General features: G+C 46.3%; 2 protein-coding genes across 2 annotated transcripts; one reads left to right on the forward strand and one right to left on the reverse strand.

Annotated features, from left to right (window-relative positions):
• Window positions 1–5,723: 5,723 nt before the first annotated feature.
• LOC143766805 (uncharacterized) lies at window positions 5,724–69,669 on the reverse strand. Its single transcript, XM_077254768.1, has 7 exons — window positions 69,593–69,669; window positions 66,598–66,747; window positions 66,289–66,468; window positions 66,083–66,206; window positions 65,906–66,003; window positions 65,617–65,707; window positions 5,724–7,301 (listed from the first exon to the last, which is right to left on the reverse strand). Exons 2-7 carry the CDS (start codon window positions 66,673–66,675, stop codon window positions 5,860–5,862), a joined length of 2,013 nt encoding a protein of 670 aa, XP_077110883.1. The 5' UTR covers window positions 66,676–66,747; window positions 69,593–69,669; the 3' UTR covers window positions 5,724–5,859.
• Window positions 69,670–69,790: 121 nt separating this feature from the next.
• On the forward strand, window positions 69,791–93,058 carry LOC143766841 (uncharacterized). Its single transcript, XM_077254826.1, has 8 exons — window positions 69,791–69,927; window positions 79,621–79,799; window positions 85,858–86,007; window positions 86,137–86,316; window positions 86,399–86,522; window positions 86,606–86,703; window positions 86,902–86,992; window positions 91,377–93,058. Exons 3-8 carry the CDS (start codon window positions 85,930–85,932, stop codon window positions 92,519–92,521), a joined length of 1,716 nt encoding a protein of 571 aa, XP_077110941.1. The 5' UTR covers window positions 69,791–69,927; window positions 79,621–79,799; window positions 85,858–85,929; the 3' UTR covers window positions 92,522–93,058.
• Window positions 93,059–144,179: the final 51,121 nt, after the last annotated feature.

Raw genomic sequence — 144,179 nt, forward strand, 5'->3', positions numbered from 1 at the left:
GTATTTTGATGTAACCCCTTCTCATGTACAGCACCATGGAATTAATGGTGCTATATAAATAATAAATAATAAGTGCCCCCGTCCCGTGTGTGATAAGTAAATGCCCCCCCCGTCTTGTGTGTGATAAGTAAATGCCCCCCCGTCTTGTGTGTGATAAGTGCCCCCCATCCTGTGTGTGATAAGTGCCCCCGTCCTGTGTGTGATACGTGCCCCCCGTCCTGTGTGTGATAAGTGCCCCCTTTTCCTCTCTGAGATAAGTGCCCACCCCATCCAGTGTGATAAGTGCCCCCCGTCCTGTGTGTGATAAGTAAGTGCCCCCGTCCTGTGTGTGATAAGTGCCCCCTGTCCTGTGTGTGATAAGTGCCCCCCCCCGTCCTGTGTGTGATAAGTAAGTGCCCCCCGTCCTGTGTGTGATAAGTGCCCCCCCGTCCTGTCCTATGTGTGATAAGTAAGTGCCCCCCGTCCTGTGTGTGATAAGTGCTGCTGTAAAGCTGGCAGCGCTGTTCAAGCACCATGTATTTCCTTCAGGAAATGCCCATCTAGTTGTTCTCGTTTCTACCAGACTGGGGAGTCCACCACTCCTTATGGGTCATTTGCACTAAAGCTGTTCCATCCAGCATGTCCACATGGATATTCCCACTCTGAACCCTGCTTATACAGGTATTATACAGATAAGGTTTTTAAATACATCAGATAGGGATTATATACATTAGTTGGGACTGCTCTATATGGGTATACCTTGACGATTGGAGCAGCTTAGTATACATTTTTTGCAAAAAAAATACCCTGTTTTTTTTTCATCTTGTGATAAGCACTTGCTTATTACTGTGATTTTTTTTTTTATAACAGAGTATTTTTGGCCTCACTGTGCTCTTTTGTGTCTTTGCAGGCATACATTGCATTTTTGGTCCGCTACCCTTGCTGTATACAGAATTTTGTTTTTACATTTTTTACAAAATACAGGCCACATATTGAAAGTCTGTTATCTCAGTCAGACACCTGGTCTATCTGTGGTCTTCAAATATTGGCTTTTCAGGCATACATTCCAGTTTTTGGTCTGCTAGACTGCTACCCTTGATGTATACAGTATTTTCTGGTTTTTAAAATTGTAAAAAATACAGCCCACATATTGAAACAGTCTTATCTCAGTCACAAGTCTGGTCTATCTGTGGTCTTCAAATCTTGGCTTTTCAGGCACACACTCCAGTTTTTGGTCTGCTACTCTTGGTGTATACAGTATTTTGTGGTTTTAAAAAAAATACAGGCCACATATTGAAACAGTCTGTTACCTCCGTCCGGTGCCCGTTCTATGTGTGGTCTAAAAATTGTTGTTTTTCATGCATACGTTCCAATTTTTGGTCTGTCTAATACCCTAGGTCTATACACTATTTTGGTAAAAAACAAAAAAAACAACATATATTAGTGTGGTACAGTAGTTCCGTGACACGCCTCATCTATCTGTGGGCTACAAAGTGTGCTTTTGAGGCTTCCATTCTCCTTTTTTTGCAGTGTGTTACCCTAGCTATAAAAACTATTTAGCAGTAAAAAATATAAAGGCCACATATTGAAGAATCCGGTATCTCAAACGCCAGATGAATCTGTGGCCTACAAATTGTGGAATTTCAGAGCTACATTCCACTGTTTGCTGCCTTTGACCTGATTTCTATACACTATTTTGGGGCCAAAATAAAAACACAGGCCACATATTTTACAGTGTGGTATCTCCGTGACACGCCTCATGTATCTTTGGTCTTCAAAGTGTGTCTTTCAGGCTTCCATTCACCTTTTTTTGCTGTGTGTTACCCTAGCTCTAAACAGTAAACACTATTTTGGGCTGAATGTAAAAAAAAAAAAAAAATTACCCCCCCATGGGGAAATGTTTGTCAGAGCGCACATATAATCCCTTAAAACTTTACTTTTAATAATATAAGATATAAAACCCAGACCCAATGTAAAGGAAAAAATTGTCACAAAAATACAAAATCTATTAAGGTCCTAGATACAACTGCTGCTTACACCTGCCTGACTGTGGAGGTTGGCACCCTAAGAATCGATTTTTTGGCGCCCCCACTCACCGTAGACTGCCCCTATCTCCCCTGCAATATCCCTCTGAACGCAGGTGGGAAAACAATATAGGGAAAGAGCAGTGGTGAAAAAAACCAATCACTATACAATGTAAGTCATAATTGGGACCTTAATAGATACCTCCATAAAATAGATGAAGTTTTAGCATAACGCAAAGCAATTAATTTACAACCCCCCCCTAGGAGGGTATTGTCCTCCAGTGGTGACTACTATGGTGATACTTCAAGTCAAAAAAATCAATGATCTGACAGTGGGAAAAACTCCATTCAATAAATAATCATAATGACTTAACGTGCTTATATCTCCCCCATATGGCACATATCCAATCATATGGTACCCTTAGTCAATTAAAGCATGTTAGAGCAACCACTAGAAAAACATCACTAGGTAAGCAATAAGAGTAAACTTAGCGTCTGCCGGTCTCTCCTCAACGCGTTTCCCCACTCTCACGGTTCATCAGGAGGAAGCGATATTCATGATGCCGGATGCTGCATGGATGTAAGGCATAAGCCGGCCGTGACATTATGAGCTTAAATAGCCCATAACAAAATGCGCGCCCCTAAACAAAACTACGGGGTCCCAAATAGGTCACAAAGATATGTTACGTCCCCGTACCAAAAATCATACATCACCGCTGCCATAATTTTCTTTTATTGCTACCAAATATAGCGGTATGCCCAGAGTAAGATTATTTTATACCTCACATAAAACGAACACCCTCGAGATCCATTGCGCTCACCTCGCATACAGTGACCTGCGCGCATGTCCGGAAACTGCGGTGAGACGCAGCAACAACCTCCCCGCAACCCACTGCGTATCAGGAGGCGCCTGCGCATTATACACACCGGGATGTCCATAATCAGAGCCCTGCCCAATGCGCATGACCGGAAATTACAATGAAGCGCAATAGCGTCCTACCATCTGTCAATCTGCGTGTCAGGGGGCGCCTGCGCACTCCATATAGCATATTATCACTGAGTCCAGACTTCGCCCACCCTGTAATTTATGGCACAGTTAGCGGCAAGCCAATCTAGGTATCTCAATAGCGCATGCGTACCACAGAGGGATGTATCATTCTCAATTATACCCCAGAAAAAAACATAACATAAAGGTATGATGATCAATAAGGGCTGATTAAACACTTTATTGTATTAGAGAAATAGGTACAATACACAAAGAAATAATAATAACTAGGCATAAACGGAGTCATAATACCGAAATCATAATTTAGGGACCTACACATCTTAAAGAATAAGAACTTAGCAGATATTAAATAAAGCCTGCAATGAGGAGCATGTTCAAACATGTATAGGCATGGAGTCATTACGACATAGTTAATTGATATCATATATCCTTACAGGACATTAGGAACAAACAGGTGTCCTGTCCCCAGAGACATCTATAGGAAAAGATACAAATACATAATTACAAGAAACATGTATACGAGAGGTTCTCGTTCAGGCCCCTTGGGGACAGAGATTGCATTCTAAAAATCCACTCCGTTTCATGTCTCTGTATGATCTTATCAAGATCCCCCCCTCTAATTTTCGGCCGTACCAACTCAATCATGCTAAAAGTGATTTCTTTAAGGTTTTTTCCATGACAGCTATTCATGTGACGAGCCATGGGCGTATCTCATCCGTGTCTAAGGTCACCCAAATGTTCACCAAACCAATGTTTGTCAGCCAATACACTTAGGCTACTTTCACACTAGCGTCGGGCTCGGCCCGTCGCGGTGCGTCGGGCCGAGGTTCCCGACGCTAGCGTTGTCTCCGCCGCACAACGGGGCAGCGGATGCATTTTTTCAGCGCATCCGCTGCCCCATTGTGAGGTGCGGGGAAGTGCGGGGAGGTGGGGGCGGAGTTCCGGCCGCGCATTTGCGGTCGGAAAAAGCGGACCGTCGGGAGCAAAAAACGTTACATGTAACGTTTTTTGCTCCTGACGGTCCGCCACAACACTGCGCAACCGTCGTACGATGGTTGCGACGTGTGTCAATGCGTCGCAAATGCGTCGCTAATGTTAGTCAATGCAGAAAAAACGCATCCTGCAAACACTTTTGCAGGATGCGTTTTTTTGGCGAAACGACTCATTTGCGACATATTGCAGTTAACGCTAGTGTGAAAGTAGCCTTAGGGTATGTGCATACGTTGCAGAAAGATGTGCGGATTTCTCCGCAATGATTTTGGTAAATCCGCAGGAAATCCACACTGCGCATTTACTGCGGAATTGTGGCGGTTTTTTGTGCGGATTCCTATTATGGAGCAGGTGTAAACCGCTGTGGAATCCGCACAAAGAATTGACATGCTGTGGAATAAACAACGCAGCGTTTCCACGTGTTTTTTTCAACAGCATGTGCACTGCAGATTTTGTTTTCTATAGGTTTACATGGTAATGTAAACTCATGGAAAACTGCTGCGAATCCACAGCGGCCAATCCGCTGCAGATCCGCAGCAAAATCCGCAACGTGTGAACAGCCTCAGTGTATGGGCCTTCCTCCACATCTCATCATCCACTGCCACTAGATCACCAAGGTTAACATGTTCCGTGCTGCTACAGCCAGTCAATTATTTGGCAAGGGTGTCTATGATCCCCATAAAAAATTTTGTTTAAAAATGTACCCCCATGGTGAAATGTTTGTCAGCCCATACACTTAGTGAATGGGCATTACGAGTCTAGGAGACCCTCTCCTTTGTAATTGGACTTTTTTTTTATGAGGCCCTCCTCCATGTTTCTTCCAAAGGGGGATTGGGGTGCGTGCAAATTTGGGTCAAGGCGGCTCTTGCAATCAATGCATAAGAAAACAGTATGGCAGGACCAACTGAATAATGTGAAGTGGGCTTTCCTGTGGCCATCCAGTACCTGGGTGCAAAGACTTATTGGGGTGCATATGATTTGAAAGCAGGGCAGGCCTTGCTTTCAATTCAACATTTTTTAAGGAAGCCCTCCTGTACCTCTCGGGAAAGGGGTATTGGGGTGCGTTGTAATTCTTGGCAGCCCAGCCACTCACTTTATAGGCAATAACAGCATAGGAGACTCACTGTTTAATAATGGCCCTTTAAGAATATTAATGCCGCCTGATGCCCCTCTAAAAATAGGCGTTGTGACTTTAAGAGTCTCTCCTTCATAAATGAAACAAGATGTCTCCTTATGTGTCACACACCACATGGCCAGCTAGGGTTGTTAAATCTTACAATGACATTTCCCAGTGAATGCATTTGTATTGGTTGAAAGCAATGTTACAGTTGAAAAACGCATCAAAAACTCTGCTTGTGATCATAGCCCAAGTGATGGAGGAACATTTTGGTCTGGGGTTAATTATTTTGCCTTATATTCAAGTAATTACCCTGGAAATGATGTACCTTAACATATTTCCCAGCAAAATCCATTTTGGTTTCGTTTTCGTATGCTTTTTGTGCACCTGTAAAAATGGCGTGAAACTCTGACAACATTGCTTACAGCTGTGACCTAGGAGTCAGAAATGCTTCCAGGGGCAATCCACATGATGTTCCTGGGTCATTTGAGCAGAGTTTTCATTTTCAGACGTTTTTAGACCTTAAAAGGACCCCGGGTAAAAATATTCGGGTTTCCCATAGACTTACATTGGGCTTGTTGCTCTGGTCGAGTACCCGAGTATTCCAATTTGCTCGACCCGAGTAATGAGCACCCGCGCATTTTAGTGCTTGCGCATCACTAGTTAAAACTATTCCAACATTTCCCTATGTGATGTCTCTGACTTTTATTAACAGTTGATTTCCAAGTAAAATATTTCCCACATTAAGAAAATGAAAAAGGCTTCTCCTCTGTGTGACTGCTCTGATGTCTAACAAGATGCGCTTTCCAGTTAAAACATTTCCCACATTCTGAACAAGAAAAAGGCTTCTCCCCCGTGTGAGTTATTTTGTGTGTAACAAGATTACTTTTACAGTTAAAACATTTCCCACATTCTGAACAGGAAAAAGGCTTCTCCCCTGTGTGAGTTCTCTGGTGAGTAACAAGCAGTGATTTATGTCCAAAACATTTTCCACATTCTGAACAAGAAAAAGGCTTCTCCCCCGTGTGAGTTATTTTGTGTGTAACAAGATTACTTTTACAGTTAAAACATTTTCCACATTCTGAACAGGAAAAAGGCTTCTCCCCTGTGTGAGTTCTCTGGTGAGTAACCAGCAGTGATTTACGTGCAAAACATTTTCCACATTCTGAACAGGAAAAAGGCTTCTCCCCTGTGTGAGTTCTCTGGTGAGTAACAAGATGTGATATCCGGATAAAACATTTCCCACATTCTGAACAGGAAAAAGGCTTCTGCCCCATGTGAGTTCTTTGATGTCTAACAAAATGTGATTTACATGCAAAACATTTCCCACATTCTGAACAGGAAAAAGGTTTCTCCCCTGTGTGGGTTCTTTGATGGCTAACAAGATGTGATTTCCGGATAAAACATTTCCCACATTCTGAACAGGAAAAAGGCTTCTCCCCTGTGTGGGTTGTTTGATGGCTATCACGAGTTATTTTCCATTTAAAAGATTTCCCACATTCTGAACATGAATATGGCTTCTCCCCTGTGTGATTTATCTGGTGAGTAACAAGCAGTGATTTACGTGCAAAACATTTCCCACATTCTGAACATGAAAAAGGCTTCTCCCCTGTGTGAGTTCTCTGGTGAGTAACAAGCAGTGATTTACATGCAAAATATTTCCCACATTCTGAACATGAAAAAAGCTTCTCCCTTGTGTGGGCTCTTTGATGGCTATCACGAGTTGTTTTACATGCAAAATATTTCCCACATTCTGAACATGAATATGGCTTCTCCCCTGTGTGAGTTCTCTGGTGAGTAACAAGCAGTGATTTACGTGCAAAACATTTCCCACATTCTGAACATGAAAAAGGCTTCTCCCCCGTGTGAGTTCTATGGTGATAAACTAAATCTGATTTCCGGATAAAACATTTGCCACATTCTGAACATGAAAATGACTTCTTTGCTTTAGGAGCAGTTAGTTTTTTAATGCCTCTTTTGTGACTTTGACTTTCCTTAGTAGTCAGTAATGAATCAGAAGATGGGACCTGTTTCATAGGATCAAATGACAGATCTTTGCTGTGAATGGATGATGGTATATCTGGAGTAAAAGCAATCACTTCAGTTGTATCTTGTAGGATTTCAAGATCATCAGATTTAAAAATTGAAGATGTCAGCTGTCCCTCTGATCTCCTGGTACAGTCATCTGCTAAGATAAAAAACAATTATTTTTATCCTTGAATATAATTATCCTTGAGTTTTATATTTTTTAACATTTCTACTTAAACGGTCCATAAAATGGCAAGCTATGCAAAAATACTTTATTTACCAAGACAATGACAGTTCACAGTCTAATAGAAAACATTGTTGGATGAACCAGTAGTATGTAGTGATCAATAGTTTGTTCATTCTGCCTCCCAAATTTCGAATAAAAAGAAACCAATCAATGTTATGTAGGTGAAAATAATACCAATTCTCATCTCACAAAAAACAAGTCCCCACTCAGGTCCATCATCTGTCAATGGAAATAATAATACAAAACCTTGTTGGATGAACCAGTTGTTCGGTCCCCACATGAGGCGAATGGAGGTGTGGTTGATTAATAAGCGTTGTGAGAGAGAATCGTATCTTCAGTGTTTTCCTCGCTATAGGGAAGACAGGACTGATGCTTCTCAGCGTCCGAAGAGATGATGCACACCAGGGATTGTGCAATCCAGACCTGTTTATTTGGAAATCTGGACATATAGCCGATAACTGGTAATACAGTACTTTCTCCAGAAATGCAGGTGTATACAAGGTACAGTAAGATGTAGCACCAAGTATGACTGCAAGTGTGAGCAGCAAGAGAGGTCGAAGGACTGATGCCTTCCTAAGCCCGGTTAAAGTGTGTCCTCTCACAACAGTATGAAACTGAAAATGAATTGGCTGCCAGAGGAAGAGAAGACTTGACCCATGAACCGGAAGACATGCCCACAAGAATAAATAACAAGCTGCCATACCAAAAAAGGCCATTGGGTGGCAGCAGAGTAAAATATAACATACATAGAACAGCACACCAGTAGTGTGTAGTGATCAACCGTTTGTTCATTCTGCCTCCCAAATATCGTATAAAAAGAAACCAATCAATGTTATGTAGGCGAAAATAATACCAATTCTCTTCTCACAAAAAACAAGTCCCCACTCGGGTCCATCATCTGTCAATGGAAAAACAGAGGTTCCCACACTATTAGTGGCTCAAAGGCTGTTGAAAAGTAACAGTTTCTATAAACCAATCCAGCAAAATCCGCTCTCACTTCTGAGTCTTGCAGTGTGCCCAAACAACATTTAGGATCCCTGTAATTAGCAATATTATAGTGAGAAGAATCCACTTAATTTGCGGTGTGTGTCTCCTGGAGCACAATCTGGGCACTATGTGCTGGGTAATAAAATGGTAAATGTGTAATTTTCACTCTCCAAAATCCACAGCGTGTTAATTTCTGGAAAGTGGCTGTGGAATCAAAATATTCATTTCTCGTACACACATTGTCTAAATTGTTGGTACCCCTCATTTAACCCCTTGGCGACATGCGCCTTACTAGTACTGCGCTGCCGGCACTGCTGAGCGCCGCGGTGATCGGGTGCGGGTGTCAGCTGTATATGACAGCTGACACCCCGCAGCAATGCCCATGATCGGCGCTATCGCCGATCGCGGGCATTTAACCCCTCTGATGCCGCTGTCAATAGTGACAGCGGCATAGAGGGGGATCGTGCAGGGACGGGGGCTCCCTGCGCTCTCCCACCGGAGCAGCGCGATGAGATCACGCTGCACCGGTGACCTGGAAGGAGTCCCCGGATCCAAGATGGCCGCGGGACTCCTTCCGGGTCATGAGATGACCCTGCTTGCCGGCGTCTGCTGAGAATTCCTCATAGCAGGCGCCGGCAAGCCTCTGCAATGTGCCTCTAAGCTCGGTGATCTGACAGAGTGCTGTGCACACTGTCAGATCACCGATCTGTGATGTCCCCCCCTGGGACAAAGTAAAAAAAAAAATTTCCACATGTGTAAAAAAAAATTAAAAAAAAATTCCTAAATAAAGAAAAAAATATATATATATTCCCATAAATACATTTCTTTATCTAAATAAAAAAAAAATATCACACAATAAAAGTACACATATTTGGTATCGCCGCGTCCGTAACAACCCCACCTATAAAACTATATCACTAGTTAACCCCTTCAGTGAACACCGTAAAAAAAAAAAAAAAAACGAGGCAAAAACCAACGCTTTATTCTCATACCGTTACACAAAAAGTGGAATAACACGCGATCAAAACGACGGATATAAATAACCATGGTACCGCTGAAAACGTCATCTTGTCCCGCAAAAAAAAAGCCACCATACAGCATCATCAGCAGAAAAATAAAAAAGTTATAGCTCTCAGAATAAAGCGATGCAAAAACAATTATTTTTTTATATAAAATAGTTTTTATTGTGTAAAAGCGCCAAAACATAAAAAAATTACATAAATGAGGTATCGCTGTAATCGTACTGACCCGAAGAATAAAACTGCTTTATCCTTTTTACCAAACGCGGAACGGTATAAACGCCCCCCCTAAAAGAATTTCAGGAATTGCTGGTTTTTGTTCATTCCGCCTCCCAAAAATCGGAATAAAAAGCGATCAAAAAATGTCATGTGCCCGAAAATGGTACCAATAAAAACGTCAACTCGTCCCGCAAAAAACAAGATCTCACATGACTCTGTGGACCAAAATATGGAAAAATTGTAGCTCTCAAAATGTGGTGATGCAAAAACTATTTTTTGCAATAAATAGAGTCTTAGTGTGTGATGGCTGCCAACCATAAAAATCCGCTAAAAAACGCTATAAAAGTAAATCAAATCCCCCTTCATCACCCCCTTAGTTAGGGAAAAATAATAAAATGTAAAAAAATATATTTCCATTTTCTCGTTAGGCTACTTTCACACTAGGGTCGGTACGGGGCCGTCGCGCTGCGTCGGCCCGACGTACTGACGCATGCTGTGCAAGCGCCGCACAACGGGGGCAGCGGATGCTGTTTTTCCACGCATCCGCTGCCCCATTGTGAGGTGCGGGGAGGGGGGGGCGGAGTTCCAGCCACGCATGCGCGGTCGGAAATGGTGGACCGTCGGCACAAAAAAAGTTACATGTAACGTTTTTTGCTGCCGGCGGTCCGCCACAACACGACGCAACCGTCGCACGACGGTTGCGACGTGTGTGAATACGTCGCTAATGTTAGTCTATGGGGAAAAAACGCATCCTGCAGATGACTTTGCAGGATGCGTTTTTTCGCCAAAACGACGCATTGCGACGTATGCAAAAAAACGCTAGTGTGAAAGTAGCGCTAGGGTTAGGGCTAGGGTTGGGGCTAGGGTTAGGGCTGGGGTTAGGGTTGGGGTTAGGATTTCAGTTAGAATTGGGGAGTTTTCACTGTTTAGGCACATCAGGGGCTCTCCAAACGCGACATGGCGTCCGATCTCAATTCCAGCCAATTCTGCTTTGAAAAACTAAAACAGTGCTCCTTCCCTTCCGAGTTCTCCTGTGCGCCCAAACAGTGGTTCCCCCCAACATATGGCGTATCAGCGTTCTCAGGACAAATTGGACAACAACTTTTATTGTCCAATTTCTCCTGTTACAGTTGGGAAAATAAAAACGTGGGGGCTAAAATATCATTTTCGTGGAAAAAAAATTTTTTTTTTAAATATTTTTTATTTTCACGGCTCTGCGTGATAAACTGTAGTGAAACACTTGTTGGTTCAAAGTTCTCACAACACATCTAGATAAGTTCCTTGGGGGGTCTAGTTTCCAATATGGGGTCACTTGTGGGGGGTTTCTACTGTTTAGGTACATCAGGGGCTCTGCAAATGCAACATGACACCTGCAGACCAATCCATCTAAGTCTGCAATTCAAACGGCGCTCCTTCCCTTCCGAGCTCTGCCGTGCGCCCAAACAGTGGTTCCCCCCCATATATGGGGTATCAGCGTACTCAGGACAAATTGGACAAACAACTTTTGTTGTCCAATTTCTCCTGTTACCCTTGGGAAAATAAAAACGTGGGGGCTAAAATATCATTTTCGTGGAAAAAAAATATTTTTTATTTTCGCAGCTCTGCGTGATAAACTGTAGTGAAACACTAGTTGGTTCAAAGTTCTCACAACGCATCTAGATAAGTTCCTCGGGGGGTCTAGTTTCCAATATGGGGTCACTTGTGGGGGGTTTCTACTGTTTAGGTACATCAGGGGCTCTGCAAATGCAACATGACACCTGCAGACCAATCCATCTAAGTCTGCATTTCAAACGGCGCTCCTTCCCTTCCGAGCTCTGCCGTGCGCCCAAACAGTGGTTCCCCCCAATGTATGGGGTATCAGCGTACTCAGGACAAATTGGACAATAACTTTTGTGGTCCAATTTCTCCTGTTACCCTTGGGAAAAAAAAATTGCGAGCTAAAACATCATTTTGTGGAAAGAAAAAATGATTTTTTTAATTTTCACAGCGCTACATTCTAAACTTTAGTGAAACAATTGGGGGTTAAAAGTGCTCACCACACATCTAGATAAGTTCCTTAGGGGGTCTTCTTTCCAAACTGGTGTCACTTGTGGGGGTTTCCACTGTTTAGGCACGTCAGGGGCTCTCCAAACACGACATGGGTTCCGATCTCAATTCCAGCCAATTTTGCATTGAAAAGTCAAATGGCGCTCCTTCCCTTCCGAGCTCTGCCATGCGCCCAAACAGTGGTTTATCCCCATATATGAAGTATCAGCGTACTCAGGACAAATTGCACAACAACTTTTGGGGTCTAATTTATCCTGTTACCCTTGGGAAAATAAAAAATTTGGGGCAAAAAGATCATTTTTTGTGAAAATTAATATGATTTTTTTTTTACGGCTCTACATTATAAACTTCTGTGAAGCACTTGGAAATTCAAAGTGCTCACCACACATCTAGATTAGTTCCTTAGAGGGTCTACTTTCCAAAATGGTGTCACTTGTGGGGGGTTTCCACTGTTTAGGCACATCAGGGGCTCTCCAATTGTGACATGGGTTCCGATCTCAATTCCAGCAAATCTTGCATTGAAAAGTCAAATGGCGCTCCTTCCCTTCCGAGCTCTGCCATGTGCCCAATCAATGGTTTACCCCAACATGTGGGGTATCGGCGTACTCAGGACAAATTGTACAACGACTTTTTTGGTCCAATTTCTCCTGTTACCCTTGGTAAAATAAAACAAATTGGATCTGAAGTAAAAATTTTGTGAAAAAAAAGTTAAATGTTCAATTTTTTTTAAACATTCCAAAAATTCCTGTGAAGCACCTGAAGGGTTAATAAACTTTTTGAATGTGGTTTTGAGTACCTTGAGGGGTGCAGTTTTTAGAATGGTGTCAATTTTGGGCATTTTCTGTCATATAGACCCCTCAAAGTCACTTCAAGTGTGAGGTGGTCCGTAAAAAAAATGGTTTTGCAAATTTTGTTGCAAAAATGAGAAATCGCTGGTCAACTTTTAACCCTTATAACTCCCTAACAAAAAAAATTATGTTTCCAAAATTGTGCTGATGTAAAGCAGACATGTGGAAAATGTTGTTTATGAACTATATTATGAGATATAACTCTCTAATTTAAGGGCATAAAAACTAAAAGTTTGAAAATTGCTACATTTTCATAATTTTCGACAATTTTTTGTTTTTTTCACAAATAAATGCAAGTCATATCGAAGAAGTTTTACCACTATCATGAAGTACAATATGTCACGAGAAAACATTGTCAGAATCACCAGGATCCGTTGAAGCGTTTTAGAGTTATGACCTCAAAGTGACAGTAGTCAGAATTCTAAAAATTGGCCGTGTCACTTAGGTGAAAACAGGCTTTGTGGTGAAGGGGTTAATGACAGAAAAACCCACAATGATGATAGAAATAACTTGAATCTGACAAAAGTAATAATAAATAAGAAATCTATGAAAATGAACAAATGAAAGTCAGACATTGCTTTTCAACCATACTTACACAGAATTAAAAACAACAACAACAAAAAAACTTATGAAATATGCCTGGACAGGAATTATGATACCCTTAACTTAACTGATTTCTGACCGCCAATAGTAGATAAACGTCAGCGCTAGCAGGGCTTTGTGCAGCCCTCATCAGGACCCCATGTACCTTATAACGAGGGGATTCTGGCACACAACACTTACTGTGACCCCCGCGACCTCATCGAGACCTGATTGGTTCAGGTCCTGATGATGTCAGCGTCACACCAGCCAATGAGACAAATCACTAGGAAAGTTTGTTGTAGCCACAAACTTTCTCCGGCAATCTGTCTCAAAAAAACGCTGTTTCTCCTCAGATCTCCTGTCAGTGAGACATTAGAGTAGAAACAGTGTTACAAGTGCTGCTGGCAACAGCTGAGTCAGTCAGCAATTTTGCTATATAGTAAAAAAAAGATAAGGCAGTTTAGGGTTAGTGCCATAGTTAGGGGTAGTGTTGGGGCTAAAGTTAGGGTTACTGTTAGGTTAAGGTTACTGTGAGGCTAAAGTTAGAGTTAGGGTTTATTCTAAAGTTAGGGTTAGGCTAAAGAATTAGGCTTTTCTCAGTTGTTTCCGCATTAATTTGGTCACGTCCGTCACATCAGACTTTTCCGAAAATAAAAACAATGAATAAAATGGCCTGTCAGTATTGTAGTGCAGAGGAGGCTTATGCACTTTTATGTTCTGACAGTGAAGAAAGTGCAGTGCCAGATGGCGATGTGGATTTCGAGGGCTTTATTAGCAGCGACAGTGATAGCTCAGAAATGAGCAGTGATTCTGGTCCATCCTCACATACAAGGACCAGTACAACAAGAAGGACAAATAGCGCTTCTGGAGAAATGTCTCCAACTCAGGGAACAATGCCCAGTGCTAGCGCTGTACCTCGTGAATTGGCGCACACCAATGTCCAAGGGGCTTTGCCTCTTGGTGTAGCATTTCCTAGATGGGAAGCTTCAGATTTGACTACTCCAGTCATCCCTAATTTTTATGCCATTCCTGGTATAAATGTGGAGGTGGAAAATTTTGGACCAGTTACTTTTTTTCATTTGCTTCTGACCGATAGCTTGCTAGAGCATATTGTCCTACAAACAAATTTATATGTGTCCCAATTCATCAGCCAGGATCTATGATCCTATCATGCTAGATCAAATTTATGGACATCAACTAATGTCCTAGAAATGAAAACATTTTTAGGACTTACATTCGCTATGGGGCTTGTTAATAAAACGAGCATTCGGTCCTATTGGTCCAACTGCCCTGTTCAAGCCACCCCAATGTTTTCTGACGTTCTTCCGAAGACCCATTCTGAAATGCTGAGATTTTGGCGTTTTAGCGACAATAGTCAATGCCTGCCCAGAAATGCCTCAGAACATGACAGACTATTCAAAATCAGACCCATCATCGAAGACTTGACAGAAAAGTTCTTAAAGCTTTACACCCCAACAGAAAACATTTCCATTGATGAGTCCCTTTTAAAATTCAAAGGAAGACTGCACCTCAAGCAATTTATTCCTTCTCAGAGGGCAAGTTTCGGAATAAAGCTCTATAAAATGTGCGAGACTTCAACCGGATACACATCAGCTTTTTGCATTTATGAGGGGAAAGATAGCCAAATAAACCCACCAGGATGCCCTACTTATCTGGGGACATCTGGAAAAAATTCTGGGCAGCTGATAACTCCATTATTACATAAAGGCTACAATCAGTATGTTGACAACTACTACACCAGCATATCCCTATTTTAAAAGTCTGCTTGAACATAATATGGGGGCTTATGGGACCATTCGCAAAAACAGTCAGGGGTTTCCACAATCATTGGTCAATGAAAAGTTCCGAAAGGGCCAGTCAGGGGCTTTACGCAATGGAGAGATGCTTGCCCCCAAGCACAAGGATAAAAAATATATTTTTATCCTGAGCTCGATCCACACAGATACCACAAGGGCCACTGCAGACCAACAGGGATCCACTACTCCAAAACCAGTGTCTGTCATTGACTACAACAAATATATGGGGGGTGCGAACCTTGCAGACCAGGTTCTACAGCCATACCAGGTATCAAGAAAATCATATATCTAGTATAAGAAGTTAGTCATTTATTTGTTTCAGGTGGCCACATATAATTCTTTTGTGTTATACAAAAAAGCCGGAAATGCAGATACTTTCCTTGATTATCAGGAAAAAGTCATTGAAATTCTTAAGTAAATAAAAAAATATTTTTTCAGGTCACCTGTCCACTCTGTGCATGGCTGCCATCCAAGGAAAATCCAACAAGTAGTAAAAAATCCAGCACCAAGAGGTTGGAGTCCAATAAGCTTTATTGCAAAAATCTTCATTAAAAGCATGGACAACCGATAATAGAAAAATGGCATAAATAGCAGGGGTCCCAGACACCGGTTTACGCGTTTCAGGGCCACATATGCCCCTTAGTCATAACCTAGTGTTATACCAGTGAGTCAGGGTTTATACAGTATATCCGCCTCCAAGACTTCTCCCGAATATCCCTCATCCTCTGGAATTCTGTGCCCCAACACGTCCGACTATCAACCACATTCGGATCCTTCAGACGGAACCTGAGAACCCACCTCTTCAGGAAAACCTACAGCCTGCACTGACCCAGCTGCCTCCTCACCACTACCGGAGATACCGCCTCACCCACACCGGAGCTGCTGCAACCCTCAACCTATTGTCTCCATCCCCACCATCCTGTAGAATGTAAGCCCGCAAGGGCAGGGTCCTTGCCCCTCTGTATCAGTCTGTAATTGTTAGTTTGCTTACTGTAAGTGATATCTGTAATTTGTATGTAACCCATTCTCATGTACAGCACCATGGATTCAATGGTACTATATAAATAAATAAATATAAAACGCCCCATCACATGGTTCAGTTATTTCACACCCACAACATTAACACTCTTTTACCAGTACGAAAATACAAACTTAAACCCAACAATATATTAATATAATATACGAGTATAATCTTTATTTTTATATAGCGTTAACATATTCCGCAGCGCTTTACAGTTTGCACACATTATCATCGCTGTACCCGATGGGGCTCACAATCTAAATTTCCTATCATGTCTTTGGCATATGGGAGGAAACCGGAGTACCCGGAGGAAACCCACGCAAAAACGGAGAGAACATACAAACTCTTTGCAGATGTTGTCCAGGGTGGGATTAGAACCCAGGACTCCAGCGCTGCAAGGCTGCAGTGCTAACCACTGCACCACCGTACTGCGGTTAACAATATTAACACAATATTCTATCTGTGCTCTTAATTACACCGGTGGGGTGGGCGGTCTCCATCATCAGGATCCAATGGGTTTCTTGGCTAAGAAGTTTTTGTCACCAAGCTCCGCCCCTTCTGGGCTTACTGACCCTTTTCCATTCCGAAAAACTGGAAACCGCTCAAATCGCCACCGTGCACCTGATAAAATGTTTGGATACATTAGGTGAATCTCTGGTCACTAATCCCTGAAGGGCTCACTGAGGCTGCCGGAGTTCTCGTTGTGCAGCCGATATAGGAGAGATCACAGATACTGCAGGTAACCATGTATGTGACACAAGTACTACTGCAAGTCATAAAGTCACCAATAACCATTGTTTCAGGCCTCACTTAACACACTGCTTGGAATTTCCTGCATATTTACATGCTCCACATTTGCCTCCGCAGCTGATGAAACCTTTAGTAGACAGCCAGGATGCTCTACTAGGACCATCCATTACCAGACTAGGGGTTAGCAGATTAGGATGGGTGGGAGGTCTACTTGTGGAGAATAAACCCCCTCCTGAAGAATACTCTCCAGAGCAGGATCGTTTCTGAGCATTGGCACTGAGATTTGTGAGATTCCCAAATTTATGAGTTATCTGAACAATAATAACTGTAACTTTTTTACCCACACCAATAATAAAACTAGCATCAGTTTCTTGAACTTATTGATCTATGTGGATGACAGGAATAAGGTAAAAACTACTTCTTTCCGCAAGGAAACTATGGGCAACATCATTCTGAGAGCTGATTCCTGTCACCCCAGACATATGATGTGAGGGTTAATATCCCTAGGGGAGAATTATATAGATCTAAAGAATCCGCAGTGACCATGAATTCTATATTCAAGAGAGAGGAGAAATCTGTGCATGCTGGAGGGAAATAGGGATTTTTGTGCACTCACCGTAAAATCTTTTTCTCCGAGCCACTCATTGGAGGACACAGGACCGTGGGTGTATGCTGCTGCCACTAGGAAGCTGACACTAAGTAAATACAAAAAGGGTTAGCTCCTCCTCTGCTGTATACACCGCCCACTGGCTCCAGATAATACCAGTTCGTAGCAAAGCAGTAGGAGATTAACAAGATTTAACCGTAGTAACAACATCTTGAAGACTAAAAATAATCATAGGCAACAAGCCAAAAACAAGGGTGGGTGCTGTGTCCCCCAATGAGTGGCTCAGAGAAAAGGATTTTATGGTGAGTACACAAAAATCCCTATTTCTCCATCACCACATTGGGGGACACATGACCGTGGGACGTCCAAAAGCAGTCCCTGGGTGGGGAATAACAACCCAACAGTGTAAACCAATGGCACCTGCTGTCTACAGGTGCGCAACCGCTGACTGCAGGACATGCCTACTCAGGCTTGCATCTGAGGATGCCTGAGTATGGACATTGTAATGCTTTGAAAAGGTGTGCAGGCTACACCAGGTCGAAGCTTTGCAAACCTGCTCTGCAGATGCTTGATTCCGAATGGCCCAGGAAGCACCCACCGACCGAGTGGAGTGTGCCCTGAGGCCCGCAGGGATAGGCTTGCCTCTGACGAGGTAAGCCTCTTGAATGGTCGACCGAATCCATCTGGCGATTGTCGACTTAGAAGCTGCCAGTCCCTTCCGGTGTCCCGCAGGGAGCACGAACAGAGCATCCATCTGATGAAAAGATGCCGTCCTGGACACGTACTTCCTGAGAGCTCTGACAAGATCCAAGGAGTGAAGAGCCTTCTCCACACAGTGCGTTGGAGTAGGGCAAAGAGACGGAAGTACGATATCTTCATTGAGGTGGAAGGAAGACACCACCTTCGGGAGGAAAGTAGGGGACAGTCTGAGAACCACCTTGTCTCGGTGGAACGTAAGGAACGGCGTCCGACAGGAAAGAGCAACCAACTCCGAGACTCGTCTGATCGAGGTAATGGCGGCGAGGAAGGTCACCTTCCATGAAAGAAGAGATAGAGGGATGTCCTGCAACGGCTCGAAGGGAGATTCCAGCAAGACATAGGACCAGATTAAGGTCCCAAGCCTCTAGAGGAGCTCTGTAGGGAGGCACCACGTGAGAGACTCCCTGAAAACTGAAAAAACGTTCTGACCTGAGGCTTGGAAGCGATTTTTCATTGAAAAAAGACTGACAAGGCTGAGACCTGCCCTTTAAGGGAACTCGGCGAAAGCCTCAAGTGCAGACCGGATTGGAGGAAATCCAGGATGGTAGGGATGCTGAAAACCATCAGAGGGCGACCTCTGCTTCTGCACTAATCGAAGAAGATCCACCAGATACGATGGTAGATGCGCGATGACACCGGCTTTTGGGCATTGATCAAGGTGGAAACTACCTCACGGGAAAAACCCGCTTGAGTCATAACCCAGGATTCAACAGCCATGCGGTCAAACATAGGGCCCCTGAGTTCTGGTGGTAAATTGGGCCCTGAGAAAGTAGATCTGGTAGGCGCCAAGGAACGTCTGCGAGGAGCTGGACCAGCTCTGCATACCATGCCCTGCGAGGCCAAAGCAGGGACAGGGGGGGGAAACAGGTAAGGGAGGCAAAACTGACTCCAAGGAAGGACTAGTGTGTCCGCCCCGATTGCTCTGGGGTCCCGGGACCGGGCTACAAACTGAGGTACCTTGGCATTGAACCAGGAAGCCATCAAGTCTTGTCCGGAGTACCACAACGAAGGCAAATCTGTTGGAATATGTCTTAATGGAGAGACCACTCTCCTGAGGCAAGACCTTACCGGCTGAGGAAATCCGCGGCCCAATTCTCCACTCCTGGAATGTGAACGGCCGATATGACCGAGTGGTTGTTTTCGGCCCAGCGAAGGATGTGCTCTACCTCGCGCATTGCAGCTCTTCTGCGGGTTCCCCCTTGATGGTTTATATAAGCCACAGCCGTAGCATTGTCCGACTGGATACGGATGGGGCGGCCTGCTAGGAGATCATGGAACCGCTTTAGAGATAGCTGAATCGCACGTATCTCCAGGATATTGATGGGAAGATGAGACTCGTGATGAGTCCAGGTTCCCTGCGCAATGTGATGGTGAAAGACCGCACCCCAGCCTAGGAGGCTGGCATCGGTAGTGACTACCAGCCAATGGACTGGGAGGAAAGACACCTTGGAGGAGAGAGGATCGGAGCATCCACCATTGAAGAGACTGCTTGACCCGAGGAGAGAGAGGACACAGTCGGTCAAGGGAAAAGGGACTCCCGTCCCATGCGTCCAGCAGAGCATGCTGTAGGGGACGGAGGTGTAGTTGCGCAAATGGAATTGCCTCCATTGCGGCCACCATATTCCCTAGAATCCTCATGCCGAAACGGATGGAACAAGGGGACGGCTGAAGAAGTTTCCAGACCCCCTGTTGAAGAGCCAGGACCTTGCCCGAGGAAGAAGCACCAACCCTAGGGAGGTGTCCAGGGTCATGCCCAGGAAGGAGATCCGTTGAGCCGGAACAAGAAATGACTTTTTTAGATTGATCAACCAGCCCAACCGAGAAAAGTATCCAAGGAAATGCGGACGCACTCCACGCAGGCTCGGAAAGATGGGCCTTTGACCAGTAAGTCGTCTAGGTAGGGAAGCACGACTAGACCCCGAGAATGAAGAATGGCCATGACAAGCGCCATGACCTTTGTGAAAACTCTGGGGGCAGTGGCGAGGCCGAAAGGCAAGGCCATGAACTGAAAATGTTCTTCGCCGACGGCGAATCGAAGGAACCTTTGATGAGGTGGGAAGATTGGGATGTGGAGGTACGCATCCCGGATGTCGATGGATGCTAAGAATTCACCTTGTTCCATCGAGGCAATGACGGAACGGAGAGATTCCATCCTGAAATGACGTACTTTGACAAATCTGTTCAAGAGCTTTAGGTCCAGGATGGGCCTTACTGTTCCATCCTTTTTGGGGACCATAAACAGATTTGAATAAAAACCGCGGAACCTTTCGTCCTCTTGGACAGGGACAATCACTCCGTCTTGTTGGAGCGACTGAATGGCCTTGGAAAAAGCCCGAGCGCACATTCCCGCTTCGGGAGGGCAGAAAGTGAAAAACCGTGTTGGAGGGGGGTAGGAAAAATCGATTTTGTAACCGGAGGACCCCAGATCCCTGACGCACTCGTCGTGAACGACTGCGAGCCAGACATGACGAAACAAGAGAAGGCGTCCGCATACTTTGCTGGTGTCATCCGGAAGAGATTGCGAGTCATTTAGAGGAAGATGGTAGGGGTCTGGATCCCCTGGACCTAGACTGTGGAACGGCCCCTCCAGGAATGGTTGGTCCTGAATGGAGCCGGAGGGCTTTTGTCTCTGCCGGCGCGGCACCCCGAGCCAGGGGAATTGGCTGAGGAATGTCATGCGCAAGATCCTCGAAAGGGCCGAAAACGAACCTACGGCTGTCGTCGGAACGGTTGTCTGAACCTCTGCTGGGGAAGGGAAGTACTTTTTCCCCCACGTAGTGTCTGAAATCAGTTTGTCCAGCTTTTCACCAAATAGACGGCCACCGAGATATGGCAGAGACGTGAGGGACTTTTTAGAGACGGAGTCCGCTCGGCAATTCCTCAGGCATAGCGCTCTCCTAATCGCCACAGCGTATGAAGCTATAAGTGCAGAGCAGTTCGCTGCATCCAGGGAAGCGTTTACTAAGTAATCGCCCGCCAGGGAAATTTGATTTGCTAGCTCTGCTAAGTCAGAAGGAAGATCACTGCTTTGTAAGGCCTTGTGCAGGGAGTGTACCCAAGAAGTCACGGCTTTGGCTACCCAGGTAGCAGCGAAAGAGGGAAAGAATGCCGAGCCTGAAGCCTCGAAAGCTGAGCGGGCGAGACTGTCAACTAGGCGATCTGTGGGATCTTTGATCGAAGATCCGTCCGGCACGGATAGGACAGTTCTTAGAGGACAAACGTGAGACAGGAGGATCTGTTATGAACTGGTGGTTTAGGAGCAACATGGGACGTGCTCTGGAGGAGGTGGTACCTGTACTGACCGCAGTTCCTGAGCTCAACACAACACTAGAAGTAGCCGTGGGATGTTCCTGTCACTCCCTAGACACCTCGTCACAGCCGGAGGACTAACTACCCCTAAAGATAGAAATAGGAAAGCTATCTTGCCTTAGAGAAAATCCCCAAAGGACAGGCAGCCCCCCACAAATATTGACTGTGAGTGGAGAGGGAAATGACATACGCAGAATGAAACCAGGATGTAGCAAAGGAGGCCAGTCTAGCTAGATAAATAGAACAGGACAGAATACTGTGCGGTCAGTATTAAAAACTAGAAAAATCCACCACAGAGTTTACAAAAATCACCACACCCGACTTAAGGTGTGGAGAGTAAATCTGCTTCCCAGAGCTTCCAGCTTAACTGAATAAATCCATACTGGCAAGCTGGACAAGAAAAAACATAGAAAGTGCAGAACGATTAAGTCCACAACAAGTGGACAGCAAAAGAACAAAGCAAGGACTTATCTTTGCTGAACTGGTCAGAATATCAGGGAAATCCAAGCAGAGATGTGAATCCAAGCAGGAACCATTGGCAACTGGCACAGGCTGAAGGATAGAACCAGGTTAAATAGCCGAGCCAGAAAGACAATCAGTGGAAGCAGCTGCTGACTGCTAAATCCAAGGAGCAGCCGTACCACTTAAAACCACCGGAGGGAGCCCAAGAGCGGAATTCACAACAAGGATCCACATGAGGGGATTCTGTCCATTGTTTGCAGAGATCAGGAGAAAAGGGGTATTTGGACTCCAGAGATTTCTGGCCCTGAAAGCGTTTGTCTGGACGCTATGTCCCTGGACTATGTCCTGGAACTCTGGGTGATTGGCGAACACCCTGTGAGTACATTTGGTCCTTTTGAAAGACACCGAATTATCCGTACTGGAGGTTGCCGGTTCCTCATCAACCTGAAGGGACTGGTTGACAGACTCGATGAGCCTACCTATAGTGCTCTGATAACCTGGCGACTCCAGATCTAGAGGCCCATCAGACTCAGGATCAGAGTCCTGGTCGGAAGAGGTGCCTGGGGAGCGAGAGCGGGAAGCAGAGCTAACGGACGCCGGGGCACCGGAGGGCCTGGGGGACGCGCTACGGACGCGCTTCCTAGATGACCGCTTGTGCTTAGAAAGAGAGCAGCCCCTGCAGGCTGAAGATTCCGCAGCCGTAGGGTAAACCTCCTGAATAGGTGAATTAGTGGTCCTGCTCCTGGTTGGATCCTGGAGGGACTCGATAGCTTTGGTCAAAGAAGCCATATATTGCGAAAGTGACAAAGCCCACCCAGGGGACTGGTCACTGCGGGCTCGTTTGCGGCGGGGGACTCCTGAACGCATTTAGGGTCACAAGCATTACAGAGCGGAGCAGTAAGCCCGCTTGGTAGCGCAGCCTGACAGGAGGTGCAAGAAGTGAAGAACACTATGTGTTTCTGCAGACTTTTTGGGCTTATGCAGAGACATGTCAGATAACCTCCGTGCAGGGCTGTGGGGCACCTGTGCAGCTAGTGAGCGGAGCACTGTGTGCAAAAGTAGGAGGGCCTGTTTCAGTGTACAGCACACATACCCAAGTCCTGTGTCCGGATGCCGCACTGAGACCGGAGAGGGACGTACTCCTTGATTTGATGGCGTTCTGAGGCTCCTGAGAGACACCGGGAGCTCTATCTTCCGTCCAAGATGGCTGCCGAGAGTTGAGAAGCGCTGAAGCAGTGGCTGGGGCCTCGGGCGGAACGCGGCCTAGCTGATGCCGAAGCCGGGGATTAAATTAGCGGTGCCCTGCTGCGAAATGCGTCCGAGCCCGCGGTGACCCTATCAGACTCACCGCTTGTGGTCCTCTTCAGGTGAGGTACAAGGGAAGGTGCAGTCAACCTCAATCCACCGCCCTTTTGATGAGGGGCTGAAGAGGGACTGAAGAGCTCCATGCAGCACCGCTGATCCACAGTGGTGGTGCAGAGGGAGGACGGCCGGACTGTGCTCAGGGAAAGTGCCTCTGTGTATCCTAAGGGTTCGCTCCCCTAGGATTTCACAGGGCTAGTTCACAGCCGAAAATCCCACGTCGCAGGAAAGGATACGGGGAGTAAACTCGCCGTGCTCGCCTGTTGGTGTTTCGGGGAAGATCGGCCCCCTTAAAAGGGTCCGTCGCCCCTTCGTCCTTTTGCGCAAAGATAAAAATAAAAATTAAAAAATAAAATGTCTGGAAAAAAAAAAAAATCAGACGCAGTGTGCCTCCTAAGGACACTAAGGAAGAACTGGTATTATCTGGAGTCAGTGTGCAGTGCATACTGCAGAGGAGGAGCTAACCCTTTTTGTATTTACTTAGTGGCAGCCTCCTAGTGGCAGCAGCATACACCCCCGGTCCTGTGTCCCCCAATGTGGCGATGCAGAAAGAGGTAATCAGAATTGGGCTTTGGAAAAAGCAAAAAAAAAAAACGGTGGAAAAAAATACCCAGAACTGACCTGGTAAAATTCCATAAAAAAAGAACAAAAAAACAGGAGGATCAAAAACCCACATTTGTCACCACCTATAGCAGAGAATACACCCAAAGATGATTCTCAATAAATACTCGCCTACGCTCAAAGTGATCCTGCTCTGGAGAGTATTCTTCAGGAGGGGGTTTATTCCCCACAAGGAGAGCTCCCACCCTTCCTAATTTGCTGACCCCTAGTCTGTTAATGGATGGTCCTGGTAGAACGACCTGGTTGTCTACTAAAGGTTTCTTCAGCTGCGGGGACAAATGTGGAGCATGTAAATAAGCAGGAAATACCAAGCAATTTATTAAGTGAGGCCTGAAACAATGGTTATTGGTGACTAGTGTTGAGCATTCCGATACCGCAAGTATCGGGTATCGGCCGATACTTGCGGTATCGGAATTCCGATACCGGGATTCCGATACTTGGCGCGTATCGGATACCGGAATCGGAAGTTCCATGATTCAAAATTCAGAAATTCAGCCAATGAGAAAGATTCCAAGTGTGGGCACATCCTGTTTAGCATGGAGGGCATGAAACTACTGGCAAGGCTGTGATTGGCTGCTTAAATGATGTCATGATGCAGTTTAAAAGTCGCTGGCGCCATTTTGCGATCACTCTGCTGTGAATTCAGTTAGTGACAGGACGCTGTTTGCTGACTGAGGGACAGTTTAGAGATAGCGATTTGCTTCTTTGTGCTTTCCAAAGGCTAATTTAGCAACCGCTGTGTTCACCTACTATTCACCTTCCTTTTGCCTTGTAGCGCTGTTTTCACAGCGATCTGCAAGGTCTCTCTGTGTGTGTGTGTGTGAGTGCAGCCCACTCTCTAGTCTGAGTGCAGCCACATAGGCCATCCATAGCTGGTTGTATTCAGTTCAGGGAGGGTGGTTCATTGCCTCATACTGTCCTTTTTTTTTTTTTTTTTGAAGTAGTGCAGGCTGCTGCACATTTTTTCCAAAAATTCCTATTAGTGTCTTTCCACCCGTCTCCAGCTAATTTGTGGAAAAACACTACATAGGATAAAGTAGAGGAGGGTTTTTGGGCCTTGCAGCGCCGTTTACGGCTGTCTGCACGGTCTCCGTGTGACTGCAGCTCGCCCTGTAGTCTGTGAGCAGCCGTAGCTTGGTTGTCTCCAGCTCAGGGTTGTTCACTGCGTCATACCGCCAAATCAATTTTCATTTTGTTTTCAAGTAGTGTAGTCTGCTGCTAATTAATTTAAAAAAATCCTATTAGTGTCTTTCCACCTGTCTCCAGCTAATTTGTGGAAAAACACTACATAGGATAAAGTAGAGGAGGGTTTTTGGGCCTTGCAGCGCCGTTTACGTCTGTCTGCACGGTCTCCGTGTGACTGCAGCTCTATCCGTTGTCAGTTCAGCCCCAAAAAAATAAATAAATAATAAAGTTCACCAAACACACCAGTTACACCACTTTACATTTGTGTAGGCCACATTAGCTCATATTCAAGTCTAGTCCACACTTTAGAAAATTAGTGTGTCTTACACCTGTTAGGAGGAGTTGCTCAGGAATAAGCACACAAAGCCGTTAGTACTTTTCTGCTTATCTTTATCAGTCAACCAAGATGAAGAAGGCAGTGAGTAAGGCACGTGGGCGTGGGCGTGGGCGCGGAGCAGGGAGGGGACGTGGGGATTCTGTGCCTGCTGCGGGCACCGGTGAGTCATCAGCACCCACTTTCACAAGGGAACAGTCGTTCATGCGCAGCTTTGTCGCCGAGCGCCGTACACCGCTGCTGCGTCAAGACCAAATTGAAGCCGTTGTGGGATGGATGGCAGCTAATGCATCAACTTCCATTAGTGCCACATCCTCTCAGACACAGAGCACTGGAGAGCAGCCATCTGTCTCTTCACCACCTGCAAAATTGCCCAGGCAGACAGAGATCCCAGGACAGGAGCAGTCTCTACTTCTGTTCTCTGAATCATCTCTTGGCTTGGAAACAGGGGGCCAGCCAAGCAGCATTGGAGAAATGGAAGAAGAGGCAGGGTGCAGTGATGCCCAACCGCTTTTTCTGTCTTCCTCTGAAGAGGCGGGTGGGCCAGTGGCTCCGGTCACCACCTCGCAGGCCGCATCAGCTGATGATGACACTCAGGTGCCACTTACTGGTGCGTGCTCTGCTGCTGAGACTACCCAGGAGGAGCAGTTGGGGGCAGAGGGTAGTGTAGATGATGAGGTCATTGACCCATCTTGGCGTCAGGGACAGGAAGGTGGTGGGAGCAGCTCTGAGGAAGAGATTCCCCGTACGGCCCAAAGAGGGAGAGGGAGGGGGAAGACTGCGGATCCTGCAGCCTCCGCTTTGGCACCCGTAAGGAGCATGTCTCTTCCAAAAGTCAAAAGGGGGGCTCCCAAGACTTGCAGTGCCTGGTCCTTTTTTGACACAGTTGCAGATGACATTTGCTATGTCAGATGCAAGGTGTGTCATCAAAAAATCAAAAGAGGTCAAAAAGTCGCCAACCTCAATACCTCCAACATGTGGAAACATGTGCGCAACAGGCACCCGGCGGAGTTAGACAAACACACTGAAGAGCTAGGCCAACCAACAGCGGCAGCTACCACCTCTTCAGCTCGTGTTGCCTCTTCCTCTAGCTCACACGCAGCTGGTTCGGCTTCCTCCCAGGATCGCCGTGGAAGAACCTCTGGCCCTGTTGTCCAGAGACCCGCTGTCATTCCACCCGCAGCACCACTTTCCCAGTCAACCACACACTCCCAGCCCAGTCTACAGCCATCGGTAGTACAGGCATGGGAGAAAAGGCGGCCTTTCTCGTCAAACCACCCACGAGCACAGGCTCTGACTGCAGGCATTGCCAAACTTCTGTCACTGGAAATGCTGTCATTCAGGCTGGTGGAGACTGACAGCTTCCGTGACTTGATGTCATTGGCAGTCCCACAGTACAGTGTGCCCAGCCGCTTTTACTTCAGCAGGCAAGCCATCCCTGCCCTGCACAAGCATGTTGAGGGACACATAAAACACGCGCTACTGAACGCCGTCAGTAGCAAGGTCCACCTCACCACCGATGCGTGGACCAGTCAACATGGACAGGGGCGATACCTTTCCCTCACTGCCCATTGGGTTAATGTAGTTGAGCCGGGTACAGACCGTGCGAGTGGCGCAGGACGTGTCCTGCCCACTCCAAGGATTGCAGGAATCCATTCTGTACGCATTGACTCCTCCTCTTACACCAGTTCCTCAGAATCATCGCTGCAGGAGCCGTCACAGTCCACCTCCACATGGACCCGTGATGAACGTGTACCTGTTACGACCGACATGAGCACAGCCGTGGCCAAACGTCAACAGGCCGTCTTGAAATTAATTTTTTTGGGGAATCGTAGCCACACAGCGCAGGAGCTCTGGAATGCCATCAAGCAGGAGAGCGATGTGTGGTTTGAGCCAGCGAATCTCCAGCCAGGCATGGTAGTGTGTGATAATGGCCGAAATCTGGTGGCAGCCCTGGGCCTCGGCAACCTCACTCACATCCCATGTCTGGCACATGTGCTCAATTTGGTCGTGCAGAGTTTTTTGAGGAACTATCCGGATCTTGATGCACTGCTGCACAAGGTCCGCCTAGAGTGTGCTCACTTGCGGCGTTCCAGCACGGCAAAAGCGCGCATTGCGGCTCTGCAGCGCCGACACCGCCTGCCGGAACATCGCATCATATGTGACCTACCTACCAGGTGGAATTCCACGTTACATATGTTGGAGCGGTTGTGTGAGCAGCAGCAAGCTGTAATGGAGTACCAGCTGTATCAGGCGCAAAAAAGTCGCAGTCAGCGCCGTACAGACTTCACAACCACAGAGTGGGCCACTATGAAGGATGTCTGCCAGGTTTTGCGTCCCTTTGATTATTCCACGCGGATGGCGAGTGCAGATGATGCACTAGTCAGCATGACTGTCCCCCTTATCTGCCTGCTTGAAAAATCACTGCAAGCGCTAAGGGATGATGTTGTGGAAGAGGTGGAGGATGAGGATTCACCACTTCCATCATCTTCTGGACAGTCAGCGCCACGTGGTTCCTCACAAACGCGTAGGCAGGGGACAGTTTGTGAGGAGGATGAGGAGGAGTCAATGGAGGAGGAAGACATCCGTCCAGAGGAGGGAGTTCCCGAATTGTCCAGTACTCAGTGTGTACAGCGAGGGTGGGGTGATGACGAGCGGGCAGAGATCACGCCTCCAGCTGGGGACAGCGTTTCTTGGGCAGTTGGCAGTCTGCAGCACATGGTGGATTACATGCTGCAGTGCCTGAGAAACGACCGCCGCATCGACCACATTCTCAACATGTCTGATTATTGGGTGTTCACCCTCCTCGATCCTCGCTACCGGGACAACGTAGAAAGCCTCATCACACCGTTGAACCGGGAGCGAAAAATGCGGGAGTACCAAGACACACTGGTCAGTTCCATCATCTTCTCCATTCCAACTGAGAGAAGTGCTGCTACTGCATTCCAAAGCAGCTCAGTGCGTCCAGGCAGTGGTGGAGGCTCTGCACAAAGAGGGAGCAGAAGCAGTGCCTCTGCCCAAGGCAAGACCAGTATGGCCCAACTGTGGCACAGTTTTGTGTGCCCCCCACAAAAGTCTACACCATCACAGACGGCTCCAGTCAGCAGGAGGCAACGGTTCCGTCAGATGGTGACAGACTACATGTCTTGCCCTCTTGCTGTACTCCCAGACGGCTCTTCCCCTTTCAAGTTTTGGGTCTCAAAGCTGGATACATGGCCAGAGCTAAGCCAGTATGCATTGGAGGTGCTGTCTTGCCCTGCGGCCAGTGTATTATCGGAACGTGTCTTTAGTGCTGCAGGTGGTGTACTAACTGACCGTCGCATGCGACTATCCTCCGATAACGTTGACCGGCTTACTTTCCTGAAAATGAACAAGGCCTGGATCTCGCAGGAATTTGCCACTCCTCCTCCTGATTAAATAATTAGGTCACTGTATACGTTATCCAGGTCTCCTGTTGTGTTCATCTTTCTACCACCTGAACTTAAATTCCTGGGCTCCAACACCGCCAGTTGAGGCTCAGACGTGCCGTCTGCACAGTCAAAACATACGACCCAGTGTTATTGGGTTTCAGTAATGTCAGCTGATCCCCAGCTGTGTAGCCGGCAATGTGTCATGCGACCGCCACGCTGACACAACAACTGAAATGTAAGGGAATCTGTCCCCCCCCCCCCCCAAGGCGTTTGTTACTGAAAGAGCCACCTTGTGCAGCAGTAATGCTGCACAAGGAAAAAGGTAGCTATTTTGGTTTTGCTCCTTGCACACGCAAAACTTAACACTTATAAAATGTGTCCACTGATACCGTAAAACCGTCCCGGAGGTGGGACTTTCCTTCGTAATATGACGCAGCACAGCCGTCATTCCTACCCCCCCGGCGCCGCGCCCCGGCTCCTCAGCGTTGTTTGATTCCGTCCCGGAGCCTGCGCTGTTATGTTATCCCGTGGCCAGGCACACTTAGCGCTGCCCGTCTTCTGGCATCATTTGGTGTCAGGCTGGCTGCGCCTGTGCGGCCACGCTGGCCGAGAGCCCGCCTCGCAGTGTCTTCTGATTTAATCCCACTGGGGGCCTGGGATCTATGGACATGCGCAGTGCATATCTGAACCTCCAACTCTCACTCATCTCCCTATGGCTTCTTCAGACTGTTCGGTGTCAGCTGGTCCCTAATAGCATGCCACGGCCGTGACACCGCACAGTCTGGAAAAGAAGCCGTAGGGAGGGGAGTGAGAGGCGAGGATATGCACTGCGCATGGCCATGGATCCCAGGCCCCCAGTGGGATTACATCAGAAGACACTGCGAGGCGGGCTCTCGGACAGGGCGGCCGCACAGGCGCAGCCAGCCTGACACCAAATGATGTCAGAAGATGGGCAGCGCTAAGTGTGCCTGGCCACGGGATAACATAACAGCGCAGGCTCCGGGACGGAATCAAACAACGCTGAGGAGCCGGGGCACGGCGGCGTGGGGGTAGTAATGATGGCTGTGCTGCGTCATATTACGAAGGAAAGTCCCACCTCCGGGACGGTTTCACGGCTTCAGGGGACACATTTTATAAGTGTTTAGTTCTGTGTTTGCAAGGAGCATGATGAAAAGAGCCACCTTTTCCTTTTGCATCTTTTGTGCTGCACAAGCTGGCTCTTTCAGCTACAAACGCCTTGGGGGGGGGGTTAAAGGTTCCCTTTCGACTTTCTCAGGCTTCGGCCTACATTGTGTTCCTCTGCTTTTCCACCTGCCCCTGGGCTCCAACACCGCTAGTTGCCGTCCAGAAGTGCTGTACGCACAGTCAACAGTCCCTCCTCTGTTATTGGGGTTCAGTAACGTCAGCTGTTCCCCTGCTGTGTGTGTGGCAATCCCTCCTACCTCCTCCAACCTCCTCCTCCTCCACCTGTCCCTGGGCTCCAACACCGCCAGTTGCCGTCCAGAAGTGCTGTACGCACAGTCAACAGTCCCTCCTCTGTTATTGGGGTTCAGTAACGTCAGCTGTTCCCCTGCTGTGTGTGTGGCAATCCCTCCTACCTCCTCCAACCTCCTCCTCCTCCACCTGTCCCTGGGCTCCAACACCGCCAGTTGCCGTCCAGAAGTGCTGTACGCACAGTCAACAGTCCCTCCTCTGTTATTGGGGTTCAGTAACGTCAGCTGTTCCCCTGCTGTGTGTGTGGCAATCCCTCCTACCTCCTCCAACCTCCTCCTCCTCCACCTGTCCCTGGGCTCCAACACCGCCAGTTGCCGTCCAGAAGTGCTGTACGCACAGTCAACAGTCCCTCCTCTGTTATTGGGGTTCAGTAACGTCAGCTGTTCCCCTGCTGTGTGTGTGGCAATCCCTCCTACCTCCTCCAACCTCCTCCAACCTCCTCCTCCTCCACCTGTCCCTGGGCTCCAACACCGCCAGTTGCCGTCCAGAAGTGCTGTACGCACAGTCAACAGTCCCTCCTCTGTTATTGGGGTTCAGTAACGTCAGCTGTTCCCCTGCTGTGTGTGTGGCAATCCCTCCTACCTCCTCCAACCTCCTCCAACCTCCTCCTCCTCCACCTGTCCCTGGGCTCCAACACCGCCAGTTGCCGTCCAGAAGTGCTGTACGCACAGTCAACAGTCCCTCCTCTGTTATTGGGGTTCAGTAACGTCAGCTGTTCCCCTGCTGTGTGTGTGGCAATCCCTCCTACCTCCTCCAACCTCCTCCTCCTCCACCTGTCCCTGGGCTCCAACACCGCCAGTTGCCGTCCAGAAGTGCTGTACGCACAGTCAACAGTCCCTCCTCTGTTATTGGGGTTCAGTAACGTCAGCTGTTCCCCTGCTGTGTGTGTGGCAATCCCTCCTACCTCCTCCAACCTCCTCCTCCTCCACCTGTCCCTGGGCTCCAACACCGCCAGTTGCCGTCCAGAAGTGCTGTACGCACAGTCAACAGTCCCTCCTCTGTTATTGGGGTTCAGTAACGTCAGCTGTTCCCCTGCTGTGTGTGTGGCAATCCCTCCTACCTCCTCCAACCTCCTCCAACCTCCTCCTCCTCCACCTGTCCCTGGGCTCCAACACCGCCAGTTGCCGTCCAGAAGTGCTGTACGCACAGTCAACAGTCCCTCCTCTGTTATTGGGGTTCAGTAACGTCAGCTGTTCCCCTGCTGTGTGTGTGGCAATCCCTCCTACCTCCTCCTCCTCCACCTGTCCCTGGGCTCCAACACCGCCAGTTGCCGTCCAGAAGTGCTGTACGCACAGTCAACAGTCCCTCCTCTGTTATTGGGGTTCAGTAACGTCAGCTGTTCCCCTGCTGTGTGTGTGGCAATCCCTCCTACCTCCTCCAACCTCCTCCTCCTCCACCTGTCCCTGGGCTCCAACACCGCCAGTTGCCGTCCAGAAGTGCTGTACGCACAGTCAACAGTCCCTCCTCTGTTATTGGGGTTCAGTAACGTCAGCTGTTCCCCTGCTGTGTGTGTGGCAATCCCTCCTACCTCCTCCAACCTCCTCCAACCTCCTCCTCCTCCACCTGTCCCTGGGCTCCAACACCGCCAGTTGCCGTCCAGAAGTGCTGTACGCACAGTCAACAGTCCCTCCTCTGTTATTGGGGTTCAGTAACGTCAGCTGTTCCCCTGCTGTGTGTGTGGCAATCCCTCCTACCTCCTCCAACCTCCTCCAACCACCTCCTCCTCCTCCACCTGTCCCTGGGCTCCAACACCGCCAGTTGCCGTCCAGAAGTGCTGTACGCACAGTCAACAGTCCCTCCTCTGTTATTGGGGTTCAGTAACGTCAGCTGTTCCCCTGCTGTGTGTGTGGCAATCCCTCCTACCTCCTCCAACCTCCTCCAACCACCTCCTCCTCCTCCACCTGTCCCTGGGCTCCAACACCGCCAGTTGCCGTCCAGAAGTGCTGTACGCACAGTCAACAGTCCCTCCTCTGTTATTGGGGTTCAGTAACGTCAGCTGTTCCCCTGCTGTGTGTGTGGCAATCCCTCCTACCTCCTCCAACCTCCTCCTCCTCCACCTGTCCCTGGGCTCCAACACCGCTAGTTGCCGTCCAGAAGTGCTGTACGCACAGAGCCAAACACCTCGCCAATGTGTTAGTGGGGTTCAGCACCGCCAGCTGTTCCCCTGCTGTGTATACGGCAACGTGTACTGCGACCGCCACGCAGACACAACAAGTTAAATGTAAGGGAACCTGACCCCCCCCCCCCCCCCCAGGCGTTTGTTACTGAAGGAGCCACCTTGTGCAGCAGTAATGATGCAAAGGGGAAAAGTGCCTCTTTTCGTGATGCTCCTTGCACATGCTGAACCTAACACTTATGAAATGTGTCCCCACACAGCGTTAAACCGTCCGGTAGGTGGAACTTTCCTTTGTCGTGTGACGCAGCACAGCCATCATTTTTACCCCCTTGGCGCCGTGCGCCCCCTCCTCAGCGTTGTTTGAATCTGTCCCGGAGCCTGCGCTGTTAGGTTAGCCCTTGGCCATGCACACATGTTGCGCTGCCCGTCTTCTGACCTCATTTGGTGTCAGGCTGGCTGCGCCTGTGCGGGTGCGCTGGCCGAGATCCCGCCTCGCAGTGTCGTCTAATGTAATCCCACCGCGGGCCTGTGATCCGTGCCCGTGCGCAGTGCATATCCTCTCCTCTCACTCCCCTCCCTACGGCTTCTTCAGACTGTGCGATGTCAGCTGGTCCCTAATAGCATGCCACGGCCGTGACACCGCACAGTCTGAAAAAGCCGTAGGGAGGGGAGTGAGAGGAGAGGATATGCACTGCGCACGGGCACGGATCACAGGCCCGCGGTGGGATTACATTAGACGACACTGCGAGGCGGGATCTCGGCCAGCGCACCCGCACAGGCGCAGCCAGCCTGACACCAAATGAGGTCAGAAGACGGGCAGCGCAACATGTGTGCATGGCCAAGGGCTAACCTAACAGCGCAGGCTCCGGGACAGATTCAAACAACGCTGAGGAGGCGGCGCACGGCGCCAAGGGGGTAAAAATGATGGCTGTGCTGCGTCACACGACAAAGGAAAGTTCCACCTACCGGACGGTTTAACGCTGTGAGGAGACACATTTCATAAATGTTTGGTTCCGCATGTACAAGGACCATAATTAAAAGAGCTAAGTTTACCTTTTCCAGCATTAGTGCTGTACACAATGGCTCTTTCAGCTACAAACGCCTGGGGGGGGGGGGGGGTTAAAGGTTTCCTTTCAACTTGCTCGAGTGCAGGCTTCGGCCTACACTCCGCTCCCCCTGCTCCTCCTGCTGACCCTGGGCTCTAACACCGCCAGTTTTTGCCCAGATGTGCTAGCTGCACAGAGAAAAACACCAGCCAATGTGTCAGTGGGGTTCAGCACCGCCAGCTGTTCCCCTGCTGTGTAGCCGGCAACGTGTCCTGCGACCGCCACGCAGACACAAGAACTGAAATTGAAGGGAACCTGTCCCCCCTCCCCCAGGTGTTTCTATGTTTTACAGCTACCTTGAACAGCAGTAATGCTGCATGTGTTCAAGGTGGCTCAGAAACTTATTCTCCTTGCCCATGTTGAAGTGAACACGTCTAAAATGTGTCCTCTGTGACCATTAAAACGTCCCTCAGGTGTGATTTGACTTTGTATTGACACACGCAACAAGCTCCTTGGTAACGCTGCCCGTCTTCTGGCATCATTGTTTGGCTGGCTGCGCCTCTGCGGCCGCCCTGACCCACACAACGCCCCTCGTTGTCTTATTTAATGGGACTGCGAGGGTGTGATTGATGGGCAGGATCAGTGCATCAGTTCGCCTGTCCCTCCTCTCCTTCCGCCTTCTTCGGACTGTGCGGCTTCATGGCCGTGGCATGCGATAAGGGATCAGATGACGCCGCACAGTCTGAAGCGGGTGTAAGGACCCGAGTGTGAGAGGCCAACATATGTGCTGCGCCAGGCCCTGAATCCCAGCCCCGCAGTGTTTTAACAATGTTAAGACACTGCGGGGCTGGGATTCATGGGCATCGCGAACCGCACCGGCCGACATTACATGATGCCAGAAGATGGGCAGCGCTAACGGCGCTAGGCCAGGGGATAACACGACAGCGCAGACTCCTGTACAGCAAATAACAACGCTCGGGAGGCTGCACCCAGCACCAAGGTGGGATTCTTGACACCTGTGCTGCGTCTCATTACAAAGGGAACTCTCGCCTCCATTACACAGTTTGACTGTATAAAGGGCTGAATGTTATACGTGTTCCATTCAGCGTGTGCAAGGAGAAAAATTACAAGAGCAACCTTTGACTTGCGCAGCACTGCTGCTGCATAAGCTGTGGCTCTTCTACTTTGTAACCCCTGAGGGGGGGTTAAAGGTGACTTTTGAAATCGGTTCAATTAGGCTTCGGCCTACACTCTGCTCCACCTGCAGAGCCCGGGCTCCAACAACGCTAGTTGCTGTCCGGAAGTGCTGGCTGCACAGAGCCAAACACCTCGCCAATGTGTCAGTGGGGTCCAGCACCGCCAGCTGTTCCCCTGCTGTGTAGCCGGCAACGTGTCCTGCAAAAGCCACGCAGACACAACAGACCCAAAGCTGCCGCCAGTGCAGGCTTCGGCCTACACTCCCCTCCCCCTGCTCCTCCTCCTCCTGCTCCTCCTCCTGCTGTCCCTGGGCTCTAACACACCGCCAGTTGGGGCCCAGATGTGCTAGCTGCACAGAGAAAAACACCAGCCAATGTGTCAGTGGGGTCCAGCACCGCCAGCTGTTCCCCTGCTGTGCAGCCGGCAACGTGTCCTGCAAAAGCCACGCAGACACAAGAACTGAAATTGAAGGGAACCTGTCCCCCCTCCCCCAGGCGTTTTTACGTTATCCAGCCACCTTGTACAGCGGTAATGCTGCATGTGTGCAAGGTGGCTCAGAAACGTATTCTCCTCGCACATGTGGAACTGAAAACACGTCTGCAATGTGTCCTCTGTGTGACCATTTAACCGTCCCGGTGGTGTGACTTTCCTTTGTAATGACACGCTGCAACCCCCTTGGTAGCGCTGCCCGTCTTCTGGCATCATTGTTTGGCTGCCTGCGCCTCTGCGGCCGCCCTGACCCACACAACGCCCCTCGGTGTCTTATTTATTGGGACTGCGAGGGTGTGATTGATGGGCAGGATCAGTGCATCAGTTCGCCTGTCCCTCCTCTCCTTCCGCCTTCTTCGGACTGTGCGGCTTCATGGCCGTGGCATGCGATAAGGGATCAGATGACGCCGCACAGTCTGAAGCGGGTGTAAGGACCCGAGTGTGAGAGGCCAACATATGTGCTGCGCCAGGCCCTGAATCCCAGCCCCGCAGTGTTTTAACAATGTTAAGACACTGCGGGGCTGGGATTCATGGGCATCGCGAACCGCACCGGCCGACATTACATGATGCCAGAAGATGGGCAGCGCTAACGGCGCTAGGCCAGGGGATAACACGACAGCGCAGACTCCTGTACAGCAAATAACAACGCTCGGGAGGCTGCACCCAGCACCAAGGTGGGATTCTTGACACCTGTGCTGCGTCTCATTACAAAGGGAACTCTCGCCTCCATTACACAGTTTGACTGTATAAAGGGCTGAATGTTATACGTGTTCCATTCAGCGTGTGCAAGGAGAAAAATTACAAGAGCAACCTTTGACTTGCGCAGCACTGCTGCTGCATAAGCTGTGGCTCTTCTACTTTGTAACCCCTGAGGGGGGGTTAAAGGTGACTTTTGAAATCGGTTCAATTAGGCTTCGGCCTACACGCTGCTCCACCTGCAGAGCCCGGGCTCCAACAACGCTAGTTGCTGTCCGGAAGTGCTGGCTGCACAGAGCCAAACACCTCGCCAATGTGTCAGTGGGGTCCAGCACCGCCAGCTGTTCCCCTGCTGTGTAGCCGGCAACGTGTCCTGCAAAAGCCACGCAGACACAACAGACCCAAAGCTGCCGCCAGTGCAGGCTTCGGCCTACACTCCCCTCCCCCTGCTCCTCCTCCTCCTGCTCCTCCTCCTGCTGTCCCTGGGCTCTAACACACCGCCAGTTGGGGCCCAGATGTGCTAGCTGCACAGAGAAAAACACCAGCCAATGTGTCAGTGGGGTCCAGCACCGCCAGCTGTTCCCCTGCTGTGCAGCCGGCAACGTGTCCTGCAAAAGCCACGCAGACACAAGAACTGAAATTGAAGGGAACCTGTCCCCCCTCCCCCAGGCGTTTTTACGTTATCCAGCCACCTTGTACAGCGGTAATGCTGCATGTGTGCAAGGTGGCTCAGAAACGTATTCTCCTCGCACATGTGGAACTGAAAACACGTCTGAAAGGTGTCCTCTGTGTGACCATTTAACCGTCCCGGTGGTGTGACTTTCCTTTGTAATGACACGCTGCAACCCCCTTGGTAGCGCTGCCCGTCTTCTGGCATCATTGTTTGGCTGCCTGCGCCTCTGCGGCCGCCCTGACCCACACAACGCCCCTCGGTGTCTTATTTATTGGGACTGCGAGGGTGTGATTGATGGGCAGGATCAGTGCATCAGTTCGCCTGTCCCTCCTCTCCTTCCGCCTTCTTCGGACTGTGCGGCTTCATGGCCGTGGCATGCGATAAGGGATCAGATGACGCCGCACAGTCTGAAGCGGGTGTAAGGACCCGAGTGTGAGAGGCCAACATATGTGCTGCGCCAGGCCCTGAATCCCAGCCCCGCAGTGTTTTAACAATGTTAAGACACTGCGGGGCTGGGATTCATGGGCATCGCGAACCGCACCGGCCGACATTACATGATGCCAGAAGATGGGCAGCGCTAACGGCGCTAGGCCAGGGGATAACACGACAGCGCAGACTCCTGTACAGCAAATAACAACGCTCGGGAGGCTGCACCCAGCACCAAGGTGGGATTCTTGACACCTGTGCTGCGTCTCATTACAAAGGGAACTCTCGCCTCCATTACACAGTTTGACTGTATAAAGGGCTGAATGTTATACGTGTTCCATTCAGCGTGTGCAAGGAGAAAAATTACAAGAGCAACCTTTGACTTGCGCAGCACTGCTGCTGCATAAGCTGTGGCTCTTCTACTTTGTAACCCCTGAGGGGGGGGTTAAAGGTGACTTTTGAAATCGGTTCAATTAGGCTTCGGCCTACACTCTGCTCCACCTGCAGAGCCCGGGCTCCAACAACGCTAGTTGCTGTCCGGAAGTGCTGGCTGCACAGAGCCAAACACCTCGCCAATGTGTCAGTGGGGTCCAGCACCGCCAGCTGTTCCCCTGCTGTGTAGCCGGCAACGTGTCCTGCAAAAGCCACGCAGACACAACAGACCCAAAGCTGCCGCCAGTGCAGGCTTCGGCCTACACTCCCCTCCCCCTGCTCCTCCTCCTCCTGCTCCTCCTCCTGCTGTCCCTGGGCTCTAACACACCGCCAGTTGGGGCCCAGATGTGCTAGCTGCACAGAGAAAAACACCAGCCAATGTGTCAGTGGGGTCCAGCACCGCCAGCTGTTCCCCTGCTGTGCAGCCGGCAACGTGTCCTGCAAAAGCCACGCAGACACAAGAACTGAAATTGAAGGGAACCTGTCCCCCCTCCCCCAGGCGTTTTTACGTTATCCAGCCACCTTGTACAGCGGTAATGCTGCATGTGTGCAAGGTGGCTCAGAAACGTATTCTCCTCGCACATGTGGAACTGAAAACACGTCTGAAAGGTGTCCTCTGTGTGACCATTTAACCGTCCCGGTGGTGTGACTTTCCTTTGTAATGACACGCTGCAACCCCCTTGGTAGCGCTGCCCGTCTTCTGGCATCATTGTTTGGCTGCCTGCGCCTCTGCGGCCGCCCTGACCCACACAACGCCCCTCGGTGTCTTATTTATTGGGACTGCGAGGGTGTGATTGATGGGCAGGATCAGTGCATCAGTTCGCCTGTCCCTCCTCTCCTTCCGCCTTCTTCGGACTGTGCGGCTTCATGGCCGTGGCATGCGATAAGGGATCAGATGACGCCGCACAGTCTGAAGCGGGTGTAAGGACCCGAGTGTGAGAGGCCAACATATGTGCTGCGCCAGGCCCTGAATCCCAGCCCCGCAGTGTTTTAACAATGTTAAGACACTGCGGGGCTGGGATTCATGGGCATCGCGAACCGCACCGGCCGACATTACATGATGCCAGAAGATGGGCAGCGCTAACGGCGCTAGGCCAGGGGATAACACGACAGCGCAGACTCCTGTACAGCAAATAACAACGCTCGGGAGGCTGCACCCAGCACCAAGGTGGGATTCTTGACACCTGTGCTGCGTCTCATTACAAAGGGAACTCTCGCCTCCATTACACAGTTTGACTGTATAAAGGGCTGAATGTTATACGTGTTCCATTCAGCGTGTGCAAGGAGAAAAATTACAAGAGCAACCTTTGACTTGCGCAGCACTGCTGCTGCATAAGCTGTGGCTCTTCTACTTTGTAACCCCTGAGGGGGGGTTAAAGGTGACTTTTGAAATCGGTTCAATTAGGCTTCGGCCTACACTCTGCTCCACCTGCAGAGCCCGGGCTCCAACAACGCTAGTTGCTGTCCGGAAGTGCTGGCTGCACAGAGCCAAACACCTCGCCAATGTGTCAGTGGGGTCCAGCACCGCCAGCTGTTCCCCTGCTGTGTAGCCGGCAACGTGTCCTGCAAAAGCCACGCAGACACAACAGACCCAAAGCTGCCGCCAGTGCAGGCTTCGGCCTACACTCCCCTCCCCCTGCTCCTCCTCCTCCTGCTCCTCCTCCTGCTGTCCCTGGGCTCTAACACACCGCCAGTTGGGGCCCAGATGTGCTAGCTGCACAGAGAAAAACACCTCGCCAATGTGTCAGTGGGGTCCAGCACCGCCAGCTGTTCCCCTGCTGTGCAGCCGGCATCGTGTCCTGCAAAAGCCACGCAGACACTTGCTCTTGTACCTTCTGCTCCCCATCCTGGTTCCAGTACCGTCAGCTGGTTCCGGGCAGAGCCTTTGGCTTAGGTGCCTCCCTTTGGTATCCGAGTTCCACCAACGTCAGGTGGTCCTTGGTAGTGCTTTCAGGCACGGGTACCTCCTGCTTAGTAACCGGGTTCCAGTAACGTCAGCTGGTCCTCGGTAGTTCCATTGGCTCTTGGACCTTCGGCTACCCATCCGGGTTCCAGCACCGTCAGCTGGTTCTCGGCAGTGTCTTTTGCTCTTGTACCTTCTGCTCCCCATCCTGGTTCCAGTACCGTCAGCTGGTTCCGGGCAGAGCCTTTGGCTTAGGTGCCTCCCTCTGGGTATCCGAGTTCCACCAACGTCAGGTGGTCCTTGGTAGTGCTTTCAGCACAGGTACCTCCTGCTTAGTAACCGGGTTCCAGTAACGTCAGCTGGTCCTCGGTAGTTCCATTGGCTCTTGGACCTTCGGGTAGCCATCCGAGTTCCAGTTCCATCAGCTGGTTCTCGGCATTTTCTCAGCCTTCTTGTACCTTCTGCTACATTTCCAAGTTCAAGAGACTAAACACAATGACCCAGAAGACCACCCCTAAGATGACGACGACACCAGAGACGACAACCACCGTGATGACGACGACCCTGGAGACGATGACCCCGAAGACCACCCCGATGACGACGACCCCGGAGACGACGACCCTGAAGACCACCCCGATGACGACGACCCCGGAGACGACGACCCTGGAGACGACGACGACCTGGAAGACCGAGAAGCAGAAGAACAAGAGGCTGCAGAACAAAGAGCAGAAGGACATTAAGCATAACACAAAATATCAGAGCAAAAAATATTATGTAAATTATAAGCAGAAGAAGACTAAGCAGTGTATGGGGGTGAGTCCGTTCCTCCTCGTGGTGCCCCTGGATAAAGCCTGATGCTGCAGGCCAAACTGAACGCGGACAAATGTAACTGTTTTGTGACAGGCAGAACGGAAGGTGTAATCTTCAAACTTTTATAGATAACAACTACGGGAATGCCTGTCACAAATAAGAATATGATGAAGAAGTAGAATATGATGAAGATAATAGTAAACTAAAAACAATATGAACAATGTAACCCAAAAAATAATAGGTAGAAGATGAAGAAGAAGATGAATAAGGTGAAGAAGTTGATGTCAAAGAAGCTGATGATGAGGATAATTAAGAAGAAAGCGTGGGAGAAGTAAAAAAGAAGGTGAAGGGCGTGGAAGTAGTGAAACATCAATATCTGACATAAAAAAAAAAAAAAAAACATAGTCAAATTCTTTCTAACGCCGAACTTCATAAAAAAAAATAAAAAATCCTGCTATTCTATTACATTGGGCTAAACCTCTGTCCCTTTAATATCTCCGCCACGTCCCCCAATACATCCTACAATATTCTTAGTTGTTTTCCTTCATGTAGAATGAACCTACAAGTGTATAAAGGGTTTATTTTAATTCCGATATTTTCGTCCCATTGACTTGCATTGGGATCGGGTATCGGTATCGGATTGGATTCCGATACTGTGACGGTATCGGCCGATACTTTCCGATACCGATACTTTCCGATATCGGAAAGTATCGCTCAACACTATTGGTGACTTTATGACTTGCAGTAGTACATGTGTCATATACAGTGCTTTGCAAAAGTATTTGGCTCCCTGGAACTTTTCAACCTTTTCCCATTCTCATATTCAAACAAAAAAGATACCAAATGTAAATTGTTGGTGAAGAGACAGCAAGAAGTGGGACACAATTGTGAAGTTGAACGAAATTTACTGGTTATTTAAAATTTTTGTGGCAATTCAAAAACTGAAAAGTGGGGCGTGCAATATTATTTGGCCCCTTTAACTTAATACTTTGTTGCGCCACCTTTTGCTACGATTACAGCTGCAAGTCGCTTGGGGTATGTCTCTATCAGTTTTGTACATCGAGAGACTGAAATTCTTGCCCATTCTTCCTTGGCAAACAGCTCGAGCTCAGTGAGGTTTGATTGAGATCGTTTGTGAACAGAAATTTTCAGCTCTTTCCACAGATGCTCGATTGGATTCAGGTCTGGACTTTGACTTGGCCATTCTAACACCTGGATACGTATATTTGTGAACCATTCCATTGTAGATTTTGCTTTATGTTTGGGATCATTGTCTTGTTGGAAGACAAATCTCCGTCCCAGTCTCAGGTCTTTTGCAGACTCCAACAGGTTTTCTACAAGTATGGTCCTGTATTTGGCTCCATCCATCTTCCCATCAATTTTAACCATCTTCCCTGTCCCTGCTGAAGAAAAGCAGGCCCAAACAATGATGCTGCCACCACGATGTTTGACAGTGGGGATGGTGTGTTCAGGGTGATGAGCTGTGTTGCCTCTACGTCAAACATATCATTTAGCATTGTTGCCAAAAAGTTCGATTTTGGTTTCATCTGACCAGAGCACCTTCTTCTACATGTTTGGTGTGTCTCCCAGGTGGCTTGTTGCAAACTTTAAACAACACTTTTTATGGATATTGAGAAATGGCTTTCTTCTTGCCACTCTTCCATAAAGGCCAGATTTGTGCAGTGTATGACTGATTGTTGTCCTATGGACAGACTGTCCCACCTCAGCTGTAGATCTCTGCAGTTCATCCAGAGTGATCATGGGCCTCTTGGCTGCATCTCTGATCAGTCTTCTCCTTGTTTGAGATGAAAGTTTAGAGGGATGACCAGGTCTTTGTAGATCTGCAGTGGTATGATAAGCCTTCCATTTCAATATGATCGCTTGCACAGTGCTCCTTGGGATGTTTAAAGTTTTGGAAATCATTTTGTATCCAAATCCAGCTTTAAACCTCTCCACAACAGTATCACGGACCTGCCTGTTGTGTTCCTTGGTCTTTATGATGCTCTCTGTGCTTCAAACATAACCCTGAGACTATCACAGAGCAGGTGCATTTATACGGAGACTTGATTACACACAGGTGGATTATATTTATCATCATTAGGCATTTAGGACAACATTGGATCATTCATAGATCCACAATGAACTTCTGGAGGGAGTTTGCTGCACTGAAAGTAAACGGGCCGAATAATATTGCACGCCCCACTTTTCAGTTTTTGTATTTACACAAAAATGTAAAATAACCAATACATTTCTTTCAACTTCACAATTGTGTTCCACTTGTTGATTCTTCACCAAAAATTTACATTTGGTATCTGTATCTTTGAAGCATGATATGTGGGAAAAGGTTGAAAAGTTCCAGGGGGCCAAATACTTTCACAAGGAGCTGTACATGGTTACCTGCAGTATCTGTGATCTCTCCTATATCGGCTGCACAACACGAGAACTCTGGCAGCCTCAGTGAACATCTCAGGGATCCAGTGACCAGAGACGTAATCCCTCTAATGTATCCAGACATTTTATCAGGTGCACAGTGGCGATTTGAGCCGTTTCCAGTTTTTCGGAATCAAAAGGGTCAGCAAGCCCAGAAGGGGCGGAGCTTGGCAACAAAAACTTCTTAGCCGAGAAACCACTTTATCCTGATGATAGAGACCGTCCGTCCCACCGGTGCAAATCAGCGCACAGATAGAATATTGTTTTGTTAACCCCTTCATGACTCCAGATTTTCTCGGATTTTCGCTCCCCTCACTCCCAGAGTCATAACTTTTTTATATTTCCGTCAATTTGGCCATGTGAGGGCTTATTTTTTGCGGGACAAGTTGTACTTTTGAATGACATCATTGGTTTTACCATATCATGTACTAGAACACGGGAAAAAAATTTCAAGTGCGGTGAAGTTGCAAAAAAATTGCAATCCCACACTGGTTTTTTGTTTGGCTTTTTTGCTAGGATCACTAAATGCTAAAACTGACCTGCCATTATGATTCTCCAGGTCATTACGAGTTCACAGATACAAAAAGAACCTGGCACTCAACTTAAGTGTGAGTAACTCCGTATTTTTATTGTAGTACCAATAAAAAGTTTCGGTCTAGGAGACCTTCCTCAGTTACTACAATAATCAAGAGAACAGCAATTCAGAGGTACAGACAACGTGACATACCACAGTTCACAAAATGTTACAGACATGGTGTACAGACATGGTGTACAGACTAAGCTGCCTGTTAACATGAAAAATAGGAAAAACTGAAAAAGGGGGGGGGGGGGGGGGGAGAGGGAAAAAAATAGAAAAACAGGAAAACCAGAGAAAAACCGAACAAAAGTATATACTGTACACAAATAGTCATGCGGTCGTATGTTATATATTGAAATCTCAACTCCGCGATAGGGAGCCATCAAATATTCTGTAATCGCATGTATATAGCATACACTGTGTTCCAAATTATTATGCACATAGAGTTTCGGAGTGATAAGGTTAGAATTTTTTTGTTTGTCATTTAAACTCATTGATGGTGTTGTGTGTCAGGGCTCTTTATATCACTGAAAGCAATTGCAGAGACCTGTGCACATTAGTTTGGCCGGTGTGTCCAAATAAAGGCAAGACTACTTAAGAAGGCTGCTCCACATTATTAAGCAGCCTACATTTTTTGCCAAAATGGGAAAGAAAAAGGATGTGTCGGCTGCTGAGAAGCAACAAATTGTGGAGTATTTAGGTCAAGGCATGACTACAATCAACATTGCCAAGACACTTCATCGTGATCATCGCACAATCAAGAAGTATGTATCTGATTCCCAGCACACACGTGTGCGTGCTGATAAGGAAAAATTGAGGACAGGCAATTGCGGAAGGTTAAAAGAGCAGCTGCAAAAATGCCTTGTCATAGCAGCAGACAAGTTTTTGAAGCTGCTGGTGCCTCCAACGTCCCCAGAACAACAAGATGCAGGGTCCTTCAGAGGTGCATAAGCCATCCTGTCGACCACCTCTATCCACTGCACACAAGCAGAAACGGCTCCAGTGGGCCAAACGATACATGAAGACTGACTTCCAAACTGTTTTGTTCACCGATGAGTGCCGTGCAACGCTCGATGGTCCAGATGGATGGAGTGGAGGATGGCTGGTTGATGGACACCCCATGAAAACACAGCTAAGGCGCCAACAGGGAGGAGGTGGAGTAATGTTTTGGGCTGGAATCATGGGGAGAGAGATTGTTGGCCTTTTACGATCCCTGAAGGGGTAAAGATGAACTCCATAATCTATGTGGAGTTTCTAAAACAACACATCCTTCCATGGTTCAAGAGGAAGAACCGTGCTTTCTGCAGCAAGATCATTTTCATGCATGATAATGCACCGTCTCATGCTGCAAAAAACACATCTGCATCTCTGGCTGCTATGGGCATAAAAGAGGACAAACTTATGGTGTGGCCACCATCTTCCCCTGACCTCAACCCCATTGAGAACCTCTGGAGCATCATCAAAAGGAGTGTCTATGATGGCGGGAGGCAGTTCACATCTAAGCAACAGCTCTGGGAGGGTATTCTGTTCACATGCAAAACAATTGAAGCAGAAAAAATCCAAAAACTGACAAATTCAATGGACGAGAGAGTTCAGAAGCTTCTTTCGAACAAGGGGTCCTATGTGCAAATGTAACATCACCTAGAATAAAGTTTTCACTTGAAAACTGTTTGATTTCATTTTGTAATAAGCTGATAATGCTTATAACTTCACAATTGACCATTTTTTGTTCAAAATAAAATAAAAAAGGTTGAAAACTCTGCTGTGCATAATAATTTGGAACATGCATTTTGAGTGTTTATTTTTTTAAAAAAGATACTGTATTCATAGGCAGTTTGTTCCAAAACATTGCAATTATACTAGAATAGTAGATGACTGGAAAATAACAATGACTGCAATTCAGATAGGTAATTTAGAGAAAATATGAGGAAATATTATTTGCATAATAATTTGGAACACAGTGTATATAGCACATTCATAAGTAAATGGGTAGCATACCATACTGCAATTTTAGGAGCGAGAATGCCGCCGCTTGGTCAGTGTCATACTGGCCTTCTCTGACGCTGCGGCCGCTTCTTCCGTCGGCTCCTCCCGCTGCGTCTCCGCCCGCCGCTCTGGGCATCGCGCTGTTTTCTCGGTCCCTCTTCCTGCTGCTCGGGGATTTCGGCGTGGTGTCCGTGCTTTCTCCTTCCTCTGTCCTGTGTCTGCTCCGCACATGCGCCTTAGGTCGCGGGCGCACGCTCCTTCCTCTTCTTAACCCTTCCCGTGTCCTCTCTGCTCCTGGGTTCTCCAATCAGGTAACTGCTTAGGCTATATCTGGTGTCTCCTCCATAATGGAGGCGCCTGATTATGGTGTGCTGTTCGTACTAAGTTTAGGCCTTGTCTGTTCAGACTCCGTGTCCGCTCTAGACTAGTTTGCTCTCTCAGGCTATTTTCCCGTATTATCCTCCTGTCTCCTTCCGTTTTCTAGTCCAGTCTCCTGCATTCCGTTCTGTGTTTCCCGTTTCCTTTTCCATTCAGTCCTGTTCATTTTCCTCTCCTCACTCCCGTCCTCCTTCTCCTGTCTCTTCCTGAGCCGTCCCTCTTGGTGCCGGCTGTTGCGGTATTTGACTCCCTCGGGCCTGCTCCTAACTATCCCTGTATAGGGGTTGTCATTCCAGGTACGCTCGTTCGTGGGTGCGTCAGTACCGTGACCCAGAGGGTCCACTCTCTTTTTGTGCGTCTCTGTCGTCACAGTCAGCGTCTAACGTGAGCCACCTAATCTGTACATATAATAAAGTATATATGTACATGTGCTGTTAATCAGAGGTCGGTGGTGGTGAATAGTGCTCACTACAAGGTAGGATTACCTTGGGTGGTTATGGTAGGTATGACCCTCCGGTCAGGTGGAGAGGGGTGAAGTATCGCAAGATGCTGTAAAATCAAGCATGAAAATTCCCCTCAGATCGTGCCTGTATATAGACATCACATAGCTGTGGGAGAGAGTCCGGGAGTCCACTACCTTGCTGGCTGTGTGTCCTCGGCCTGACGCGGTGTCCACTGCTTGTCAAAGGAGTGAGGGATGTGTGTCCTGCTCCGTGGAACCGCCTGTGAAATAGTGCGGTAATCCTGTGTTCGCTAGACCGGAAGTGACGTTCCGGAAGCGAGTCCTGCGCTCCAGTGGGTGGGCGTGCAGCGTTCCAGTGAGGTCACAGGAGGTGGTGCTCCTGTGGTCTTAGTGACGGAATGCCTCACCGCCGGAGCCCGCATCAAAGTGGGGGTTCTGACCTCGGACGTACTATCCAGTCCGAGGTCAGAAAGGGGTTAATATTGTTCACCGACCTCTTGACTGTGCATAATGACAGCAGCACATTGTTGGGTTTATGTTTGTATTTTTGTACTGCTAAAAGAGTTTTAATGTTGTGGATGTGAAATAACAACCATGTGATGGGGCGTTTTATATAAACCCTGACTGACTGGTATAACACTAGGTTATGACTAAGGGGCATATTTGGCCCTGAAACGCGTAAACCCGTGTCTGGGTCCCCTGCTATTTATGCCATTTTTCTATTCTCGGCTGTCCATGCTTTTAATGAAGATTTTGCAATAAAGCTTATTGGACTGCAACCTCTTGGTACCTCATTGAAATTCTTGTTTTTGAAAATATTGTCCCCGCCAATGCTTTAGAATCTGAAGATGTCAGAACTCACTGAGCGACATTTTATTGCCCTCATTCCAGCAACTGAAACAAGAAAGAACCCTCATGTTGTGTATGTTCCAATAGAGGAATGAGGCATGATACCCGCTATTATTGCCCACAATGCCCATTATTGCAGCCTTATGCCTCCATGACTGATTTACAATCTTCCACACAGAACCACGTTTTTAGACTGTTTTGACATTCAAGCATTTGGTTTATTTAGTGACAGACACATTTGAGTAGAGCTGACTGAACAATTTCCAGGGGTAGGTGGGGGGATGTCTCCAGAGACACAAGCTGGGCACAATATATTGGGCACTACAATGACATTTTTGCAATTTTTGCTCTAAAACTTCCACTACGTGTTTCTGGAAATCAACCATGTAGAGAAAATGGTCACTATATCCATAGATGAATTCCCACAGGGGTATCAATTCCAAAATGGGGTCACTTCAGGGGGGCTCTAGAAAAGTGCCATAACAACAGAAGCCCCCCGAACTGACCCCATTTTGAAAATGACACCCCTCTGGGAATTGGAAATGACACCCCTCTGGGAATTCATCTATGGGTGTAGTGACATTTACCTATCTACCTATTTTCCAATGTAAATTCTGGGGTTAAAACAACATTTTAGTGGTAAAAATGTAATTATTTTTTCTTCACTGCTCAATGGTATAATTTTCTATGGAACAGCTGTGGTGTCAGTATGCTCACTGCACCACTAGAAGAATTCATTCAGGGAAGTATTTTGTAAAATGCAGTCACTTTTTGGGGCTTATGCTGTTCTGGCACCTCAGGGGCTCTGACAATGTGACATGTCACCCACAAACAATTCCAGCAAAATCTGCTCTCCAATATGGTGCTCCTTCACTTCTGAGCTCTGTCATGCGCCAAAACAGTGGTTTACCCCCACATATGGGATGTCAGCATCCTCAGAAGAAATTGAACAACTTTTGGGAGTTCAATTTCTCCTGTTACCCTTTTGAAAAAAAATTGAGGGTGAAAAAATAATTTTGTGTGGAAAAAATATGATTTTTTACTTTCATGGCTCTACTTAATTAACTTCTGTGAAGCACTTGAGGGTTTCAAGTGCCCATCACACATCTAGATAAGTTCCTTGGGGGTCTAGTTTCCAAAATCGGGTCACTTGTTTGGGGTTTCCACTGTTTAGACACCTCATGGGCTCTGACAATGTGACATGACACCCACAAATTCCAGAAAAATCTGCTCTCCAATATGGCACTCCTTCCATTCTGAGCTCTGCCATGCGCACAAACAGTAGTATTCCCCCACATATGGGGTATCGGCGTGCTCAGGAGAAATTGCACAACAAATTGTATGGAGCAATTTCTCCTGTTACCCTAATGAAAATGCAAAATATGGAGCTAAAAAGGTTTGTGAAAAATGTTATTTTTTTTCTTTTTTTCCACAGCTCTACATTATAAGCTTCTGTGAAGCACCTCTGGGTTCAAGGTGTTCAATACTGTACACATCGAGATAAGTTCCCTAAGGGGTCTAGTTTCCAAAATGGTGTCACGTCACTCTTGCGAAAGTAAAAAAAAATTAGGTCTAAAAGACCATTTTTGTGAAAGAAAAGTAAATGTTTAATTTTTTCCTTCCACATTCCATTTATTCCTGTGAAGCACCTGAAGGGTTAATAAACTTCTTGAATGTGGATTTGAGCATCTTGAGGGGGGCAGTTTTTAGAATGGTGTCACTTTTGAGTATTTTCTGTTATATTGACCCCCCAAAGTCACATCAAATGTGAGGTGGTCCCTAAAAAAAAATGGTTTTGTAAATTTTGTTGTAAAAATGAGAAATTGCTGGTAAATTTTTAACCCTTATAACTTCCTAACAAAAAAATTTTTTTTTTCCAAAAATTGTGCTGATTTAAAGTAGACATGAGGGAAATGTTATTTATTAACTATTTTGTGTGATATGACTCTGATTTAAAGGGAACCTGTCACCCCGGTTTTTCACTCGGAGATAAAAATACCGCTACATAGGGCATGAGCTGTGCTTTACAAAAGTGTGTTTTTTCTACCCTGATTCCCCACCTAAGCTGCCGAAATTACTTACCAATGTCGCCGTTTTCGCTTGTCAATCATGCTGGTCTGGTCATATGGGCGTGGTGACAAAGCTGTTTCTTCCCCCAGATCTTGCTTAGGTTTCCGTTGGTGGCGTAGTGGTTTGTGACTGCGCAGGTGACGAAAAACAGCGCGTTCTGCGCTATATCCCTGGTGATCGGTGGGGGCGGCCATCTTCCTGTGGCCACGCGTGCGCAGATGGAGCGCTCTGCTGCCCGGGGCTTCAGGAAAATGGCCACGGGATGCCGCGCGTGCGCAGATGGAGATCGCAGCCGCCATTTTCCTGAAGCCGAGATGCGAACTCTGCTTCACGAAAATGGCCGCCGCGATCTCCATCTGCGCACTTTTCCTGAAGCCCCGGGCAGCAGAGCGCTCCAACTGCGCACGCGCGGCCACAGGAAGATGGCCGCCCCCACCGATCACCAGGGATATAGCGCAGATGGCGCTGTTTTTCGTCACCTGCGCAGTCGCAAACCACTACGCCACCAACGGAAACCTAAGCAAGATCTGGGGGAAGAAACAGCTTTGTCACCACGCCCATATGACCAGACCAGCATGATTGACAAGCGAAAACGGCAACTTTGGTAAGTAATTTCGGCAGCTTAGGTGGGGAAACAGGGTAGAAAAAACACACTTTTGTAAAGCACAGCTCATGCCCTATGTAGCGGTATTTTTATCTCCGAATGAAAAACCGGGGTGACAGGTTCCCTTTAAGGACAAAAACATGAAAATTTTGAAAATTGTGAAATTTTCAGAATGTTCGCTTTATTTTACATTTTTTTAACAAATAAATGCAAGTTCTATCAGAGAAATTTTACCACTATCATAAAGTACAATGTGTCACAAGAAAACAATCTCAGAATCACCAGGATTCGTTGAAGAGTTTTAGAGTTATGACCTTATAAAGTGACACTGGTCAGAACTGATAAAATTGTCCCGGTCACGAAGACAAAAACAGGCTCTGGCGCGAAAGGGTTAATATTTTGCTGCACAATCTTTTGAGGCAATCACTGCAATCAATCGATTCCTGTAACTGTCAATGAGACTTCTGCTCCTCTCGACTGGTATTTTGGCCGCTCCTCAAGAGTAAACTGCTCCGGTTGTTTGCTGTTTGAAGGTTGCCTTTTCCAGACGGCATGTTTCAGCTCTTTCCAAAGATGGTTCAGAATAGTCCAATGTTTTCCTCTCAGCCATTCTTGGGTGTTTCTAGCTGTGTGTTTTGGGTCATTATCCTGTTGCAAGACCCATGACCTGTGACTGAGACCAAGCTTTCTGACACTGGGCAGCACATTTCTCTCTAGAATTCCTTGATAGTCTTGAGATTTCATTGTACCCTGCACAGATTCTAGACACCATGTGACAGATGCATCAAAGCAGCCCCAGAACATAACAGAGCCTCCTCCATGTTTCACAGTAGGGACTGTGCTCTTTTCTTGATATGTTTCAAATTTCCGTCTGTTAACATAGAGCTGATGTGACTTGCCAAAAAGTTCCATTCTTGTCTCATCTGTCCATAGGACATTCTCCCAGAAGCTTTGTGGCTTGTCAACATGTAGTTTAGTTTAGTTTAAAGGGCGATGAGCAAGGCAATCCTTGGGATATGGAATATAGAATATAGTGCCAAGCATGTTCATGGTGGAGATCTTTTGAGCTGCCAGTAGACCACAAACAGTGAACAACAAAAGGTGGAGGGCACCAACCACAATACTTTAAGCAATAAAGGGGATCAACCCAGGGTATGTCTAGAAATGTGGATAAATAACAAAAAAGGAAAAAGAGACATAACCAACTGGGGAGCACCCAAGACAATCATATCAAATATCATTGAATTTTTAGAAAAATAGTTTATTTATTAGAATCCAAAACACACAAGGAACAAGTAAAAACATTTAAAAACAATAGAGTGACAGACCCCATAAAGAGGTAGAATCCCTTTGGACCCAAACATGCAATGTCAATAATTATACAATATCAAAAATAACATAGGCAATCTATACTAGAGAGCAGGCCTAATAATATGAGCCTGTACCGGCCACATTTGTGGGCATGCAAAAAATATATACCAGTCACTAGTAGTCTTAGCAGGAAAATGAGTATATCTGTGTCAAGCCAACAGGGCTATATGTAAACCGACAGTCTCCTGGTGGTGCAAAAGACTCAAAAAATGGCAAATATAGTCATATAGACTGATGTTATGAAATAAAGACCAAACCTAGTGCAATACTGAACAATGGGAAGACCAGACGGATTTCCCTGCCTATTGTTTCAATGCAACTTACATACCCAAAAAGTAGAATCTGAAGCTCACTAAAATTCCAATCCACATGGAAAAAATGTCCATGATGGGAAAAATCAATCAGGCCTGCCCCAGAGCAATGTTTGAGAACCGGTGGAAGGGACCAGAGAGGGTCATAGACCCAACGCGTGTCGCCACGGCGGTGGCTTCATCAGGGGTAAAAGTGATAGTGAAGGACTCTAACACATATTAATATATATACACTACCGGGGGGCGTGGCCTAGCTGCAGATGGAGTAGGTCAAACAGTGTGGGAGCTCCATGACCAGGAACTTTAAAGCGGCTCATATCTTCTTCCCGGGGGACTCTCTGTCTCCTATAATACCAGCATTGCTCCCTGGTGCGACGGTGAGTGTATGGGGAAATCCAGAGCCAGCACACGCGACCCGTCCAGGCGGATTATAGATTTCTTTGCGGCCTCCCCCCGGCTGCTGCAGGATCCCAAGATGGCGCCGTCTTCACCCAGAGCTTCCCGCTCCTCACAACGCAACGCTCAAGCGTCGCTTTCGGGCGCTTCATCACTCCCGAGCGTTGCGGTTTCCAACACTGCAGCGTCGGGAGAATCCGGTGACTGCTGCTTTACTTAAAGATCTGCTTGGGGATCTCAGGGCCTCCATTCAGGAAGACATCCGCACCATGCTGGCAGAGCTGAAAGGAGAGGTGGTGGAGCTGGGGAACCGCACGGATCGTTTGGAGCGTAAGATGGTGGAGCTGATCTCATCTCATAATGAATTATGGGACGCTCAAGAGTATCTGCAAGATCTGCTCATGCCAAAACCATGGATTTGGAAGATAGGTCCAGAAGGAACAATGTTAAACTTAGAGGCGTTGGAGAATCTGTACTTCCAGGAGACTTGAAAGTTTTCTTGCAGGATTTTATCGCTGCTGCTCTCCCTCACTTTGCCCCAAGGGACATTATAATTGATCGCATACACCGGATTCCTAAGCCGACTGGTCTTGGACCTTCGGTCCCAAGAGATGTGCTCGCCCGCATACACTTCTACGAAATGAAGGAGAACTTTCTCCAGGCTCTGAGGAAAAATCCTGCTTTACCTGAAAGATTTGCCTCTATCACCTTCTTCCCGGACCTCTCCCCGGGCACCCTGGCTCTCCGTAAAGCTTTTGGACCCTACGCTGCTGTTCTCAGGGAAAAAGGCATTCCGTATCGTTAGGGATTTCCCACTAAGCTTCTCATCCGCAAAGATGGATCCATCACCACCTGCCTGACCCCGTCCCACGCGGCGTCTGCATTGGCGGGATGGGGCCTGTCGGCTCCTGGTTCCCCAGTCTCGAGGGGTCCCTCTGGGTCTGGGAATGGCCGTAATCCCAAGGCCCGTGTTGCATCGGACTGGGAGGTCGCTTGAAGAATGTTACCACCTTTGGTTCCTGGCTATTTCCCGCAATATTTTGGTACTTTTTTCCTCTTTTGAGGTTTTTCTTTTTTTTTTTTATTTCATATGTTGTGCTGGTCTCCTTGTAGGAGTATTTGCAGCACTTCAATTTTTTTGCCCCATAGGTGAACTGTTTTTTCTGATTTTCACCTTCTGGACTCAGGATTTGCCTGAATGGACCTTGATGTCCTAATTTTTGTGTTGTTTGTTCTGTTTGTCCTTCCCTCCCCCCTCCCACCCACCCGGTTCCCCCCCACGCATGTTCTGGTCCGCAGTTCTCATGTTGTTTCTTCTTGTGCATACTTCACTGGTGCTCATTATGAGCTAAGTCTATTTATACTGTTTTACCATGAGTGTTTCGCTGTATTCCATTAATGTAAATGGTCTCAACTCCCCGGGCAAGAGGTCGATTGTCTGGAGGTATCTGGGTAAATCTCGTCGGGACATTATATGTCTTCAAGAAACACATTTATTGAAATGTGATAATGTTAGAATGTACTCAGGTTTATATCCACAACAATTCTTTGCAAATGGTCCGTCAAAGAAGGCGGGAGTAGCGATTTTCTTTAGCAAAGCCAATGCCTTCCAACTGATCCGTTCCATTGTAGATCCGATGGGTAGGTTCGCTTTTTTCTGACCTTTCTAAAGCTCGCATGCGTGTTCGCCAATTACTTCTACATAAAGCTGAAAATGCCCTGAGGAAAACTAAAGCCAGATTCTATGCAATGGGGGATCGGGTGGGTGCTGTTCTCGCTAGGCGCGTTAGGAGGAGAGAGGCTCAATCCAAGATTCCATTCCTGTTTGGGTCTGACGGTTCTCGTGTTTACAATCCCATCCATATTGCTGAGGAGTTTGCTTCGTATTACTCCTCTCTGTATGATCTTGGTTCTGACCCGGGAGTCCCTCAGCCCTCACCGGAGCTAATCATGGCGTTCTTGGAGAAAGCTAATCTTCCCTCGGTCAATGCGGAGCAGCTTTCCTTTCTGAACTCTCCTATTGTTGAATCTGAGCTTTCCCAAATTGTCAGGGACTCTAATAAATGTTCTTCTCCAGGCCCGGACGGTTTTCCTTTTCTCTACTATGCACAATTCCTCTCTGTCCTCTCCCCTTTTCTCCTTCGCTTATTTAACAACTGGGCGTCTGTTGGCAGCATCAGGGCGGAGGGGTTGGAGGCCTCCATCGCGACCCTCCCTAAACCGGGGAAGCCCACAACGTCTCCGGGAAATTTTCGCCCCATAGCCCTCCTGAATTGCGACGTTAAAATCTATGCTAAAATCTGGGCCAATAGATTGATAGCGGTGCTCCCCAGCCTTATACACCCCGACCAAGTTGGGTTTGTCCCTGGTAGGCAGACCAGAGATGGCACAAGACGACTGATTGATCTCCTGGATGTGGTGGAGAGGGAGGGTCTCCCCAGTGTTTTCCTGTCTCTCGATGCCGAAAAGGCGTTTGACAGGGTGCACTGGGGATATATCGAGCTCACGCTTGGAAAATTTGGGCTTACAGGACTGATTTCCAAGGCCATTATGGCTCTATACTCTAATCCCTGTGCGTCGGTTTGCTCGGGCGGCTTTAAATCTCGGACATTCCCGATTTTGAACGGGACCCGTCAGGGCTGTCCCCTCTGCCCCCTTATTTTTGCTCTGATCATGGAGCCTATGGCTGCCTTAATTAGACAGTGCCCTGATATTAAGGGGGTGCGGGTTGGGGAGACTGAACATAAAATTGGACTTTACGCTGACGATGTAGTGCTGACTTGTACCTCGGCTTTAACTTCACTGAACGCGATCACTTCAATTTTATCCCAATTTTCCGCGGTATCATATTATAAACTTAATCTGACTAAATCCATTATTTTCCCCCTTTTTCTTCCGGTTGATCTCCAAATTCAAAATCAATCTAAATTTGCGTTTATTTGGGCCCCTATGGGGTTTTCCTACCTGGGCGTCCGGATAACTAGATTGGATAACATCGTTCGTTCTAATTGTGAGGAAACCATCACCGAAATTAGGAGGGGCATCGATCAGCTATCGAGCTCTTCGCTCTCGTGGATGGCCCGTATACAAACCGTTAAAATGCTATTTCTCCCCAAAATTATCTATTTATTTCGGTGCCTTCCCCTTTCCATACCTTCCAAATTTATTTCAGCTTTCCAATCAATCATAGATCGGTTTATTTGGAATAACAAGCCACACAGGATTAAGCGCCAAATCATGTCCCTTCCGTACTCTATGGGTGGTTTGGGTGTTCCCTCGATTCAGTTTTACAATAGGGCGGCGATCTTAGAGCCTCTTAAGCTTTGGTGGGAGGGGAGCTCGCGGTTACCCTGGGTGCTCATTGAATCTCATTTCGCCCCCAGAAATTCTCTCAAATTACTTCTGGAGCTTTGGCTGCTCAAGGTCTCTCCTCGTGGCCCTACTCTTCGCTCTATCAAGACGGCCTCTAAAATATGGTCATCTGTTTGTTCTTCCCAATTCCTATTTATGTATGACTATGTCTCCCTACGGGCCCTGGAGTGTGCTATTGGGCACACCTCTCTCTCCTCCTGGGAGATGCGGGGGGTGCGCCGGGTGGCTGACCTGTTTGGCTCGGATGGCTTATTTGTCCTTGCGGGTAGATCTTCTCTCTCTGGCAGAGATTTCTTTCAATATCTACAACTCCGCAGTTTTCTCAGGTCGCGTCGGCTATTCGGTGCCCCCCCCGCCTCTGTCGGAGGACCCAGCACACCGGTTCTTTAGACCGGCCACTCTCGTGCCCCATGGCGTTTCTATTATCTATAAGGCCCTCATATCCCATGATATTCCTGCTAAGCTTCCTTTTATGATTTCCTGGGAGTCCTCTCTTGGTTTTGATGCATCCTTAGAGGACTGGCACTTTGCGATGGTACACCCTTCTAAGTATTCCTCGTGTATAGGCCACTTGGAGCAGTCTAAAAAGATCCAGCTGCAGTGGTACCTCACCCCTGCTCGCATGGCCAGGTTTGGTCCCTCTGCTTCCCCTCTCTGTTGGGAGGGGGTGCGGGGCTATTGGTTCCGGTTCCCATATACGGTGGTCCTGTCCACGGGTTCAGGTCTTCTGGCGTCAAGTTGAGACTCTAATCGCGGAAGTCATCCAGGTTCCTTTTGTTTTAAGCGGGTGTCTGGCTGTTTTGGGTGTCTCTCTCGCGGGATTCCCCTCCCCTCTCCGACCGATAATCTCTAATATTTTGATCGCTGCCAGACAATGTATAGCGAGTCACTGGAGATCTTCAGATATCCCATCTATGGCTGCTTTGATTTCCAAGATTAACCTTCATTTTACCTATGAAGCAATTATGGCACAGAGTCTCTCCAAGAAAAATAAGGTGCTCTCCTGGTGGGATCCTTGGGTTTCCTCGGTTCACATTCCTCCGTCCGCCCTTGCTCTCATTTAGTATCTTTTGTAAGCGGTGATTTGTGTTATAGTTAATTTTGTATTCTATGCTAAAATTGCTGTGATTCTAGAACAATGTGTATTGTTCCCCTTCCCACTTGTTCCTTTTTCCCTCCTTGTTTCTCCTGCGGGGGATTTTTGTATGTACCTATTTCTTTATTGCTAATAAAAAGTTAATTGGTTAAAAAAAAAAAAAATATATATATATATATATATATATATATATATATATATATACACACTACCTAAGTGGCATGAGTGCGAACAGCTGAGAACGCAAGTGGAGTACAAATCATTATGATCACGCCACACCTGGGAGGTGTGTGTATGTAGTACGCCGGGTATACCAAAATGGACGACTAGAATAGAAGAGCGCATGCGCAATCGGCGCCAACCTGGAAGTAAACAAAGTGCAGCCGGGTAATTTGCAATGAAGGATTAGAATATACAGCGCATGCGCGGAGATGTAGTAGCGACCGCTGATGAATAAGGCTGCATATATAACAAGCACAATGGACTCCTTATAATGCGCACGCGCAGAGGCGGCATTAGAAATAATGAACAGATAAGAGTAAACTTTGTTGCGCTTGCGCAGGAGGATAATGGCAGCCCCAGAGACATAAGTGCTGAACTTAACACAAATGTCAGAGAACAAATATAGTGCGTTCACACACTGACGGTCTGTAAGTACTACACATCTATATATATATAAGAGGCATCGTGATTACTTGCTAATCCCGCCCCCTGCACAGTAGCTCCGCCCCCACACATCACCACACACAATCCTGCCCCCACCACATTACCACAGGTAATCCCGCCCACCCACCACAACACATAATCCCGCCCGCCCACCACATCATCACACATAATCCCGCACCCCACCACATTGCCACACATAATCTCGCCCCCACCCCATTACCACACATAATCCCGTCCTCCCACCCCATTACCACACACAATCCCACCCCATTACCACACATAATAAATCACAACACACAACACCCCCCACATCACCACAAATAATCCCGCCCCCCACATCACCACACATAATCCCGCCCCCCCACCACATTACTACACATAATCCCGCCCACACCCCATTACCACACAATCCCGCCCCCACATCACCATATATACATATATATAAGAGGCATCGTGATTACTTGCTAATCCCGCCCCCTGCACAGTAGCTCCGCCCCCACACATCACCACACACAATCCTGCCCCCACCACATTACCACAGGTAATCCCGCCCACCCACCACAACACATAATCCCGCCCGCCCACCACATCACCACACATAATCCCGCACCCCACCACATTGCCACACGTAATCCCGCCCCCACCCCATTACCACACATAATCTCGCCCCCACCCCATTACCACACATAATCCTGCCCCCCACATCACCACATAATCCCGCCCCACCACATCACCACACATAATCCCGCCCGCCCCATCACCACACATAATCCTGCCCCCCACCCCATCACCACACAATCCCGCCCCCCACCCCATCACCACACACAATCCCGCCCCCCACCCCATTACCACACATAATCCTGCCCCCCACATCACCACATAATCCCGCCCCACCACATCACCACACATAATCTCGCCCCCCCACCCCCACACATAATCCCGCCCCCCACCACATCACCACATAATCCCGCTCGCCCACCACATCACAACACATAATCCCGCCCCCCACCACATCACCACACATAATCCCGCCCCCCACCACATCACCACACATAATCCCGCCCCCACCACATCACCACAAATAATCCCGCCCCCGATCATATCACAACACATAATCCCGTCGCCCACCCCATTACCACACATAATCCCGTCCTCCCACCCCATTACCACACACAATCCCACCCCATTACCACACATAATAAATCACAACACACAACACCCCCCACATCACCACAAATAATCCCGCCCCCCACATCACCACACATAATCCCGCCCCCCCACCACATTACTACACATAATCCCGCCCACACCCCATTACCACACAATCCCGCCCCCACATCACCATACATAATCCCACCCCCCCCCACCAAATCACCACACATAATCCCGCTCTCCACATTACCACACAAGGTTCCGTCCTCACACATTACCACACGAGGCTCCGTCCTCACACATTACCACACGAGGCTCCGTCCTCACACATTACCACACGAGGCTCCGTCCTCACACATTACCACACGTTAATTTACCACCTGTGTAAGCGCTATTGAATGTTGTCATTATTTAGTTTAGTTTAATCACCAGCAGCGTTAATTAGATCGCAATGAGCGTGCCGAGCGGAAACACCTAGTATTATAATACACACCTATGGCGCACAAATAACAGGCATGCAGAACCCCTGTAATGTGCATGCGCAAAAGCAACATGAAAGGTGCTAAACAGATGAGATAAACAGCTTTACACTTGCGCAGAAAGATGATGATAGCCACTGTGCAAGAGTATAGTGGAGATTACTTTTTTTTTTTTTTTTTTTTTTTTTGACCATGTTTTTTTCACAGTTTTTTGCTAATTTTTTATGTTATTTTCTCTTTTTGGATATATGAAACTGTGAATGTGACATTTGGGGTTTCCTCTTTATGAATTCAGTGGGATAAGTCTATTCTGGTATTAGGCTTATGTGAGTAGCTTTCTTCTGTTGAGCTGTCTTGTTCAAAGGGCTTATTAAGGCCTCTCCCTGCCCTATACCCCATAATATTAACATACTGTATATGAATACCCTACTGTAGGTTTTCAGCCTATTGTCTTTTTCTGCTTGGTTTATTTTTCTAATTTTTTCTCTATTTATTTAAATTAGTTTTGCTTATTTTTTAATATTTTTGGTTTTTTTTGGGTCTCTCTTCATTTGTGGCATCACTACTTAGGAATTATAGGGTATTGATAGGGCTGATAGGGCCAGCCTTCGGGAGCGGGGGCGCCAACCGCAGTAATTTAGGGCGTCGACCTCCGCTATTAGGTAGTGGACAGAAATAGGGTATCTGATAGGGACAGTTAGTTTCCCTATATTTCTTCATTGTGTTGTCCTTAATTTTAGAACCTTGTGTATTTTAACTTTATATATTAAAAGTTATATTTTAGGAATCCTTGTTGTTTGGTTTGGTTTTTTTGTAGTCTAGGATTCCATTGGTATTTGCTTTTGGTTCTTTTTTGATATATGAAAGCCGCATATACACTCACCGGCCACTTTATTAGGTACACCATGCTAGTAACGGGTTGGACCCCCTTTTGCCTTCAGAACTGCCTCAATTCTTCGTGGCATAGATTCAACAAGGTGCTGGAAGCATTCCTCAGAGATTTTGGTCCATATTGACATGATGGCATCACACAGTTGCCGCAGATTTGTCGGCTGCACATCCCAAAGATGCTCCATACAAGGCAGGATGGATCCATGCTTTCATGTTGTTTACGCCAAATTCTGACCCTACCATCTGAATGTCGCAGCAGAAATCGAGACTCATCAGACCAAGCAACGTTTTTCCAATCTTCTACTGTCCAATTTCGATGAGCTTGTACAAATTGTAGCCTCAGTTTCCTGTTCTTAGCTGAAAGGAGTGGTACCCGGTGTGGTCTTCTGCTGCTGTAGCCCATCTGCCTCAAAGTTCGACGCACTGTGCGTTCAGAGATGCTCTTAGGCCTACCTTGGTTGTAACGGGTGACGATTTGAGTCACTGTTGCCTTTCTATCAGCTCGAACCAGTCTGCCCATTCTCCTCTGACCTCTGGCATCAACAAGGCATTTCCGCCCACAGAACTGCCGCTCACTGGATTTTTTTTCTTTTTCGGACCATTCTCTGTAAACCCTAGAGATGGTTGTGCGTGAAAATCCCAGTAGATCAGCAGTTTCTGAAATACTCAGACCAGCCCTTCTGGCACCAACAACCATGCCACGTTCAAAGGCACTCAAATCACCTTTCTTCCCCATACTGATGCTCGGTTTGAACTGCAGGAGATTGTCTTGACCATGTCTACATGCCTAAATGCACTGAGTTGCCGCCATGTGATTGGCTGATTAGAAATTAAGTGTTAACAAGAAGTTGGACAGGTGTACCTAATAAAGTGGCCGGTGAGTGTATAAAGAGCACAATAAACATTTAAAAAATGCTTACGTGCAAGGATGACATTAAAGGTAATGAGCAAAGAAGAAGAAGAGCAAAAATTCATTGCGCTTACATAGGAAGATGACAGCAGCCTTAAACCGTGAGAACTACACTTAACACATATGCCCGAGGACAGATGAGGTGGGTTTACACACGGACGGTCTGCGAGTCCTGGCAATGATGCGAGAATTTAGAAGTATCAAACATATGAGTACAAATATGACGCCTTATACCGATACAAAGGATACAGAAGCAAAAAGTAGAGAGGCCAGCACTGCTGAAGGTCAAAACGCAATATCCAAAGTGCACATGCACATAATAAATTCTGACTGTATTTCAAATATGAGATATTTAGCAAATAATTGATCAATTCTTTGAGCTACCCCGCCACTTCACGGCAATCTCATAAAGGGGCAGTCCTAACTCTACGTTTTTTATTACATTGTGCCATTACGGCCTCCTAAATGTATTGAGAGTGAGAGAAAAAAAAAAAAAAAAAGGGACAGACCACATTAAATAACATTACATGACAAACTGTACCTGGAGCATTGACAGAATCACTCCCTTAGTGCCAGGAAGGCGAGCGCGGATAGAGGCCGATCAGGTCCTGTGCGGACATATCAGATCTGGCCTCCACACTGCCAAACCAACACCAAAGTTAAAGCATGAAACTGGCTGAGGCACAGCTGCCTAATTAACTAGAGCCTGAGGCAGGGCAGGGCTGCTGTGTGTGTGTGCACAGCAGCCTATCAATCATAGTGAACCCAGACAGAATGGCGCATATGACCTAGCGTGCGCGGCAACAGTGGTGGTCAGCCACATACCAGTCTCACTCTTTAACTTTTTTTTTTTTTTTTAATTCGTTTATTAAATAACATAAATCAGGTATACATACACGGTTCACAAATTTCAAGTCAGTGTAATTACATTTTGATAATAGTTTCATTGACATAAATCTTAATACACCGAACGGATCATATAAACTCAAGGTATTATAGTATGCCTCATATACTGACAATCCTAAAACTAGAACTATTTTACTGCCAAAACAAAACCCTCTCCATCATATTAACAGAATAGCATTGAAGCTCAACGTGAATAATGTAGTTTCTCAAACTTTGTCATATTGAATCTAGGCCCTCAACCGCATGATGACATGGTGAGGTACGATGAGTTCCACAAATCCCAGATTTTATTGAATTTCTCCAAACAGCCTCTATTCTGATATAAAGTACGTTCGCACGGCACTACTAAATTTACCTGGTCTATCCAGGCCCTAAGAGATGGATGTGTGGTACCCATCCAACGCAAGGCGATTAATTTCCTGGCCAGGAAAAGTGTCTCTCTTAAGAAAATTTGAAGATGATGGTCCCATGTCTCCTCCTCCAATACCCCGAACAAACACACTAACGGAGTCAGGGGAACGGGTATATGTACAAGGGAGGTCAACAACGAGGTTACCTCCTCCCAATAAGAGTGAATGATTGGACAATCCCATATCATGTGTATGAAATCTGCCTCCCCCACATGACACCTGAGACATTCCGAAGATCGGGACCACCCAATCTTAAATAGTCGCAGCGGGGTTAAATATGATTGATGTAGTATGTATAACTGTATCATTTTATTATTAGCTGAGGGGGACACCTTGGTTGGGGATTCAAGGACCATTTCCCAGTCCTCGCCCTGAAGATCAGGCACCAGGACCTTCCACCTTTCCCTGACTGGCAGCAGAGCAGCATCAGCACCCACGGATAACATATAAGTATATAATGCAGAGATGAGGCCACGGGGCCCCTGTGACTTAAAAATCCCTATCAGTGGGAAGGAAGATATCGCCTGCGTCACTTCCACGCTACGAACATGCGACTGAATCGCCGATCTAAGTTGGAGATAGCGAAAGAATTGAGGCCTTGGTACGTCATACCTAAGTTGCAGTTGTTCGAAGGACATCAGGGTACCTTGGTCGTAAAGATTATTAAGCGACGAAACACCGTGTGAAATCCAGAATTGAGCAGACGGGTGATTCAATAATCTCTGGAAATATTCATTATCCCATAAGGGCATTTCAGCTACAATACCATCAAAGTGAATTACCTTTTTCACCTGCCGCCAAATTAGCCTTGCTAGCCTAAGTAATGGTAATAGTCTAGGAGTAGAAGGTTTATTTCCAAGAAACCCAATGGGCAGTCAATCTTGGCAGCATGGGCTAAATGACTCTCTGAATTCGGCAAACATCCCCCAGGCATCCACCCACCCAAAGCTCTAAGCTGTCCAGCTAAATAATATAAAAAAAAATCTGGCAACGCCGCCCCTCCCGTTTGCCTAGATCTGTGTAAAGTAGACAATTTAAGTTTGGGTCTAGCCTTCCCCCAGATAAAGGACGTAGCTAATGAAATTAAGTTTAAAAAAAAGGATTTAGGAACCGGTACTGCACTATGTTGGAGGGAGTAGTTAAGCTTCGGGAGAAGTATCATTTTAATCAAGTTTATGCGACCTGAAACAGATAAAGGCAGTTTACTCCATATAGCGAATTTATGTTTAACAAAATCTAATAACGGTAGAATATTGAACTGTAGATCAAGTCTGCTGTATTTTGATATAATTATTCCTAAGTATTTAAAGCTAGAGACAACCGGTAATGGGGATAACACATCAAGGTGTGCCACTGAGTCATGAGAAAGAGGCATCAGGGCAGACTTGCCCCAGTTAATATATAGTCCCGAATGTCTGCCAAATCTCTCTATAACGGTATTCACATGTGGTAGAGTCTCCTCCACCTCGTCCAGAGACACCACCATGTCGTCTGCATATAGACCAATAGTATCCGTGCGATCTGCTATCGAGATACCCCTAATAGATGATGTGAACCTCACACGAATTGCTAGTGCCTCTATCGCCAGGGCAAATAAGGCCGGAGAGAGAGGACATCCCTGACGGGTCCCTCTTTTTAGGGAGAATGATTCAGAAATAGAGTTGTTAATAATTATCCGGGCTTTCGGCTTCAGATATAATGCGGCGACCCATTTTTGAAATTTAGGGCCAAATTGATATCGTTGTAGACATGCAGATAGGAAAGGCCACTCAAGAGAATCAAATGCCTTAGCCGCGTCCAGCGAGGCCATGGCCCATTTATTCTCAGGTACCAACGTACTATATTGAGCCACTGACTGAACCCTCCTGATATTAATAGAGGTACTCTTACCCGGCATAAAGCCCGTCTGGTCTGGGTGTATTATATCCAGTATTACCGTATTTAACCTGGTAGCTAGAATGTTAGTGAAAATCTTATAATCCACATTAGCTAACGAAATCGGACGATAAGATCCACATTCTAGGGGGTCCTTCCCTTCTTTTTTTAAGACTATAATATTTGCTTCATAATAGGAATCTGGCAAGGAACCACCCTCCCAAATCCCCTGAAAAACTTTCAATAGGATTGGTGTCAGGATATCTCGATATTTTCTATACATCTCTATGGGGAAACGGTCCGGGCCAGGAGCCTTACCAGAAGCCATATCTGTTATGGCCCTATTTATCTCGTCGAGGGTAAAGTTTGCGTCCAAAAATGCTTGCTGTGTAGCAGTCAATGTCAGAAATTCTATGTCTGATAAATAGTTTAGGCATTCCAGAGCATCAGAATTCCCTTTGGAGCTATATAACTCTTTATAGAAATCATAAAAGCATTGGAGTATGTCATCTGTTGAGGTTACTATTGAGTCGTCCGGTTTCCGGATTTTAAGTATAGTATTGGACGTGTTGTGCTGACGCACCTCACTCTTTAACTTTGGTGCTGGTTTGGAGGTGTGGAGGCCGGATCTGATATGTCCGCACAGGACCTGATCGGCCTTCATCTACACTTGTCCTTCCTGGCACCAAGGGGGTGACTCCGAAAAATGCTCCAGGTACAGTTTGCATGTCATAGTTAGTAATGGTGTCTTTCTTTTTGTACTCTTTATACATCTAGGAGGCCGTAATGGCACAATATTAATAAAACACGTAGCGTAGGACTGCCCCATTATGAGATTGCCGTGAAGTGGCGGGGTAGCTCAAAGAATTGATCAATTATCTGCTAAATGTCTCATATTTGAACTACAGTTAGAATTCAGTAGGTGCATGTGCACCATTTGTATTGCGTTCTAACCATAAGCAGTGCTGGCTTCTCCCTTTTTTTTTCTGATACAAAGGATACACTCCATGGAAAATTATCATAAGAGCAACAGCACCAAAGTACTACCGAGTAGAGGGCTTTTCATGATGATATTTATCAAATTATATAACAGAAATACATATAAAAATAGATAAAACTGCATACAAATTGGTCCAAGAAGAAATATTTCTTCAAGAATTCGTTTTATTAGAGCAAATATTGCACCACATCATGTATCCACTCCATTGTTTTTACTTGTTCCTTGTGTGTTTTGGATTCTAATAAATAAACTATTTTTCTAAAAATTCAATGATATTTGATATGATTGTCTTGGGTGCTCCCCAGTTGGTTCTGTATCTTTTTCCTTTTTTTTTTTCATTTAGACCACGAACAGTGCTCCCAATACATTGTGTCCGCAAACTATTCCAGCTAGATCTGCATTCAAACAGCTAAATGGTGCTCCTTCCCTTCTGAACACTGCCATGTGCCCAGAGAGCAGTGTATAATCGTATGTAGGGTATTGTGAGAAGTTGGAAAATAATTTGTAAGATCCATTTGTTTTCTATTATCCTTTGTGAATAATTCCAAAGTTATCACCACATAAAGTGACCACGTCAGATTGTAAAAATGGGGCCTGATTAAGAACACAAAACTGGCTGCGGGAAGAGGTTAAATCAGAGGATTCTGGACACTACTGTAATCAGAAACTGACTATAGACAATAACATCTACTGAAATGCTCAAACTGAACAGTCTCCATCAGTAATAAATGAGGAGCTAGTGGTGAAACCTCTCTGGGGGAATTAGAGCACGGGGCTCGGGGACTTCACAATCTAAACTATCGGAAGCTCCAAGATTTTCTGTCAGATGAGTTTCAAGAAGAAAAATTACACATTTATAGAGAACTGTGTATAATAGTGCAGAGCGGAGATGTCTTATAGGGAACCTGTCAGCAGGATTGTGCTCAGTGACTACAGACAGTGTCAGGTCGGTGCCGTTATACTGATTACACTGATACCTGGTGATGAAATCCATCTTGTGGTTGTTGTTTTATCTGGATTTGTAGTTTTCAGTTAATGAGATTCTCGTGCTCTGGGGCGGGGCTTTATGTGGTGCTTTGATTACATATGCATCTGTATTGGCTTATGACAGGTCACTGGTCGCTCACTACATGGGCCGACAGCCCCTCTCCCTTTGGATCCTAGACCCTGTGGCAAGACGCGTGGTCTCGATCGCTGCCATGGAGACCTGATGTAGTCATGACGACATCCGGGTCTCCAGACCTGAGAGGCTTCCTCTGATGCGCAGTGATGATCAGGAAGTCTCTCAGATCTGTGTATAGAGGCAAAATGGTGATCATTCTAATACGGCCGGACTACACCACCGAGAAAGCAGCCACAGCCGGTGACTGAGAAGAATCTGTGACTTCTCTGCATTTAGTGGTTACTACTCACCTGGGTAGTCATATGTAGGAATCTCCTCTTTACACCACTCATCCCCCCTCACATATGTCTCTGTAGTATTAATATGGGTCAGATCTTCACCCTGAAACAAATATTATAAAAGTCACCGACAGATGGAGAAGTCCCATCTATGATCAGCTCTAATCCTGCCATCTCCACAGTTCTCATTACACAAGTATAAAACATATAATACTGGTGGATAAAACAAGACTGAGCACAAGACCTTCACCGGCGTCTACACATCATAGGGGAGATCTCCTGACACCTTCTCTCCATCTACCTGATGGTCCTGAGGAGCACTGGGATCTTCTTGCTTGCAGTCCTGTGGAAGAAGAGGACGGGGACATCTCTCTGGTGTTGTCCTCTTACTGGATAGATCTGGAGGAAACACATACAGGGAGTGAATACATTCTTTACATACAGATAATTATAGGCCGTGTGTATTTAGTCCTATTACCTGGAGATGTGAGGGGCTGGGGAACCTCCATTATGACGTTCTTGTACAGATCTCTGTGTCCTTCTAAATACTCCCACTCCTCCATGGAGAAATAGACAGCGACATCCTGACACCTTATAGGAACCTGACACATACAATGATACCGTCATCCCCCGATCCCTTCATAGTGTTACTGTATAATGTCCCAGCATTCCCAGCACTGTCACCTCTCCAGTCAGCAGCTCAATCATCTTGTAGGTGAGTTCTAGGATCTTCTGGTCATTGATGTCCTCATGGATCAGGGGGTGAGGTGGAGGCCCCGTGATTGGGCTCAGGGGTCTTCCCCATCCCTCAGACACAGGGTCCTGACAGCGATCACTAGAGGTCTTCTTCACCACTGTGTAATCCTGGTAATGGAGAGACACATTAATAAATCTCACTACAGACATTTCCAGAGTCCTCACCTCTGCAGTTCTGTCCATCTGTTATTCCCATAGATAAGAATGATGTAATGTGACGTCATCAGAATCTCTCACCTCTCCAGTAAGCCGGAAGAGGATCTCTAGGGTGAGGTGTAATATTTTCTCCGCCATCTTGTCTCTGTCCATATCCATCTTTGATGGGTAAATCAGGAAAATTCTCTTTTGCAGAAGATCTTCACTGAGAGGATCCGATATTGTAGAGACCTGAATGAGAAGATGAGCCGATGTAACATCATAAGAATCCTGTGTAATAATACAATTACTGGAGATAATAAGGGAAACATATGAGGAGATTTATTATTTTACAGTATTTAGTTTCCTTCTTTCCATCTACTAATAAATCCTATATATTTAGGCCACAGACAACAAGCAGTTTCTTCCTCGGAGTCGGCAGCTGAATACGTTTCTCATAGACTCATCTTCCATAACGCTAATTCTCGTCTCATTTACCGACCCTGGAATCGGCATTAGCAATACTGCAGGAGATATTCATTACACGTGACATGAGAAATAACTACTTCATGATGAGGACGACATCTTCATCTTCTACTACGGCTCTAGAAACATATTAGGCCAGAGTCGGTCACTGACTCCATCACCACCGGCCGTCTATATGAAGGTTTCACGTCTTCCCGCACTGTAATCTTCTATCACGTTAGATCTCAGCTCTGATTCAAACATAGAAATTTGTTTATAGCATAGGAAGGGGATAATACCCGTGGAGCTTCCCAGGCTATTAAAATGGCGGACCACCCAAAAAAGTGATGTAGGGTCCCCCTATATTTAATAACCAGCCAATTCTGGCACTTAGCATCTCTCTTCCCAATTGCCCTTTAGTGGATATCGCTGAAATTGTGATGATGGAAAGGAGAGGGTGACCAATACCACACCCCACCAAGCCCTATCAATTCATAGGCATCATAGCAACCGAGTGGGCTACCGTTTTGGATGATACACTCCTGCCTATCCAACTATCGTATGGCAAATATCTCATAGATCATGGGTTCATTAGTATTTGCACCAAGAATGAGGCTAAGTGAGTATTTATTAATTGTCGGTGGTCGGAGGTAGTCAGTGAGGTGGATGGTACCATATTGTGCATGTAGGGGGCAGTACTGTGGGAACATTAAAAAGTGGGGGTATGGCAATACTGAGGGGACATCATACTGTGTGTGAGGGGGATGCCAGTCCTGTGGAAACATTATCCAGTGTCTGTGGGAGGCTACTATTGTAGGAACAAAATACTGTGTGTGGTGGGATGCTGGTACTGGGGGAACTTTATACTGTGTGTGGAGGTATGGCGGTACTATGAGAACATTATACTGTGTGTGGGGGTATGGCGGTACTGTAGGAACATTATACTGTGTGTGGGGGTATGGAGGTACTATGAGAACATTATACTGTGTGTGGGGGTATGGCGGTACTGTAGGAACATTATACTGTGTGTGGGGGTATAGCGGCACTATGAGAACATTATACTGTGTGTGGGGGTATGGCGGTACTATGAGAACATTATACTGTGTGTGGGGGTATGGTGGTACTATGAGAACATTATACTGTGTGTGGGGTATGGCGGTACTGTAGGAACATTATACTGTGGGGGTATGGCGGTACTATGAGAACATTATACTGTGTGGGGGTATGGCGGTACTATGAGAACATTATATTCTGTGTGGGGGTATGGCGGTACTATGAGAACATTATATTCTGTGTGGGGGTATGGCGGTACTATGAGAACATTATACTGTGTGTGGGGGTATGGCGGTACTATGAGAACATTATACTGTGTGGGGGTATGGCGGTACTGTGAGAACATTATACTGTGTGTGGGGGTATGGTGGTACTATGAGAACATTATACTGCGTGTGGGGGTATGGCGGTACAATGAGAACATTATACTGTGTGTGGGGGTATGGTGGTACTATGAGAACATTATACTGTGTGTGGGGGTATGGAGGTACTATGAGAACATTATACTGTGTGGGGGTATGGCGGTACTATGAGAACATTATACTGTGTGTGGGGGTATGGCGGTACTGTGAGAACATTATACTGTGTGGGGGTATGGCGGTACTATGAGAACATTATACTGTGTGTGGGGGTATGGCGGTACTATGAGAACATTATACTGTGTGTGGGGGTATGGCGGTACTATGAGAACATTATACTGTGTGTGGGGGTATGGCGGTACTATGAGAACATTATACTGTGTGGGGGGATGGCAGTACTGTGGGGACATTATCCTGTGTCTGTGGGAAGCCTCTATTGTGGGAACAGAATACTGTGTGTGGGGGTATCGTGGTACTATGAGAACATTATACTGTGTGGGGGTATGGCGGTACTATGAGAACATTATGCTGTGTGTGGGGGTATGGCGGTACTATGAGAACATTATACTGTGGGGGGGGGGGTATGGCGGTAGTGTGAAAATCCCTTTTTTACGAGAGCTGCCAGTACTGTGGAAACATTATACTGTGTGAGCGGCATCATATATATTACATAAGGGGTGTAATAAGGAGAGTCATAAAAAAGCCTCCTCAGGGCTGTGCTGCATTTGTACAGACTGCTATCTGCCGTCCAGACGGGATCATGTGACACCAATGGGAAGAGGGAGGGTTTCCGGAGGGAAGAGTCTAGAGGGTGCACCTGGTCAGGAGACCTTGATGGCGCAGTTACTGATATTATAAAGGCCGGAGCCCCAAAGGCAGAACAGATTTGGCGCCAACAAAGGAAAGGGGTGCGGGGAAGAATCTGAGGTACCAGCTCCTGGTAAAGTGCCCGAGGCAGCTGGGTGTGGGGCAGAACCTGCTTACAGGGCATAATGGGGGCATTACACTGTGTGGGGCCAAGAAAGGGGCCCTGTACTAGGAGAACACTCCGCTCCTCACTTCCTGTCCTCCATAGTTGGCTCGTATGTATCTATTACAGGAAACAGAACAACAACGTTATGGTTCTTATAAAGGGGCAACAACACCCCCAAAAGAGTCTCCTCCGTGCAGAAGGGGTTAATGTCCCCGGCTGCGCTCAGTAATGAGGAATCTCCACATACCTCCACCTGCAGAGCCGCACTCCACAGATATGGCTGCTCTGTGCGCACAGGACCTGTGATGAGGTCACAGGGGGAGGAGTCAGGGGTCACGTGATGAGGGGCCTCAGGGAATGAGATCTATGCTGCGACTGGGCATCAAGCACAGGGTGAGCCAGGCCCCGCCCGTTCCCGTGACGTCATCTCCTCTTTGGATCCGGTGTGCGGCTCTGCAGGTGGAGTCTGCGCAGTGCTCGTCACCCTCCATGTGGGGGATTCCTCCTCCTATATCGCCTCCATACTCCGCCCCCTCACTATAGCGCTTACTCACACCTGGGAGTCCTGGCTGTGTCTGTGCAGTGAGTGCGTTTTCCTCTTTGTCTGCAGACAGTAATGTCCTCCCCTGTGTACCGGCCACTGAAAGAATTCTCCCTTCTTCCTCCACATGGTAATATTCACCTACAGGAGCCATAAGTCCTTCTATGTGGCCCTAACTAGTATTAGTGGCCCCTGTGTGCCCCCATATATTACTACCGGCCCCCGTGTGCCCCCATATATTACTACTGGCCCCTGTGTGCCCCCATATATTACTACCGGCCCCCGTGTGCCCCCATATATCACTACCGGCCCCCGTGTGCTCTCATATATTACTACTGGCCCCTGTGTGCCCCCATATATCACTACTGGCCCCCGTGTGCCCCCGTATATTACTACTGGCCCCCGTGTGCCCTCGTATATTACTACTGGCCCCCGTGTGCCCTCGTATATTACTACTGGCCCCCGTATATTACTACCGGCCCCCGTGTGCCCCCCATATATTACTACCGGCCCCCGTGTGCCCCCCATATATTACTACTGGCCCCCGTGCGCCCCCATATATTACTACTGGCCCCCGTGTGCCCCCCATATATTACTACTGGCCCCCGTGTGCCCCCCATATATTACTACTGGCCCCCGTGTGCCCCCATATATTACTACTGGCCCCCCTGTGTGCCCCCATATATTACTACTGGCCCCCGTGCGCCCCCATATATCACTACTGGCCCCCGTGTGCCCCCCATATATTACTACTGGCCCCCGTGTGCCCCCCATATATTACTACTGGCCCCCGTGTGCCCCCATATATTACTACTGGCCCCCGTGTGCCCCCCATATATTACTACTGGCCCCCGTGTGCCCCCCATATATTACTACTGGCCCCCGTGTGCCCCCCATATATTACTACTGGCCCCCGTGTGCCCCCATATATTACTACTGGCCCCCGTGTGCCCCATATATTACTACTGGCTCCTGTGTGCCCCCATAGATCGCTACTGGCCCCCGTGTTCCCCCATAGAATTTACTTTCATCTGAAAACACCTTGGAGCACTGACAACAGTCCGGTTCTTCTTCTCCTTGGCCCAGGTAAGGGTGTTTCCACGGTCAGGAAACGCTGCGTGTTTGATGCTGCATAGAGCCGCAGCGTCTAACACGCAGCGTCCAGATGTTACCGCCTAGTGGAAGTGATTACCACTATGCGGTAAAACACGCAGGCAGCAGGCCCAGCTAAACGGACATGCGGCGCGTCTTTTCAGAACACAGAATGTCTGTTTACCATGCGGCAACGCTCTGTCGCTGCACCGTAAATTTCCCATTATCATTAGATGCGGTAAAATCGCATCTATGCTTAGTCACATGCGTAGTAACTGCGTAAACGCAACTTACTACGCGTTTCTGTTAATTTAAATGAGGGCTTACCTGCCCCGCCGCTGGAAGTCCCGCATCCACTGCAGTTCTTGCGATAAGAAATCGCGAGAACTGCCGCGCACGTGACCGGGGTTACCTCCGGTCACTAGGCTGGTTCTCACGATCAGCTGATTGTGCAAACGCTGCAGTGTAGGTGATCGCTGCAGAGTTATCTCCACCGATCATCTACAAGTTCTGCTACATCTGGATGTCAGGCATCCAGATGTAGCAGAGCTGGACTCGTAGTGGGACACTCGTTATGCGTACACATACAGTACACCATGCAACGTACACCATGCACCGTACACCATGCACCGTACACCACGCAAGCATCTCTGCCTGTTTTTGGTTTGTTTTTTTTGAATATTGGAGGATTTTTCCTCTTTTTGTGGTATACATAATAGACATACAGTACATACAACATAGAGTACAAACTCACAATCACCTTGTCACCTTGATCCCGAAGCCATTGTCACCTGTAAAAAATATAAAAATAATAAACAATATACTCCCTGATCCTCAGATATCCAATTAAAACGAGTGTCCCACGACGATCTCCCGTGGAGAGCAGCAGCATCAGGTGATACGACCACTCTCCAGGGGCTCCAGGAATACAATGACGGAAGGTATCCTGTTATGGACCTGGTGATTAGGTGCACCAGGAATGACCTGATAGTTATACACGGAATCGGGACTAGCTCTGGGGAAGTGGAAACTCTGCTGACCGCAAACCCTAATTCTATCACACACACTAGAAATAGCCGTGGAGCGTGCCTGACTCTGCCTAGACGCCTCTTCACAGCCTAAGAGCTAACTACCCCTAAAGATAGGAAACAAAGCCTCACCTTGCCTCAGAGAAATTCCCCAAAGGTAAAGGCAGCCCCCCACAAGTAATGACTGTGAGTTAAGAGGAATACACAAACACAGGAATGAAATAGGTTTCAGCAAAGGAGGCCAGTCTAACTGAACAGATTGAGGACAGAAAAGGGATCTTTGCGGTCAACACAAAAAACTACAAATAACCACACAGAGTATGCCAAAAGACCCCCCGCACCGACTCACGGTGCGGTGGTGCCACTCTGCACCCCCAGAGCTTCCAGCTAACAAGGCAATATAATAGTAGCAAGCTGGACTAGAATTTAGCAAGAAAACAATGAGCAACAAATAAACTAGCAGGAACTTAGCTTCTGCTGGAATAGACAGGTCCTCAGAAAGGTCCCAGAGAGATCTGAACCAATGCTAAGACATCGACAGCTGGCATACACTAACCATCTGAGTGGAGTTAAATAGAGAAGCCAGTCTAGCAACAAATGAGGAGCAGGTGAGGAATGCACCTCAATGGCTAGTAGCTCCACTCACAGCCACCAGAGGGAGTTCACAGACAGAACTCGCCGAAGTACCATTCATGACCACAGGAGGGAGTTCGAGAACGGAACTCACAACAGTATCCTTCTGCACTGTATTCCTCCGCCCCTGTGAGAAATAGTCCCTATTCTCACTTGTGGCACTGCTGTGGGAAAATTCCCACGCAGCTTTGCCATGAAGTGAGACTCTGAACTAAAGTAACCTCTGTGATACACTGCAGGAGCCATTGTCTCCTCTCAGTGTGTCACTGTAGGTCTATAGAGCGAAGTCACTGTTCTATAGGAGAGATCATTGTGGGACACTCGTTATTAATTGGACTACGGCGGAAAGTGAGCATACGGTCTATTTTTAATTTTTTTGCAGGCGATCGAGTATTGTAAGTATGGTGAAATGAAGAATATTAAAAAACTTTTTCTGGCTTTTTTTTTTTTTTTATTACTCGTTCACTACTATTGGATTAATAATGGAGAGGTGTCTTATTGACACCTCTCCATTATTAACGCGGCTTAATGTCACCTTACAATAGCAAGGTAACATTAACCCTTTATTACCCCATATCCCACAGCTACACCGGAGTGGGAAGAGAGGGGCTAATTACCGGAATTGGCGCATCTTACAGATGCACCATTTCCGGGGCGGCTGCGGACTGGTATTTGTAGCCGGGGGGGCAATATCCATGGCCCCTCTCTAGGCTATGAATATCAGCCCGCAGCTGTCTGGGTAGCCTTTCTGGCTATAAAATATAGGGGGACCCCACGTCATTTTTTTGGGGGGACCCCTATTTTAATAGCCAGTAAAGGCTACGCAGACAGCTGCGGGCTGATATTCATAGCCTGGGAAGATCCATGAGTATTACCCCCTTCCCAGGCTACAAATATTGGCCCCCGGCCGTCGGCTTTCCCCCTCTGGCGCAGAAAATGCAGCGGGAGCCCACGCCATTTTTCTCTAGTCACCTTCCACGACGGCATATGGAGGTTGCCTCTTTGCCCTAATGGGGAACAGGAAATACGGAGAGGTTAAAAGGCCCTCCCACCTCCCCCTCACCAGTGTCTTTCCTGTTCCCCATGGGTCAGGAGAGGTTTCCTTCATGTGCTGTGGTGGCCGGTAACTACTGCACCTACTAAGGCTCTGCCTATGTAAATCTGGGCAGCATGGGGTCGTATCTTACCTCCCCTTTCGTGCTGCTCCCGCCGCGCTGCGGTGTCCTCGGGACCGTTCCCTGGCCTTCCCGCGCCCCCGTGAGGGCAAAGCAGGCCAGTGATCCCGACCGGAGTCCTCCCTGAGCTCTCCGGTCTCCTCTCCTCTGCACGCCGCTGGCGACCCGGAAGTGATCGTGCGCGTCACTTCCGGTCTTTTCGACGCTCACTGGAGGCACTTCCGCCGGCGGTGCCTCGTGCAGGACGCCGTCCTCCACCCAGGACCATGGAGGGGAGGAGGATTCTACAACCGCTGGGGGCAGGGACATGCTACAGAGCATAAAACCTGCCAGAAAAAGTCGCAGGTAAGACCTTTCCTGCCATGGAGAGCAGTACCTGCCCTGTGCCTGCAGAGCCCAGCGCTGCCCCTGCCACAGTAAGTGCTGCAGGGACAGGGGTCCTTAGGTAGTGATCTAGGGGTATTATTAGTCATGACTCTCTCTCCCCTCTCGTTTCAGGGAGAAAAGTCTGCCCCTAAAACTACTACAAAAAAGAAGTGTGCCATCTGTAACATTAAGCTGCCACCCTTATGGGAGAAAAAACTCTGCAGGACCTGTACTGACAAAATTGTCAGGGCAGAGCAACCTTTATTAGAAGAAATCCGCTCCTTGGTCAAGCAGGAGGTGCAATCATTCCTAGCGGCCTTTACCCCTCCACCCCCACCGCCACTCTCCCCAGCTAAGAAAAGGAAAATCCAGGATGAGGATTCTGAATCTGAATCAGACCTCTCCTATGCCTCATCCTCGGGTCGTCGGGAAGAACCTACGTCCTCTATAACCTCTGAAGCTAGGTAATATCTTTTCTCTTCAGAATGGGTTGAGGATTTAGTGGCTGCAGTGCGCAGTACTATGGGGCTGGAGGAAGAGTCAGAACCGCAGTCCATACAGGACCAGATGTTTGGTGGTATAACTAAGGGTAAACGGGTGGGGTTCCCAATTCATTCAAATATATCTGATATGATTGATCAGGAGTGGGAACTACCTGAAAAACGTCTCCGTACCCCATCAGAGATGAAGCATAGATTCCCCTTAGAAGGGGATTCGGCCAAATGGGATATCCCCAAGGTTGATTCACAAGTGGCAAGAGTGGCTAAGAGAACGGCTCTTCCATTCGAAGACTCGTCAGAATTCAAAGATCCGATGGACAGAAAAATAGAAAGTCTGTTGAAAAAATCGTGGGAGACCTCCATGGTAGCCCTCAAAGCCAATATTGCATCAACATGTGTGGCTAGAGCACTTTTTCGCTGGTTAGGAGAACTGGAATCCCACATATCCCAGGGCACTTCTAGAGCTGAATTGCTAGACTCTCTACCCAGTCTCCTTAGAGCCACGGGTTTCCTAGCAGATGTTTCCATGGAAACCATCAGAATTGCTGCGAGGTCTTTGGTACAGACTAATACAGCCAGAAGGGCGCTTTGGCTAAAAATGTGGTCTGGTGATATAACCTCAAAAGCCAAATTATGCGCCATACCGTTTAAGGGTAACTATGTTTTCGGACCTTCCCTAGATGACATCTTGGAAAAGGCAACTGATAAGAAGAAAGCCCTCCCGGAACAAAAAGCTCCCAAAAAGAAGTTTTTTCGTCCCTTTCAGGCCCAAACCTCTCAGAGAGGGAAAGGCAAGTCCGGGAGATGGAGTTACCCAAAAGGAGGGGGAAGAAATATCCTTATCCAGCAGCATCAGCAGGCTCAGCAGGAAAAACGGTGACTTCGACCCGGTGGGGGGGAGACTCTCAAATTTTGTACTCCAGGCAAAACATCACCAATTGCCCCTGGGTCCTCAACGTCATCAAAGAGGGTCTCTTAATAGAATTCATTTCCTTTCCCCCGCGGGGTCTAAAGATTACCGCCCTTCCCTCCTTGAAAGACCAGGCCATATTAGAGTCGGGTCTCAGGGCCCTAAAAATGTCAAATGCAATATCTCGGGTTCCGGAATCAGAGAGAGATCCGGGGCATTTCTCACGTCTGTTTCTGGTTCCCAAACCATCGGGCGAGTCCCGTATTATTATAAATCTAAAGGGCCTCAACCGGCATGTCAAATACCGAAGGTTCAAGATGGAATCAGTGAAAAATGCTATTCCCTTGATAAGCCCGCACTCCTTCATGGCTACGATCGATCTGAAAGATGCTTACTTTCACATCCCCATTCACCAGAGGCATCGTCAGTATCTCAAATTTGCAGTACAGAAGGGACATCTAATAGAGCACTATCAGTTCAACATCCTTCCGTTTGGTATCTCCTCTGCTCCAAGAGTATTTTCCAAAATAATGGGGGAAGTAGTCTCCCTTATCCGGAGGCAAGGCGTCTGTATAGTGCCGTATCTGGACGACCTTCTGTTAGTAGCTCCCACCAAACAAACCCTGGAGTCTCATTTATCAAAGATTCTCAATATTCTGACATCTCTTGGATGGGTTCCGAATCTGGAAAAATCACACCCGAGACCCTCCAAATGCAGTAAATTCCTGGGAGTTCTTCTAGACTCTGCAAGACAAATGTCCTTCCTTCCATTGGAACATCGTCTAACCCTAATATCAAAGGTCAAGACGTTCAGAGATGCCAGATCCCCTACAATCAGAGAAGGCATGTCCCTTCTAGGATCCATGACAGCCTGCATCCAATCGGTACCATGGGCCCAAGCCCACTCCAGAATTCTTCAGGCACATATCCTGCAGAATTAGAACGGTCGTCCCAGTTCCTTGAACAAGAGGTTGTACACACCAGGACGTGTCAAAGCCTCCTTGGCGTGGTGGATGACCCCAAAAAACCTACAAAAGGGAGTCAGTTAGGCGCAGGTCCCTCTGACTACAGTTACAACAGATGCCAGCGAGAGGGGCTGGGGGGCCATGATAAATCACATCCCTTTCCAGGGTCTCTGGGACCAGTCGACAAGCAGGAAGTCATCCAACTACAGAGAACTAAAAGCTGTAGAAGAAGCTCTGCTAGTAGGGGGTCACCTTATCAAGGGATATCACGTCCGAGTATATTCGGACAATATGACTGGTGGCTCACATCAGACGTCAGGGCAGTTCAAAAAACAACAACCTGAAGAACATATCTGCCCGACTATGTTCCTGGGCAGAAAGACATCTTTTATCCCTGACGGCAGTTCACCTAAAAGACTCGTCCAACACTCAAGCAGACTATTTAAGTCGCCAGGACATACATCCGGGGGAATGGTGTCTGAGCAACCGAAGTTTCGAGATGCTGTTGAACAAGTGGGGTCTCCCAGAAATCGACCTATTTGCATCTCGCCAAAACGCGAAAGTCAAAGCCTTCTTCTCCCTAAACCCCAGAGACGGTTCCAAAGGAGTGGATGCTCTGGCCCAGAAATGGAATTTCCGGCTGGCCTATGCATTTCCACCGATTCCAATACTGGCAAAAGTCTTGCAGAAAGTTCGGGGAGAACGGACACCTACTATATTGGTAGCCCCGTTGTGGCCAAAAAGGAGCTGGTACAACCTGATAATTAATTTACAGGCAGATGGCCCGTTCCGGTTTCAGATGGAGGAAGACCTTCTTTCTCAAGGACCAATCCATCTCCTGGATGCTCACAAATGGAATCTGGCGGCATGGCTACTGAAGCCCTGGTGTTGATAGCCAAAGGACTATCAGAGCCAGTGGTTTCCACGCTTCAAAAATCAAGGAAACCAGTAACCATTGCAATATACAATAAGGTCTGGAAGAAATTTGTATCATTTTGTCTTCCTCAAGTACCAGATCCCTTCAATCCAAATTTATCACAAATTCTAGACTTTCTGCAAAAAGGATTAGAGATAGGCCTCAGACCTAGCACTCTTAAAGTCCAAGTTTCCGCCCTCAGTTCAATATTTGATCAGGATCTGGCAAATCATCGCTGGATTAAGAGATTCATGATATCAGCTTCTAGGATGAACCCCAAGAAACAAATAACAGTACCACTATGGGATCTCAATCTGGTGTTACAAGGGCTTACAGGTCCACCCTTCGAACCATTATCCTCCTGCTCCCAGGAAAACCTGATCTATAAAACAATTTTTCTAGCGGCCATTACATCAGCAAGGAGGGTGGGAGAATTACAGGCATTCTCAATGAGAGAACCATACTTGTCCATTCGAGATGACTCTATAATACTGCGCCTAGACCCTTCCTTTCTTCCAAAGGTCGTATCAGATTTCCACCGCTCTCAAGAAATTGTTCTACCTTCTTTTTGCCAAAATCCTATAAATCCAAAAGAAGAGAGATTTCATATGCTGGATGTCAGACGCATTGTATTATTTTACCTAGAGCAAACCAGCTCTTACAGAATTGACCAGAATCTGTTTGTCCATCCATCAGGACAAAATAAATGGAAGAAGGTAGCCAAAAAGTACTATTGCCAACTGGATCAAGAAAGCAATAGCAGAAGCATATCTTGCTCAAGATAAAACCCCTCCAGTGGGAATCAAGGCTCATTCAACTAGATCAACCTCAGTCTCCTGGGCAGAAAGAGCAGGTGCATCGGCAGAACAAATCTGCAGGGCAGCTACTTGGTCTTCGTTACATACTTTCTCCAGACATTACAGATTGGACATAATGCCCAACAAGGATTTGGCTTTCGGATGGAAAGTACTCCAGGCCGTTGTCCCTCCCTAGCGCCAAATTAGTTGGTATTCCTCCATATGCCGTCGTGGAAGGTGACTAGAGAAAATAGAATTATTCTTACCGTTAATTCGTTTTCTAGGAACCTTCCACGACGGAGCTAGTTCCCTCCCTATACTCCTGGATTTTAATCTTGGATTCAAGGTAAACCGATGTTATGGTTTTCAGTTATAAGTCACTGGTGTGGGGGAGGTGGGAGGGCCTTTTAACCTCTCCATTTCCTGTTCCCCATTAGGGCAAAGAGGCAACCTCCATATGCCGTCGTGGAAGGTTCCTAGAAACCGAATTAACGGTATGAATAATTCTATTTTTTCCCCTTTTTTTATTTTTTAAATTAAACGTTCATTAATAAACATCGGCCTTGCTATTATATATCTATTATCTATCATCTATCGATATATCTATCTAGCTAGATAGATAATAGATATGATAGATAGATGATAGATAACAGATAATAGATAGATCTATCGTATCTATCTTATCTATCATATACATCTATTATCTATCGATATATCTATATATAGATATATCTATCGATAGATATATTTATAGATACTGTAGATGCGATAGAGCTATCTATCATCTATCTATTATCTATTGTATCTATCGATCATTTATCGATATATCTAGCTATCTATAGATATATCTATCGATAGATGGATGATAGATGTATGATAGATAATATATCTATTTATAGATAATAGATACAATAGCTCTATCTGTCCCATATCTATCTATTATCTATCTGTGTGTGTAAACATTATTTTTTAATGGAGTATGTAAATGAAGATGTTGGACAAGAAATGACTTCACAGTTCTTTTTTTTTTTGTATATCTTTATTGAGCTTACAAAAACACACACAAATTCGCGTGAAAAAAAACGCATCAAAATTGCAGGTGACCTGCCAGTGACCTCAGGTGCAGATTTTACCTGCGTCAAATCCTGATGCAATCCTGACCGTGGAAACATTCCCTAAGACACTTCTGGCGTTGTCTATTGGTCATGAGTGGCTGACACAAGGAATGTGACACTTGTAGTCCATGTCCTGGAGACATCTGTGTGTGGTGAAGCAATGACTCCAGCAGCAGTCCGCTCCTTGTGAATCTCCCCCACATTATTGAATGGCCTTTTCTTAACAATCCTTTTCAGGCTGCGGTTATCCCGGTTGCTTGTGCACCTTTTTCTACCACACTTTTTCCTTCCACTCAACTTCCCATTAATATCCTTGGATACAGCACTGTGTGAACAGCCGGCTTCTTTAGCAATGACCTTTTGTGGCTTCTCCTCCTTGTGGAGTGTGTCATTGACGCCTTCTGGACATCAGTCAGGTCAGAGTCTTCCCCATGATTGCGGAGCTAGTGAAACAGACTAAGGGACCTTTATAAACACTTAGGAGCCTTTGCAGGTGTTTCTTGTTAAAGTGAACCTGTCAGCCGTTGTGGCTGAGATAAGATGCTGCCACTGCCTTTCTGTAGATAAGCCCCTGATCCGATGTGCAAGACAAGAAAAATAATTTTTATAATGCTCCTCCGGGTGGCGGTACGGTGCGGTCTGGTCCTATGGGTGTCGCAGGTCCGGGTCTGGCACCCCCCTTCTGCTGGCTTCATCGCTCCCCCGTATCGCGCTCCTGCACAGGTGTACTTATATTCCCTGCTGAGGGCAGAGTAAAGTACTGCAGTGCGCTGGCACTAGGCCTCTGATCTTTCCCAGCGCACTGCAGTACTCTCCTCTGCCCTCAACAGGGCTGATAAGTACTCCTGCGCAGGAGCGCGATGCTGGGTAGCGATAGAGAAAAGCGGGCACCACTCCAATACGAAAGTTAGGGATCAACCATTGCATATGAATAGTTACCGAACACAAAAAGAAAAAGATATGCAATCCAACGGGATCCACCTTAAATAGTCAATTTTATTGTACAAAAATAGTAATCCACAAACGGAACCAGGCAAAACATACATATAAAAACATTTAAAACACTAGTATGGCTGAATAGGCCATGAGTAATTTTACCCGAGGGAATGAAGGAAGCTAATACTTCACAGCATATGTGGGACAGGAGAAATAACCACAAAGAAAAAATTGCTAGGTATGCGGGTACACCAATCTTAGTCAAATATACATATAAGAAGCCTATTGTTTACTGCCAACTGACCCCCCTGAGTACTATGACAGGTAACATATACTCCAGGCTAGTATCGGGAAGAAATACGTCATGGATCCTATCTGGTTCAACACGGCATGCGTGCACACAGTTGGTAAGCAAATAAAAGCAGACCCCTATAGAGAGATAATCAGGGAAATAGATATACTGCAGTACTACAATATCCTAGCAATTTTTTCTTTTTGGTTAGTTATTTCTGACTATCGCAGCTGACATCCGGCACTATGTGCCAGGAGCGGTCACGGACCGCCCCCGGCACATTAACCCCCGGCACACCGCGATCAAACATGATCGGCGGTATAGGGAAGCATCGCGCAGGGAGGGGGCTCCCTGCGGGCTTCCCTGAGACCCCCGGAGCAACGCGATGTGATCGCATTGCTCCGAGGGTCTCCCACCTCCCTCCTCGCCGCAGGTCCCGGATCCAAGATGGCCGCGGCATCCGGGTCCTGCAGGGAGGGAGGTGGCTTACCGAGTGCCTGCTCAGAGCAGACACTGGTAAGCCTGCACCGATGTAAGTGAGATCGGTGATCTGACAAAGTGCTGTGCACACTATCACATCATCGATCTGTAATGTCCCCCCCTGGGACAAAGTAAAAAAGTAAAAAAAAAAATGTCCACATGTGTAAAAAAAAAAAAAAAAAAAAAATCCTAAATAAATAAATAAAAAAAAAAAATATTATTCCCATAAATACATTTCTTTATCTAAATAAAAAAAAAATCAAACAATAAAAGTACACATATTTAGTATCGCCGCGTCCGTAACGACCCCACCTATAAAATTATATCACTAGTTAACCCCTTCAGTGAACACCGTAAAAAAAAAAAAAAAAAAAACGAGGCAAAAAACAACGCTTTATTCTCATACCGCCAAACAAAAAGTGGAATAACACGCGATCAAAAAGACGGATATAAATAACCATGGTACCTCTGAAAACGTCATCTTGTCCCGCATAAAACGAGCCGCCATACACCATCATGAGCAAAAAAATATAAAAGTTATAGTCCTCAGAATAAAGCGATGCCAAAATAATTATTTTTTCTATAAAATAGCTTTTATCGTATAAAAGCGCCAAAACAAAAAAAAATGATATAAATGAGGTGTCGCTGTAATCGTACTGACCCGAAGAATAAAACTGCTTTATCAATTTTACCAAACGCGGAACGGTATAAACGCCTCCCCCAAAAGAAATTCATGAATAGCTGGTTTTTGGTCATTCTGCCTCACAAAAATCGGAATAAAAAGCGATCAAAAAAATATCCCATGCCCGAACATGTTACCAATAAAAACGTCAACTCGTCCCACAAAAAACAAGACCTCACATGACTCTGTGGTCTCAAATCTGGAAAAATTATAGCTCTCAAAATGTGGTAACGCAAAAAATATTTTTTGCAATAAAAAGCGTCTTTCAGTGTGTGATGGCTGCCAATCATAAAAATCCGCTAAATAACCCGCTATAAAAGTAAATCAAACCCCCCTTCATCACCCGCTTAGTTAGGGAAAAATTAAAAAAATGTAAAAAATGTATTTATTTCCATTTTTCCATTAGGGTTAGGGCTAGGGTTAGGGCTAGAGTTGGGGCTAAAGTTAGGGTTAGGGTTTGGATTACATTTACGGTTGGGAATAGGGTTGGGATTAGGGTTAGGGGTGTGTCTGGGTTAGAGGTGTGGTTAGGGTTACCGTTGGGATTAGGGTTAGGGGTGTGTTTGGATTAGGGTTTCAGTTATAATTGGGGGGTTTCCACTGTTTAGGCACATCAGGGGCTCTCCAAACGTGACATGGCGTCCGATTTCAATTCCAGCCAATTCTGCGTTGAAAAAGTAAAACAGTGCTTCTTCCCTTCCAAGCTCTCCCGTGTGCCCAAACAGGGGTTTACCCCAACATATGGGGTATCAGCGTACTCGGAACACATTGGAGAACAACTTTTGGGGTCCAATTTCTCCTGTTACCCTTGGAAAAATACAAAACTAGGGGCTAAAAAATAATTTTTGTGGAAATTTTTTTTTTATTTGCATGGATCTGCGTTATAAACTGTAGTGAAACACTTGGGGGTTCAAAGCTCTCACAACACATCTAGATGAGTTCCTTAGGGGTTCTACTTTCCAAAATGGTGTCACTTGTGGGGGGTTTCTACTGTTTAGGTACATTAGGGGCTCTGCAAACGCAATGTGACGCCTGCAGACCATTCCATCTAAGTCTGCATTCCAAATGGCGCTCCTTCCTTTCCGAGCCCTCCCATGCGCCCAAACGGTGGTTCCCCCCCACATATGGGGTATCAGCGTACTCAAGACAAATTGGACAACAACTTTTGGGGTCCAATTTCTCCTGTTACCATTGGGAAAATACAAAACTGGGGGCTAAAAAATAATTTTTGGGGGAAATTTTTTATTTTTTTTATCTTCACGGCTCTGCGTTCTAAACTGTAGTGAAACACTTGGGGGTTCAAAGTTCTCACAACACAACTAGATAAGTTCCTTGGGGGGTCTAGTTTCCAATATTGGGTCACTTGTGGGGGGGTTTATACTGTTTAGGTACATTAGGGGCTCTGCAAACGCAATGTGACGCCTGTAGACCAATCCATCTAAGTCTGCATTGCAAATGATGATCCTTCCTTCCGAGCTCTGCCATGCGCTCAAACGGTGGTTCCCCCCCAGATATCAGGTATCAGCGTACTCAGGACAAATTGGACAACAATATATAGGGTCCAATTTCTCCTGTTACCCTTGGAAAAATACATAACTGGGGGCTAAAAAATAATTTTTGTGGAAAAAAAATATTTTTTATTTGCACGGCTCTGCGTTATAAACTGTAGTGAAACACTTGGGGGTTCAAAGCTCTCACAACACATCTAGATGAGTTCCTTAGGGGGTCTACTTTCCAAAATGGTGTCACTTGTGGGGGGGTTTTACTGTTTAGGTACATTAGGGGCTCTGCAAACGCAATGTGATGCCTGCAGACCATTCCATCTAAGTCTGCATTCCAAATGGCGCTCCATCCCTTCCGAGCCCTCCCATGCGCCCAAACGGTGGTTCCCCCCCACATATGGGGTATCAGCATACTCAGGACAAGTTGGACAACAACTCTTGGGGTCCAATTTCTCCTGTTACCCTTGGGAAAATACATAACTGGGGGCTAAAAAATAATTTTTGTGGAAAAAAAATATTTTTTATTTGCACGGCTCTGCGTTATAAACTGTAGTGAAACACTTGGGGGTTCAAAGCTCTCACCACACCTCTAGATAAGTTCCTTAGGGGGTCTACTTTCCAAAATGGTGTCACTTGTGGGGGGGCTTCAATGTTTAGGCACATCAGTGGCTCTCCAAACGCAACATGGCGTCCCATCTCAATTCCTGTCAATTTTGCAGTGAAAATTCAAACGGCGCTCCTTCCCTTCCGAGCTCTCCCGTGCGCCCAAACAGTGGTTTACCCCCACATATGGGGTATCAGCGTACTCAGGACAAATTGTACAACAACTTTTGCCATCCAATTTCTTCTCTTACCCTTTAGAAAATAAAAAATTGGGGGCGAAAAGATCATTTTTGTGAAAAAATATGATTTTTTATTTTTACGGTTCTGCATTATAAACTTCTGTGAAGCAATTGGTGGGTCAAAGTGCTCACAACACATCTAGATAAGTTCCTTAGGGGGTCTGCTTTCCAAAATGGTGTCACTTGTGGGGGGTTTCAATGTTTAGGCACATCAGTGGCTCTCCAAACGCAACATGGCGTCCCATCTCAATTCCTGTCAATTTTGCAGTGAAAAGTCAAACGGCGCTCCTTCCCTTCCGAGCTCTCCCATGTGCCCAAACAGTGGTTTACCCCCACATATGGGGTATCAGCGTACTCAAGACAAATTGTACAACAACTTTTGGGGTCCATTTTTTCCTGTTACCCTTGGTAAAATAAAACAAATTGGAGCTGAAGTAAATTTTGTGTGAAAAAAAGTTAAATGTTCATTTTTATTTAAACATTCCAAAAATTCCTGTGAAACACCTGAAGGGTTAATAAACTTTTTGAATGTGGTTTTGAGCACCTTGAGGGGTGCAGTTTTTAGAATGGTGTCACACTTGGGTATTTTCTATCATATAGACCCCTCAAAATGACTTCAAATGAGATGTGGTCCCTAAAAAAAAATGGTGTTGTAAAAATGAGAAATTGCTGGTCAACTTTTAACCTTTATAACTCCCTAACAAAAAAAAATTTTGGTTCCAAAATTGTGCTGATGTAAAGTAGACATGTGGGAAATGTTACTTATTAAGTATTTTGTGTGACATATCACTGTGATTTAATTGCATAAAAATTCAAATTTGGAAAATTGCTAAATTTTCAAAATTTTCGCCAAATTTCCATTTTTTTCACAAATAAACGCAGGTAATATCAAAGAAATTTTACCACTATCATGAAGTACTATATGTCACGAGAAAACAATGTCAGAATCACCAGGATCCGTTGAAGCGTTCCAGAGTTATAACCTCATAAAGGGACAGTGGTCAGAATTGTAAAAATTGGCCCGGTCCATAACGTGCAAACCACCCTTGGGGGTGAAGGGGTTAAGGTGGATCCCGTTGGTTTGCATATCTTTTTCTTCTTGTGCTGGGTAGCGATGAAGCAAGAAAATGGGAGGACCCGAACCCACGACACCCATCGGATCGCACTGTACCGCCCTCCCCCCACCTCAAACCCCCCCCCCCCCCCCCCCCGGTGAGCATAATAAAACTTATTTTTCTTATCTTGCAGTTCGGGCCGGGGTCCTATTTACAGTATTATAGAACGCTGTATATCAGCCCTCAAGGCAGTGGCCGCATTTTATAGCGGCCAAAAGAGGTGACAGGTTCCCTTTAATTATTCTAATTTGCTAAGATAATGACTTTTGGGATTTCATTAGCTGTAAGCCATAATCATCAACATTAACAGAAATAAACACATGTAATAGATCACTGTGTAATGACTCTATAGAATATATGAACCATTGTTAAACCCCTCTGATCAGTGCGATCATCCAACATACAAACCTATGATGGCTCCGGTAATGCCCTGTACTACTGTAGTACCGTGTATCATCACTGCTGTCAGTGTAATACCTAAATATATAGGATTTATTAGTAGATCTAAAGAAGGAAACTAAATACTGTATAATAATAAATCTCATATGTTTCCCTTATTATCTCCAGTAATTGTATTATTACACAGGATTCTTATGATGTTACATCGGCTCATCTTCTCATTCAGGTCCCTATAATATCGGATCTTCTCAGTGAAGATCTTCTACAAAAGAGAATTTTCCTGATTTACCCATCACAGATGGATATGGACAGAGACAAGATGGCGGAGAGGATATTACACCTCACCCTAGAGATCCTCTTCCGGCTTACTGGAGAGGTGAGAGATTCTGATGACGTCACATTACATCATTCTTATCTATGGGAATAACAGATGGACAGAACTGGAGAGGTGAGGACTCTGGAAATGTCTGTAGTGAGATTTATTAATGTGTCTCTCCATTACCAGGATTACACAGTGGTGAAGAAGACCTCTAGTGATCGCTGTCAGGACCCTGTGTCTGAGGGATGGGGAAGACCCCTGAGCCCAATCACGGGGCCTCCACCTCACCCCCTGATCCATGAGGACATCAATGACCAGAAGATCCTAGAACTCATCTACAAGATGATTGAGCTGCTGACTGGAGAGGTGACACTGCTGGGAATGCTGGGACATTATACAGTAACACTATGAAGGGATCGGGGGATGAAGGTATCATTGTATGTGTCAGGTTCCTATAAGGTGTCAGGATGTCGCTGTCTATTTCTCCATGGAGGAGTGGGAGTATTTAGAAGGACACAGAGATCTGTACAAGAACGTCATAATGGAGGTTCCCCAGCCCCTCACATCTCCAGGTAATAGACAGGACTAAATACACACGGCCTATAATTATCTGTATGTAAAGAATGATTTCACTCCTTGTATGTGTTTCCTCCAGATCTATCCAGTAAGAGGACAACACCAGAGAGATGTCCCCGTCCTCTTCTTCCACAGGACTGTAACCAAGAAGATCCCAATGCTCCTCAGGACCATCAGGTAGATGGAGAGAAGGTGTCAGGAGATCTCCCCTATGATGTGTAGACGCCGGTGAAGGTCTTGTGCTCAGTCTTGTTTTATCCACCAGTATTATATGTTTTATACTTGTGTAATGAGAACGGTGGAGATGGCAGGATTAGAGCTGATCATAGATGGGACTTCTCCATCTGTCGGTGACTTTTATAATATTTGTTTCAGGGTGAAGATCTGACCCATATTAATACTACAGAGACATATGTGAGGGGTGATGAGTGGTGTAAAGAGGAGATTCCCACATATGACTACCCAGGTGAGTAGTAACCACAAAATGTGGAGAGGTCACAGATTCTTCTCAGTCACCGGCTGTGGCTGCTTTATCGGTGGTGTAGTCCGGCCGTATTACCATGATTGCCATGGATTCTGGCTGATGAATTGGGACACACATAAATTTGTAGGACAATATGCTGTAGCAAGCTATCTGTCAAACAAATAAAAAAAAAATTGATTGGTCCTAAATTTTCCACATTATACCAGGAATGGCAATAAAATTAGGGATGACTGGAGTAGCCGAATCCGAATCCTCCCATCTGGGTAATGCTACATCAAGAGGCAAAGCCCCTTGGACATTGGTGTGTGCCAACTCACGAGCACTAGGGACAGCGCTAATACTGGGCATTGTTCCCCGAGTAGGAGACATTTCTCCAGAAGCGCTATTTGTCCTTCTTGTTGTACTGGTCCTTGTGTGTGAGGATGGACCAGGATCATTTCTGAGCTATCACTGTCGCTGCTACTAAAGCCCTCGAAATCCACATCCCTATCCGGCACTGCACTATCTTCACTGTCATAACATAAAAGTGCATATGTAGCGCCCCCACTGCCGCAGGGCCGAGGGGTACCCGATACCGGGCCTCTGAGTCTCTGCTCTGGGGTTGTCACGGTGGCTAGACCCGGTCCGTGACCCTGCTGAGGGGCGTACAATAAAGGTGATGATGGTAGTGTTGTGGTGTGGTGCTGGTCGCAGCAAATAACGAGGACACCAGGTTGCAGTCTCTTTACCTCTTTACTGATGGCTTCAGGATCCTCAGTCCGGAATACGGTTCACCAGGCTGCGCAAGTCCGGCCGGTCCGATGGCACCTCCAGAGTTCCCTTTGCAGGTGGAAATCTGTGCCTACCGTCTAGCGCTTGTGTGTTGTGGTCCTCCCCTGCTGTGCTTACGGGATAGTCCCCACAACTGTTCTGTCTGTTTCTCGTGTTCCCTCACAACTCGATTCTGATGTTCTTCCTCGTCCTCCAGATGCTATGGTTAGGACGCACCCGTATGACGGGGAGGCTCGGAGCTCTTCCGGGACTCTAGCGTCGCCCCTCTCCTGTTGTTGCCCTCCCTGTGTCTTCCTAGGTGATTTGAGTGAGACAGCCCGCCTGTAACTGACTGTCCTGCCGTAGGTTTGAAGTTTGGCCTGGAGCTCTATACTTCCTCGGCGTTCCGGCCACCGATTACGCGCCTCAGTAGGATGTTGCTTCGTCTTACAGCACGACTCCTACTGGTATTCTCCTTGTTGCGTTGATCTCGTTTCTCACTCAGCACAATAAACCTCGCTTCTTGTCCTTTCTTAGGGCACCGCCGCTATCTAGTGCAGGCGCGGTCCCGTAACGCTCTCTCAGTTCGCTAGGCCTCTGTCAGGATCCCACCCCTGACAGGGACCCCCCTGAGTCTCTCCCCGCAACACCCCCTGCCACGGGATGTTGCCTGTTCGATTCCCAGTCAGCTTTCTCACTAACTTCCTATCCAACCCCCAGTTTTACCAGACTGTGAGGAGTGGCCTAATACATAGCACCCTGAGCTCCCCCTGGAGGCCAGACTGTGAAGTGTATTGGTGTCTGTGATACCTGGCCAGGTGAACTCCTTCAGTGCCATCAGACGTACCATAGCCCCCCTTAGCGGCGGAGCATCAGTACTGCAACGACCAGGACTCTGGGGCGCTGCACATAAGCCTCCTCTGCACTATAATACTGACGGGCCATTTTATTTGTTTTTTTTTCGGAAATAGAAAACACTGATTTGACCAAATTATTGGGGAGACAATTGAGAAAAGCTTAATTCTTTAGCCTAACCCTAACTTTAGAATAAACCCTAACTTTAGCCCCAACACTAGCCCTAACTATAGCACTAACCCTAACCTGCCTTATCTGTTATTTTTACTTTATAACAAGATCGCTGACTGACACAGCTGTTGCCAGCAGCACTTGTAACACTGATTCTCCTCTAATCTCTCACTGAATGGACATTTGAGGAGAAATGGCGTTTTTATGAGGCAGATCGCCAGGGAAAGTTAATTGCTACAACACACTTTCTTAGTGATTTGTCTCATTTGCTGGTGTGACGCTGACGTCATCACGACCTGAACCAATCAAGTCTCAATGAGGTCGGGGGTCACAGTAAGTGTTGTGCTCCAGAATCCCCGCATTATAAGGTACATGGGGGTCCTGATGAGCACAAAACCGCCGACCATAGACAAACGGTAGATAAACGTCGGCGCTAGCAGGGCTTTGTGCAGCGCTGACGTTTATCTACCGTTGGCGGTCACAAAGCGGTTAAGTTAAGGGTATCATCATTTCTGTCCAGGCCTATTTCCTGAGTTTTATTTTTTTTTTAAATTCTGTGGAAGCATGGTTGAAAAGCAATGTCTGACTTTTATTTGTTCATTTTCATAGATTTTTTTATTTATTACTTTTGTCAGATTCAAGTTATTTCTGTGACCATTGTGGGGTTTTCTGTCATTAAACGAGGGGTACCAACAATTTTGACCACGTGTGTAGGAGGAGTGAATATTTTGAATCCACATCCACTTTCTGGAAATTAGCACGAAGTGGATGAGAAAATTACACATTTGCCATTTTATTACCCAGCACATAGTGCCCAGATTGTGCTCCAGGAGACACACACCGCAGAGTAAGTGGATTCTTCTCACTATAATATTGCTAAATACAGGGATCCTAAATGTTGTTTGAGCTCACTGCAAGACTCAGAAGTGAGAGCGGATTTTGCTGGATTGGTTTATAGAAACTCTGCTGCTTTTCAACAGCCTTTGAGCTACTAATAGTGTGGGAACCTGTTTTTCAAACCTAGAAAAAGTGTGAGATGGGTCACACCTATACAATACCCTCAGGCATATCAGTAGAATATAGCACGGAGAGTCTCCCAATAATTAAAACGTAACTTTTAATCACTAAGATAAAATGGACAAACTAACATGACACAATTAACCCATGTGAATAAGGTGCTCATGCAAACCAGTGCTCAAGATAAAAATTGGTTTGATCTCACCAATGGGAACAGACAAATGTCCACAGCAGATTCCTCCTGTTGCCTTCTCTAAATAGGAGGGGAGGAAAGAGAGGGAGGGGGGTATAGGGCTTTACTAAACTCCCTGTCGTGCCCCTTGTATTGCTCCTGTCCTAACAAGGACAGGCCCCAAGTATACCCTGCTAGGGACAACCACCATCCACGACATCTAATATATAGGTCTCCCTACGCGTTTCCTCCCCAGTCACAGGGATTCATAACTACCCATAGGCAGTGACACAAATTGTCACACCCATTGATAGGTATCCTGGCACTGCAGGGTTACCTAGATGAAGGACACTTTAATTTTTTGCATACTTTATGTCCCATTGGCTTTAAATGAACTCCCCTGATGAATTCCCGTGACTGGGGAGGAAACACGTAGGGAGACTTATATATTATATGTAGTGGATGGTTGTTGTCCCTAGCAGGGTATACTTGGGGCCTGTCCTTGTTAGGACAGGAGCAATACAAGGGGCACGACAGGGAGTTTAGTAAAGCCCTATACCGCCTCCCTCTCTTTCCTCTCCTCCTATCTAGAGAAGGCAACAGGAGGAACCTGCTGTGGACATTTGTCGTTCCCATTGGTGAGACCAAACCAATTTTTATCTTGAGCACTGGCTTGCACGAGCACCTTATTCACATGTGTTAATTTTGTCATGTTAGTTTGTCCATTTTATCTTAGTGATTAAAAGTTACGTTTTAATTATTGGGAGACTCTCCGTGCTATATTCTAACCTCTGTTTATCCATTGATCGATGATGGACCTGACAGGGGACTTGTTTTTTGTGAGATGAGAATTGGTATTATTTTTGCCTAACACAGAAAAAAAAAGGTATATTTCAGCTCACCCTTAGTTCATCTGTGCGATGTGGTAAGTATCAGTCCGAGCACGGAAACAAAGTGTTGCTGCCACAACACTGGTTGACCTGTAGAAAAAGAAGATGTGGATCCAGCTCCAGGGATAAAATGTAGAAACTTTATTAGATCACATTAAAATGCTGCAGAGACATGACCTGCATGGTGGGTAACAGAGAGCAACCAGCACCTGACTGGACGCGTTTCGAGCAACAAGTGTGCCCTTAGTCCTCAGTCATTATTTTTGCCTACATAACATTGATTGATTCTTTTTATTCAATATTTGGGAGGCAGAATGAACAAACAGTTGAACACCACACACTACTGGTTAATCTAACAAGGTTTTCTATTAGACTTTGAACAGTCATTGTTTGGTAAATAATTAAAGTTTTTACATAGCTTGCCATTTTTATGGATGGTTTAAGTTGAAATGTTCAAAAATATAAAACTCAAGGATATTTTATTAAAAAATTGTTTTTTTTATCTTAGCAGATGACTGTCCCAGGAGATCAGAGGGACAGTTGACAGCTTCAGTTTTTAAATCTGATGATCTTGAGATCCTACAAGATACAACTGAAGGGAATGAAATTACTTCAGATATATCATCATCTATTCACAGCAAAGATCTGTCATCTGGTCCTATGAAACAGGTCCCATCTTCTGATTCATTACTGACTACTAAGGAAAACCAAAGTCATAAACGAGGCATTAAAAGACAAACTGCTCCTAAAGCAAATAAGTCATTTTCCTGTTCAGAATGTGGGAAATGTTTTAACCAGAAATGGCATCTTGTTAGTCACCAGAGAAATCACACAGGAGAGAAGCCTTTTTCCTGTTCAGAATGTGGGAAATGTTTTAAATGGAAAATAAATCTTGATAGCCATCAAAGAATCCACACAGGAGAGAAACCTTTTACCTGTTCAGAATGTGGGAAAGGTTTTAACCAGAAATCGCATCTTGTTAGACATCAGAGCAGTCACAAAGAGGAGAAGCCTTTTTCCTGTTCAGAATGTGGGAAATGTTTTATCCAGAAATCAGATTTGGTTAGGCACCATAGAACTCACACAGGGGAGAAGTCTTTTTCCTGTTCAGAATGTGGGAAATGTTTGACATGTAAATCACTGCTTGTTACTCACCATAGAATTCACACAGGGGAGAAGCCTTTTTCCTGTTCAGAATGTGGGAAATGTTTTAAATGGAAAATAGATTTGGTTAATCACCATCGAACTCACACAGGGGAGAAGCCTTTTACCTGTTTAGAATGTGGGAAATGTTTTAACCTGAAATGGCATCTTGTTAGACATCAGAGCAGTCACAAAGAGGAGAAGCCTTTTTCCTGTTCAGAATGTGGGAAATGTTTTATCCAGAAATCAGATTTGGTTAGGCACCATCGAACTCACACAGGGGAGAAGTCTTTTTCCTGTTCAGAATGTGGGAAATGTTTTACATGTAAATCACTGCTTGTTACTCACCATAGAATTCACACAGGGGAGAAGCCTTTTTCCTGTTCAGAATGTGGGAAATGTTTTAACCAGAAATGTCATCTTGTTAGACATCAGAGCAGTCACAAAGAGGAGAAGCCTTTTTTCCTGTTCAGAATGTGGGAAATGTTTTATCCAGAAATCAGATTTGGTTAGGCACCATCGAACTCACACAGGGAAGAAATCTTTTTCCTGTTCAGAATGTGGGAAATGTTTTACATGTAAATCACTGCTTATTACTCACCATAGAACTCACACAGGGGAGAAGCCTTTTCCTGTTCAGAATGTGGGAAATGTTTTAACCTGAAATCAGATTTGGTTAGGCACCATAGAACTCACGGGAGAAGCCTTTTTCCTGTTCAGAATATGGAAAATGTTTTAACCAGAAATGGCATCTTGTTAGTCACCAGAGAACTCACAAAGAGGAGAAGCCTTCTTCCTGTTCAGAATGTGGGAAATGTATTAACCTGAAACCAGATTTGGTTAGGCACCATAGAACTCACACAGGGGAGAAGCCTTTTTCCTGTTCAGAATGTGGGATATGTTTTAACAGGAAAGCGCTTCTTGTTAGGCATCAGAGCAGTCACACAGAGAAGCCTTTTTTATTTTCTTAATGTAAGAAATACTTTACTTGGAAATCAACTGTTAATAAACATCAGACATTACATAGGGGAGAAGCCTTTTTATGTTCATAATGTTGGCATAGTTTTAACCAAAATTGAATCTTCTTAAATGGGTTCTCTTGTCATTCCTCATGTTTGCTGACAAAAGGATAAAACTAAATTTTATTAATTCCAAATGTAAAACTATACCCATAATTTATACCCTGAAGGTTAGTCAGCAGGTGACTAATAGAAAAAACATGTACCCCACATTTCATTATATAGGGTGAGGTGACGTATACACACTCACTCTCCAAGCCTCTCATTTCTACGGGTTTCATCGTCCTCACCAAAGGCGACTCATCAGGAGACTATTTAATATTGACCTGTATTTAAGCAAAACTAGACAAAAAAGTTAAAACCATGTATCATGTTATCCGAAACAGTCAGAAAACCAGCCACATATTGGCAGATCCCAGACCTCAAACTATATATGAAGCGCCCCCAGTAGGGCTATGGGGTACTTGGTACCGGGTCCCTCGGTTCTCAGTGGGGATGTCACGGTGGCTGTCCGGGTCCGTGGCCCTAGGGACGTCCGTTGTAAATTGGGGGTAAAGGTCTTTAAAGGGATAATGTTCGTGACGCCACCTGTGACCGAAGCTGCTTAGTGGTCCGCTGGGGTGATGTGATGACAGCTAGATGGTATACCTTCCCACAGGTGAAGTGTGTCCCCAGGGCTTCCCAGAGTGTAGATGATAGATGGTGTAAGGCCCAGTGAAGAACGAGGACACAAGATTGCAGTCTCTTTACCTTTACTGAAGGCTTCAGCATCCACAGTCCAGGGTACGGACCACAGGGTAGGCAGGGTCCGGCCGTCTGAAGGCAAATCCAGAGTCCCCTTATCCAGGTGGAAATCAGTAGCCTTCCTCTAGCGCCTGGATGTTGTAGTACCTTACTGCTGAGTCTCTCATAAGGTCCTCACAACTGCTGTAGATGTTCTAGATGTTATGTCTTTCTCTCTGTCCCCCAGATGGATAGGAACAACCCGTATGACTGATGGCCTGAGGCTTTTTACAGGGACTCTAGCACGCCCCAGCCTCCACTAGTTGCCACCGTGCCTCCTGTGTGTAGGTGCGGATCAACAATGTGCAATTAACAGTCCTGCCAGTCTCTGAAGTAAAGCGTAGAGATCCTTACTCCCTCGGTGTTCTGGCTACCGGATTCTGCGCTTCAGAAGGAAGCAGCCTGCTCCTGGCTGGTCTCCCTCTGATGTTCCTCTCCTGTGCTCTGCTTTCCTGCACACTCTCTGCAATATGTTCTCTTTAGTGTCTTCTTCCAGGAGCTGCAGGCTCCAGGACTCCGTCGTGTCCCTCTGTCTTCCTGACAGGAACCGAACTCTGAACTCCTTTTCCCTCCAGATCAGGAGGATCATATAGGGGAGTTCACCTAAAAGAGGCTTAGAGCTCCCCCTTCTGGTCTGGAGTGTGAACATGTTTCATGCATAGTGTTTACCTGGTAAAGAGATTTCCTTTATTGCCTTCAGATGTAATATCACTCCCCCTGGTGGAAGAATGACATTACTGCAATGACCAGGACACTGGGGCGCTGCATATACTTCATAAGTTTATAAGCCACTCCAGTGTCAGGAATAGATAGTACGTGAAAATACAGTATAATTCTTGTGTTTTTCTCCTATAGTGTCTGCCCTAGTTTGGTATTGTAACAGCTGTTAATTAGTAAACAAAGGGGAAGTGGAGGGCACCATCCAGGCATAATAGCAATACTAAAAATAGGGGGGTCAACCCAAAGCATGACATAAATAGGATACAAGCACATAGAGAAAAAGCATCAGGCTATATATAAGGGACCACCACTAGAATATTTATACAAATATGCAAATTTTTATTTGTCAACCAAGAAAAACAAACACCACACTATTAAAATCACTTAAAACCACAATTGAACATGGGTTCCACATGAGGAACCAACCCCCCTGGATATAATTGTGATGGGAAACAAATGTGCAGATGGGTGAAAAAATGTACTTGGTACCTACGGCAATAGTAGTGCAACTGTCATAAATATAGATAAGAATAATCCAACTAGAGACATATCATCATAATATTAGTCTCACATGAGTATGGAAACATGGCACAGCTCTCAGCATGAATGCAATGAAAAAAATGTTAATGTACAAATCATGTGCGGATACACTCTAGCTGCTAATCAGCGTATTGAACAAGAGAAGACAGACAGAAAGAAGTTATATAAATGCCGAGTAACCAGAATCAAACTAGGTCAAGTATTCTCCAAGGATGTAGCAGTAATATTTGTGTACAACCAGCTACAAATAACCCGGGACTGCTATAGAAGATTGTACAACTCCCTTAACCCCTTAACGACCGCCGATACGCCTTTTAACGGCGGCCGCTAAGAGTACTTAAACCACAGCGCCTTTAATTAACGGCGCTGTGGAAAAAGTGAATAGCGCCCCCCAGAGTCGGATTTTCTCTGGGGTCTCGGTTGCCGAGGGTAGCCGAGACCCCAGAGAACATGATTCGGGGGGGTTTTACCGACCCCCGAGTTGCGATCACCAGTAATTAACCGTTTACCGGCGGTCGCAACAAGAAAAAAAAAAACTCGATTTGCCATTTAATTTCTCTGAGAAATAGGGTCCCCGATCGCCCCACAATACTCACCTATCTCCCCCGGTGCTCTTCGTGGCTCCCGATGGGCGCCGCAATCTTTTTTCCGGGGAAAAAATGGCGGGCGCATGCGCAGTGCGTCCGCCGCCCGGCACCCGGAAGATCTTTGGCGTCTCGGCTGCCAGGGGTAGCCGAGACCCCAAAGAACATGATCGGGGTCGGTTTTTACCGACCCCTGTGTTGCGATCGCCGGTAATTAACTGTTTACCGGTGACCGCAAAAAAAAAAAAAGCGATCTGTAATTCTCTGTCCTCTGATTATTATTATTATTTATTATAGCGCCATTTATTCCATGGCGCTTTACATGTGAGGAGGGGTATACATAATAAAAACAAGTACAATAATCTTGAACAATACAAGTCACAACTGGTACAGGAGGAGAGAGAACCCTGCCCGCGAAGGCTCACAATCTACAAGGGATGGGTGAGAATACAGTAGGTGAGGGTAGAGCTGGTCATGCAGCGGTTTGGTTGATCGGTGGTTACTGCAGGTGGTAGGCTTGTCGGTAGAGGTGAGTCTTCAGATTCTTTTTGAAGATTTTGATGGTAGGCGAGAGTCTGATGTGTTGTGGTAGAGGGTTCCAGAGTAGGGGTGATACGCGAGAGAAATCTTGTATACGATTGTGGGAAGAGGAGATAAGAGGGGAGTAGAGAAGGAGATCTTGTGAGGATCGGAGGTTGCGTGAAGGTAAGTACCGGGAGACGAGGTCACAGATGTATGGAGGAGACAGGTTGTGGATGGCTTTGTACGTCATGGTTAGGGTTTTATACTGGAGTCTCTGGGCAATGGGGAGCCAGTGAAGGGATTGACAGAGGGGAGAGGCCGGAGAATAGCGGGGGGACAGGTGGATTAGTCGGGCAGCAGAGTTTGGAATAGATTGGAGGGGTGCGAGAGTGTTCGAGGGTAGGCCACAGAGCAGGAAGTTGCAGTAGTCAAGGCGAGAGATGATGAGGGCATGGACTAGGGTTTTTGCAGATTCTTGGTTGAGGAATGAACGGGGTGGTCTGATGTGATCGCACATCAGAGGACATAGAAATAGGGGTATTCGGGGACCCTATCATACTTACCCGGTGTCCCTGGGTCCTCCTGCGTCTCCTCCAGAAAATGGCCATCTGCTGCCATCTGCCGGCCGGCAGGAGAGACGAGTTGGGGCTAAATTTAGGGTTGGGGCTAAATTTAGGGCTAGGGTTAGGGTTAGGCTACTTTCACACTAGCGTTTTTTGGCTTCTGTCGCAATGTATAGTTGGAGAAAAAACGCATCCTGCAAAAGTGCTTGCAGGATGCGTTTTTTCTCCATTGACTTGCATCAGCGACGGATGCGTCGTGCTTTGGCGGACCGTCGGCACAAAAAAAGCTACATGTAACTTTTTTTGTGTGACGTGTCCGCCATTCCCGACCGTGCATGCGCGGCCAGAACTCTGCCCCCGCACCTCACAATGGGGCAGCGGATGCGTTGAAAAAACAGCATCCGCTGCACCCGTTGTGCGGCGCTTACAACGCTAGCGTCGGTACGTCGGCCCGACACACTGCGATGGGCCGAGTACGACGCTAGTGTGAAAGTAGCCTTAGGCTTCTTTCACACTTGCGTCGGTACGGGGCAGTCGCAGTACGTCGGCCCGACGCACGTGAAAATTGTGCACAACGTGGGCAGCGGATGCAGTTTTTCAACGTATCCGCTGCCCAGTCTATGTCCTGTGTCATGATCTCCATGGCCAGAGAACTAGCATAAGCCTCAATAGGAACAAGCTCTTGGAAGATGTAACTGTACTGACCATGAACTAAACCTACCGCATCATCTAGAAGTAGCCAGGTAGCATGTCCTACTTTTTATCCCTATATGCCCAGCGCCGGCCGGAGAACTAAATAATGCTAGCAGAGGGAAATATAAGACCTGACTCACCTCTAGAGAAATGCCCAAAAAGGAGACAGAAGCCCCCCACATATATTGGCGGTGATATGAGATGAAACAACAAACGCAGCAGGAAAATAGTTTTAGCAAATTTGAGGTCCGCTTTCTAGATAGCAGAAGACAGAAAGCATACTTTCATGGTCAGTAGAAAACCCTAACAAAACACATCCAGAAATTACTTTAGAACTCTGGCATTAACTCATAATACCAGAGTGGCAATTCCTGATCAACAAGAGCTTTCCAGACACAGTAACGAAACTGCAGCTGTGAACTGGAACCAAAATACAAAAACAAAACATGGACGAATGTCCAACTTATCTAGTAGATGTCTGGGAGCAGGAACAAGCACAGAGAGGCTTCTGATAACATTGTTGACCGGCAAGCATCTAACAGAGAAGCCAGGTTATATAGCGACACCCAGATCTAATCAGAACAGGTGAACAGGGAAGATGATGTCACAAGTTCAATTCCACCAGTAGCCACCGGGGGAGCCCAGAATCCAAATTCACAACAGTACCCCCCCCTCAAGGAGGGGGCACCGAACCCTCACCAGAACCACCAGGGCGATCAGGATGGGCCCTATGAAAGGCACGAACCAGATCAGAGGCATGAACATCAGATGCAGTGACCCAAGAATTATCCTCCTGGCCGTATCCCTTCCACTTGACCAGATACTGGAGTCTCCGTCTGGAAACACGGGAGTCTAGGATTTTTTCCACAACGTACTCCAACTCACCCTCAACCAACACCGGAGCAGGAGGCTCAACGGAAGGCACAACCGGTGCCTCATACCTGCGCAATAACGACCGATGAAAAACGTTATGAATAGAAAAGGATGCAGGGAGGTCCAAACGGAAGGAAACAGGGTTAAGAATCTCCAATATTTTATACGGACCGATGAACCGAGGCTTAAACTTAGGAGATGAGACCCTCATAGGGACAAAACGAGAAGACAACCACACCAAATCTCCAACACAAAGCCGAGGACCAACACGACGGTGACGGTTGGCAAAAAGCTGAGTCTTCTCCTGGGACAACTTTAAATTGTCCATCACCTGCCCCCAGATATGATGCAATCTCTCCACCACCGCATCCACTCCAGGACAATCCGAGGATTCCATCTGACCGGAGGAAAATCGAGGGTGGAACCCCGAATTACAGAAAAACGGGGACACCAAAGTGGCAGAGCTGGCCCGATTATTGAGGGCGAACTCCGCCAATGGCAAAAAAGCAACCCAATCATCCTGGTCAGCAGACACAAAACACCTCAGATATGTCTCCAGGGTCTGATTAGTCCGCTCGGTCTGGCCATTAGTCTGAGGGTGAAAAGCAGACGAAAAAGACAAATCTATGCCCATCCTAGCACAGAATGCCCGCCAAAATCTAGACACAAATTGGGTTCCTCTGTCAGAAACGATATTCTCAGGAATACCATGCAAACGAACAACATTTTGAAAAAACAGGGGCACCAACTCGGAAGAAGAAGGCAATTTGGGCAGGGGAACCAAATGGACCATCTTAGAAAAACGGTCACACACCACCCAGATGACAGACATCTTCTGAGAAACAGGCAGATCTGAAATAAAATCCATCGAGATGTGTGTCCAAGGCCTCTTAGGAATAGGCAAGGGCAACAATAATCCACTAGCCCGAGAACAACAAGGCTTGGCCCGAGCACAAACGTCACAAGACTGCACAAAGCCTCGCACATCTCGTGACAGGGAAGGCCACCAGAAGGATCTTGCCACCAAATCCCTGGTACCAAAAATTCCAGGATGACCTGCCAATGCAGAAGAATGTACCTCAGAGATGACTCTACTGGTCCAATCATCAGGAACAAACAACCTATCAGGCGGACAACGATCCGGTCTATCCGCCTGAAACTCCTGCAAGGCCCGCCGCAGGTCTGGAGAAACGGCTGACAAGATAACTCCCTCCTTAAGAATACCTGTGGGGTCAGAGTTGCCGGGTGAATCAGGCTCAAAACTCCTAGAAAGGGCATCCGCCTTAACATTCTTAGAACCCGGTAGGTACGATACCACAAAATTAAACCGAGAGAAAAATAATGACCAGCGCGCCTGTCTAGGATTCAGGCGCCTGGCGGTCTCAAGATAGATCAAATTTTTGTGGTCAGTCAATACCACCACCTGATGTCTGGCCCCCTCGAGCCAATGGCGCCACTCCTCAAACGCCCACTTCATGGCCAAAAGCTCCCGATTCCCAACATCATAATTCCGCTCAGCGGGCGAAAATTTACGGGAAAAGAAGGCACAAGGCCTCATCACGGCGCAGTCAGAACTTTTCTGCGACAACACTGCCCCAGCCCCGATCTCAGAAGCGTCGACCTCAACCTGAAAAGGAAGAGTCACATCAGGCTGACGCAACACAGGGGCAGAAGAAAAACGGTGCTTAAGCTCCTGAAAGGCCTCCACAGCATCAGGGGACCAATTAGCAACATCAGCACCCTGTCTAGTCAAATCGGTCAATGGCTTAACGACATCCGAAAAACCAGAAATAAATCGACGATAAAAGTTGGCAAAGCCCAAAAATTTCTGAAGACTTTTAAGAGAAGAGGGCTGCGTCCAATCACAAATAGCTTGAACCTTGACAGGATCCATCTCAATGGAAGAGGGAGAAAAAATATATCCCAAAAAGGAAATTCTCTGAACCCCAAAAACGCACTTAGAACCCTTGACACACAGAGAATTAGACCGCAAAACCTGAAAAACCCTCTTAACTTGCCGGACATGAGAGTCCCAATCATCCGAAAAAATCAGAATATCATCCAGATACACTATCATAAATTTATCCAAAAAATGGCGGAAAATATCATGCATAAAGGACTGGAAGACTGAAGGGGCATTAGAAAGACCAAAAGGCATCACCAAATACTCAAAGTGGCCCTCGGGCGTATTAAATGCGGTTTTCCACTCATCCCCCTGCCTGATCCGCACCAAATTATACGCCCCACGGAGATCAATCTTAGAGAACCACTTGGCCCCCTTTATGCGAGCAAACAAATCAGTCAGCAACGGCAATGGGTATTGATATTTAACCGTGATTTTATTCAAAAGCCGATAATCAATACATGGTCTCAAAGAGCCGTCTTTTTTTGACACAAAGAAAAAACCGGCTCCTAAGGGAGATGACGATGGACGAATATGTCCCTTTTCCAAGGACTCCTTTATATATTCTCGCATAGCAGTATGTTCAGGCACAGACAGATTAAATAAACGACCCTTTGGGTATTTACTACCCGGAATTAAATCTATAGCACAATCGCACTCCCGGTGCGGAGGTAATGAACCCAGCTTGGGTTCTTCAAAGACGTCACGATAATCAGACAGGAACTCAGGGATTTCAGAGGGAATAGATGATGAAATGGACACCAAAGGTACGTCCCCATGAGTCCCCTTACATCCCCAGCTCAACACAGACATAGCTCTCCAGTCAAGGACTGGGTTGTGAGACTGCAGCCATGGCAATCCCAGCACCAAATCATCATGTAGATTATACAGCACCAGAAAACGAATAGTCTCCTGGTGATCCGGATTAATACACATAGTCACTTGTGTCCAGTATTGTGGTTTATTATTAGCCAATGGGGTGGAGTCAATCCCCTTCAGAGGAATAAGAGTCTCCAAAGGCTCTAAATCATACCCACAACGATTGGCAAAGGACCAATCCATAAGACTCAAAGCGGCGCCAGAGTCGATATAGGCGTCCGTAGTAATAGATGACAAAGAGCAAATCAGGGTCACAGACAAAATAAATTTAGACTGTAAAGTGCCAATGGGAACGGATTTATCAAGCTTTTTAGTACGCTTAGAGCATGCTGATATAACATGAGTAGAATCCCCACAATAGAAACACAACCCATTTTTCCGTCTAAAATTCTGCCGCTCGCTTCTGGACAGAATTCTATCACACTGCATGTTTTCTGGCGTCTTCTCAGTGGACACCGCCAGATGGTGCACTGGTTTGCGCTCCCGCAGACGCCTATCGATCTGAATGGCCATTGTCATGGACTCATTCAGACTTGCAGGCACAGGGAACCCCACCATAACATCCTTAATGGCATCAGAAAGACCCTCTCTGAAAGTAGCCGCCAAGGCACACTCATTCCACTGAGTAAGCACAGACCATTTACGGAATTTTTGGCAGTAAATTTCAGCTTCATCTTGCCCCTGCGATAGGGACATCAAAGTTTTTTCTGCCTGAAGTTCCAAATGAGGTTCCTCATAAAGCAAGCCCAAGGCCAGAAAAAACGCATCCACATTGCGCAACGCAGGATCCCCTGGTGCCAATGCAAAAGCCCAATCTTGAGGGTCGCCGCGGAGCAAGGAAATCACAATCCCAACCTGCTGTGCAGGGTCTCCAGCAGAACGAGATTTCAGGGACAAAAATAACTTACAATTATTTCTAAAATTCTGAAAGCTAGATCTATTCCCTGAGAAGAATTCCGGCAAAGGAATTCTCGGCTCTGATACCGGAGCATGAATAATAAAATCTTGCAAACTTTGTACTTTCGTGGCGAGATTATTCAAACCTGCAGTTACACTCTGTAGATCCATTATAGACAGGTGAACATAGAGCCATTCAAAGATTAGAAGGAGAGAGAAAAAAAAGAAAGACTGCAGCATAGACAGACTGGCAAGTGATCCAATTAAGAGCACACTAACTACTAGAGAAAAAAAAAAAAAAAATTTTCAGCAGACTTCTTATTTCTCTCCTTTCTCAGCCAAGGATTTTAACCCTTTAGTGGGCCGGTCAAACTGTCATGATCTCCATGGCCAGAGAACTAGCATAAGCCTCAATAGGAACAAGCTCTTGGAAGATGTAACTGTACTGACCATGAACTAAACCTACCGCATCATCTAGAAGTAGCCAGGTAGCATGTCCTACTTTTTATCCCTATATGCCCAGCGCCGGCCGGAGAACTAAATAATGCTAGCAGAGGGAAATATAAGACCTGACTCACCTCTAGAGAAATGCCCAAAAAGGAGACAGAAGCCCCCCACATATATTGGCGGTGATATGAGATGAAACAACAAACGCAGCAGGAAAATAGTTTTAGCAAATTTGAGGTCCGCTTTCTAGATAGCAGAAGACAGAAAGCATACTTTCATGGTCAGTAGAAAACCCTAACAAAACACATCCAGAAATTACTTTAGAACTCTGGCATTAACTCATAATACCAGAGTGGCAATTCCTGATCAACAAGAGCTTTCCAGACACAGTAACGAAACTGCAGCTGTGAACTGGAACCAAAATACAAAAACAAAACATGGACGAATGTCCAACTTATCTAGTAGATGTCTGGGAGCAGGAACAAGCACAGAGAGGCTTCTGATAACATTGTTGACCGGCAAGCATCTAACAGAGAAGCCAGGTTATATAGCGACACCCAGATCTAATCAGAACAGGTGAACAGGGAAGATGATGTCACAAGTTCAATTCCACCAGTAGCCACCGGGGGAGCCCAGAATCCAAATTCACAACAGTCCTGGGGAGGAGGGGGCAGAGTTACGGCCACACATGCGCGGAAATGGCAGACGTGACGTACAACAAAAAGGTTACATTGAACTTTTTTTGTGACGACGGTCCGCCAAAACACAACGGATCCAGTGCACGATGGACGCGACGTGTGGCCATCCGTCGGTAATACAAGTCTATGGGCAAAAAAGGCATCCTGTGGGCACATTTGCAGGATCCGTTTTTTGTCCAAAACGACGGATTGCGACGGATGCCACACAACGCAAGTGTGAAAGTAGCCTTAGGGTTGGGGCTAAAGTTAGGGCTGGGGTTAGATTTAGGGTTAGGGTTGGGGCTAAATTTAGGGTTAGGGCTAGGGTTGGGGCTAAAATTAGGGTTAGGGTTGGGGCTAAAGTTATGGTTAGGGTTGGGGCTAAAGTTAGGGTTAGGTTTGGGGCTAAAGTTAGGGTTAGGGTTGGGATTAGGGTTAGGGTTTGGATTAGGGTTGGTATTAGGGTTACGTTTGGGATTAGGTTTATGTTTGGGATTAGGGTTGGGATTAAGGTTAGGGTTGGGATTAGGGTTAAGGTTAGGGTTGGGATTAGGGTTAGGGGTGTATTGTGATTAGGGTTAGGTTTGAGGTTAGGGTTGAGATTAGGGTTAGGGGTGTGTTGGATTTAGGGTTTTGATTAGGGTTATGGTTAGGGTTGAGATTAGGGCTGTTTTGGGGTTAGGGTTGTAATTATCGTTAGGGTTGTGATTGGGATTATGGATCGGGTTGAGATTAGGGTTAGGGGTGTGTTGGAGTTAGGGTTGGAGTTAGAATTGGGGGGTTTCCACTGTTTAGGTACATCAGGGGGTCTCCAAACACGACAGCCAATTTTGCGCTAAAAAAGTCAAATGGTGCTCCCTCCCTTCTGAGCTCTGCCGTGCGCCCAAACAGTGGTTTACCCCCACATATGGGGCATCAGCGTACTCAGGATAAATTGGACAACAACTTTTGGGGTCCAATTTCTCTTGTTACCCTTGTGAAAATAAAAACTTGGGGGCTAAAAATCTTTTTTGTGGGAAAAAAAAATATTATTTTATTTTCACTACTCTGCATTATAAACTTCTGTGAAGCACTTGAGCATTCAAAGTTCTCACCGCATATCTAGATAAGTTCCTTGGGGGGGTCTATTTTCCAAAATGGGGTCACTTGTTTGGGGTTTCTACTGTTTAGGTACATTAGGGGTCTGCAAACGCAACATAACGCCCGCAGACAATTCTATCAAAGTCTGCATTCCAAAACGGCGCTCCTTCCCTTCCGAGCTCAGCCGTGTGTCCAAACAGTGGTTTACCCCCACATATGGGGTACCAGCATACTCAGGACAAATTGGACAACAACTTTTGGGGTCCAATTTCTCTTGTTACCCTTGTGAAAATAAAAACTTGGGGGCTAAAAAATCTTTTTTGTTAAAAAAAAATATTTTTTTATTTTCACGACTCTGCATTATAAACTTCTGTGATGCACTTGGGCATTCAAAGTTCTCACTACACATCTAGATAAGTTCCATGGGGGGTCTAGTTTCCAAAATGGGGTCACTTTTGGGGGGTTACTACTGTTTAGGCACATCAGGGGCTCTCCAAACGCGACATGGCGTCCGATCTCAATTCCAGTCAATTTTGCATTGAAAAGTCAAATGGCGCTCCTTTGCTTCCGAGCTCAGCCATGCACCCAAACAGTGGTTTACCCCCACATATGGGGTGTCGGCGTACTCAGGACAAATTGTACAACAACTTCTGGGGTCCATTTTCTCCTGTTACCCTTAGTAAAATAAAAATTTGGAGGCAAAAAGATCATTTTTGTAGAAAAAATGCGATTTTTTTTATTTTCACGGCTCTACGTTATAAACTTCTGTGAAGCACCTGGGGGTTTAAAGTGCTCACCACACATCTAGATAAGTTCCTTAAGGGGTCTAGTTTCCAAAATGGTGTCATTTGTGGGGGGTTTCCACTGTTTAGGCACATCAGGGGCTCTCCAAACGTGACATGGCGTCCGATCTCAATTCTAGCCAATTCTACATTGAAAAAGTAAAACGGCGCTCCTTCTCTTCCAAGCTCTGTGGTGCGCCCAAACAGTGGTTTACCCCCACATATGGGGTATCAACGTACTCAGGAGAAATTGCACAACAACTTTTGTGGTCTAATTTCTCCTGTTACCCTTGTGAAAATAAAAATTTGGGGGCAAAAAGATCATTTTTATAGAAAAAATGCGATTTTTTATTTTCACGGCTCTACGTTATAAACTTCTGTGAAGCACATGGGGGCTCAAAGTGATCACCACAAATCTAGATAAGTTCCTTAAGGGGTCTAGTTTCCAAAATGGTGTCACTTGTGGGGGGTTTCCACTGTTTAGGCACATCAGGGGCTCTCCAAACGTGACATGGCATCCGATCTCAATTCCAGCAAATTCTGCATTGAAACAGTCAAATGGTGCTCCTTCACTTCCAAGCTCTGCGGTGCGTCCAAACAGTGGTTTACCTCCACATATGGGGTATCGGCATACTCAGGAAAAATTGTACAACAACTTCTGGGGTCCATTTTCTCCTGTTACCCTTGGTAAAATAAAAATTTGGAGGCAAAAAGATCATTTTTGTAGAAAAAATGCGATTTTTTTTATTTTCACGGCTCTACGTTATAAACTTCTGTGAAGCACCTGGGGGTTTAAAGTGCTCACCACACATCTAGATAAGTTCCTTAAGGGGTCTAGTTTCCAAAATGGTGTCATTTGTGGGGGGTTTCCACTGTTTAGGCACATCAGGGGCTCTCCAAACGCGACATGGCATCCGATCTCAATTCCAGCCAATTCTGCATTGAAAAAGTCAAACGGTGCTCCTTCACTTCCAAGCTCTGCGGTGCGCCCAAACAGTGGTTTACCCCCACATATGAGGTATTGACGTACTCAGGAGAAATTGCACAACAACTTTTGTGGTCTAATTTCTCCTGTTACCCTTGTGAAAATAAGAATTTGTGGGCGAAAAAATCATTTTTGTGAAAACAAATGCAATTTTTTATTTTCACGGCTCTACGTTATAAACTTCTGTGAAGCACTTGGGGGTTCAAAGTGCTCACCACACATCTAGATAAGTTCCTTAAGGGGTCTAGTTTCCAAAATGGTATCACTTGTGGGGGGTTTCCACTGTTTAGGCACATTAGGGGCTCCCGAAACGCGACATGGCGTCTGATCTCAATTCCAGCCAATTCTGCATTAAAAAAGTCAAACGGTGCTCCTTCACTTCCAAGCTCTGCGGTGCGCCCAAACAGTGGTTTACCTCCACATATGGGGTATCGGCATACTCAGGAGAAATTGCACAACAAAGTTTGTGGTTAAATTTCTGTTTTTACACTTGTGAAAATTAAAAAAAATGGTTCTGAAGTAAAATGTTTGCAAAAAAAAGTTAAATGTTCATTTTTTTCTTCCACATTGTTTCAGTTTCTGTGAAGTACGTAAAGGGTTAATAAACTTCTTGAATGTGGTTTTGAGCAGTTTGAGGGGTGCAGTTTTTAGAATGGTGTCACACTTGGTTATTTTCTATCATATAGACCCCTCAAAATGACTTCAAATGTGATGTGGTCCCTAAAAAAAACATGGTGTTGTAAAAATGAGAAATTGCTGGTCAACTTTTAACCCTTATAACTCCCTAACAAAAAAAAATTTTGTTTCCAAAATTGTGCTGATGTAAAGTAGACATGTGGAAATGTTATTTATTAACTATTTTTTGTGACATATCTCTCTGATTTAAGGGCATAAAAATACAAAGTTTGAAAATTGCAAAATTTTAAAAATTTTCGCCATATTTCCATTTTTTTCATAAATAATCGCATGTAATATCGAAGAAATGTTACCACTAACTTGAAGTACAACATGTCACGAAAAAACATGTCAGAATCAGCGGGATCCGATAAAGCGTTCCAGAGTTATAACCTCATAAAGTGACACTGGTCAGAATTGTAAAAATTGGCTCGGTCATTAAGTACCAAATTGGCTCTGTCACTAAGGGGTTAATACAGGAAGGTGCACCTAAATTATGCAAATAACACGGTTAAATCAATACATAAGTTGAAGAAATGGTTATATAGCTAGATGAGCCCGCATCATAAATGCAAGGATAAATAGAGTCCCTGGAAAACAGAATGTTTAAACAGGGGCAGACATGATCAGCTGCAACCAATCACAAAGTCCAAAGGGCTGTGTACATGAAAGGATGCAACACAGGTAAATGGAGCACAATACCGCATGAAAAATATCAATACCTAAACCACCAAGTCATTAGAGATATCCCTGCTCAAAGAACATGACCATGTTACCCATCACCATGGGGGCATGAGGCCCAATGCGTGTCGCCACCAAAATGGCTTCGTCAGGAGCAGGTGCTTACAAGTGCGGCTGACTACTATATATACAAAAGGATTTACATACCTAATACCCCTAAAAGCTGAGGGGGAACAGAGCTGGTAGCTCTGTGTTACTTCAGTTCCCCCAGGATGTGATCTCTAAAGGTACCCTCACACTAAACGACATCGCTAGCGATCCGTGACATTGCAGCGTCCTCGCTAGCGATATCGTTTAGTTTGACAGGCAGCAGCGATCAGGATCCTGCTGTGATGTCGCTGGTCGCTGAATAAAGTCCAGAACTTTATTTGGTCGTCCGATCGCCGTGTATCGTTATGTTTGACAGCAAAAGCAACGATACCAGCGATATTTTACACTGGTAACCAGGGTAAACATCGGGTTACTAAGCGCAGGGCCGCGCTTAGTAACCCGATGTTTACCCTGGTTACTAGCGTAAAATGTAAAAAAAAAAAAACAGTACATACTCACATTCGCATCCCCTGCCGTCCGCTTCCCACACTGACTGAGCACCGGCCCTAACAGCACAGCGGTGACGTCACCGCTGTGCTGTTAGGGCCGGTGCTCAGTCAGTGCACAGGAACCGGACGGCGAGGGATGTGAATGTGAGTATGTACTGTTTGTTTTTTTTACATTTTACGCTGGTAACCAGGGTAAACATCGGGTTACTAAGCGCGGCCCTGCGCTTAGCAACCCGATGTTTACCCTGGTTACCCGGGGACCTCGGCATCGTTGGTCGCTGGAGAGCGGTCTGTGTAACAGCTCTCCAGCGACCAAACAGCGACGCTGCAGCCATGGGCGGACACACTGCATGTTCAGCCGGTGCAGCTGCACAGGAGGACAGGGGGCCCGATCAGCTGCTCAAATATCTTACTCTCTCATAGACCCAGCGGCTGCATCTACACTAAGAGGAGAGGAAGGTGCCGTACCCGAGTCTTTTGCTGTTAGAGAGGGGCCTCCTCCTCTCCTCTGAGTTGATGCTGCCGCTGGCTCTTTGATATGATGAAGGAGCCCGGGATCACTGGACACGCCCCCCCAGAATCCTTGGACACGCCCCCAGCTTCTCTTCCTGGTTCGTGCAGGGCAGGCAGGAACAGGCCTGGTAAGTATGGCTGATCTCAGCCAGTCCTGTCTCCTGCCTCCTCCTCACTGCCTCTGACTGCTGCTGGGAGCAGCCTCTGAGCACTCAGTACATCTGACACCTCTGCTGCCTCCTGAGCAGTTCTGACAACTGAACTGCTTGATCAACGTTGGTTCACATGAGAGATCACATCAATCCCCCTGTAGCGACCTCCACCTCCTGTACCCACGGGGCTTTATTGGAAAACTGCGGCACTGGCCCACTCAGATTCAGGAGCTGCAGTGTGAATGCTGAAGAGTGGCGAGTGCAGCCCATTAAAGACCCCTCAGTACAGGGTTGGTAAGTGGCTACGGGGGAGGGGAGGTTGATGTGATGGCCGATGTTCACATGGGTCAGGCACCTGACAGAACTTCTCAGGAGGAAGAAGTCTCAGATCCACTGACTACGGGGAGAACTCTCTGCAGCTATCAGAGGTAGTGAAGAGGCAGGAGGACTGGCGAGAGCTGGAGATCTGGCCAGTAAGTGCTGATGGAGGACTGAAGACCCCCAGGATGGAGCTGCTGGAGATGGAAGAATGCACCTGACAGAGGAACGACACGTGTAAGTAACAGAATGTGTACAGACTTACTCTCACCTATGTGTATTACCATACTTCTGTGCACCTGTTTGTAAAAGTCTATATATAAGTATCTATATATATGTATATATAATTGTCTAAGGGTCACTTCCGTCTGTCTGTCCTTCTGTCACGGTTATTCATTCGCTGATTGGTCTCGCCAGCTGCCTGTCATGGCTGCCGCGACCAATCAGCTACAGGCACAGTCTGGAAGAAAATGGCTGCTCCTTACTCCCCGCAGTGTCCCCGGCGATCCGCTCCATTATCTCCGCTCCCCGCAGTCAGTGTCCCTGGCGCTCCGCTCCATATTCCCCGCAGTGTCCCCGGCGCTCCGGTCCATACTCCCTGCAGTGTCCCCGGCGCTCCGGTCCATGCTCCCCGCAGTCACTGTCCCCGGCGCCTCTCCATACTCCCCTCCGGTCACCGCTAACACAGGGTTAATGCCGGCGGTAACGGACCGCGTTATGCCGCAGGTAACGCACTCCGTTACCGCCGGTATTAACCCTGTGTGTCCCCAACCTTTTACTATTGATGCTGCCTATAGTAAAAAAAAGTAATGTTAAAAAAAAAAAAAAAACTGCTATACTCGCCCTCCGTTGTCCGCTCGCGCCTGCCGCCATCTTCCTTTCCCAGCGATGCTTTGCGAAATTACCCAGAAGACCTAGCGGTCTCGCTAGGAACGGAAGATTTCGCGCCCATCGGCACAGCGCCGTTGGATCCCAGGAGGTGGAGAGACGGGACGCTGAGGTGCAGCAACGAGAATGGTGAGTATGTTAGAACTACAAGGGGCCCTCGGATCCGAAGGTGAGTATGTTTATTTTTTAACCTGTGACATACGTGACTGGGCAATATACTACGTCACTGTGCAATATACTACGTGGCTCTGTGCTGTATACTACGTGGCTGGGCAATATACTATGTGGCTGGGCAATATACTACGTGACTGGGCAATATACTACGTGGCTGGGCAATATACTACGTAACTGGGCAATATACTACGTGGCGGGGCAATATACTACGTGGCTCTGTGCTGTATACTACGTGGCTGGGCAATATACTACGTGGCTGGGCAATATACTACGTCACTGTGCAATATACTACGTGGCTCTGTGCTGTATACTACGTGGCTGGGCAATATACTACGTGGCTGGGCAATATACTACGTGACTGGGCAATATACTACGTGGCTGGGCAATATACTACGTGGCGGGGCAATATGCTACGTGGCTCTGTGCTGTATACTACGTGGCTGGGCAATATACTACGTGGCTGGGCAATATTCTACGTGGCTGGGCAATATACTACGTCACTGTGCAATATACTACGTGGCTCTGTGCTGTATACTACGTGGCTGGGCAATATACTACGTGGCTGGGCAATATACTACGTCGCTGGGCAATATACTACGTGGTTGGGCAATATACTACGTGGCTGGGCAATATACTACGTCGCTGGGCAATATACTACGTGGTTGGGCAATATACTACGTGGCTGGGCAATATACTACATCGCTGGGCAATATACTACATGGCTGTGCAATATACTACGTCGCTGGGCAATATACTACGTGACTGGGCAATATACTACGTGGCTGGGCAATATACTACATCGCTGGGCAATATACTACATCGCTGGGCAATATACTACGTGACTGGGCAATATACTACGTGACTGGGCAATATACTACGTGGCTGGGCAATATACTACGTGGCCTTTGTTATATACTACGTCGCACTACATGCATATTCTAGAATACCCGATGCGTTAGAATCGGGCCATCATCTAGTGTATGTATATGCACAGTGCTCATATGTATCTGTGGGACACAAAGATAATCACAGTACACTATATATATAAGTATATATATATATATATATATATATATATATATATATGTATGTGTGTGTATTAGAACCTGAGTGTACAGTAGTTATCTGTGTGTCTATAATTATATATATACAGTGTACTGTATATGCTACATATAATGCACACACATACACACAGTCATGGCCAAAAGTGTTTTCATGTATTGATGTGTACTTTGGCTATCTATGCATGTATGTACAATATATATATATATATATATATATATATATATATATATATATATGTATTTGAGACACAGTAGGTAGTAAGTGTAACGGTAAGTATCACTTAAAGGGAACATGTCAGCAGTTTTGGCTGCTATAAGATACGGCCACCACCTTTCAGGGTTTATCTACAGAATTCTGTAATTATGTAGATAAGCCCCCGATCCAACCTGAAAGATAAGAAAAATAAGTTTTATTATACTCCCCTGGGGGGCGGTCCGGTCCGATGGGTGTCGCAGCTCAGGGTCCGGGACCTCCCATCTTCTTGCGATGCCGTCCTCCTGTTGCTTCATGGCTCCCCGGAATCGCGCTCCTGCACAGGCGTACTTATCTGTCCTGTTGAGGGCAGAGCAAAGTCATGCAGTGCACAGGCGCTGTGCCTCTCTGACCTTTCCTGGCATCTGCGCACTGCAGTACTATGCACAGATAAGTACGACTGCGCAGGAGCGCAATGCCGGGGAGCCATGATGCAAGCAGCACGGCGGCGATTATAAGAAGATGGGAGGCGCCGGACCCGGAGCTGTGACACTCATCAGACCGGACCGCCCCCGGGTGAGTATAATAAAACTTATTTTTCTTCTCTTACAGGTCTGATCGGAGGCTTATATACAGCATTATAGAATAGTATCTTATATCTGCCAAACCTGGTGACAGGTTCCCTTTAGCGGGGCATTCCCGGGGCCAGACAAGTCGCAGCTGCATTGGGCCCAGAAGTGGAGTGCGGCCACTGACACCAGCGAATATTTCAGCTCGATCTGCATCCTTGGACGCACATTCAGCTGAAATATATTGCAGCAGCGGTGACCCGCCAGTTCCGCTGCAGTACACGCCACTGACCAATTTGCATCCAGCATCTGACCTCGGTGTGTCCATGACTGGGGGGCATATGGCAGCGACGACAAATCAGCTGGCGGCTCTTGCGCCGGTTGCAGAAGAGGACGCCGTGTGGCATGGGAGCGGAGAAAGGTGAGTAGAATCAAGTTTTTTTCCATGTGTTGCAGAAGAACAAGACAAATTCAGAAAGGGGCATGTAGCGCTATGCCTGACATGGTGTCCCCTCCTCCCTCTATGCAGGGACACCAGCTTACTCACTGGCCCATGGCACTGTCTCCAGCATGCTCCTGCCTTCTACCTCCACTATGCATGCTGCACTGTGTCCCGATGGGGTGCCTAGGGTGCATCTGTGCGCACTCCCCTGTTCTAAAAGTGGCAGCACGTACACATGGTAAATGCTCAGCTGAGAGGCATTTAGTTAAATGTGTGTTCACTTGCAACGTGTCTCCCAGCCAAAAGCGTGGAGACATCTTGTATAAAAAGCACCCTCAGTAGGGAGGTGCCTGAGCAATCCCTATAGTTACCTATAGTCTGATATAGTATCCCATATCCCAAACCCTGTTTACTGTTATTAGTGCTCGCTTCCTGTGACTGCTTCAGCAGTGACCGTATCCTGAAATCGCATCTGCGGTACCGGTACCCTCCCGTCCCTTATTACGTAACATCCTATTTATGTATGGTGCCGTCCTTTATTATACAGCGTCTAGTGATGAGCGAATATACTCATTACTCGAGATTTCTCGAGCATGCTCGGGGGTCCTCCGAGTATTTTTTAGTGCTCGGAGATTTAGTTTTCTTCGCCGCAGCTGAATGTTTTACATCTTTTAGCCAGGCTAAGTACATGTGGGGGTTGCCGGGTTGCCTGGTTGCTAGGGAATCCCCACATGTACTTATGCTGGCTAACAGATGTAAAACATTCAGCTGCGGCAAGAAAAAGTAAATCTCCGAGCATTAAAAAATACTCGGAGGACCCCCAAGCATGCTCAAGAAATCTCGAGTAACGAGTAGATTCGCTCATCACTAACAGCGTCCTGTTATGTGGAGCGCCGTCCATTATTACCCAGTATCGTCTCTTGCCATCTACAGCACCGTCCCTTACATTGAGTATTCTCATTATTTTTGTTATTCACAGCGTCTTCTCTTTATTGCATGGTGTCCTCTCCTGTAAAATGTAAAATGACTGCTGAGGGAGCAGCATCTGACCAGAAGACCAGTCCGTCAGCCGCATCCATCACAAAAGAAGCTTTCCCAGGCTCCATCAGCCGTCATTTCAGGTTATATCTAACAGGAGTGGATGATATGTAATAAAGAACAGGGAGGTATAAATAACAAAAATAATGAGAATCTGATATGTAAGGGACGGTGCTGTACATAACAAGAGGGAACTATATGATACGGGTCGGTGTTATACATAAAGAGAGAGCACTGTGTAATAAGGGTTGCAATATATATGAGAGGAGACTGTAAAAAAATATGTATATCTGTAGCTTGATCGCGATGAAAGGAGGGGGCCCAGATACATTTCTTGCACAGGGGCCCTATGCTGTCTGTGTCCGCCCCTGGCTGCAGCGATCGGCATCGTTGTCGCTATCGCTGCAGCGTCGCTTAATATGAAGGTACCTTGAGTCTTTCTACCCAAGGCATGTAAGCTATTTTTAGAATTACCCAGGGTCCTTCAGTCCAACATCAAGATAAGGTAAACAATGGTGATGGGATTAAGTAGCACTATTAGCATATAAGCACACATCAATAAACAAAGCTTAACACACCCTATGTACAGTCACTATTACAGACTAAAGGTACCTTCACACGAAGCGACGCTGCAGCGATAGCGACAACGATGCCGATCGCTGCAGCGTCGCTGTTTGATCGCTGGAGAGCTGTCACACAGACCGCTCTCCAGCGACCAACGATGCCGAAGTCCCCTGGTAACCAGGGTAAACATCGGGTTGCTAAGCGCAGGGCCGCGCTTAGTAACCCGATGTTTACCCTGGTTACCAGCGTAAAAGTAAAAAAAACAAACAGTACATACTCACCTGCGCGTCCCCCGGCGTCTGCTTCCTGATACTGACTGAGCTCCGGTCCTAACTGCACAGCGGTGACGTCACCGCTGTGCTTTCACTTTCACTTTAGGGCCGGCGCTCAGTTAAGTGTCAGGAAGCAGACGCTGGGGGACGCATGTAAGTATGTACTGTTTGTTTTTTTTACTTTTACGCTGGTAACCAGGGTAAACATCGGGTTACTAAGCGCGGCCCTGCGCTTAGTAACCCGATGTTTACCCTGGTTACCAGTGTAAAACATCGCTGGTATAGTTGCTTTTGCTTTCAAACACAACGATACACAGCGATCGGACGACCAAATAAAGTTCTGGACTTTATTCAGCGACCAGCGACATCACAGCAGGATCCTGATCGCTGCTGCGTGTCAAACTAAACGATATCGCTAGTGAGGACGCTGCAACGTCACGGATCGCTAGCGATATCGTTATAAAGTCGTTTCGTGTGAAGGTACCTTAAAGGTACCGTCACACTCAGCGACGCTGCGGCGATATAGACAACGATACGACCTAAACTAGATCGCTGGAGCGTCGCTGTTTAGGTCGCTGTAGAGACGACAAACACAGCAACTCCAGAACGATGCAGGAGCGATCCGGTGATGTAGGCGACTCACTTATCGTTCTCGCTGGTTGTTAGCTCTATTACATCCATTGTTATCGTCACTATTACCAAAAAATGAGTACAAGGTACTCACAGACCACCATACCACACAAGATAAAATCAATAAAGTTTATTGAAGAAAACATTTTAAAATAGTACATCATACTGTATGAGGATATATAGAAAAGGACTCAGTCTAAATTCCATACCAAGCAGCAATTGTGAACATAGTATTGAACATTGTTAATGTAAAATATATCTCTGTGCTAAAGGTACAGCTTATAAAAAATCCTTTAAAGGGAAGGTGCCACCAGTTTTCTTGTAGTTTGTTTTTTTGTGAAATTAAGCTTAAAATAGTAAATAAAATGTACTAATGCAATGTTTGCACTGTTTGCAAACATTTCTATATGAAAAATATTATATATTTTCTTACAAATATATATATTGACCACTAGGGGGAGCATTTTCCGTTTTAGACCTCAAGCAGCTATAGTAAGACTTACCAGCTTAAGGCCATGTGCACACGTTCAGGATTTTTAGCGTTTTTTTCGCGTTTTTTCGCTATAAAAACGTGATAAAAACGCGAAAAAAACGCTAACATATGCCTCCTATTATTTACAGGGTATTCCGCATTTTTTGTGCAAATGTTGCGATTTTTTCCGCGAAAAAATCGCATCGCGGAAAAAAAAGCAACATGTTCATTAAAAATGCGGAATTGCGGGGATTCCGCACACCTAGAAGTCCATTGATCTGCTTACTTCCCGCACGGGGCTGTGCACACCATGCGGGAAGTAAGCAGATTATGTGCGGTTGGTACCCAGGGTGGAGGAGAGGAGACTCTCCTCCACGGACTGGGCACCATATGATTGCTCAAAAATAAAGAATTAAAATAAAAAATAGTGATATACTCACCCTCGATGTCTTCCCGCCTCTCAGCTGCATGCTGCCGCTTCGGTTCCTGTAGCTGGTGTGCGGTGAAGGACCTGCGATGACGTCACGGTCCTGTGATTGGTCGAGACCGGTCATGTGACCGCGACGTCATGGAAGGTCCTGCGCGCACACACCATCTATACGGAACGGACGCCGGTGAGGAGATCAGCTGTCTGCAGGTGAGTATAACCATTTTTTTTATTATTTTTAAACATTCTATCTTTTACTATAGATGCTGCATAAGCTGCATCTATAGTGAAAAGATGGTCACACTTGTCAAACACTATGTTTGACAAGTGTGACCAACCTGTCAGTCAGTTTTCCAAGCGATGCTACAGATCGCTTGGAAAACTTTAGCATTCTGCAAGCTAATTACGCTTGCAGAATGCTAAAAAAACGCGAAAAAAAACGCAAAAAAAAAAATGCGGATTTCTTGCAGAAAATTTCCGGTTTTCTTCAGGAAATTTCTGCAAGAAATCCGCAATGTGTGCACATACCCTTACTGTTAGCTGGAAAATTGGGGCAGTAACTGCTGACATCAGCATTTCCCTCCCCTTTTGGGTGGTCTAATATCCCTGGGGCAGAATGAAGAGCAGCATCACAGGGCAGAGCCATTTTGTGTGTGACTGCCCTGTGATCTGCTATCACCAGCAGTTTATAGTTTATGTGGTGTGTATGGAGCAGCATTGTCTGTGCAGAGCTGTCTGTGACTCATCCCTCAGTAATAAGAAGGAGCTCCAGGTCTGCAGTGAATGGCCGGCATTGTGGAGGGAGGGGAGAGATACCTTGTATGGCAGAGAGAGGTGTCAGGTGTCACCTCTGCAGGCTGGGAATGGAGCTCCTGTGATAGAGAGTAAGTGGAGCTGGGCAGAGAGCACTGGGCTATAATAAAATGGCTGCTAGTCACACCTACAGCAGTGAGTTGTGCAGCCCACAGAGGCGTGCCCAGCTCACTGCTAACGCCTCTCCAATGTTAAAGATAGGGTCAGCGCCGGTCTATTATCTCCTATGTCCATGGGGTGCTGTAAAATGACACTGCTAGTGTTGTGAACTGCTGTGAAACCAAGATGTCAGCCCCCAGTTCCTTCTTTAAACACATATAACACACGAAATCTGTTTCACATGCATTTAAAACTTGGTTATAGCAGCATGTTATGCTACATTACAGTGATTTATTAATAATCTACAATTGCGGTACCTTACCTTTAATGCAGATAAATAATATATTATACCCGGATAGATAGAGCTGAAAACACCATGAAAGCACAAAAAGCCATTAGGAAATGTTCTCTGTCAGTGCTTACCCATCATAAGTGCCGCTGTAGGAACGCCCCGACACGCGTTTCGCAACTCACGTGCTTTCTCAAGGGGAGTATATTGTTATACATTGTTATCGTCGTTGCTTTTGATGTCAAACATGACGATACACGCCGACCTGGCAACAAAATAAAGTTCTGGACTTCTAGCTCCGACCAGCGATGGCACAGCGGGATCCAGATTGCTGCTGCGTGTCAAACACAACGAGATCGCTATCCAGGACGCTGCAACGTCACGGATTGTTGTTGTTCTCATTGCTAAGTTGCTTAGTGTGACGGTACCTTTACACAGTATGTTAGATAGTATATCAGTTGGCAAGTCTGTCTTTTTGAACCACCAGACATAAACACTTAAATTCACAAGCCAATATACAGATAAAAAGCCAGTTCTTTTGGTTTGAAAAAAAACATGGTTGTTTGGGAAATTAAGATACAATCTGGTTTCTTCACATTCCTCCCCCATCTTAATTAACCAGACATGATAGGCTTCCGATCATCCAGTTTCCTTAGAGCATATTCCGTATGCTCCTTTTGAAAATAAACTCCATACGTAATTGAAGAGTAACAACTGGTATCCATTGGGTCCAAGCATGGCTTCCTCCACATTCCGTAGCTCCTGCGTTAAATTCTATTCAACCCGTTGAAGCTGGAACATCTCCTGTAGTTTCTGTTTCTTGTTGAGGTCATATAGCTACTCTGGTCCTCTTCCCAAGGCCGATTTGGTGTGGTTGGATATAGTGGCATCCGAAACCTGTGCATGCCTCATCAATGGTCTGCTGGGTCTGTCTACCTCCCTGGTTGTGAAGCCCTGGACGGTGTCTATGAACACCAGTCCCCTGCAGCTCCCTGATTCCGCCAGGCTGAGTAGTGTCCCACTGCTGCCACCAATTGTCGAGAAACGGGGTCAGTGGGTGCTCTCGGCCGCTGGCCCGGCTGTCTTTAGCAAGACTGCATGGACCACGGCTCATACCACTGAATGCCCGCTCTATCTCCCAGTGGGCAATACACTACACAGACAACACAGGGTTAAGGTTAAACAGTGTGGCAATACTTTATTGAACTACAGCACACAATAGCAAACAACAATTCCAACATGGCTGGAATTGCTTGCTCACATGGGCGTATATAAAATATCACTGCGTCTCCACGTATTTCCAGTATGACATGATGTCAGAGCTCCCAGGGTCGCTACTCCATCTGTAGATGCACGCACAGAGAAGAGGTGACGTCAAGCATAGGGAGATGACCAAGAACTGTCCATAGAGTCCATACAAGGTCCAAAGCCAGTTGACACGAGAGTCAGAGCTCCCAGGGTCGCTACTCCATCTGTGGATGCACGCACAGAGAAGAGGTAATGACAAGCATAGGGAGATGACCAAGAACTGTCCATAGAGTCCATACAAGGTCCAAAGCCAGTTAACACGAGAGTCAGAGCTCCCAGGGTCGCTACTCCATCTGTGGATGAACGCACAGAGAAGGGGTAACGACAAGCATAGGGAGATGACCAAGAACTGTCCATAGAGTCCATACAAGGTCCAAAGCCAGTTGACACGAGAGTCACCACCTGGCTTATCTGACCATCTCCATGGAACCAGGCGACCAGCGGGTCCCAAACATGGCTTTCTCCAAACCTATCCATGGTTCAGAGACGGTCACTGGATCAGATCTGTGTCCTTCCAACCAGAGCACAAAACCCCTAGGTTGTTTCCTATAGAATCATAGATCAGTGTCCCTCGTGATGGTGCCATGATGAATTGGCTGCAGTCCTTTCTCTTCTCTTTTGGGTGGTTTGCAGAATGTCTGGCTGGTAGCTCTGTGTTACTTCAGTTCCCCCAGGATGTGATCTCTGAGTCTTTCTATACCCAAGGCATGTAAGCTATTTTTAGAATTACCCAGGGTCCTTCAGTCCAACATCAAGATAAGGTAAAGAATGGTGATGGGATTAAGTAGCACTATTAGCATATAAGCTCATATCAATAAACAAAGCTTAACACACTCTATGTACAGTCACTATTACAGACTAAAGGTACCTTCACACGAAGCGACGCTGCAGCGATAGCGACAACGATGCCGATCGCTGCAGCGTCGCTGTTGGGTCGCTGGAGAGCTGTCACACAGATTGCTCTCCAGCGACCAACGATGCCGAGGTCCCCGGGTAACCAGGGTAAACATCGGGTTGCTAAGCGCAGGGCCGCGCTTAGTAACCCGATGTTTACCCTGGTTACCAGCGTAAAATGTAAAAAAAACAAACAGTACATACTTACATGCGTCCCCCGGCGTCCGCTTCCTGCACTGTGTGAGCGCCGGCAGTAGCAGGGCACAGCGGTGACGTCACCGCTGTGCTGTGCTTTCACTTTGCGGCGCTCAGTCAGTGTGGGAAGCGGACGGCGGGGGACGCATGTAAGTATGTACTGTTTGTTTTTTTCACATTTTACGCTGGTAACCAGGGTAAACATCGGGTTACTAAGCGCGGCCCTGCGCTTAGCAACCCGATGTTTACCCTGGTTACCAGTGTAAAATATCGCTGGTATCGTTGCTTTTGCTGTCAAACACAACGATACACGGCAATCGGACGACCAAATAAAGTTCTGAACTTTATTCAGCGACCAGCGACATCACAGCAGGATCCTGATCGCTGCTGCGTGTCAAACTAAACGATATCGCTAGCCAGGACGCTGCAACGTCACGGATCGCTAGCGATATCGTTACAAAGTCGTTTCGTGTGAAGGTACCTTTACACAGTATGTTAGATAGTATATCAGTTGGCAAGTCTGTCTTCTTGACCCACCAGACATAAACACTTATATTCACAAGCCAATATACAGATAAAAAGCCAGTTCTTTTGGTTTGAAAAAAACATGGTTGTCTGGGAAATTAAGATGCAATCTGGTTTCTTCACAACAGGCAATAGCGGTGATATCCTTACTAGGTGCCACATAGAGTTGCGGGTACAAGGCTAATCATTCATGACCTAAAAATGCCACACGCTTTATTACATATACCGTATTTTTCTGACCATAAGACGCACTTTTTTTCCTCCAAATTTGGGAGTGCGTCTTATGGTACGGATGTAGCATGTGGGGAGGGGGCAGCAGTGAGTGGGATTGCACTGTTATCCCACTTCAGGATGTCCCTGCTGCCCGGAATCAGTGCTGGGAAAACCATGTGGTCCCGATGATTAAGTGCAGTGAATATTCATTAGCGGCTCCCCGCCTACCGATCAGCTGAGCGGTGAGCCGGGAGCAGCAAATCAATACTGCACTTAAGCAGGGACACGCATGGCTTCCTCAGCGCTGATTGCTGCAGCAGCTAGGGAGATTTGTGTGTCCGGGGGAGGAGGAGGCAGCAGCAGCAGGGGCCAGGGGAGAGGAGATCGCTGCATACCTGCCTGGGCTGGACGCTGAGTGCTGTGCACAAACAGGACCTGTGTGATGTCAGGAGTGGGTGGGCTGGAGCATCACATGGCAGCTCAGAACCCTCCCTCTTCTTGACATCATCACAGGTCCTTCAGGCTCTCCACTAGAATCTGCAGCTTCCTCATAACCTGTGCTGTGGAGAGGCAACAAGAGGGAGGGCTCTGTGTGCAGTCATGGGATGCTTTTACCTCACCACAGCTGGCAGGCTGCCACAATTAAGAGGTTAGTCTTTCCAATACACAATAAAGCACTCTGCCACTCCTGTGGTGAACTATAACTCCCAGCATGTCATAGGATCTGCAGGACATGCTGGGAGTTATAGTTCTCCCAAGCTATAAAGCACCCAATCGGGCCAGCAAATGAAAATGCCCAAAAAACAAAATAAAGATAAGAATAGCGGTCAAAGAAGGCCACCTGGTATTACCTGCTATGTGAAATGAGCACATCCCAGCTTACTGGTCACCATACCTATTATACTACATATCGGCCGGACTTAGCACCAATATTCAGTATTATTATTTCTATTTGGTCTCCTTTTTCCACCTTTTAATCAAGTTTGCACATGCACTTTACAATATTGATTCGGTATATCTGCTTGTTATATTATACTTTATGGCTGATAGACACAGACATGCACATAGATGTTAACCTTACACTGTGGTTATATATTTAATTCTTTTCAGTGCCATATATATGTCCCTGGTGTTGTGCTTTTTATGGTATTGTTTCCACCGCTCCATTATACTATATATTTTAATAAATATTGCAATTTATACTTCATTTTGGACTTTGTTTCGTTTTTTCTTCGTTTTCTATATGTTTTCCTGATTTGTCCGATATACTTTCCATTGGTGCACATTGGTGGTTATAGATATATACAGTATATATATATTTTCTCCTCCCATATATAATTGTTATGTGCACTGTGCCTTGAGATATATTTAACCCATCTTATATAGGAAACTACTGACACAACTCAATAACACCATTTATAAATGATTTATTTACTGGCCAGAACTTTCTCATTCACATCACATACATGTTTATTCATTCTTTTAGGTGACCTCACTTCATTCTTAAGTACTTTTTAATATAATTAATGTATGTAAATGTTTCTAGTTTTTTCATGAACCATAATTAATCTTTATTTGACGGACTTTCTCATGAACTTTGACATATCGTACTTTGTTTGGCTTTTTTTTTCCAAAAAGACTCCATATAAAACGTTCCAAGCTTGACATGTTCATCCGCTATCAGGTTTCTCCTGAGGAAGAGGTCCTGCGTGACTGTAAAACGCGTTGACTTTGAAAACCTATTTGAATAAACGTTTTTAAGGAAATCTCCATCTCTGATAGTCTTCATCAGCAGTGCAGGTACAGACACATTATACCCGGATCAGCTCTTCTGCTCGGTCTTTGGCCCCGTGTCCTGCAGCAGCTGATTTATGCATTGAACATGTTGCTGAGGTGCCGCTCTATCAGGTGAGTGTAATACTCCTCTATTCTCATTAGATCTTGGTATCAGATAAGACCCTATTTCTTGCTTGTTTGTTCCTCAGTATCTTGACTACAAGAAATCTCTGTAACGCTTTCAGGTTACTTGCTTAGAAGCCATCAAGGACTGCTTGGACCTTAACGGGGTCCATCTGAACAGGGCCGGTTTTAGACAAAGTGGGGCCCTAGGCAAAAGTTTAAAATGAGGCCCCCAATGCTCACATACATATTGCACCATGACGCTCACACATTTTGGTTGCATTTACATGCATTGAGTTCAGACCGTTCGATGCGTGCGATTGACAACATTGAAGTCGTTTGGCTCTTGTTTCTCGGCCTCTTTACACCGTCTGAGGATGAATGATGGGGACAGAACACTAGTAGATCAATCTGTCCCCATATAGTATAATGTTATAAGCAGCAGGGCTGTGTATATATACACACACACACACACACTCTAGTCTGTTCAACCAATATTTTAAAATGTGCATGGAACACACACACTATCGCTGTATGTTTATATAGAATAATGCAAAAAATTATATATATATATATATACATACACATACACACATGACACATGCTTATACACACTTATACACACATACATGTACACGGCACACACTTATATACACACACACACACATACATATATGGCATGCACTTATACACAGACACATACATAGCATTCTTATACATACACACATACATAGCACACACATTTTATGTATATATATATATATATGTATATATATATATATATATATATATATATATATACACACACACACAAACACACACATGGCACGCACTTATATACACACATACATACATGGCATGCACTTATACACATATATGGCACGCATTTATACTCACACATACATACACACTTATATATACACACACACACACACGGCACGCACTTATATACACACATACAACATGGCACGCACTTATACACATATATGGCACGCATTTATACACACACATACATACACACTTATATATACACACACACACACACGGCAAGCAAAGACACACTTATACACACACATATATATACATGGCATGCACTTATACACATATATGGCACGCATTTATACACACACATACATACACACTTATATATACACACACACACACACACACACACACGGCAAGCAAAGACACACTTATACACACACATACACGGCACACACATGCAGCACAACAAATGCTCATTTGATACATGTGATTCACATAAGCACATACACATAGCTCACAGACAGCACACACTACACATGACACACGCTATACACACCACACACACACACCTTTATGCTGGAGGGAATGAGATGATGCACACTATCAGATGCAGCTCCTCCTGCTCCCATCAGACACCTTCCTGCCCTCTCCTCTGCTGGGACTGCCGACAAGAGCAGGAGTTGCTGACAGCAGGACAGGAGCCATCATAACCAGGAGCAGCACACACAGTGCGACGGGTGCTCTTTACTTATCTGCCGGCTCAGGTTGTTACTGGTGCTGGGTCTCTCTCCCTTCCCCTCAGAGGCTCTGTGCAGCAGGACAGGGCACTGGCCAATGAGCACTTCTATCACGCTGATGCAGCGCCCCAGAGTCCTGGTCGTTGCAGTACTGTGGCCCCGCCACTATGGGGAGCCATGGTACGTCTGATGGCACTGAAGGAGTTCATCTGACCAGGTATCACAGACACCAATACATTTCACAGCCGGGCCTCCGGGGGGAGCTAAGGGTGCTATTCATTAGGCCACTCCCCACCATTGTGGGTAAACTGGGGGTCAGGCAGGAAGTTAGTAGAGAAAGCTGACTGGATGTGAACCAGGCAACACCTTGTGGCAGAGGGTGTTGCGGGAGAGGATTCGGTAGGGCCTCTGTCAGCTTTGGGACCCTGATGGAGACCTGGCTACAGGAAAGAAAGTAACGGGACCGTGCCTGCACTGAGAAGCGGTGGTGCCCTAAGGAAGGACTAGAAGAGAGATATATTGTGCTGAGTGAGAAACGAGATCGAAGCAATAGGAGTATACCAGTAGGAGTCGTGCTGTTAGACCGAGGCAACATCCTACTGAGGCGCACAACCGGTGGCCAGAACGCCGAGAGAGTATTATACACTGAGCTTCAAGCAATACTCTAAACAGCGGCAGGACAGTCAGTCTCAGGCGGGCTGTCTAACTCAAATCTCCTATGCAGTCTTGGGGGGCAACTTGTGGAGAGGGGCGACTCTAGGGTCCCGGAAGAGCTCCGAGCCTACCCGTCAAACGGGTGCCGTCCCAACCAGATCAACAGGGAGGGACGGAGGATTAGCAGAACATCATCTAATCGAGTTGTGAGGGAACTTAAGAAACAGACACAACAGTTGTGGGGTACTTTCCGTAAGCACAGCAGGGAAGGACTACAACACATAGCGCTAAGAAGGAAGGCACTGATTTCCACCTGTGAAGAGAACTCTGGAAGTGCCATTGGACCGGCCGGACTTGCGCAGCCTGGTGATCTGGATTCCAGACTGAGGACCCAGAGATCTTCAGTAAAGAGGTAAAGAGACTGCAACCTGGTGTCCTCGTTATTTACCGCGACTTGCACCCCACAACTGCACCATTATCACTACTCATTGTAACGGACGTCCCCCACTGACCGGCAGGGCCACGGACCGGGTCTAGCCACCGTGACAACCCCAGAACAGAGACTCAGAGACCCGGCGCCGGGTACCCCTCGGCCCAGCGGCGGTGTGGGGGCGCTCCAAACTTGGCGTCACGAACAGGATCTACTTAAGCCTGAAGAATCAGGTCATGTGTGCCTTGGAACTGTGACTTATTGTGCTTGGACTGTACTTTATTGAAAGGACTGTGCTGTGCTGTTAACCGCCAAAACCGCCGCCATTGCAGCGCTGAGGAGAGGCGCAGGAGAAGAAGAGGGGCGTGGAGTAGGCGTAGACAAGCTAGAGAGCGCGAAGGACAATGGCCGCCCAGTCTAAATATTTCTGCACAGTGAGGACGTGTCCGTCAGCAGCAGAGATCCGCCTCCTAATCCTCAATGGAGGGCGGAGGCAGAGAAAACGAAACCGCCCACGAAGGAGAGAGCGGGAAAAGGACCAGGAAGTGACCCACGTGGAGGACGCCATGGCCAGCAGCTCCGAGGCCGAAAGCGGGGTGGAAGCGGACGTCTCCCCTGACTACCCGGATGAGCGCGCCAGCCAGTTTTCCGTGGATAACACTGGATTCCTGAGAGCCGAGATGGAGGACTTAATTGACCAGCTCCTCCAACTGAATGTGAGGGCCCGGGCTCCACACCCGGTGGTGCCGGCAGAGAGTTCCCGGACATTAGAGTTCTCGCCGAAAGAACCAGCGGAACCCGTCGCGGGAGAAGAACTTGCACCGGCCGGTGAGTCCGCCGATCCTGTCCCGCCAGCGGAGGGTGTGTTAGTAGGCCCCGTTGCAGCACCCCCTTCCCCTGGGACTCAAGCTCCAACGCCTGTTGCCCTGGGAGGAGGCTACGGGCATGGAACACCGTATGAAGGCCCCGATCGCGCCAATAACCCTGTCATGCGAGGCCCGCGCGGAGCGCACGGTATACCGCTGGGTGAACCCAGGACCTGACCTCATGGGATTCCCTGGGGTGAAGACACGGGAAGGAGAGATGGTACAGGCCCTGAGCTGGGAGGCGTACCAGGCCCAGCTGGAACAGCGATGGAAGGAGAAGGATGAGGCGTACCAGGCCGGGCTGGAGGCTTGCCATCAGAAGGACCTGGCAGTAAAAGATCGGACCCGCAAGGACCCCACCGCTCACCAGGCCCCACGCAGGCAGGGCATCGTCACCACCTTTAAGCTCCGAGGAGGCTGAGGCTTCATTAAAGAGCCGGGGCTATACGCAGAGATCTTTGTCAACCGCCGGGACGTCGAGTCGCATCTCAGAGAGGGTCACCCCGATCGAGACCTCTACCCGGGGGACAGCGTCATCTACACCAGGCATTTCGGGGAGAAGGGGTGGTTCGCTTTGAACGTGCGCAGGGAGAAGCCGGCCCCTGTAGCCAAGGTGCCACCGTGTGACCGACCTGTGACCACCCTGGTCACCCCCACCTGTACGCTAGTGGAGACCATGACCTGCAGTCTTGCCACCACCACCACCGCTGTAGTGGCCAAGGAGGCGCTTCCTCAAGTGACCGGTGTTCCTGCTGTACCAGCACAGAAAACGGTGGGGACGCAGACTCACATCACCGCGCACGACCTGGTTGTGCAGAGGACCCGAGCCCATGGGGTGTACCTGGCAGCGGGAGTGGACCTGGAACTTGAACTACCTGGATTGCAGGGGTTCACCCGCCAGGTGGCGCCTCGTGGGGGATTACTGAAAGATGAATAGGTACTGGAAAAAGAATACCGCAAAAATGTAAATAGTTCTCCCTTTAACTGTTTGTTTACTGTTTGCTGCTAAACCCATCCAGGGTTAATTCTTTATGGATCCCTTTGCTGACTCGGGATCCCTGTTGTTTTGTTTATTTTTTCTCAAGTTTGCACAAAGTTCACAGAACTGCCGTAATCATGAACAGTGCATGATGCAAACTTCTTGTATATAGTTGGCACCTTCTTAAAGGCGCTTCCTACTGGTTTTACTTAAAAAGAGACTCTTTGCGAAGATACCGTACCGGAGCCTTTGCTGAGTAAGGACTGGTAGCCTGAGAAGATATGCTACCTCATAAAAACTTGACCCCCTCTTAAAGGGGGTGTTCAGTTGTTGCACTTGATAGGATCATATTGCTTTAAGACTGACAAGAAGCAATAATGTCGTAAGGAAGTAATGATGATGGTGGTGTTTACATGTAAAGTTATATGTATTTGATTAAGTTAATTGTAACCAAAATGTTGATAATGTTCCTTAGGAGAAGGTGTGAGAGCTGGAGGAAAGGTGTAGTAGGCCCGTAGGGGGTAGACATAGTGTCTCACATAGTTGCAAGTAAGAAAGTTGATAATGTTGATAGATAATGGGGATAGAAGGTAAACCCTGAGTCCTCCGTAGAAAGTTAGTTAATTGCAAAGGAAGAGTTAATAATGTGTTGCAGAGGACAGAAAGTGAACCCGTAGGGGTTAGGTGGTGAGTCCTCTTAGGAGCCATATGCAGATGGCTCAGTGTTCCTAAACCTGAAAGTATGTTATGTTCTATACTGTGTATAGCTGAGGAAAAGACAGAAGGCTCGGGCTGAAAGGAGCGGTCCTGTAAGAAAGGAGAGGCAGTAGGTCTGGTGCGGTTAGGACAGGCGGTCCTGCAGATTAAAGAAGGAGAATGTAAAGTTAAACTTGCCTTATAATGTGATTATAAGAAGGTCTTTAATGGATGCCGAGTGTACGTCCTTAAGGGCGATGTTAAAGTATTGTTCAAAGAATTGCACTAAGTAGAATACCCGGTTGGGTAACAGGAGTTATTTAAAACCTGTGATTTATACTGTTTAACCATGTTTTGTAACGTTCAAGTGTCCTCACCTCCCATAAAGGGAAGCCTGTTCAAGTATACTTATTATTATTTGCACTCACAAAAATTGTATGTCTTTTTGCTAACTGTATTGTTGTTTTCTTCCCAGTCCCGGAGTACTGGATTTAACCGGGGGGGAGTGCAGCGCCCCAGAGTCCTGGTCGTTGCAGTGCTGTGGCCCCGCCACTATGGGGAGCCATGGTACATCTGATGGCACTGAAGGAGTTCATCTGACCAGGTATCACAGACACCAATACATTTCACAGCCGGGCCACCAGGGGGAGCTAAGGGTGCTATTCATTAGGCCACTCCCCACTATTGTGGGTAAACTGGGGGTCAGGCAGGAAGTTAGTAGAGAAAGCTGACTGGATGTGAACCAGGCAACACCTTGTGGCAGAGGGTGTTGCGGGAGAGGATTCGGTAGGGCCTCTGTCAGGTTTGGGACCCTGATGGAGACCTGGCTACAGGAAAGAAAGTAACGGGACCGTGCCTGCACTGAGAAGCGGCGGTGCCCTAAGGAAGGACTAGAAGAGAGATATATTGTGCTGAGTGAGAAACGAGATCGAAGCAATAGGAGTATACCATTAGGAGTCGTGCTGTTAGACCGAGGCAACATCCTACTGAGGCGCACAACCGGTGGCTGGAACGCCGAGAGAGTATTATACACTGAGCTTCAAGCAATACTCTAAACAGCGGCAGGACAGTCAGTCTCAGGCGGGCTGTCTAACTCAAATCACCTATGCAGTCTTGGGGGGCAACTTGTGGAGAGGGGCGACTCTAGGGTCCCGGAAGAGCTCCGAGCCTACCCGTCAAACGGGTGCCGTCCCAACCAGATCAACAGGGAGGGACGGAGGATTAGCAGAACATCATCTAATCGAGTTGTGAGGGAACTTAAGAAACAGACACAACAGTTGTGGGGTACTTTCCGTAAGCACAGCAGGGAAGGACTACAACACATAGCGCTAAGAAGGAAGGCACTGATTTCCACCTGTAAAGTGAACTCTGGAAGTGCCATTGGACCGGCCGGACTTGCGCAGCCTGGTGATCTGGATTCCAGACTGAGGACCCAGAGATCTTCAGTAAAGAGGTAAAGAGACTGCAACCTGGTGTCCTCGTTATTTACCGCGACTTGCACCCCACAACTGCACCATTATCACTACTCATTGTACCGGACGTCCCCCACTGACCGGCAGGGCCACGGACCGGGTCTAGCCACCGTGACAACCCCAGAACAGAGACTCAGAGACCCGGCGCCGGGTACCCCTCGGCCTAGCGGCGGTGTGGGGGCGCTCCACTGATGGGGGAGGTTCAGCGGCCGCTGCTCCTGTGCTTCACTGCAGGCTCCTATTTTACTGCTACAAACATTCCCAGAGTACATGGCCTGTGGTGACATCATGGTCACATGGCAGGTCACCTGATCGTGATGTCACTACAGGTCCTTAACCAGTCTCTACTCGGAAGCTTCACTGATAATGCTATTATCAGTGAAGCTTCTGCTGTAGATGCTGGGGGCCCCCAAGGGACTGGGGCCCCAGGCAGCTGCCTAGTCTGCCTGGCCCTAACGCCGGCCCTGCATCTGAAACCCCAATGCAGAAGCCAAATGTCCTGAGAACTGGACCTGCTGTACCACAAATTGCCATTTCTTCAGGTTAGCAAATAAATAGTTGTCACGTAGAAGCTGTCTGACATGCCCACCATGCTCCTTCAGAGTACGTGAGTAACTCAAAATATCATCCAGGAAGGGGGGGGGTGTGGCCTAGACAGCGATGGTGTAAGGTGTGAGTCCTAAGCTCCTGAGTGACATCGTCTGAAATCAACTCAAACCGTGAAAAAACAGCATCCCTCGGTAAAAATAATTGAGGGTGCATTCCCAATATCTCACTAAGGTAACATAGAGCCTAAATTTGTGACTTATTTGACTCTTTTGGGAGAAATCTCTGTCAGCATTTTGAGGCCTGTCGATCTCTGTGACAGGAACCCTCAGTCATTTTCCCGCTGGTTTCCGCCCTGATAAAAGACTGTGACTCCCCAGCTTACCTACCCAGTACTGTGATAACCCAACTGACAACAGAAGAACCCCGGAATTACCGGGTTACAACGTTTATTACCCTCACCCCGACACCAGCCCGGTTAATTAGTGTTGTACCAGCTCTCCGGGCGCCATCTTGGATAACTGTCATCTGACACAACAGGGGGATATACCTCCCTGCCCATCTCCATACAGCACCAAACCTCCCCGGATTGAAAGGCGGAGGCAGAAGAGAACGAATAAGGATCGGTGGGGTAGATTCAGGGAGGATCCAGTGATGTGACGAACAGCGCTTCACGCCGCCTCCGACACTCCCCCGGACCTCGCATCACAGAGGAAAACAGAAAAAGCTGCCATCTTATTGCTGGTCAGCGGCGGACCAGACAACGTGTGCGACCGGCTTCTGTCAACGACCAGAAGAAGACGTTCTGCGCCGGTCAACACAGGAAAACAGACTCCAGACCCGAACAGCTTTAACTTTAATTGGCGGTAGGTTCCAGCTCCTGGCTGGGAACGTTCCTGCACCGGAGGACAATAGCGCGGCAGCACAAGAAGACACAGATCGCCGGCCGGACTGCATCGGCGCCATCTTCTGGAGGTGGTGGGTTCCAGCCCCCTGCTGAAAGCTGCATCACACCGGCAGACGAGGTGTAGAGAACAATAGAGACCGACGGTCCGGAATGTCGGTGGCTCTGAAAACCCGGCCATATCTACAGGAAAGATGAGACTACAGCACAGCTCACACTATCGACGACTAGTTAGGAGCCCAGAGGGCTTTTAACGCAAAAGAGTTATAACCTAACTTGTCTTCAGCTTAGCTGAAACCCTTATTTCAGTCTCTGGCAGGATCAACTCCAGGTGATTAGTATTAATTATACATACCCCTCTGTATTTCTGTATAATAACTTGAGTCACCTGTTGTCATAACAACTGTCTGCCTACATAATACACATTTCTTCCTAATTCCACTCTTAGGGATATTTTAATAAGCAACCCTCTGTCTCTTGCTTCAGAACAATCTGCAGGGAATTCTATGGTACAGTGACTAATCCCCCCTAATATTACTCCAAGACAAAAAATATAAACCATTCTATATAACTCCAACATTGTTGGGAGACATAGTGTGTGGACAACCCTCTTGCCCTATCCTGAGACTGTCTCAGCTGCCACTCTCTGAACGCTAGATCACTGATCAGGGATAACTATGAGTAAAACCTCGGCCAAACCCCAATTTTCAAACATGGCCTCATCCAATTCTCAAAAAACCCAAAAGTTTAAAGGGGCAGGGCGAAATACATCAAAAGACTTGATAACCAAAACAAGTCCCAATAGGTCCAGGTCCCCACTAAAAGATGATGAGGAATCGGCTACGACAAACTCCCCAATCGCAATGGAGTTAAAAAGAACCCCCCACTACTATTGATGAGATGGATTCATCTACTTCTTTAAAGAGGAAAATTCTAGGGGCAACAGGAGAAAAATATACTACTCCACATGACTCATCCGACTAGGTCTTTGAAACCTCTCCTAACTTAAGCCCAGCTAAATCCAAGAATAAAATAAGTAACCCAAACCTAGACAATACCCAAGGATTCGATATGAATTCTGTGGGGAACCTTCTGTCTAGTCTGACAAAAAAAATTGACAAATTTGAAAATAGTATGAACGAAAAATTTGATAAACAAAACAAAATGCTAGAAGACTCACTATCCCTCCTCAGCAAAAGGATGGACAAATTTGAGGACAGAATTAAAAAAATAGAGGAGAGGCCAGATTCTACCTCTAAAATAAACAAAGACATCATAAAAGAGATGCACAAGCTGAAACTCAAGGTAACGGATTTGGAAGATCGAAATCGCAGAAACAATATTAAAATCAGGGGGATCCCCGAGACTATAGGCCCAAATAAATTGGAAGAATTTACCAAAAAATTATTCAGGAAAATTATCCCCACCCTAACGGAGCAAGAGTTAGAAATTGACAGAATCCATAGGTTGTGAAAACCGCTCACCATCTCTAAAGATCTACCCAGAGACACACTCAGAGTACACTTCTTCAAAACAAAAGAAAAAATCCAAAATTACTTTAGAGAAAATAAAAACTTCCCTGAGCCATTTGAAAAACTAAAACTATATGCTGACCTCTCCAAAGAAACGATAGAAGGGAGGAAAGCTTTTCAAAGCATTACCATACCTCTCAGAGACAATGGGGTCCCTTACAAGTGGGGATTCCCACTCAAGTTAATAGTCAACTACAAAGGCAACTTTATCGTTCTTAATTCTCCAGAAGAAGGCAGGGACTTCTTACACTCCATCAGTATTCCACTATACTCACGACATAAAGATCGCCCTGACTCTGATGGTAAAACATGAAGAGATTTTGATATAGCTTATTGATTATATAAAGGGGAAACCATCCCGATACGAAGCTAATTATTATCCTTGGATGTTTCTGTTATTATCAAAATTAATCTTAAGGATTTATTACATTAAATATATGTTAATCAACTAAGAAGGTGTTGCTTGGGAGCATGTAACATGAACTTTCTCCCCCCAACAGGTGAAGTCAGGTTCCCCGCAGTGGACCACTTCAAGTGGACATTTCAGTTTACTGTTTATTGTTCTTACTTTTATTTAAAGTATATAGGTTTGTTAATCCTCACAGGTTTGCTTATACACAATGAGTTTAAAATTATTATTTTACAACGTAAGAGGTTTAAATAGTCCACACAAAAGACACACCCTTTGGAGAGAACTAATTAAAAGCCATGCCGATATAATTTGTATACAGGAATCCAAATTTAAACACACATACAACCCAAAATTTTCGCATAAAAACTTCCCACATATCTACAAGTCTGACAACACAAAAAAGAAAGCTGGCGTGGTCACCATCATCAAAGGAACTATCTCATTTGAATTTCTGGAGGAGATCAAAGATGCTAAAGGGAGATTTCATATTCTTGTTTGTTCTCTGAATAACCAGATTTGCACAATCGTTACTATCTACGCCCCCAACACGGGTCAAATAGGTTTCCTGAACAAAGTAATTAAAAAAGTCATATCAGTCAAGAGAGGTGCCATGATTTGGTTGGGAGACTTTAATATGGTTCCAAATGCAAATATGGATTCCTCCAACCCAAATAGATACAGACCACACACTTTAGACAATTGGATACATCAAAATGAATTATTTGACATCTTTTGGTGCCTAAACACCACTTCAATTGAATTCTCCCATTTCTCTGACTCTCAATCAGCGTCACGAATTGACTTAATCCTATCAGATATCTTTACACTCCCCAAGATCCATAGAATTACTATAGAAAGGAAAACCTTCTCGGACCACTCCCCAGTTTCAGCGGAAATTCAAATTGGCCACATGGTTAATAAAAATCCATTATGGAAATGTGACGCTAACCTATTACACCACTCTGATCACAGATCAATAATAGAAAAATCACTAACAAATTATTTCACAGAAAACTCACCTACTGAAACAACCCCATTCACCCATTGGTGCGCCCATAAAGCGGTCATAAGGGGCATCATGATCCAAATCTCTGCAAAAAGGAAAAGAATGTTTAGGATCCAGATTGAGGATATTCAAAATAAAATAAAAGATAAGGAAAGCGAACAACTAAATTCAAACCCCCCATCTACTCAAATTAAAACAGAGCTACTAAAACTCAGGCAGGAGCTCAAGAAAATAATTTTTTCATCATACCACACCATGGTCAAAATTTCCAAAATGAAGCAGTATTCCTCAATTAATAAGCCAACGCGATACATGACTAATAGAATAAAAAAGATAAGACAAGTAAACAGGATCACCAAAATACAAACTCAAATTGGTACAACGGTATCTCATCCCCAAGATATAGTCAACTCCTTCGCAGATTATTACAGCAAATTGTATAATTTACATTCCCAACCTTCCACCCCACAACCCAATATTTCTGACATCGAAAAATTTCTGACCTCAATTGACCTTCCAAAATTGACGCACAACGATTTAGAAAACCTAACTTCCCCATTCTCCCAAGACGAAATCGAGAAAACCATCCTTCAACTCAAGGACTTTAAATCACCAGGCCCAGATGGTTTCGGAAACGAATATTATAAAACTTTCACTAAATTACTCTCCCCATATCTACAAAATCTTTTTAATATAGCTAGTTCCTCAGGTAATTTCCCAGAAGAAATGTTAGAATCGACAATTATTTTGATCCCCAAACAAAATTCCGACTTAACCCTTGTTAATAATTACAGGCCAATTTCCCTAATTAATACAGATCTGAAGATTTACTCCAAGCTAATAGCAAATAGGCTCAAATCCTATTTGCCGTCATTGATTCATGGGGACCAGATGGGTTTTATCACGGGTCGTCAAGCGCCAGATGGCACTAGAAGACTTATTAACTCAATCAAATTGATTCATTCCTCTAAAGTGCCAACGGTAATTATAACTCTAGATGCCGAAAAAGCTTTTGACCGACTAAACTGGCTTTACTTAACATCAGTTTTACGGAAATTTGGGTTTAACGAAAAATATATCAACAGCGTCATGGCACTCTATTCAAGGCCAAAAGCTAAAATTTATGCAAACAATTATTCCTCTACACCATTTGATATTTCAAATGGTACAAGACAAGGTTGCCCCTTATCTCCGCTTCTTTTCATTTTATCAATGGAACCATTGGCGCAATCAATTAGGCAAAATAATAACATAAAAGGTTTACAAACGTGAACACGTCATTACAAGTTTGGGATTTTTGACAACGACCTGGTGTTTACCCTGACGGACCCCTATGAATCAATTTCGGAGCTACAAAAAAACCTTCAAATTTTTTCAATTATTACCTTCTTTGAGATATATGAAAATAAATCAAAAATATTGCCTTTTTACTTGATGGAATCAGAAACAAAGAAAATTGAGGACATAGTTTCATTAAGTTGGTCAGAAGGAGACTTAGACTATCTAGGTACAATCATCTCAAAAAATGTAGACACAATAATGAAGAAGAATCTGGACAAACTCTTGGAGACTATAAACAAGGACCTAGGTTTCCTCGGCACCAAAGATCTCATGGTGGGGCAGAATATTGGCAATAAAAAATTTTATCGTCCCCAAAATTTCTTATATATTGAGAACTCTCCCTCTAAAAGTCAACACTTCCTACCTGACTAGTATTCAATCCACAATTAATCTGTTTATTTGGAATAAAAAAAGGGCCCGCATTCCCACAAACATTCTATATAAATGCAAGGAATTTGGGGGCATAGGCCTACCAAACATAACCGCTATATATTTATCGAATTTAATAAAACAAAGCCAGTACTGGTTTATGCAAGAAGACCCCCCGAACTGGCTTGACCTGGAAATTGTACATAACCACAATAAATCACCTAAAGAATTGGTTTTAGTTGGCTATCTTTCCCCTCATAAATGCAAAAAGCTGATGTGTATCCGGTTGAAGTCTTGCACATTTTATAGAGCTTTACTCCAAAACTTGCCCTCTTAGAAGGAATAACTTGCTTGAGGTGCAGTCTTCCTTTGAATTTTAAAAGGGACTCATCAATGGAAATGTTTTCTGTTGGGGTGTAAAGCTTTAAGAACTTTTCTGTCAAGTCTTTGATGATGGGTCTGATTTTGAATAGTCTGTCATGTTCTGAGGCATTTCTGGGCGGGCACTGACTATTGTCGCTAAAATGCCAAAATCTCATGAGCATTTCAGAATGGGTCCTAGGAAGAACGTCAGAAAACATTGGGGTGGCTTGAACAGGGCGGTTGGACTAATAGGACCAAATGCTCGTTTTATTAACAAGCCCCATAGCGAATGTAAGTCTTAAAAATGTTTTAATTTCTAGGACATTAGTTGATGTCCATAAATTTGACCTAGCATGATACGATCATAGATTCTGGCTGATGAATTGGGACACATATAAATTTGTTTGTAGGACAATATGCTCTAGCAAGCTATCGGTCAGAAGCAAATTAAAAAAAGTAACTGATCCAAAATTTTCCGCCTCCACTTTTATACCAGGAGTGGCATAAAAATTAGGGATGAATGGAGTAGCCAAATCTGAATCCTCCCATCTGGGAAATGCTACACCAAGAGGCAAAGCCCCTTGGACGTTGGTGTGTGACAATTCACGAGCACTAGGGACAGCGCTAACCAGAATCACTGCTCATTTCTGAGCTATCACTGTCGCTGCTACTAAAGCCCTCAAAATCCACATCGCCATCTGGCACTGCACTTTCTTCGCTGTCAGAACATAAAAGTGCATAAGCCTCCTCTGCACTATAACACTGACAAGACATTTTATTCGTTGTTTTTTTTTTCTGGAAATAGAAAACTATGTGACGAACGTGACCAAATTATTGGGGAAACAACTGAGAAAAGCCTAATTCTTTAGCCTAACCCTAACTTTAGAATAAACCCTAACTCTAACTTTAGCCTCACAGTAACCTTAACCTAACAGTAACCCTAACTTTAGCCCCAACACTACCCCGAACTATGGCACTAACCCTAACCTGCCTTATGTTTTGTTTTGTTTTTTTACTATATAGCAAAATTGCTGACTGACTCAGCTGTTGCCAGCAGCACTTGTAACACTGTTTCTACTCTAATGTCTCACTGACAGGAGATCTGAGGAGAAATAGCGTTTTTATGAGACAGATCGCCCGAGAAAGTTTGTTGCTACAACAAACTTTCCTAGTGATTTGTCTCATTGGTTGGTGTGACGCTGACGTCATCAGGACCTGAACCAATCAGGTCTCGATGAGGTTGCAGGGGTCACAGTAAGTGTTGTGCGCCAGAATCCCCTTGTTATAAGGTACTTGGGGGTCCTGATGAGGGCTGCACAAAGCCCTGCTAGCGCTGACGTTTATCTACTGTTGGCGGTCACAAATCAGTTAAGTTAAGGGTATCATAATTCCTGTCCAGGCATATTTCATAAGTTTTTTGTTGTTGTTTTTAATTCTGTGTAAGTATGGTTGAAAAGCAATGTCTGATTTTCATTTGTTCATTTTCATAGATTTTTTATTTATTATTACTTTTGTCAGATTCAAATTGTTTCTATCATCATTGTGGGTTTTTCTGTCATTAAACGAGGGGTACCAACAATTTAGACAACGTTTGTTGGAGGAATTAATATTTTGATTCCACAGCCACTTTCCGGAAATTAACACGCAGTGGATGTTGGAGAGTGAAAATTACACATTTGCCATTTTATTACTCAGCACATAGTGCCTAGATTGTGCACCAGTAGACACACACCGCAAATTAAGTGGATTCTTCTCACTATAATATTGCTAATTACAGGGATCCTAAATGTTGCTTGGGCACATTGCAAGACTCAGAAGTGAGAGCGCATTTTTCTGGATTGATTTATAGAAACTGTTACTTTTCAACAGCCTTTGAGCCACTAATAGTGTGGGAACCTCTGTTTTTCTATTGACAGATGATGGACCTGAGTGGGGACTTGTTTTTTGTGAGAAGAGAATTGGTATTATTTTCGCCTACATAACATTGATTGGTTTCTTTTTATTCGATATTTGGGAGGCAGAATGAACAAACGGTTGATCACTACACACTACTGGTTCATCCAACAAGGTTTTCTATTAGACTGTGAATTGTCATTGTCTTGGTAAATAAAGTTTTTTTTACATAGCTTGCCATTTTATGGACCGTTTAAGTAGAAATGTTCAAAAATATAAAACTCATGGATATTTTTATTAAAAAAAAATTGTTTTTTTTATCTTAGCAGATGACTGTACCCGGAGATCAGAGGGACAGCTGACATCTTCAATTTTTAAATCTGATGATCTTGAAATCCTACAAGATACAACTGAAGTGATTGCTTTTACTCCAGATATACCATCATCGATTCACAGCAAAGATCTGTCATCTGAACCTATGAAACAGGTCCCATCTTCTGATTCTTTACTGACTACTAAGGAAAGTCAAAGTCAAAAAAGAGGCATTCAAAAACAAACAGCTCCTAAAGCAAAAAAGTCATTTTCATGTTCAGAATGTGGCAAATGTTTTATCTGGAAATCAGATTTGGGTTATCACCATAGAACTCACACGGGGGAGAAGCCTTTTTCATGTTCAGAATGTGGGAAATGTTTTAACAAGAAATCAGAATTGGTTTATCACCATAGAACTCACACAGGGGAGAAGCCTTTTTCATGTTCAGAATGTGGGAAATGTTTTATCCGGAAATCACATCTTGTTAGCCATCAAAGAACCCACACAGGAGAGAAGCCTTTTTCATGTTCAGAATGTGGGAAATGTTTTATCCGCAAATCACATCTTGTTAGCCATCAAAGAACCCACACAGGAGAGAAGCCTTTTTCATGTTCAGAATGTGGGAAATGTTTTATCCGCAAATCACATCTTGTTAGCCATCAAAGAACCCACACAGGGGAGAAGCCTTTTTCCTGTTCAGAATGTGGGAAATGTTTTGCACGTAAATCACTGCTTGTTAGACACCAAAGAACTCACATGGGGCAGAAGCCTTTTTCCTGTTCAGAATGTGGGAAATGTTTTATCTGGAAATCACATCTTGTTACTCACCAGAGAACTCACACAGGGGAGAAGCCTTTTTCCTGTTCAGAATGTGGGAAATGTTTTAACCGTAAATGTAATCTTGTTACACACAAAATAACTCACACGGGGGAGGAGCCTTTTTCTTGTTCAGAATGTGGGAAATGTTTTAAATGGAAAGCGCTTCTTGTTAGACATCAGAGCAGTCACACAGAGGAGAAGCCTTTTTCATTTTCTTAATGTGGGAAATATTTACTTGGAAATCAACTGTTAATATACATCAGAGACATCACATAGGGCAGTGATTTTCAACCTTTTTTGAGCCGCGGCACATTTTTTATACTTAAAAAATCCCGAGGCACACCACCAACCAAAATGGCACAAAATGGTGCGTCCAGGTTTGAGATGAAAGTCTGCAGTCATTCTATGTGACTGCAGGCTTTTGAATTCTCACAGCGCAAGCACTGCACACTTTCAGGATTCTCCCTTGCCGGTGGCCAGAGTGGACGGTCATGACAGCACAAGTATGTGATTTGGATACTTCTGGTCACATTCTAACTAGACGTGTCCGGCCTCAGTCAATTCATTTTCATTGAATGAGGCCACACATGTCTAGTCAGCACGTGACCGCATGTATGTAAATCACCAACATCAGAGAATTATGATAGCAGTGTGCACTGTGAGAATTCAGAAGTCTGCAGTCACATAGTATGACTGCAGACTCATCACAACCTTGGACATCCCCTTTAATGTTCCTAACAAATAAAAATGAGAATTAGTATCACAAAAAAAACACATTTACATCCAGGTACCTGATAGATGACGTTGTTTGTGGAGTCGCCTCTTTCTTTTCATCTTCACCTTGTCCAGATGCCATGATGACTCTTCTCATCCACCGGCAGAGCTCGTTTCTGCAGACTTCCATCTTCTCCTGTCTTCTGCAGCACATCCCGACACAACACCCTTAAAGATAGCAGTGTTATTATAATGCTCCGGAATAACAATATCTGCCCTAGGCTGAGCCTCTGAGTAAATAATTGCCCCTCACTTTATTCCCAGCACATAATATGACCCTCACTGTCCCTCTTATGGTACATGCCATCCACACTACCCTCTCTCTCTTTTCCATACTTCACACTGCCTTCTCATACGGTGTCCCTCATAGAGAGCCCAGTCTCTCTACTGTGCCCCTTCATTACACTCCTCCTACTTGGCATACTGTCTCCTCCTGGCTGTTACCCTCACACTACTCAGTATCTATTATGTGTCCACTCACACTTTCATCCCCCCATACTGTCTGCACACATTTCTAATAGCCTCCTCCTGTACATCCCCCCCTGCTAACATACCCCTTTGCTCTCTCCATATTTCCTCCTCACACATTCCCCCCTCACACATTCCCCCGACTCCCCATACTGTCCTCACACATCCCATCACCGTTGCTCCCAGTACTGTCAGCACACATTTTTCCCCTCGCTACTGTGTCCACCCCCATCTCCCCACTCACCCCCACAGAATATATCCACTGCCCTTCCGATAGAATAAATCCATCCCCTTCCACAGAATAAATGCACCCTGCCCCACACATGCTAAATAAATTCCAGCCCCCCCCCACGTACACACTGAATAAATCCCCCACACACACTGAATAAATCCCCCCACACACTGAATAAATCCCCCCACACACTGAATAAATCCCCCCCCCCACACTTAATAAATCCCCCCCCACACTTAATAAATCCCCCTCCACACTTAATAAATCCCCCCACACTTAATAAATCCCCCCACATACTCCCCATAAACCCACCCCACGCTGAATCTTCGGTGTCTTCAGCTCCACAGCACAGGAGCACTTACCACCAAGTCTCTTCTTTCTCCTGCGCGCCGGATAGTGACGTCAGCAGCGTGATCACATGACTTGATCACGCTGCTGGCGTCGCTCTGACCCGGCAGTCAGAGCCTCAATTGTACTCGCAGCTGGTAGATGTCTGCGAGTACAATTGATCTCCGGGAGCCGGCGCGCTGCAGCTTCTCTGTGCCGGCTGTCAGCTTGACAGTCGGCACAGAGAACAGCTGACTCCCGTTCCCCGCGGCACACCCGACCATGTGTCGCGGCACACTAGTGTGCCGCGGCACACTGGTTGAAAAACACTGACATAGGGGAATGTTGGAATAGTTTTAACTAGTGATGTAAAATAAACAAGAAACAATTATGGTCACTTAAGTACAACAACAAGCTAACCGACACGGGGCAAATGGCCACCTGAATAGTACCAAACATATATATGGCTCATGGGACACTCATATGGATGCAATATAGACTAGTCAAACAATGACAATCCAAGGCACAAAGTTTGGACGGTGGGCAAAGAAAGCCCCGGACCATAGTATCAAAAAGACACCCAGGCAATACTGGGGTAGGGGTTACCACAAAGCGAGGTGAAAACCAGTATGGAATCCGTATAGAGGCAGGCAGGCAGGAAGGGGGCCAATGCAGCCCATTGGCCCCCTTCCTGCCTGCCTGCCTGCCATTTGCCCCGTGTCGGTTAGCTTGGTGTTGTACTTAAGTGACCATTCATTTCCCTTATTTTGTCTTTATATGCAGGCAGATTTATAATATCTTGTTTATACGTATCATTGTATTTATTGTATTTCTACGTGCTGGCATGGATGGGGTCTTCTGTCTGTTTTTAATTATGTTTTATTGGTGTGTTTCAATAAAATCCTGTGTTCTTCCCAAACATTATGTTCTTATTGTGTTTACGTGGTGTGCATAACTGGAGTGATACTTGTTTCTTGTTTATTTTACATAGCTATCTTATCACTCGCTTGCACCCCGTATGATATTGGATATTACTAATAGAATCATTTGTATTGTGGCAGTGCACCTTGTTTCATTGCATTCCTCGTTAGTTTTAACTAGTGATGCGTGAGCACTAAAATGCGCGGGTGCTCATTGCTCGGGTCGAGTAAATTGGAATACTCGGGTACTCGGGTACTCGACCAGAGCAACGAGCCCAATGTAAGTCTAAGGGAAACCCGAATATTTTTACCTCGACCCCCTCACGGGTCCTTTTAAGGTCTAAAAATGTCTGAAAATGAAAACTCTGCTCCAGTGACCCAGGAACATCATGGGGATTGCCCCAGGAAGCATTTCTGACTCCTAGGTCATAGCTGTAAGCAATGTTGTCAGAGTTTCACGCCATTTTTACAGGTGCACAAAAAACATATGAAAACAAAACCAAAATGGATTTTTCTGGGAAATATGTTAAGGTACATCCTTTCCAGGGTAATTACTTTAATATAAGGCAAAATAATTAACCCCAGACCAAAATGTTCCTCCATCACTTGGGCTATGTTCACACGCAGAGTTTTTGATGCGTTTTTCAACTGTAACATTGCTTTCAACCAATACAAATGCATTCACTGGGAAATGTCATTGTAAGATTTAACAACCCTAGTTGGCCATGTGGTCTATGACACATAAGGAGACGCATCTTGTTTCATTTATGAAGGAGGGACTCTTAAAGTCACAAAGCCTATTTTTAGAGGGGCATCAGGCGGCATTAATATTCTTAAAGGGCCATTATTAAACAGTGAGTCTCCTATGCTGTTATTGCCTATGCAGTGAGTGGCTGGGCTGCCAAGAATTACAACGCACCCCAATACCCCTTTCACGAGCGGTACAGGAGGGCTTCCTTAAAAAATGTTGAATTGAAAGCAAGGCCTGCCCTGCTATCAAGTCATATGCACCCCAATAAGTCTTGCACGCACCCCAATCCCCCTTTGGAAGAAACATGGAGGAGGGCCTCATAAAAAAAAAAAAGTCCCATTACAAAGGAGCGGGTCTCCTAGACTCGTAATGCCAATACACTAAGTGCATGGTATGACAAACATTTCACCATGGGGGTACGTTTTTTAAAAAAAAAAAATTATGGGGATCATAGACACCCTTGCCAAAAAATTGACTGGCTGTAGCAGCACGCAACACGTTAACCCTGGTGATCTAGTGGCAGTGGATGATGAGATGTGGAGGAAGGCCCATACACTGAGGCTATGTTCACACGTTGCGGATTTTGCTGCTGATCTGCAGCGGATTGGCCGCTGCGGATTCGCAGCAGTTTTCCATGAGTTTACAGTACCATGTAAACCTATGGAAAACAAAATCTGCAGTGCACATGCTGCTGAAAAAAACGCGTGGAAACGCTGCCTTGTTTATTCCACAGCATGTCAATTCTTGTGCGGATTGCGCAGCGGTTTACACCTGCTCCATAATAGGAATCCGCACAAAAAATGCCACAATTCCGCAGTAAATCCGCAGTGCAGATTTCCTGCGGATTTACCAAAATCATTGCGGAAAAATCCTCACATCTTTCCGCAACGTGTGCACATACCCTAAGTGTATGGGCTGACAAACATTTCCCCATGGGGGGGTATTTGTTTTTTTTTATTTTTACATTCAGCCCAAAATAGTGTTTACTGTTTAGAGCTAGGGTAACACAGCAAAAAAGGTGAATGGAAGCCTGAAAAACACTTTGTAGACCAAAGATACATGGGGCATGTCACGGAGATACCACACTGTAAAATATGTGGCCTGTGTTTTTATTTTGGCCCCAAAATAGTGTATAGAAATCAGGTCAAAGGCAGCAAACACAGTGGAATGTAGCTCTGAAATGCCACAATTTGTAGGCCACAGATTCGTCTGGCGTTTGAGATACCAGATTCTTCAATATGTGGCCTATATATTTTTTACTGCTAAATAGTTTTTATAGCTAGGGTAACACACCGCAAAAAAAAGGAGAATGGAAGCCTCAAAAGCACACTTTGTAGCCCAAAGATAGATGACGCGTGTCACGGAACTACCACACTGTAATATATGTTGTTTTTTACCAAAATAGTGTATAGACCTAGGGTATTAGACAGAACAAAAATTGGAATGTATGCATGAAAAACAACTATTTTTAGACCACACATAGAACGGGCATTGGACGGAGGTAACAGACTGTTTCAATATGTGGCCTGTATTTTTTTTTTAAAACCACAAAATACTGTATACACCAAGGGTAGCAGACCAAAAACTGGAATGTATGCCTGAAAAGCCAAGATTTGCAGACCACAGATAGACCAGACTTGTGACTGAGATAAAACTGTTTCAATATGTGAGCTGTATTTTTTACAATTTTAAAAACAAGAAAATACTGTATACATCAAGGGTAGCAGTATAGCAGACCAAAAACTGGAATGTATGCCTGAAAAGCCAGTATTTGAAGACCACAGATAGACCAGGTGTCTGACTGAGATAACAGACTTTCAATATGTGGCCTGTATTTTGTAAAAAAATTAAAAACAAAATTCTGTATACAGCAAGGGTAGCGGATCAAAAAAAGCAATGTATGCCTGCAAAGCAAGGATTTGGACACCACAGATACACCGTGCATCCAGGGCCGCCATCAGGGCATTACTGCCCTGACTGGTGTATGGGGCCCGGTGGGCAGAGGGGGCCCGCATCGGGCCCTGTCTCATCTGCTCACCGGGCCCCTACCCGCAGCCGCAGGCTAAACCGGGCCCTTAGGGTACTGGCTGAGCACGGAACCCACGCCCACTATCATTCATGAGTGGAAAAAAAAAGACTCGAGGTGAAAGGTTTCCGCCCATCCTGACATCACTGCCGCTTATTTGCTGCCTGTACTTGACTGGCGGCAAAAGAGAGCGGAGTCTTCCTGTTTATGTGGCTGCTGTGAGGTAAGAACGGGCCGCAGGGACGAAGGACAGGTCCATGTACAGTGGGGGGATGCAGGATGTGGGAAATGCAGGATGGGGGGAGCCGCTAGTGTGGACAGCGGATAGAGCAGGGCCGCGCATACCGCAGATTATATGAGGTCGGTCACCAGGTCGGAAGTGGCCTGTGTCAGTGCGCATGTCTCATTTCCGCTGGGCATGCTGCCTCTGTGTTATTACCCCCTGGTCCCAGAGACCTGGGCCGCTGTAGTTAGTGCTGATGGTCATCATGGTCTTACAAGGGGGTGTGTCCAAGTAATATTCTGGGGGGCGTGCCTTTTGACTGCGCCACATTATTACAATGTGAGCCACGCCCTTTTGTAATTTTAGCTCTATATAAAAGGTCCTTGTGTGTGGGAACAGGGCAGAACGCTGGACATACTGGGGCAGAATGCTGGACACGGGCAGGACACAGGGGCAGAACTCTGGACACACTGGGGCAGAACGCTGGACACACTGGGGCA

This window comes from Ranitomeya variabilis, chromosome 4, assembly GCF_051348905.1.
Source record: "Ranitomeya variabilis isolate aRanVar5 chromosome 4, aRanVar5.hap1, whole genome shotgun sequence".
NCBI classification, from domain to species: domain Eukaryota; kingdom Metazoa; phylum Chordata; class Amphibia; order Anura; family Dendrobatidae; genus Ranitomeya; species Ranitomeya variabilis.

Excerpts from the sequence above, each read along its gene's own strand:
- LOC143766805 (XM_077254768.1), bottom strand. The coding sequence starts at position 66,675 with ATGGATATGGACAGAGACAAGATGGCGGAGAAAATATTACACCTCACC. Across the intron at positions 66,004-66,082 it reads CCAGCCCCTCACATCTCCAG|ATCTATCCAGTAAGAGGACA; the intron begins GTAATAGGACTA and ends TGTTTCCTCCAG. Across the intron at positions 7,302-65,616 it reads TCCTACATATGACTACCCAG|ATGACTGTACCAGGAGATCA; the intron begins GTGAGTAGTAAC and ends TTATCTTAGCAG.
- LOC143766841 (XM_077254826.1), top strand. The coding sequence starts at position 85,930 with ATGGATATGGACAGAGACAAGATGGCGGAGAGGATATTACACCTCACC. Across the intron at positions 86,008-86,136 it reads TCTTCCGGCTTACTGGAGAG|GATTACACAGTGGTGAAGAA; the intron begins GTGAGAGATTCT and ends CTCCATTACCAG. Across the intron at positions 86,523-86,605 it reads CCAGCCCCTCACATCTCCAG|ATCTATCCAGTAAGAGGACA; the intron begins GTAATAGACAGG and ends TGTTTCCTCCAG.